The 121,896-nt window shown below is 40.3% G+C and overlaps 1 protein-coding gene across 1 annotated transcript; it reads right to left on the minus strand.

The window, feature by feature from the left end:
* Positions 1 to 50,351: 50,351 nt before the first annotated feature.
* On the minus strand, positions 50,352 to 116,207 carry LOC137501537 (pro-resilin-like). Its single transcript, XM_068228694.1, has 3 exons — positions 116,157 to 116,207; positions 53,799 to 53,987; positions 50,352 to 50,666 (listed from the first exon to the last, which is right to left on the minus strand). The coding sequence occupies exons 1-3, from the start codon at positions 116,205 to 116,207 to the stop codon at positions 50,352 to 50,354; spliced, it is 555 nt and encodes a 184-aa protein (XP_068084795.1).
* Positions 116,208 to 121,896: the final 5,689 nt, after the last annotated feature.

Below are 121,896 nucleotides of genomic sequence, written 5' to 3' on the forward strand. Positions count from 1 at the left end.
TTTTGAGAACGAGCTACAATCAGGAATACAATTTGATATTAATATTTTAGAAGTTTGCCGTCTTCAGAGAAAAATAGTTCTTGACCGACACAATGAGCTTGTTCCAGGCAGTTGGTATGAATTCTATTTCAAAACCGTACTCTACCTCAGTATGTTTACATTTACAATACGCGCGTTGTTGTGTAACCTTGTGTACGGAATGTCATTCAGTGTTAACAACGTTACTGGCTTCACGTCCCACTAACTACTGTACTTTAACGGTTTTCGGAGACGGTGAGGTGCCGGAATTTAGTCCAGCAGGAGTTCTTTTACGTGCCAGTAAATCTGTCGACATGACGCTGAAGTATTTAAGTACCTTCAAATACCACCGGACTGAGTCAGGATCGAACCTGCCAAGTTGGGGTCAGAAGGTCCAGCGCCTCAACTGTCTGAGCCACTCAGCGCGGTGTCGTTCCGTGTTATAATTGTTATCGTTACGGCCATGTTTTCAAGAACTCTAAAGGAAAAAGACGCTGAGCATCATGCAGAGATCATCATTCCACTAAAGAATGTCCTTCACCTGACTCCCACAACTACATATGTTGTTCAGGCCCCGCCGTTCTGACGATCTTAATTGTATTAAGTCTAATATTGCCCATCTTAACTTAATCTTAACTCAACTGTTGAACAGGCCTTGGAGCTAGACAATCCTGGTACATATCCTAACTCTGCTAGACAGAATATACCACTATTTAATGCGGATGATACCCGAAAAGTTCCACCTAAATGTTCACATCCACTCATCCACTTGTTTCGATTTCGCAAAGAGGTACCCGTTCCAGCTTTATACTCCCGGACATTTCAACGCAAAGCTATTCGACCATCAGGGCAAACAGTTCATAATCCTTGGAAGAACTTTTATTATGGACAACAGACTTCCCTTGGTTCACCGATAACACTTAACCCTTGCAGACCAGCTCCTTCAGCACCTAATACTGCAGTTGTGAACAAACATGCTGAGCTGTTTTCGACAGCTATTACATCGACAGATGCCGGAATTATTGGTAATAACTAGAGCCCAGATTTTTATGAATTAATAGCTTAGAATGCAAACTTACAGAAGCGAGTAGCAAGTATAGTCTACCTTCACAACGATTACGCTATGGGGTTTGCATAAACAGTAGGGGTACGACCCATCAAAACCCCTATAGTGTATGTTACTCTTGCTACATTACGGAAGAGCGGGTAGCCGACACTTCCTACTAACCAAATTAGTTTGCAATCTAACCTGTTACTGCATAAAAATCCGGGCTTTACTAATAACATTCGTGTGGTAATAACAACTATTCTATTGCAAGAAAATAATGGCGGTCCCCCGTAACGGACAATAAGTGATGCAGTGGAACTGTCGTTCCATTCAGTCAAATAAGTACAGTCTACAAGGAGTGTGCTACGAGAATACTACGTAACAGAATGTGTGATACAAGAAATGTGGGTACATTCAGAAAATTACTTTCGACTACGGATATGGTATTGGTATTCTCATTCAGCAATCATTACCATATTATTCTATAGCTCTTGATCTGTCGGACAGTAGTTTAGAAGTATGTACTATTGACAGTGTCATCACTTGTCACCGTGTCTGTCTACCACCCTCCGTATACTAGTGTCACCAAGCAAAAAATGTCTAAACATTTATCTCAACTCTCACATCCTGAATTGTTCTTGGGTAACTTCAACGCTCACCATACCAACTGGGGATGCATCTATTGCTACTTATTTGTTGGAAGTTTCGTTTTCTTGAATGATGGGTCACCCACTCGTGTGACACTCCCATTTCAGGCTCCTTCTGTAGTTGATTTTCCCTTGTCTCTGCACCACTCGCAGTGGCTATGGCACTCTTGGTTCAGATCATTTTCCGTTGTTGCTACCTTTTAAAAACACGCATCTCCCATCACTCAAGATATTTCATACCTATCGCTGGAATATTCGAAAGTAAATTGTGAAGATAATCGTGAGTGCCTTTCTGATATAACGGATATTCCCACGGAAAAGAACAACCTAGATCAAGAGTATACTTCCTTTTGTGACTGTTTGAATCTTGCTGCTAGTCTTTTGATCCCACAAAATAAACCACTTATTCCTGCAAAGTGGAAGGCTACTCCCTGGTGAGATGCAGAGTTCCAGGCTGTAGTAAATGAGAGACGTAAAGCTCTCCACACTTACAAAACTGTCTCAACTGAAGCTAATTTTCTACTCGTCCGTAAAACCCAAGCTAGAGCCAAGCAGTTGTGGAAGCTGGAGGCAATTTTGTGGAACAGTTTTTCCATCAAATCCTGCTTCTACCACGTGGAACAATATCAAACAAAAGTTAACGCTATACTTGAAATGCCACGTCCGGTCAATACAGACGATGTTCGAAAATCTTGGAATGAAATGAAATGGCGTATGGCTTTTAGTGCCGGGAGTGTCCGAGGACATGTTCGGCTCGCCAGGTGCAGGTCTTTCAATTTGACTCCCTTAGGCGACCTGCGCGTCATGATAAGGATGAAATGATGATGAAGACAAGACATACACCCAGCCCTCGTGCCATTAGAATTAACCAATTAAGGTTAAAATCCCCGACCCGACTGGGAATCGAACCCGGGGCCCCTCTAACCAAAGGCCAGCACGCTAACCATTTAGCTATGGAGCCGGACATATTACTCAAGATTCGTTCCACATACTTCAACTATGACCCACTCTTTAAGGCAGCTAGTTCATGTGCATCAGCATTTGCCAGATTAAAGTAGGAGATTGCAAGTGATCGAGTGCTGACACCTCATAATGCAGTTGATAAGCCTTCAGCTGGTTCCTGAGGCTCTAGCAATTATGTTCGCTGTCAACCATTTTTGTATGTATCTATTTGGACGTAAGTTTAAGTTGATAACAGATGATAGCCCACTTACCAGAATTTCCGCCACAGTGCAAAATTACGAGCTATGACTTCTGATGGTTTGCTAAGATATGCATAATTTCTTTCGGGGTTTGACTATGGAGTTGAGTATAAGAAAGTTTCAGAACATACCATCGTTGACTCGTTGTCAAGAATTTCAATCAATCAGTCACACATTTCAAAAGATATCGTGCTCGGTGGAGAAGTTCAAAAACTCTGTTATAAACTATCGCTGAAATTGCAACACGGAATTAAATCCTGACAGTATTCAAATTATAACAGAAAATGACGAATTGTTATCATGCCATCTGAATCTATTGACAATGCATTCACACTAGACGATGGAATTTTATTCAAGGGCTAAAGAGTCGTCATTCCTTCAAACCTCCAGTCATTAGCCCCGAAGGAATTACATAACGCACACATAGGGATTACAAAAATGAAATAATTTTTTTTTGCTAGTTGCTTTACGTCGCACTGACACAGATAGGTCTTATGGCAACGATGGGACAGGAAGTAGCTAGGAGTTGGAAGGAAGCGGCCGTGGCCTTCATTAAGGTACAGCCCCAGCATTTGCCTGGTGTGAAAATGGGAAACCACGGAAAACCATTTTCAGCGCTGCCGACAGTGGGGTTCGAACCTACCATCTCCCGAATACTGGATACTGGCCGCACTTAAGCGACTGTAGCTATCGAGCTCGGTCAGAATAAGTATAGGAGAGTGTTGTATCCTAATAGAATGCACACATGACAATCACAGCATTTATATAGGGGCTGTTTTATTCTTTGTTTTCATCTGTTGAGGTTGATTATTCAGATGTATCTCGTGACGATTTCAATACAATTACTTTTGCAAGCAATGTTTGCGTGCTTAATTATCTATTTAATTATTGTGTTATCATAATAACTTCTTTTAATTTTAACACATTCAGTCAGTGGTTATTCTTCTTCTTCTCAGTTGCCTGTGATCAGCACTTTATGGCCGGATGCCCTTTCCGTCGCCAATCGTACGTAGAGGGAATTATTCTCTATGCTTGTTTCTGTGGTGCTTTGTAACGTGATTTGTTGCTTGGAAATGAAGACGAGCACAAACAAACAGCCCTCGAGCTACAGCAATTATTAGGACTCGGTTAAAATTCACGTTCCGACCGGGAATAGAACCTGGGGTCGCTGAATCAAGCGCAACTACACTGACCCTTGTGCAAAATAACCAAGTTTAGTTAGTGGATAATACAGATAAATATTGCAGAAATAAAATATCTCAGGATGGACTTTGACGCAAAATTGCAGGAGTTGGTGATAATCTAATTCACACTAGAATAATTCTGTCGACCTCATTATTGAAACTCAGAAACTGCACCAAGAGAACTGGAGCCACATATAACATATATTGTTAATGCAGTATTATATCCGCCTCCGTAGTGTAATGGTTAGCTCCATTAGCTACCGTTTTTGAAAGATCGAGTTCGATTCCAGGTACTGCCAGAAATTTTGAGTCAAGGGGGTTGGTATGTGGTTAAAATAGTACAAGAAGCTCGCTCCAATTCCGGGTATGCCTGGAAGGAATATCTCGGTGTGGAGACACGTGTTTACATTTTGTAGAATGTTACTAAAACATCCATATAGAGATCAGACCTCACCCTCTCCCGTTTTCTACGAATCTCTGAGGTCTAAACAGTATCCGACAGTTCATTGCCTTGGAATGCAAATTAGCAATAAGAATAGGCTTGTTACATTTAGGCTTGCAGCTTCAAATGACATCACAAGGATGGTATCAGACAGAAATCGTATTTGGGTTAATTTCATTTTAAGAGGTTTATTTTCCTATTTAATTACTGCAGTGGAGACAATAATTGTAACAATCTGGAAGAATCACTTTTTTTTTAGAATTTGCATGTCTAGGAGTGGGAAGGAAGCAAATGTAGCCTTAATTAAGTTACAAAAAGAAAATCAGACAAATACGCCACTTTCACTTATACTAATAGTAAGATTTACGATATCACCAACATCCTCAAGAAGCATAAGATCAATATTGCTTTTAAAACAGTCAACAATAATACTAATCTCTTTTACAACCAATATAAAATTAACAACACTATGAATAAATATAATAGGTCAGGCGTATATAAGTTAAAATGCAACCAATGTCCCGCGAGCTACATTGGGCAAACCGGAAGGGGCTTTTCAGTCAGATATAAGGAACATACCAATGCCGCTAAACACAGAAGGTACTCCGCCATGAGCACTCATATGACAGAGTCTAATCACTCCTTCACTTCCATAGAACAGGACTTAAAAATTCTTTATTTTCATAATAAAAGCACTTTGCTCAATGTTTTGGAAAACATCTATATTAATATAGATCATAAATGCAATCCCATTCACAATTTGAATAAAATTTCAGAAACTGCGAACGTAATTTTCGAGGCATTGCTCAATGGTTCTTACTTTGACAAACTAACAAGCATCCACGTGACAACTCCCCGCCTACTAATCCCAACCTTCCCCTAATTTCCCCTCATACCGGCTCCCTTCACACACGACCTCCATAGCTTGCTTTTAGTCAGCCATAGTCATCCACACTGAACTAGTCGCTGTCGGACAAGCGAGAACGTAAGTAATCAGATGTGCCGTACTTCTTATTTTTCATTCTTTCATTATTTTACATCTCAAGACACAAAAACTTGCCTATTTCAATACTAACAACAGCCATTATTCTTGTTCTAGAGCCCTCTACTGCACATTCCACATTACGTTATCACGTTCAAATATTCCACCTAACTTCTCAACAAGAAATGTCAACATTATACCAATAAGACGGCTTAACATCCGCTCGCTGGATTTCTTACACATCGTTGTTGTCCTACTGGAATGAACATTGTGCAATTCATCAAGCCTTCACGGCATAACAGAATATTATATATTAACACAGCACACAAAAAGGAAGAATTTTAACGCAAAGTTTTTACTGAATCATCCTATGTGGATAATTTTAATTTTAATGTCAACAGTATTCTCAAGTGCTGTGCTCAGAACTGTTCTGAATTCTTCACCATTTTAAATGACATATTCGGTCTTCCGAATTATTTTAATGTGTTACTTTGTCCTTGTCCTTGTAGCTTTTTCTCAATGGTTTTTACGGCTGATGATGTCTACAAGTTAAGACGAAACATGTCCCGATATATTATAAATTCATGTAAATAATTAGTTAATAAATAATCTTGGTATTGTAAAGGTGGAACATTTGACTCAACATTCAACGTATACTTACGACAATACGGGCTTTATAATGAAGTTTATTTTATGTAAGGCCTCATCTAACATGAAATATGAAGAGTTTTGTCGTGTTTTTAATTTAGTTGGTCTCACGATTTGCGATATGTGGAAGGTTGCTGAGAATGCATTTAACATTTGTTTGGTTATGTGCTTCCAAATTACTGTCAAATTTCTCCTTCCATTCTGCAGGTTAAGATGGTTTATTGTTGCGTGCCTAACTGCACATCTGACACAGCGAAGAAAGACACACATATACATTTTCATATTTTTCCTAAAGATCCGAGTTTACGGGAGAAATGGAGGGTTGCTATTTCTCGACAGGGCAGCAGAAAGGATCTCTTTGGGCTCCTAATGATAGCTCCAGAATATGTAGCTTGCACTTTGTCCAATCAGATTACAGTTGAAGTACTGTGAGGAGAATTGAAGGGTTGATAGGAAAAACAACCCATGTCACTTTTTTGTCAAAAACGAGTTATCGATATCAACGGGGAGTGCAGGACGTCTGGCATCTGTTTGTGCTTATGGTTTCGATAAAAACAGGCCTTGTCAAAGAATATAGCCTTTTATAATATCAGTGGTTCTGGAAAAACAACCTATGTCAAGTGCCAGTTCTGGAAGAACGACCCTTGTCAAATGACATGGGTTGTTTTTCTCAGAAGTTTGGAAACACTTGCATTGAAGGAATAACAACATGGATGGTAACAGCTGCAATGATGTAGCTCTTGATATTAGGCCTCGAAAGCGAAAGAGAGCACTTCATAAAAAGGACCTAATCAAGAAAGCAAAACTCAGTGGTGAAGCGCATATTAACCATGTAGGCAAACAAATAAGTGCCAAGAGAGTTGGAGATGACTGCAGGTAATTCGAATATCTTTTCTAACCTCCAAAATCTTGTTAACATCTTGATACAAGAATGTAATGTTGTATTTTTGCCATTATTGAAATTATACTTATATAATGCCTATATGACAGTGGATATGTGCGTTATATGTAAAGAAAATGTGAATGTGTTTATTGGTTTGGTTTTGCAGGTGCAAGAGATACAAATGCTTTATTGCAGTAGGACCAAATCAGAGAGATGATATTTTCCAGTCGTTTTACACGTTACATTCCAAGGAACTGCAAGATTCATATTTAGCTGGGATGATAACGTTAGCCGCCATCAAACAAAGAAGATCTCGTCAGGTTACAATAGAAGGAAAGAACAATGAATCCATTTCAGAAGACGAAGCCCACCAAGTTCGCTCATAGTGCTGCGTTTCATTATAAGGTAAGGGTGCAGATTCCAGGAGAAACACAACTGTATGAAGATATTGCAGTATGTCGAAATGCTTTTATGAGTATCCATGGAATAACTAGAGCTAGGTTGCGCACTATTCAGTCATCACTCGTAACCTCCGGAAAGGCACCCTTGGAACGCAGAGGTAAATATGGACCTAGGCCGAACCAAATGCCTAATGAAATAGAATATCTTGTACAAGATCACATTAGATCATTCAAATCCAGGCAATCACACTACTCTCTCCGTGACAATCCACACACTTCATATTTGCCAGAGACTTTGACAGTTAAGCAGATGCATCAAATGTTTTTGGACTTGTACCAGATTGCTGTACCATACAAAGCATATTGGTGTGTGTTTACAAGTAAGTTCAATCTAAAGTTCGGTGTTCCACGATCTGATACGTGCACAACTTGTGACCAGCTTCTGCAAAACATTAATTCTTCAACTGAAGAGGACAAACGACAGCTTCTTGCCCAGAAAGAACTTCACCTAAGAAAAGCAGAGGCATTCTATGAGCTGAAGAGGAAATTGAAACAGAAAGCTCGTGAAGGATTAGTGTCAGTTATATCCTTTGACTTCATGCAGAATTTACCCCTTCCACATATACAAACCAATGCTGTGTTCTATGCTCGCCAGCTATGGTATTATGTGTTTGGGGTACATGATCTCAGTGATGATAGGGTGTCTCTGTATGTGTATAGTGAATGTGTAGGAAAAAAGGGTCAAAACTGTGTTACCTCACTTCTTCTTAATTACTTCTGCAATAATCACGATAACATGAAAGAGGACCTTGTGCTGTTATCAGATGGCTGCTCAGGGCAGAATAAGAACTATGTGATGGTTTATTTTCTGTACATGCTAGTCCACTGTTTCAAAATGTTTAAGTCAATCACCTACATTTTCCCAATTCGAGGCCACTTGTACTTACCAAATGGCCAAGATTTCTCTATCATAGAGAAAATGAAGAGGAAAGTTATTGTTGAAACTCCATCTGAATGGGATGAAATAATGCGAAAATGTCGGTCAAAACCTAGCCCTTTCCAAGTTGTCAATGTTGATCAAGATGACCTATATGACGTCAAAGATTCTGTTCAGAAGTTTTTTCTGAAGAATCCCGGGGCAGCAGTTAAACTTAAGGAAGCTAGAATGCTCAGAATAACACAAGAACACGAGTTCCTTGCAGTCAAACAAACTTACAATGAGGGTTGGAGGTCATGTGTTATAAGAAATAGGACAAAACTGCCAAACGAACTGTGCCTAAAGAGACTCTACAAAGGCCCCATTCCTCTGAATCCTGGAAAACTTTGAGATTTGAAAAAACTGTATGGTGTGTTGAAGGCCAGCAGTGTGTTATTTTACAAATCACTTGAAATGCATGTTGCCGGAGATTCTGAAGTCAATAATGATATTGAAGTTGATCTGTCAGATAATAGCAGCGGTGAAGACGAATAGAGATAGGTTAGCAGGTGAAAGAGGAACTAAAAAAAACATGTCTAATGAAAACTAGAATATGATGGTTCAATTTATTTTAATATGCTGTAAGAATTGTTTCAGTGTTTTGTTTGGATACTTAGGTGTCATAATGTTATTGTTAGGAGAAATACAAGAAGGAGTTGCCTTATACGGTTGTTTATGTCCACATTACTGATTTGAATTTCTAGGAAAAATAACCCTTGTCAACGTGAACGTCCCAAAAAACGCACAATAACTTGAAAAGTTTTCTTAAATAACTAAATCTAATACAAAGAATACATTGATAAAGCATGAAGCAATGTAAATCTATAATTTCAGTGTTATACTCCTTTAAGGAATGAAGGTGTAATGTTTTTTCACTCTCCTGAAAAAAGTGTTTGTATTGACAAGGGTTGTTTTTCCTATCACCCCTTCAATTCTGCTCCCCGACAAAGTGCCGAAATTTTTCAATGATTTCCCTGATCACAAGAAAACAATTCTTAAGCGTAGGAAAGACCCAGTTGTGAGGGCATGTAGTTCACCGATTAAACAAAAGAAAATAGATTTCAGACCTGTGGACGCAGACGATCAACCCCTTCTACAGAATTCGAAAACGTGTTAAACTCCTATGTAGACACCCACGGTATCCTCTGCCTGTCGTAAGAGGCGACTAAAAGAGGCCCCAGGGGCTCTGAACTTTGGAGCGTGGGTTGGTGACCACGGGGTCCTGAGCTGAGTCCTGGCATTGCTTCCACTTACTTGTGCCAGGCTCCTCACTTTCATCTATCCTATCCGACCTCCCTTGGTCAACTCTTGTTCTTTTCCGACCCCGACGCTATTAGGTTTGCGAGGGCTAGGGAGTCTTTCATTTTCACGCCCTTCGTGGCCCTTGTCTGCCTTTGGCCGATATCTTCATTTTTCGAAGTGTCGGACCCCTTCCATTTTTCTCTCTGATTAGTGTTACATAGAGGATGGTTGCCTAGTTGTACTTCCTCTTAAAACAATAATCACCACCACCACCACTAGACACCCAAACGCCTTCAGTATCTGACTACAATGACAAGCACAAGAATATCAAAAGGAAATTTGTTTTAAAATGTAAATCAAGTTATAGGCTAAGAACAATTGTTGTAAAACTGAGAAGTGAAATTAAAAAGCTGACATCTAATAAACAGAAGTCTCCTCTAGAAGAGAAAATCCAGAAAATTCAGAAAGATGGAGAAGATGGGGTGATAAAGGCGCTGTTTCTAATGGAAGCTTATAGTAAAGCACAGATCACATGCGGCGAAAGAACTCTTAAAATTTGTACACTTTGGCATAGGAAACCTCCGATTGATACCGTTTCATAAGATCTGTAAACTGTCTCAAAATTCCTCTTCCGAAAACACTAAAAACGTACATTGGCTTCTTTAATGGGGAAACTGGAGTATTATTTTTAATAAAAGAAAGACAGTAAAAGACGAATACAGTAATTTGAAATGTGCAGAAGAAAAATCGGGTCTCCCGTTATTGACGAGATGGCAATCAAACCCAGAGTGAGATGGGATATGACCGTAAAATGGATCAGTTCCTTGGATTTTCGTAAAATGAAATAGAGGACTTGAATTGAATTGAATTGAATTGAATTGAATTTATTGATCGTGATTTACATGCCACTGAGGCTGAAAAGCCCCTTTATGTAGCGTCTTCTTATAATACAATACAGGTATATGAACACAGTAACTAAATTTTTATAATATTAAAGTATTAGACTAAACACGAAACTTAAAAAAAAAAAATGAAAATACAGATACCAAATCCAGTAAGGTTAAGACATATATTATATAATAAGTAAGAAAGTAGATCATTAAGTCCTTCTGTTATTTTGGACTACATGGATTTAAAGAATATACAGCTAAAGCAGAGAAACAATTTTCTTCGAAATATACATATTTCTGATTGTTCGACACAAGAATGCCTGATCTCAGCCTCTTGCGTACTCCTCCAGAAAGATAGATGTTAAGAACTGCTTTAGTTGAGTACAGTTAGTGTTATTAGCGAAACGGTGAAGATTAAAGACGTTAAAGATACGTGATGCAGTGCAAACAAAGGATTTGTTAAATTTAGTGGTACGATGAAGGGGAATTTGAAGGGTAGTTTTTGTAAACCTATTATCTCTGTTATGTACCGACTCCATAGGTTTAAATGCATTATAAAGGTGTCCTTCTGTTATTTTGGACTACATGGATTTAAAGAATATACAGCTAAAGCAGAGAAACAATTTTCTTCGAAATATACATATTTCTGATTGTTCGACACAAGAATGCCTGATCTCAGCCTCTTGCGTACTCCTCCAGAAAGATAGATGTCTTCAGTTTGAGAATTTTCTGCGTAGCAACAGCTACTGAGATTTCCCGACGTTCATGGAGTTTCAACCATTGTAGCTTTATGTAATAGGGTGTTATGTGTTCATCACGCCTGGCATTTGTAACGTAAGGAACACATGCGTTTTGTACCCTCTGTAGTTTTATGTTCAAAGTTTCAGATAAGTCGTTGTATACGACTGAACCATAGTCAATTATTGGAAATATAAGACTTTGAACAAGTAGTTTTCGCATGAAAGGTGGTGTACATGACACGTTACGTTTCAAAATATGCATGGATGACACAACTTTTCGGATTACATTTGACGTATGATCAGACCAGGATAAGGTTCTATCAAAAATTAGACCTAGATTGTTAACGGTGTCACTATAATGAATATCTGTCTCTAGAATTTTTATTGCTGGGAGGGATTTGAGGTCAACAGTTTTCAGGAGTTTTGTGTAACCTATGCAAATAAGCTGGGTCTTAGCCACATTTAATTGGAGGTTATGATTTGTGCTCCATTCAATCAATCGAGAGATATCATGGTTAAAATGCGTTATACAAGAAGATGCGTTAGTGGGACAAAAGTGAAAGTAAGCTTGTAAGTCATCCGCATACATGTGAAAGGTACTGCCTTTAAAGACTTCAGATATGTCATTAATATAAATAGAAAAACATAAAGGACCGAGGACTGATCCTTGTGGTACGCCACAGTTTACTGATTCCCAGCTAGAGAATCGACCGTCAACGAACGTGACTCTTTGTGATCTATTTGACAGATATGATTCAAACCACGACAGAGCACTCTGGGAGAAGCCAATTGACTTCAGCTTAGCAAGAAACAACTCATGATTAACAGAGTCAAATGCCTTAGAGAAATCAAAGAGACATAAGATAGTTGATAGGCACTTAGTAAGGCACTAGAAAAAATTGTTCATGAGCAGATATGTGAATATTTGTCTAAATACAACATTCTAAATCCCTACCAATCTGCCTTCAAGAAGGGCCATAGTACTACTACTGCTCTTCTGAAGGTTACAGATGATATACGCGCGGCCACTTATTTAGAATGTTGTATTTAGACAAATATTCACATATCTGCTCATGAACAATTTTTTCTAGTGCCTTACTAAGTGCACAGAGGATGTTGATAGGCCTAAAATCACTACAGACTGTTGGTATTTTCTTTTTGGGCACAGGACGTACATTGGCACGCTTCCACTCTGAGGGATAAACTCCATTCTGTAGAGAGAAGTTAAATAAGTGCACAAGGGCAGGAAGAAATATGTCCATGCAGGTAGAAATCATGGATATTGGAATATTATCTGGACCTTCAGCTTTAGTTCGTATTGATCTGACTGCTTTTTCTACCTGTGAAGGGTGTACGTACATGAAATAGAATTTATCTCTGTTACTTGGAGTGAGATGTCTATAATGTTTGGCAGTCTCTGATACTTTCGGAGAGTTGGAGTTAGAGACTGATGTCATGTAAAATTCACTTAATTCAGATGGAATAACAGGCATCTGGCTATCTAGAGAGTGACTGACTCCAATACCAAGAGATTTTGCAGCACGCCAAGAAGCTGAGGTGCTCTTACAATTACGGAAGATGTTGTACGTATACTTCACTTTAGTGTTCCTAATTACTTGTTTTGTCTCGTTACGTAAGATCCTGAATTGCTCGTAATCATCTGGAAGTTTAGTTTTAATAAATTTCTTTCCAGCTCTGTCCCGTTTACTTGGGCCGAGGTGAAGCTGTGACTAACAGGTTATTCGGCTTTTTATTCCGTGGTTTGTCAACGAACAACAGAATAAACGTGGCATTTTACTTCACTAGGCAGTTAACTAGCAGTCAGCTTTTAACACTGACAATGTAAGTAATCAGCGAAGTAAAAGAAACTGGATTTCCTTACCGATCCAAAGTTTAAAGAGACGTTTCAGTGCCGCGAATGTGATCAATCACACATCACAGACGTCATACTTACAACATTTTTCAGATATGTTCTTGATAATTATACAAAGAAAGTGACTAATGAGTGTGATTTATTAAACAAATTCAACAGCAAGCCTCTGAGCAGAAACGTTTTGAAATTATAGAAATAGGGAAAAATCGGGTGAGTACTTCTATTTATTTCCCTATTCTTCATTCTTGTGTGATAAGTGCAAAATGAAAGAAATCTATGAAGTGTAGTGTGTGTTTTAAGTTGTTTTATATATTTATATCTGATTCACACCGGGCATAATGATAATAAAATGTATTATTTCGCGTTATTGTATGAATATTCAATGTAAGGATATAGACAGAACATGAGAACAACAGAACATAAACGCGATCCAAGCGGCCATTGCCTGAACTCCTTTGTTCGCCCAGAAATGTGTCGACTTGTCCAGGCCTTCTATTATAACGTAGGCAACGGCCAGATAGAGTTATCTTGTAAGAGAGAGAGAGTTCATTTTGTCCTCCTTCGGTCATTTAAGTACTTATTTAAGGCGCGCTTCATCTTGGAATGCTGACCATTATAAGCCTGTTTGTTGATTGTTGTATGCACTATTAGGTATTCCTCATCGTGTTTCTGTACGTTGTTGTTTAAAGTGTTTTGGCCAGGTATGCTGGGTGAACCCAAACTCCACCGATAAACTTCCGGTTGTTAAGAGATACCTTCCGAGTATACTGGTATAAGAGACCCCTGGTGACTTAGTGGAGAGGAATTGCATATCGTTTGGTTTGTTGCCCCAGTTAGCTTGTTATCTGTATTGCACTGAACAACACATTTGTTACATACATGTAGAGTACACTGACAGAACACACTATGATAAAACGTGCACGTGTTTCGTCTCAGGGTTGTTGCATTACTCTGTGTTTTGTGTTCTACGATTTGATTATTTCATATTACAGGCTTTTTCACTGTAATTATGGTATTTTCGCAGAAACAAGGATGACTGCGGTAACAAACCGAATAAATAACATTATTACTCTGCAACGAGCCACCGCAGACCACAGGTCCCTGGTACCAATATAATCAGAAAATATCTTTCCGCAATATCCGACAGGTTGTTGGTGGATTTTGGGTTCATCCAATATAACTGTATCTTCAAAGTCATCAGTAGTGTTAATTGTCGGCATGGAGGTGATGAGGTAGTCCTGCTGACTGTTAAACTGTTAATGATTATTGGGAAATGTTCCGAGCTTACTGGAATCTCCTTCTTCATACGAAGTCGTTCAAGGTTGAATTCAATTAGAGCTAGAAGGTGGGTGTTGTTCAAAAAATTTATTTGGAAGAAGGATTGGAAGCGCTGGAGGAATTTTTAAAGAAATATTCACAAGAATACTTCATGGTATTTTAATTTAAAAACGAGTATAATACAGTGAGAAACACGTCTCGCACTCAGCGACGCACTTACACATAAAAACTTAACAAATATACATAATTCATTCATTCATGTAACAAGCATACGACACAGAAACATCCACTTTCCTGTCACAGAAATTGGAGTTAATATCACCCGTGGATATCGAATGTATACATTAATATTATTTTGTAGATAACCTCGCATATCCTATACGATATGATATGACACAGATATAAAATAGTACGTTGGCTAGAATCAGTTCCAATGTTCAGGTCAGCTTCGTCGTCTTCATTTACCAGCGGGTGGCAGGTATTCATTGGCAGGTTTCCTGGCTCCTCCATTTCCTCCATTTCCTCCATATCCTCCGGCTGGAGCAGCGAATCCACCGCCACCACCACCGCCGCCGCCTCCACTGGGATAGGAGGCTTCACCTTGGTACTGGACGTCGGCTACATAGCCGCTAGCGTCGTCAGCTGTGTAAGTGACGGTCTGCCTCCGTCCGTCAGGTAACTGCACGTAATATTTGCCATCAACTCTGGATCCGTCGCTCTTCTCCTCGTGGCCGAAGTCGTTGCCGCTCGGCGCGTCCTTGACGTCGTATTTGAAACTGTATGGCCGAGGCTGAAACAGGAGGATCATTTACTTCAACACGCGACCAGCTTCATTGTAAAGAAGAGTGAGCATTTTGGAGTGTTCATGTAAAGATTAGTGCAGGCAATTTTACTGATATAAGAAACAGATGTGTGTGACAGTTAGGAGCATAGCAATATGTTGAGATGCTGGTCCCCAAAATCCCAAGTCTACCCAGCCCAAAGTTTGTAACATTTTGCAACATTTTTGTTAAAAAATATTATACTTGTGACTTATACGCTCTGTCCTTTACAGCGCCACTACAACCCCTAAATATTCTCATAAGGATATGGAGACATCTGCAACTTGTTTAAAAATCCTCGTTAATTTGGTTATCCCAGTGAAGCTCACTTCACTACCTAGGTGCTTACAATGATCAACCAACACATGTATTAAAAGTGAGACCTTTCCCACATCGTGAAACTTACAACCTGAATTTGCACCCCCTTCATTAGAATACCATTTTCCGGTGTCCATTCGCAACATTGTGATCAATGCAGCTAAAGATCTAATGGCTGGAAAGTAACCATTATTATTATTTCGTTTAATTATTTGCCCATTGCATTCATAAAACGTTCAAGTTCAGTATTTAAATCACATCGATGTAGTGCAATATACTAAGTCTGCTTTCAGCTAAGATAGAAGTGCATAAATCTTAAGTACGTAATCTGGAACTGTGTTATTCTTTTATAAGACTACGAACCCAAGAAAATACAGTTTTGTTAAATTTAGTTATATAGCAAATATAATTGGTTTCAGAACTTAGGTGTCATAATTATTTAGTCGTACGTGAAGGAAATGTGTATGACTGATATGCGTATAGGAAACGAATGCTACGGTTAACTTGTCAGTGTGTGTGCCACGTCGCTACTGTTTTCACACATTCGGAGTGCAGTTACAGAGACCTGATGTAGAAACATGAACATAAAAACATCCTCTACTTCTCACCTCGTTGATAGGTTAGTGTTTATGTTGTAGACTTTACTTCAAACTAAAGAAAGACTGACTCATAAAGGGAAGGGTGTGGCCAATTAATAAGAAGAAAATACTGCTATCAGTAAATTAGGAAAATAACTATTGGAAACTATTCTACACCGGTATGATTCCTTGCTTTCGACTGTACAATGCCAAGACCAAACTGGTTGTGTTCCCTGAAATGCCGAAATATTTACCAACTAGATTTGATCCAGTATGTGAAATAATTTGGAACTCTTGTGAATGAACAATGTGATCCTAACAAGGAAGTATTGTGTCGGATTGGTTAGATCAGAAGTGCGTTTATCAACTGGAATTCCAGCCGTCAGCTTTATATTCAAGAGTTATTTTATTTCACTTTCCCTGTCCTTCGGTATGAATTCGAAAGCTGAATTCTTAATCAGTCGCTGGAACTCGGAATCGAAACACTCCAAAAAATTAGTGAGGACGTCCTTAGTCCTTAGCCAGGAATCTGCAGTACGTTGGACACATCAAGGGAGGCGAAAGATATGAACTTCTAATACTCATCATCCGGATGAAAAATGAAGGAGGAAGTTCTGCGTGCAATTGCAGGAATTTCTGCCTCAACGACCTGCACCGTTATTTCTGAGAAACATCTTCAGAGTCACAGTTCTTTGGGCAATCGTAATAAATTGGCAACTGCCCTAAATAGAGATCAACTGATGAACTGATTGATTGATTGATTGATTGATTGATTGATTGATTGATTGATTGATTGATTGATTGATTGATTGATTGATTGATTGATTGATTGATTGATTGATTGATTGATTGATTGATTGATTGGACGTGACTACAGTAGCCCACACACCGTGAACTGAATCGCCAGAGTCTGGAGGGATACATCGTAGTAAAAGTATAATTTGAACATATCATTACTACTTTGGCCATGATTCCACTATACTTGAAATTTGTTCAGTTGGTATTTGTGCAAAGAAAAAACGGAGAAGAAGAAGAAGAATATTTGGTTGAGTAAAGTTAACCACTGGAGTGAATATTCGTTAAACAGTATCGGACATTAAGGCTAACAGTATCACTAGGACGGGCATGTCGTACAGATGAGACTATGCTATATGAAATGTTATTGCAATCTTGCATTGATAGATGGTTGGTTCGAATCTCAACATCACAAGCCCTGAAAATAATGCTCCATGGTTCTCGATTTACACGCCACAGTGTACCTTTAATGACTCCACGAACTATATCGCTATCCCATCGTGATCGAAACACGTGAGTTAGTGTAACGTTAAACAACTATGAAAATATGGTTTCGTTTACTGAAAGGAGAAATAGACGAGAATAACAAACCGTCGATAAATAAATGGCTACCAGCTTCCTCTTTTTTCCATTCACATCATTTTTTTCCTGAAGGCTAGGGAGTTTCGCGAACACCTATGCAGGTAGAATCAGTTTCCAAAGTTAACGGGAGACGTCATATAAATTGTCAACAGGACTATCGATACTCACTGGGCCACCTCCATCTCCACCGTTACCGCCGCCACCACCACCACGGCCACCACCACCATTGCCGGCTGCTCCGAGAACAGCTCCAACACCAGGACCGCCTCCAGCTGGTCCTCGACCGTAACCTCCCTCGGCGTTGACGGAGTAGCAGGTCAGTGCGATGACCACAAGACAAGTGGGCCACATCTGTAAAAACACAGAGATTAGCAAAGATATACTCAGTTAATATGGTACAAATCACGTGACAGCTGGGCCCAATAGAAACAAATAAACCGCGTTGGCAATCGTCCATAAAGACGTTAAATAACACAAAGAAAATAGTAACCGGAATGCATTTTGTACACCTTCACCCTTCAGGTGCTCGTAACGTGTAATATTAATAAATAAAATAGGAAACAAATAGGCCGTAGTTGATTGATCTCGCTTGGTCAGCTCTTATTCTCTTCAACCCAATGTTATCAGGTAGGCCAGGGCTGAGGAGACCGTCGTGCCTGCCTTGCATTTGCCCACTCATTTCCTTCACCCTCCCGTCTTAACAGTAAACTAACACGCTACTGTTTGAAACTGATGATTCAATCGCTATAGCGTTAGTAGCGATGAAACCAGCTACTGGACGGTACGTAGTAGAGGGCCTTGGAACTGCGTTAGCTGCCAAACGTTACCCTGACGTCCATTACTGTACCCAGTGGATGAAATTGAAATCATTTCAAGCAAATAAGAAAATTATGCAGGAAAATCAGCAATCCTATAGAAACTATTATTTTTGCTGAGAATCTCGAGACTGTACGCTTCGAAATGAAGGGCCACCCATTGAAATACGATCAGCTCTCACAATTTCCATTCAAGGAAAATAACAAATAATATATACTGTGTATTAAAAGGAAAGACGAAGACCACCTATGCGTTGCTATGCTATATTCCTAATTTAGTCATTATCTCTTCACTTCCAATCACTGATTATCTCAAATTCGGTGAGGGATAACTCCAAGGAGTCTTATCAAGGTTTATCATCCCCATTTCACGGACGGATCACCATCAAAAGCGTAATATGTTCTCACCCCATATAAATACTACGGAGATGTTTGATAGTAATATTTTTCTACCAACAAGAATCGAACCGGCTAAACACGGTGTCAGACCGTTAAGACGGCCACCATACAGGCACTCCAACACTAATCCAAAGACAGCTATTAAAATAAATTTAAATACTAATGTTAAATTAGGGCCTTCGTGGCTCAGGCGGCAGTGCGCCGGCCTCTCACCACTGGGTACCGTGGTTCTCACTCCATGTGAGATTTGTGCTGGACAAAGTGGAGAAGGGGCAGGTTTTTCTCCGGGTACCCCACTTTTCCCTCTTATCTTTCATTCTAGCAACACTTTCCTATATCACGTCATTTCATCTGTCAGTCATTCCCCAGAAAATGGGCTACAGGCTTCATCAGCCGGCACAACTCCTATCCTGACCCGGTCGAATGACTGGAAACAGGCTGTGGATTTTCAACTTGAACTGCAAATTATTGTATTTGCTTACACAACAATGCTAACATTAAATAATTGTACTCCAATACGTACGTAACATTTTGTAAATTAGTGGGATTACATCTCATCTTCAGTTTACTTAATACTGTCGTAATGAGCTGTGATTAGTACGTGCAATATTTAGGAGATTCGACTAAATTAGGTCCAAGTGGGAAGTGGCTGTTCTGTTAATTGCATTCTATTCGTAATAAAATTGAATTGTAAACTGAAATGTGAGAGAGATGGAACTAATTTATAATATGGTTCTCTCGTGTATCTTCTTACCTTAGAGTAGGCCATGATGAGGAGGCTCCAGGGACTGATGTTGAGGCTTAGACACCTTGAGTCTTATATACACCAGAGGGTGGTGGGGAGACTCCAGATGCGGGATGCAACCTCGGCGAAAGGAATGTCAGAGGTTAAGAGTGGAATCCCCTTAGACGGTCCCTTCACTCATCACTTATCGAGCGTGCGTAAGAAGCCACGAGATATTCACTACACGCATCATTACTACCATAATAATTTAGTATTACTGAAATGATGCTTTGGTGGTCTCTAAATAATTCCGTATTATAATTGTTTGTTCTTCTTGAACTTCCTGTTATCTCATGAAGTACTGTACATAGAGACAGCAATGTTCACACATATGCCATTACCGTGGCTGACAACCTAAATCCTTCACATGGACCTTTCTAAGGCGTGAAGTAGACACTGGCTATTGTCAAGGCCGTGGTTCGAGGCGCTGTAATCAACAGCTTGCAACACGTACTCTTCAACGTAAATTCAGGGGATATGCAAGAACTAGGTCCTTTCTAACAAAATTTTGCTTGTGTATTACCACAAATTAATTTAATTCAGTTCTCGAAAAAGAGCATCTTGTAATTCTAACTGAAGCCTTGATTTTACTAAATGTATTTGAGAAAAAATGTTAGATACTGCCTCAAACATGTAGGCCCATACTAACAGTGCAAGAGCAATCCGTCGTGGGTGGGGGTGGTAAGATGGATCCATGGTATTCCCTGCTGTCGTTAGAGGAGAAAAAAAGGGGGGGATGAATGGCCCTCAACTCAGTAGCGTGGGTTGACAATCATTATTCCCCTAAATGAGTCTGGCATCAGTTCCACTTAACTTGCGTGAGGCTTCTCAATTGCATCTTTCCCATCAGGTCGCCCTCCGTTAACATTAGTTATTTCGAGACCACAACGGTACTAGATTCGTGGCGCTTTGGGTGCTTTCATGTTCACGCCTTTCGTAGCCCTTTCAGCTCATCTATTCATACCTTCATTCTTCGAAGTGCAGGACCGCTTTCATTTTCCGTCTGAATAGTGTTAATAGAGAATGGCAACCGAGTTCTACTTGCTCTTAAAGCAATTATAACCACCATTAGTGTTAATAGAGGATGGTTACGGAGCAGTTGTACTTCCTCTAAAATATAATAACCACCACCTCACCAGTGTAAGAGCAAACGATTCAAATCAAAAATAGTTTTACTTCTTTGTGTTTCATTGTCAGTTCCCCATATGGTCCGTTTGTAAATTGAACCTACCTATCATCATTGTATTTTTCTTTTTCTTCTACCGTTTTTCCAACAAGTGTTGGTTCGCGGGTGTGAACTGCGTCGCCGTTTGGATTTGGCCTTGTTCTACGGCCGGATGCCCTTCCTGTCACCAGCCGTATATGGAAGGATGTAATCACTATAGCATGTTTCTGTGGAGGTTGGTAGTGTGGTGTTTTGTTTGAATATGAATAGGAGAGTTTTGAGACAGACACAAAATCTCAGTCCCCGAGCCAGAAAAATTAATTAGAAGTGATTACAATCCTTGATCCGGCCTTGAATCGAACCCCGTACCTCCGGAACCAAAGGCCAGTACGCTGATCATTCAGCCAACCAGTAGGACAATTTCGACCTAGCTATATGCAATCAGTCACATGTCAATGTTTTACGGAGCAATTTGGATGAACTGCCTGGAAACAGGAGATGTTCCTTCAAACAAGCTTCCAACTAATTATCAGTTTGGAGAAAGATTGGAGAAATTTAAGCAACCGCGCGCTTAAAATGGAAACGTATTCATGCCGGCTGTGCGATCCAGGTCTCTACGTGTGCTCTGACCAAGACCAACTACAATTACATCAGACCGTAATCCAGAAAAAAACATGGCGGTTATCGGTGGGCGATATGAGAGGTTGAGGGGAAGGTTATGCATGTTTATTGCGAGTCACCTAAAGAAAAGATCACAAGTCGAACGTATTGAAATGCAACTCATTAAATCAAAATATGAGTAATTGAACATCAAAAGTAGCGTTATCGTGTATTGTAAGTCTAAATGTAATTTCAGAGGGGAAAATAACAAAGGGAGAATGACTGTATCAAGGTCAGGTTGAAACAGACACACAGTATAAAATTTTTCACATATGAAACTCCGGTCAACAAATAAGATATAGGCCTATAGTTGTCAAAAAAGAACATTATTAACCTTACATGAAATACTATGCAACACTACCATTATCCACAGACCATTAAGTAAAACACGCAAACAAATTTCTCCAACAAAATTTCAACCCTCCGAAATCCATCTGTATTGCTGAGTAGGTACAAGCGATATTTGTGTGATACACTTGACCATCTAAAGCACTTGTCACCTTAAAACTCAGCAGAATTGATGGCACAATTGTATTTTATATAAAAAAGAACATAATCCTCATGTTCACTCACGGGAATTGGGGTTAGGTTTAGTTTACGCACGTTCATTGTAAAACGTTGAAAATTAATACATCATTCTTGCATCACCATTTAAGAATAATTTAGTCTCTAAATTATAAATCTTGGTCATGATGTTCCGGATCATTCCGAGACTGGTTTAATTTTCTTTGTAGCCTGGAGAAAAAGTTGGACACCAAGGCAAACCACGTCGAGGATGGCTGAGGATGGACTCGAACTCCTTCTAAACATTTGACACACTCGAGGATGAGTCGACCCCGTTCCAGTCCTCGTACCACGTTTCAAATTTCCTGACAGAGCCGGGAATAGAATCCGGGCTTCCGGGGATGGCGGCTAATCACACTAATTATTATTATTATTATTATTATTATTATTATTATTATTATTATTATTATTATTATTCGAAAGTTTCGTGTTTGAGTCTCGTACTCTTAGTCTTCAAGAAGCCTATTCCATATGAAATGTTTGAAAATAAAAATACACTCTTCACGAAATATTCGCTGAAAACTTTTCTACAAAATAATGTGATCTGAACGTGAGTTTCGAAAAAGGAGTGAATCCAAAATTATTTTTAAAACTACCAATGACTCACTAAGGTATAATGAAATAATTAAATTATAAATTAAATTTTTTATTCAAAACCAAGTCAAGTAGCCTTTCCTCGTCATAACATTTACTAAATTTCTGAATCCTCTCCAGAATTGGATTGGGAGACATAAAGGACTGACTGTCTTATTATTTCATAAATTTACTTAGAAAGCGAAGGGCTGTGTACTAGTCCTCTGAACTGTACATTAACTAGGGGTGGGTGCTCGATACCTCGATACTCACGATACCTGCAGGACCAAGACCAACTACAATATCTCAGACCTTAACCTACCTATCGAAACTGTCCATAATGGCGGCAGCTGGAGTGCTAGCATGCGTTTGTTTTGATTTGTGAAAGTCGTGTTGTTACCAAATATTTACGGAAATTTGAATATTATTAATCGTACATTATATTCATTTATAGTCTTAAGAAGGTTATAGATCCTCTTTTAGTGCCGTAAGAAGCTGTTTGTTCCCAAAGAGGTTATTTATTCCAACAATATCGGCGGTGATTAGGTTAACGTTCATTCTCGTGTCCTTCTCTGAAAGTGTTTTCTTCATTTTTAGTTACCTATGCAATATGTTTATAGTTTAATGTGCTGTGTGCCTGGATGTAAGTAAGAGTTTCAGTGTTCCCGTTTCCAAAAGACCTAATGTTAAGGCAAAATTGGGTTAAGAGCATTCGCAAGGAAAACTTCGAACCGAATCATAGGCCTAATAATGCTGTGTACATTAATCATTTTATCATTTTTGAAATCAAATGTATTGTTAGGGAAAACATTATATACCCATAGAAGGTGGTGATCTAATTCGAGTGCCGCGCGAACTTCCGAAGTTAAAACTAATGATGCCTGTCCTAGCATTTTCCCTATCAGCCAACGTACTTTACTACAAAGAAAATTAAATCAGTCCCAGAAACATCCGGAAAATCATGACCAAGATTTATGATTTAGAGACGAAATTAAACGGTGGTGCAAGAATGATGTAATTAATTTTCAACGTTTTACAATGAACGTGCGTAAACTAAACCTAACCCCATTTCCCGTGAGTGAACATGAGGATTATGTTCTTTTTTATATAATATACAATTTTGCCGTCAATTCTGGTGAGTTATAAGGTAACGAGCTCTTTAGATGGTCAAGTGTATCATACAAATATCGCGTCTACCTACTCAACAATACAGGTGGATTTTGGTGGGTTGAAATATTGTTGGAGAAATTTGTTTGCGTGTTTTACATAATGGGCGGTGGTTAATGGTGGTGTTACATAGTATTTCATGTAAGGTTAATAATGCTCTTCGTTGACATCTATATATCGTATTTGCTGACCGGAGATTCATATGTGAAATATTTTTATACAATACCCTGTGTCTGTTTCAACCTGACGTTGATACAATACTTCTCCCTTCGTTATTTTACCCTCTGAAATTACATTTAGACTTACAATACGCGATAACGCTACTTTTGGTGTTTAATTATTCACATTTCGAGTTAATGAGTTGCATTTCATGACGTTCGACTTGTGATCTTTTCTTTAGGTGACTCGGAATAAACACGCATAACCTTACCCTCAACCTCTCATGTCGCCCACCGATGTCCGCCATGTTTTTTCTGGATTACGGTCTGATGTAATTGTAGTTGGTCTTGGCAGGACGAATAGAAATGCATAGTGTGACGACTTGTGCTGGTTAATATGTTCCTTCACTACGTGGCGCTGGTGTAGATGGGTGAGGGCTAGGTCCATCTACGCAGGTTAGGTCACGCACAAGTAGCCGCCATATCGGGACTAAGTCTGGGTGTTCCCCACTGTATTTTCGTGTTGGATACAGAAGAGTTTCGGGTTTAAAAAAGGGATTTAAGAAGAAAAAAGCTGTTAAAATTAGTTTTTTGCCTTTGATTACATCTAATTAATAGTTTTACCATAACCTGCGAATTGTGAAATAATGCTAATTTATATATTTTGTCATCTAAAAGCACTCAGTTTTCATAAATTGTGAGCAGTTGCAATGGCATTAAGAACAGACTATATGAGAAAATTATCAATTTTTCACCCAGTAGGACTAATTTAAGGTACCTAAGCATGAACAAAATAATTATAATGATCAAAGAAGTGTGAAGGTTAAAATTAAATAATTGCATATAGCCTAGGTCTAACACAACTTAGGCCTATTATAATATATATTAAAGCCAGCAATTTAGGCTACATTTCTAGTAACAGGAATAAACGCGAATATTAAAGAACTGTCTTCGTAGTGTAACGGTTTATGTAATTACCTGCCGTCCTCGGACCCGGGTTCGATTCCCGGTTCTGCGGGAAATTTAAGAATCGTATGTGGTCGAAAAGGTACATGAAGCTCACATCTATTCCGGGTGTGTCTGAAAAAAGAAAGAGCCGCACTGCCACGGGATGACGACACACGTTTACTGTTATAACGTAATATGTTGTAATTTTTATTTTATATAAAATGCTATTTGTTCCGGGCGTCGACCCATGTGGATCTTTTGCCCCTACTGACACCATATTGCATGACCTGCCTGTAATTGGAATGGCGGTAGTGTGGAATGTTGTGTGTGAGGAAAGAAAGATTAAGGACGTTACAGACACCTAGTCCCCAGGCCAAGGATATTAATCATTACAAGTAAAAACCCCTGACCCGGCAAGGAATCGAATCCGGGTCCGCCGGGTGACAGGCGGGCGCGTTGCCTCCCACACCGCGGGGCAGGACAATATGTTTTATTACAATTCGCTTTACTTCACACCGACACAGATAGGTCTTATGGCGACGATGGGAGAGGGAAGAGCTAGGAGAGGGAAGGAAACGACAAAGGCCTGAATTAAGGTACATACCCAGCTTTCGCTTGGTGTGAAAAAGGGAAACCAAGAAAAACCATCCTCAGGGCTGCCGACAGTGTGGTTCGAACCCATTATCTCCCGATTGCAAACTGATAATTACGACCCAAGACTCGCAGCCGCTTGCTCGGTGATATAGGCTACATTTTATACAATAATAATAAATTGAATAAGTTATGCAAATTTTACCTTATTATTTCTTTCTTTCTTAATCCGTGGTTGGTTTTCCCCTCGGACTCAGCGAGGGATCCCACCTCTATCGCCTCGAAGTTAGTATCCTCGAGAGTGAGACTTCGGGTCGGGGATACAACTGGGAAGGAGGACCAATACCTCACCCAGGAGGTCTCACATGCTATGCTGAACAGGGGCCTTGTCGGGGGATGAGAACTTTGTAAGGGGTAGACAAGGACGAGGGTAGACAAGGAAGAAGAAAGAAGCGGCCGTGGACTAAAGTCAGGTACAAACCCGGCATTTGCCTGGAGGAGGAGTGGGAAACCACGGAACACCACTTCGAGGATGGCTGAGGCGGGAATTGAACACCCTTTTTACTCAGTTGACCTCCCGAGGCTGAATGGAGTACCTTCCAGTCCTCGTAATACGGTACCGGAAATCGAACCCGGATCCCGAGGACGGCAGTTAATTACATTAACCGTTTCGCTACGAAGGCAGTTCTCTAATATTCGCGTTTATTCCTGTTACTAGAAATGTAGCCTAAATTGCTGGCGTTAATATACAGTATATTATAATAGGCCTAATATTGTGTTAGGCCTTAGCCTATATGTTATTATTTAATGTTTACCGTTCGCACTTCATTGATCATTATATTACTTTCTTTAAGCTTAGGTACCCTAAATTAGGCCTAATGCCTGAAAAATTGATTGTGATAATTTTGTCGTATAGATTGTTCTTAATGCCATTGCAACTGCTCACAATATATGAAAACCGATTGCTTATAGATGACGAAATATATACCTTAGCATTATTTCACAATTCACAGGTTATGATAAAAACTAATTTTAGCATTTTCCTTGATCTTAAATCCATTTTAAATCTGAAACTCCCCTGTATCCAACACATAAATACTGCGGGGAACGCCCAGACTTAGTCCCAATATCGCGGCTCCATAAGTAGTATGCGTGTCCTGACCTGTGTATATAGACCTTGAATGAGGATCAGCTGTCTGTGAAAATGTGTTTCTAAATGTGAACTGATGTGACTTTATTCGGAATTAATAGTTTAAATAAATTATTTGAAACCGTGTATTCATTACTGTGGTGCTTCTGGACTGTGCATTGTGTTTACTGACTGATGACTGTGTTTATGTACTATATATGTTTGATGCAAATTAAAATATAGTGTTTAGTGTTTTTAAAGTAATCTGTGAAATATACGTAGGAAGTATGACATGAGGACACTACTTCAGATATAGGTTCGTCAGTAAATTAATATCTCAAACGTTTCTGTATTGTTGCGCGAAATGTTCTGTCAGTAATTCACTATGATAATGACTGCATATCAAAATCTGTAGCAACTATCAGTTATAACCTTCAAAAGAGAAGTCAACTGTTTATTGTACATGCTGCGAAGTATATTGCAGTAAGCATATTAAACCCCTGGAAGCTTGCCACATTATTCTTATAAATACGTATGTCATGCACATGTAATTCTTATATAACTGCTTAATTTATGTGTTAATATGCTGAGCTTAACCATGAATCTTACTTGTAGCTTCCCCTGAAGGTGTTTAATTGTCTTTTCTAAGATGAATTCCTGCTGATTGTAAGCACTAAGTGTTATCACCAGCACTAGAGAATACAGAGCTAATACTACAGGAGTCCAGTATGGGATAATCATGGGTGGAAGGAACATCAGCTGATTTAGTAGGCTGGCGTTGACATGAACATATTTTTACTATGGTGTTTCAGGATAAATATAATGGAAGATTTGGAAAAATATGTGGGACTGCTGTGGGATCCGGTTTGTCTCTGTCTTGGAATTTCCACTTTTTCACCACTAAGAATGAATCCGTCAATGTTTTGGATAAGTTCGGCGATAAAATTCGAGATAGGACTTCTATCACACAAAGGCTGATCTCGTGTAGTCATCGATCACTTGGAGAACAAAGGCGATCCTTTGGAGTGAAAAGAGAAAAAATTGGGGAACCTTTGGGGTGAAGTGGATGTTTTTCATTCGACTGTTTATAGCAACCCGGCTTGTAACCCGCGGCATAATCTCAGGCGATAGTAATGTGGAGCGTATGCCGAAGTGTACGTCCTACTTACCAAATACTTAATATTCTTCACTTTTTTGCTCCTGAAAAGTTAACACAACATATTTTGCGCGTATAAAACTACAAAAAAAAAAAAAAAAAAAAAAAAAATACCAGAAACTCTTTACACACTTCCGCTTTAAGCCGACAAAAAGCGCGCCTACTTGGCCTTTATATCGACAGCAGCGTTGCAGGCGGCGTAGAACATGTATTTGTATTGAAACCAGAAGTAGAAATGAGGGTATCGAGTATCGAGTATCGAGTACCGTGAAAAATATTGTGTATCGGTATCGAGTATCCAGAAAACTGATATCGACACATCCCTAATATTAACATATTAGTAAGAGTGGTAAGTGTCCAAGTACTTGGCTTAATGGTCAGCGTACTGCCTTCAGGCTCGGAGAGTCCCGTGTTCGATTCCCTGCTGGGTCGTGGATTTTAATTGCATCTGATTAATTCTTCTCGCTCGGAGAGCGAGTGTTTTCATCTGTCCCAACAATCCCTGTGCACATTCAGAAAACACACCGCACCACCGCAGAAACACACAATAGTGACTGCGTCCCTCCATGAAGGGTTGGCTTTAGGTAGGGCAACCGACCGCAAAACAGGAACGAACATTATTACTCACCAAGGAGCAAAAATGGGAAGATGATTTTCTCTTCCGAATGTAATAGAGCATAGTGAGCCATTCGGTGAGGAAGAAGGGTAACTTTCCATCAACAGAGCAACAGCCGATTCCTCAATTGGTTTCAAGTCTTTCGGCGCCGTTACAAAAGTCGTATTTGTGATCAGAGTTGTCAGATTAGACGCCTTCCTTCAACTGGGCTACTTCTACACGAGATGGCGCTCTATAATTTCCTTTGGTAACTGGCGACCAATTTATGCAGAATTTGAAAAGCAATAGAATTTTTTACTTGTAATAACATTAAATATGTTCTATTATTATTATTATTATTATTATTATTATTATTATTATTATTATTATTATTATTATTATTATTATCATCTAGCTGACGAACCCGTGCTTCGCTACGTAACTCTACACTGTATCTATACAGAATTCTAGGTTAAGTAGTGTTCACGACGGGTCCACTATTTATAGATGCAAACATAACGTAATTAAGGACGTCTGCAAATGCAACGCTTTGTATTAAAAGCTATACAGAACATCATGATGGTTAACGGGAGAACGGTCTCCGTGTGATGGCCTTCTCTCGGTGCCACGGATCAGCGCCGAGAGCTTTGGCTGTCATGGGCCAAGCACGAGGACTGCCCGGCTGGAATGGCGTCGTGTAGGACAGAGAGTTATGTGTGCAGAAGAGAACCTATATATACCGAGCGAGTTGGCAGTACGGTTAGGGTCGCGTAGCTGCGAGACTCCGTTCGGGAGATGGAATGTTCGAATCCTACCGTCGGCAGCTCCGAAGATGGTTTTCCGCGGTTCCCGTTTTCACACCAGGCTGTACCTTAATTAAGACCACGGCCACTACCTTTCAATTCTTAGCCCTTTCTCTTCCTTGCGTCGCCGAAGTCCGTCGATGTGTTGCTGCTACGTTACACCACTAGGAGTAAAGGAGAAGGTAGAACAGGCCGACCTCACAGCTACAGACGCACGATTCAGTGAAGGATGTACAACGCAATGTAGTGATCTGCTGTCCCAAATAATATAACGGATATTTTTATTTCATTTTTTTGAACATCTAAAGAGTTCTAATTGCAAACTGGAAAGTAAAAACGTTTTAACAATCTCTCTATATGAAAACGAAAGTCTTAACTCACTCACCAGGAAAAGTAAAAATATCAACAAATCGCACACTTGCCACAACACTGTTGGGACATAATTTTGCACAGGGTTCACTTATGCGCTGATCAGGAAAAGTAAAGATGTTTTATCCCGGTGTTTTATGGGAAAGAGTGGTGAAATCGGGGTACACTAAACAATCCAGACTTTTTACCCAGGATACGTTTTCGAGTACCTCGAATACATTCAAGTATGAGTAACACACACTACCTCACACAACATTTCACCAGATTGTGTATTAGCTAATCGAGACCTGTTCTGAAAGAGCAAACACTAGACTTCACTTTGCCTATCAAACACCTCTTAAATATCTTCACAACACTGACAGAAGACATTCCTAATAACCGTATGTTGGTTTAGTTTCATTATAATTACAATTTATAGACTCTCACAACATATCGCACCTATCCCGAGTGAGCTTTACAAGGCATCAATAAAATAACTAAGTTTCACAAATAAATATTTGAATGGAAATCTGTTGAATGAGAACTTCGGCAATCGATCATCCCGGGCATCGAAGTCCCATCCTCCCCACTTTCATTGTCTCCACGGCCTCCTGAATCCAGAATATCTGCTATATCTTGCTGGAATCCTACAAGTTGGGCTTGAGTGGAATAACCTTTCCTAAACCCAAACTGCCTTCTGTCAAACCATTTATTAATTTAGCAAACATGTCTTATATAATTAGAAATAATGCTCTCCCAAAGCTTACATACAATGCATGTCAAACTGACTGGCCTGTAATTTTCAGCTTTATGTTTATCACCCTTTCCTTTATGTACAGGGGCTACTATAGCAACTCTCCATTCATTTGGTAAAGTTCCTTCATGCAAACAAAAGTCAAACAAGTACTTCAGATATGGTACCATATCCCAACCCATTGCCTTTAATATATCCCCCGAAACCTTTGAAATCTCTCTATTAAATATAAATATAAATAATAATGACTAATGGAATTTGGGAGCCATAAATATACAAATAAATAATTCTTAAACTTTGCCGGCTGTTGAAACTCATCTTCAGGGTCGTTGCCTTGTGACAAGGAGATCTGAATCACTTGATACCTAAAAAATTAATATTGGAAAAGGAGTCCATCTGGTAATTTCCCCCACCCATCGAAATTAAACAGAATATATATTAATCTCATACAGTATACTTAGTCAATTAAACCTGTATTTACCTAGAAATCCGAGCAGAGCTCGTCGTGATACACCCTTGAACATATATAACAAAATAAAGAGAATATTGATATAAATAATAAATGTCTTAATTTATGAAATAACTCTCTCTCAATAACTGGTACTCAGTTTATTCCGCAACGCAAAATATTCACACGCAGTCATGACTCATTTTTCAAGAATGGACTCCACTTTGCTGATGGCGTTGGTATAGTTTGAAAAGGCCCAACACGTTACCTTACGTAGACTCTCCGTAGAATTATATATGGCTAACATTCATAACCATAGAATGTTGTTACACTCCAGCATCTTTCTCCCTGGTTACTTCAACAGAAGGTCTCGAACTCCCAACATGGCATGGGACATCTTCCCACAACTCGTACAAAACACCTCTCCGATTACCACCAGTATCACATCTGCACACTGCAAGCTGCAACTTCCAACTCTCGACGCGTGCTTGCACCACACTAGCCCAAGCCAACACAACAGCATATTAAAATAGCCCAGTTCCTGGAATTTTCCACCTCAGCTCCGTCAACACGTAAACCCCCGCTCGGAGACTCGTCACGTACACAACCGGCAGATAAACTGAGTGATCGAAACACACTAGTCCCAAATAAAATATAGAGAGTATCCATAATAACGAGAGTTCCAAAAAGAGTTACTAAGCCGCGACGGCTAAATACACACATAAATGAAATATACACATGAATAAATAATAATAATAATAATAATAATAATAATAATAATAATAATAATAATAATGACAATAATAATAATAATAATAATAATAATAATAATAATAATAATAATAATAATAATAATAATATCTGACCGGGGTTTGTCAGGTTACAATGTTTATCACCCTTTCCTTTATGTACAGGGGCTACTATAGCAACTCTCCATTCATTTGGTAAAGTTCCTTCATGCAAACAAAAGTCAAACAAGTACTTCAGATATGGTACCATATCCCAACACATTGCCTTTAATATATCCCCCGAAACCTTATCAATTCCAGCTGCTTTTCTAGTTTTCAACTTTTGTATCTTATTGTAAATGTCATTGCTGTCATAGGTAAATTTTAATACTTCTTTAGTATTAGTTACCTCCTCTATCTCGACATTATCCTTGTAACCAACAATCTTTACATACTGCTGACTGAATACTTCTGCCTTTTGAAGATCCTCGCATACACACTCCCCTTGTTCATTAATTATTCCTGGAATGTCCTTCTTGGAACCTGTTTCTGCCTTAAAGTACCTATACATACTCTTCCATTTTTCACTAAAATCAGTGTGGCCACCAATTATGCTTGCTATCATGTTATCCTTAGCTGACTTCTTTGCTAGATTCAATTTCCTAGTAAGTTCTCTTCAAATCTCGTGACAGAGCCGGGAATCGAACTCAGTCCTCCAGGGAAGGCAGCTAATAACACTAACTACTACACCATAAAGGTGGACCACGCTTAGACTTGCAGCTTAAAATGACGTCAGAGGCCTGGTATCAGACATAAATCGTATCTGGTGCAATTTAATTTTCAAAAGTTTTTTTTCTACTTTTGTTATCACTGTGAAAAAATAAGTGTTATCATTTGGAAGATTCACAAATAACTATAATTGTTATGCTATTTTTAAGATATTAGATTAATGTTATAACACAAAGGCCGAGTGCTGCAAAAGCACGCACAAGTTCATCAGCTGTATGACACTTTCATTTATAAATAAATTGAATAAAAAATCAGTGCATCTTGCCAGTGTTCATTTTGTCCACCCCTACATCTTGCTAATTCCCGTATTTAAATTAATGCATGGCAGCACGACAAGGAATGGAATATATTGTGGGGGTTCGTTTCGTGTGCATTGTTCCTCAAAAATGTCTGACAGAAAGTTTGCTTTGATCTTGACTTTTGTGTTTTTTGTACCGTCAGCACTGCTTAGTGATTTTTCTTCAGTAGACCAGTTTGCTAGTAGTCTGCCAGAGAAAGGTCAATTTTTCTCCATTGGTCATTTAAGTATTTATTTAGGGCTCGTTTCGCCTTGGAATGCAGACCATTATAAGCCAGTTTGTTGAATTTTGTACGTAGTTTTGGGTATTCCTCATCGAGTTTCTGTTTGTTAAGAGGTAGAATTTAAAGTCAGGTATGTCTCCTGGTTTTGGTGTTGGTTTATGTATGCGGCTGTTGTAAGTGTTTTGGTCAGGTATGCCGGGTGAACCCAAACTCCACCGACAAACTTCCGCTTGTTAAGAGATACATACTGACTACATTGGTACAAGAGACCCCTGGTGGCTTGTTAGAGAGGAATTGCGTATCGTTTGGTTTACTGCCCCAGTTAGGTTGTTATCTGAATTGCACTGAATAACACCTGTAAAAGAACGGTTTTTTACATGCATGTAGAGTACACTGACATCAAACACGCGTTTCGTCTGAGGATTGTTGCATTACTCTGTGTTTTGTGTTCTACGATTTAATTATTTCAAATTGACTGTAGTGAAGTTATCTTCACAGAAATAAGGATGGATGCATTTATAAACCGAATAAATAACATTATCACTCTGCAACGAGCCACTGGAGATTACGAGTCCCTCATACTAACATATTCAGAAAATATCCCTCAACCACATTCGAATGTTTGTCGATGGATGACGGGTTCATCCAGAATAACTGTATCTTCAAAGTCATCAGTAGTGTTAATTGTCGGCACTGACGTGATGAGGTATTCCTGCTGACTGTTAAACTAATAACCTTCTCACCCCTCCAATCACTTTGTTCTTTCTTACGAAGGTCGATACCGATCTCCATGGTGAATGTTGCGAGGTTACTGGAATCTCCTTCATCATGTGAAGTCCTTCAAGGATGAATTGAATTAAAGCATGAAAGTTGGCGGGGTTCAGATAAATTGGTTAGGAGAAGGGTTGGAATTACTAGAAGTTAATATTGGAGAAATACTCACAAGAACACTTCATGATATTTTTATTTAAAAACGAGTATAATACAGTAAAGAACACGTCTCGCACTCAGCGACACACTTACACACGCATACGAATTTAACAAATATAAATAATTCTTTCACTCACATAACAAGCATAACAGAAAATGGAGTTAATATCACCCGTAGATATGCAATGTGCACATTAATATTATTTTATAAATAACCTCGCAGATCATATACGATATGATATGACACAGATAGAAAATAGTACGTTGGCTGGAATCAGTTCCAATGTTCAGGTCAGCTTCGTCGTCTTCATTTACCAGCGGGTGGCAGGTACTCATTACCAGGTTTCCTGGCTCCTCCATTTCCTCCATTTCCTCCATATCCTCCGGCTGGAGCAGCGAATCCACCGCCACCACCACCGCCGCCGCCTCCACTGGGATAGGAGGCTTCACCTTGGTACTGGACGTCGGCTACATAGCCGCTGGCGTCGTCAGCTGTGTAAGTGACGGTCTGCTTCCGACCGTCAGGTAACTGCACGTAATATTTGCCATCAACTCTGGATCCGTCGCTCTTCTCCTCGTGGCCGAAATCGTTGCCGCTCGGCGCGTCCTTGACGTCGTATTTGAAACTGTATGGCCGAGGCTGAAACAGGAGGATAATTTACCTCAACACGTGACCAGCGTCATTGTAAAGTACAGTGAGCATTTTAGAGTGTTTATGTAAAGATGAGTGCAGGCGATCTTGCCGATACAAGAAACAGATGTGTTTGACAGTTAGGAGCATAGCACTTTGTCGAGATGCTGGTTCCCAAAATCCCAAGTCTACCCAGCCCAAAGATTTTAACATTTTCTCAACATTTAAAAAAAATACCTGTGACTTGTACGCTCTATCCTTTACAGCGTCACTACAACCCCCAATTACCCTCATAAAGATATGGAGACATCTGTAGCTTTCTTTAAAATCCTCGTTAATTTGGTTATCCCAGCGAAGCTCACGTCACTATCTGGGTGTTTACAGTGATCAACAACTCATGTATAAAATGTGAGACGTTTTCCACATCGTGAAACTTACAACCTGGCTTTTCACCCTGTTTATTAACATACCATTATCTGGTGTTCATCTCTCAACATTGTGGTCAAGATAGCTGGAAAACTTATTCAGAATATAACATATAGTTTCCTTTAATTATTTGCCCATTGAATTCCTGCAAAATTGAAATTCAATATTTAAATCCCTTCGATGTAGTGCAATATACTACGTCTGCTTCCAGCTAAGATAAAAGTTCATAAATTTTAAGCATGTAATCTGGAACTGTGTTGATCTTTTATAAGACAACGAACACAAGTAAATACAGTTATGTTAAATTTAGTTATATAGCAATTATAAGTTGTTTCCGAACTTAGCTGTCATAATTATTTAGCCGTCCATACTTTCATTGACCTGTCTCAGTCTTATCCTTGGCTTTGACAATATGAAAATGGCTGAGGTCTGGGTGATGCTAGTAATGCCATTCCTTCTGCAGCAAGTCCCTGCTATAAATGGTATGAAAATGTTGCTCGTAGGGCCTGTTAATGTATGCATTTCAGTGGGCTTGGCAAGCTCATATGTAATAGGAACTTCTGGCTCTGCGAGGGAAGCAACGGTAAACTACTACACTCCTCATTTCCCTAGTACGCCCCTTCAGTGATGCCTAGACCATTTATGACAGATGATGGCAGAACTGTTGAGGATGCAGCCAACCTTACGGCTGAATATTGAAAAAACTGAACATAGAAAAAGGAAAATATGTATGATTAATACGATCGTAGGAAACCAATGCTACGGTTAACCTGTGTCACGGAGCTACTGATTTCACACCTGTGATGTACAGTTCCACAGAACACACATTACAAGGCAGTCATCATCTACTACCTTTCCCTTCTCACCTTGTTGATAAGTTAGTGTTTGTGTTGTAGAATTTTCTTCAAGCCAAGGAAAGACTGACTCATAAAGGGAAATATGTGGCGAATTAAGAATAAGAAAATACTGCTCTCAATAGATTAGGAAAATCACTATTGGAAACTATTCTACACCGCCATGATTTCCTGGTCTCGAGTGTACATTGGCAAGACCAAAAAGGTTGTGTTTCCTGAAACGCCGAAATATTCAACAATTGGATTTGATCAAGTATGTGAAATACTTAGGAACTCTCGTGAATGAAGAATGGGATCCCAACAAGTTTTGGTTAGATCAGAAATTCATTCACCAGAATGAAGAGACTGTTCACCAGCTGGAATTCCAGCCGTCACTTTCCATGTCTTTCTGTATGATTTCGAAAGCTGAATTCATAATCTGTCGCTGGAACCCCGAACCGAAACATTCGAGAAAACTAGTGAGGAATTCCTTAGTCTTTAGTCAGGAAGCTGCAGTACGTTGAACAGATCAAGTCATCATCGAGATGAAAAATGAAGGAGGAAGTTCTGACGGAAGACGCAGGCATTCCTGGCTCAACAACCTGCGTCGTTATTTTTTAGAAACACCTTCAGAGTAGCTGTTCTTTGGGCAATCGGAAGCAATTGAATAACCAGCCTCTGGAGGGAGACAGCGTAGTAAAAATGAAAGAGTGTTGTTAAGATTCGAAGTATAATTTGAACACAACATACTTTGGTCATGATTCCACTGTACTTAATGCCTGTTTAATTGGCATCTGTACAAAGAAGAAGAAGACAAGTATTTGGCTGAGTAACGTCACCCACTGGAGTCGTTACACAGTATCTGACACTGTAGCTATCAGTATCACTAACGTTTAAACGACGGGCTTGTCATATAGAGGACATTATTGGTGTATGCAATTCTATTAAAATCTTGCATTGTCAGATGATTGGTTCGAACCTCAACATCGGAAGCCCTGATGATAGACCTCCGTGGTTCCCAATTTACACGCCACGGCCCCTTGTCATCTACTTTCAGCCCTTCGCTACCCCATCGTGTCAGAAAACACGTGAGTTAAACAACTGTGAACAAGTAATGGTTACTTGGAAATAGATGAGAATAACAAGCCGTCGATATATAAATGTCTACCAAATTTCTCTTCTTTTCCGATTCAAATCATTTTATTCCTGAAGACTGAGGAGGTTCGTGAACACTAATGCAGGTAGAGAATCCGCTTTCAATGTTGTTTAACCAGAGACGTCGTATAATTTGTCAATATGACTACCGATACTCACTGGGCCACCTCCATCTCCACCATTACCGCCGCCACCACCACCACCACCACCACGGCCACCACCACCATTGCCGGCTGCTCCGAGAACAGCTCCAACCCCAGGACCGCCTCCAGCTGGTCCTCGACCGTAACCTCCCTCGGCATTGACGGAGTAGCAGGTCAGTGCGAAGACCACAAGGCAAGTGGGCCACATCTGTAAAAACACAGAGATTAGCAAAGATATAATTAAATTAACATAGTCCAAATTACGACACCTCAGCCCAATAGAAAAAAAATTTAACCGCGTTGGCAATCGCCCATAAAGACATTCAATAATACAAAGAAGAGAATATTTGATTTTTTATATCTTCACTCTCCAGGTGCTCGTAACTTGTAATAGTAATAGATCAAATAGGAACAAATACGCCGTAGTTGATTTATCTCGCTTGGTCAATCCTCATTCTCTTCGAACCCAATGTTATCAGGTTGGGCGGGGCTGAGGAGACCGTCATCCCTATCTTGCTTTTGCCCACTCATTTCCTTCATCTTACCGTCTTAACAGTAAACTAACACGCTACTGTTTGAAGCTGATGATTGGATCACTGTAAAGCCTAGCGTTAGTAGCGATAATGCCAACTACCGCACGGTACGTAGTAGAAGGCCTTGGAACTGCACTAGCTGCCAAACGGTACCCTGACTTGCACCTCAGTATCTAATGGAAGACATTGAAATCACTTCAAGAAAATAAGAAAATTATGTGCCTTTGCTGGCAAGATGTAGTGTTTGCAGTGCACTGTGTCTTCTGTTATGTTACTTTCATTGACCTGTCTCCGTCTTATACTTGGCTTTGACAATATGAAAGTGACTAAGGTATGAGTGATGCCATTCCTTACGCAGCCAGTCAGTGCTATGAATGGTGTGAAAATTTCGTTCATAGGGTCGGTTGGTGCATGCATTTCAGTGGGCTTGGCAGTCTGATATGCAATAGCAACTTCTGCCTCATTGAGGAAAGCAACGGGAAACTACCTCACTCCTCATTTCCCTCGTACGCCTCTTCAGTGACGACCTAGGCTATCTATGACAGCTAATAGTGGGACTGTTGAGGATCCAACCAGCCTTTGGGCTGAATACCCAACATACACACAAGAAAATTATACAGAGAAATCAGCAATCCTATGAAATCTATTATTTTTGCTGAGAATCTTGAGACTGTAGGGCCACTTATTGAAATATGTTCAGCCTTTTCCATAACTTCCATTACAGAAAAAGAACAAATAATCTATACCTAGGTACATATACAGTTTATTATAGAAGAAAGGAAGTGATGAAGACCACCTAAGCGTTGCTATATTCAAGGTATTAATTCCTAATTTAGTCATTATCTCTTCACTTCCCAAGACTGATTATCTCAAACTCGGTGTGGAATAACACCAAGGAGTCTTTCCAAGTTTAATCATCCCAATCTCACGGAAGAATCGTCATCAACAGCGTAATATGCTCTCACTCCGCATGAATACTACGGAGAAGTTTCAAAGTCATATTTTTCTACCAACAAGAATCGAACCTGCTAAACACTGTGCCAGACCAGAAAGACGGCCACTATGCGGGCCCTGATACAATGAGATCTACTAAAATGTGAAGTGCTTACATTTAAAACATATTTAATTACTAATGTTCAATTAGAGCCTCAGCGCGTCGGCCTCTCACCACTGGGTTCCGTGGTTCAGATTCCGGGTACTCCATGTAAGATTTGTGCTGGACAAAGTGGAGGCGGGACAGTTTTTTCTCCGGGTACTCCGGTTTTCCCTGTCATTTTTCAATCCTGCAACACTCTCCAATACCATTTCCTTTCATCTGTCAGTCAATAATCATTCCCTAGAGGAGTGCAAAAGGCTCTGGCAGCCGGCACAGGTCATATTCTCGCCGCTAGATGGGGGATTCGTTCATTCCATTCCTGATCCGGTCATTATCAGTTATGAATTATTGTATTTGCTTACACGTTAAAATAATGTCTCAACAATGCTAAGATTAAATTATTGTATTCCTGTAAGCACATAACAATTTGTAGGCCTATATTAGTGGGCTTACATGTCCACTTCAGTTTACGTAATATCGTCGTGGTGAGCTGTAATTATCATTACGTACAATACTGAGGAGTTTCGACTAAGTTATATCTATGGTTGTTCTGTTAATCACATTGTACTACGTAAGGAGATATTCAGTCTGGTGATTTGAAATGTGAGAAATATGGAACTAATTTATAATATTACAAGTGTGAAAATGGTTGTCATGGGTATCTTCTCACCTTAGAGCAGGCCATGATGAGGAGGCTCCAGGGACTGATGTTGACGCTTGGAACTGCTGAGTCTTATATACACCGGAGGGTGGTGGGGAGACTCCAGATGCGGGATGCAACCTCAGCGAATGGAATGTCAAAGGTGAAGAGTGGAATCCCCTAAGATGGTCCCTTCACTCATCACTTATCGAGCGTACGCAAGAACCCACTAGATATTCACTACACGTATCATTACTACCAGTATAATATAGTATTACTGAAATGATGCTTTGGTTATCTCTAAAGAGTTCCGTATTATAATGGTATGTTCTTCTTGAACTTCCTGTCATCTCATGAAGTACTGTATACACAGACAGCAATGTTCACACATATACCATTATCGTGACTATCAACCTAAATCCTTCACATAGACCTTGCTAAGGCGTGAAGGAGCGGGTCGCCGTTCTCAAGGCCGTGGTTCGAGGCGCTGTAATAAACAGCTTGTAACACGTACCTACTATTAACCATACATTCTCAAGGAATGCAAGTTCTATGCAGGGAAGAAGTTTATTTTAAAAAATTGCTAGTGTATTACCAAAAATTACTATATTTCATATCCCGAAGAACGGTGTCTTGTAATTCTAATTGATGCCTCGATCTTCTTAAATGTTTTTGAGAAAAATAGTTAAATACTGCCTCAAGCACCAAGGCCCATATAGACAGTGCAAGAGCAATAACCTCCACTCCCATGGTATTCTCTGCTGTCGTAAGAGCCGTCTAAAAGTGTAGCGGTAGCGGGGGTTCAACTAAGTGAGTCCGGCACTGCTCCCATTTACTGGTGTCAGGTTTCACTATTCGATCTCCCTTCATCAACACCAGTTAACCCTCGACCCCAACGGTACAAACTATTCAATTAAAAAATAATTGAACTTCTTTGTGTTTCATTGTCAGTCCCCCATATAATTTTGTTTCTTTCTTTCTTAATCTGTTTACTCTTCAAGGTTGTTTTCTTTTTCCTTGGACACAGCGAGTGATCCCACCTCTACCGCCTCAAGAGCAGTAACCTGGGGCATGAAACGTTGGGTCGGGGATACAAGTGGGGAGGAGGACCAGTACCTCGCCAGGTGGCGGGGAAGCCACCATAAGTCTCTTCTCATGTGAAGACTGGGTTAGGGAATTTTCTTTGTATTGGCACTCCCTCTTACCTACTGCCAGTCACAACCGAGTTGGGAAGCTTTCATTATAATGACAGCCACTCACTCTCCGCCTGCCTCTTTACATCCTGAGAAAGACTGTCTTTGTTAGTGATTTCCCCAACTGAAATCAACTTCGGTCATTACAATGACGTCAGTAGGAATGTCACGAATAAAATTTATTGCTTTTACGTCACACCACGTTGCCGACCTATCAGTCAAAAGTTCCAGAGCTGGAATGACCCGGCCGCAGACAGCCGAGGACACTCCTCAGCCATTATCCCTTTTAGTGTGCACGCATCCCAATCCCAATGAGCGCTCCAGAATAGGGATCGAATAGCTAGAATACTGTGATGAATCAGTGGTATGAGAAAGGAATGGCATGTTAAAGAAGGAAGTTCTTCTGTCTGCCCAATGTTCAATGTAATGTTATTGTTGATCAGCTTTTATGAGCATTCGAAATTGTATTTCTTCACATTTCGTTTTCTTCCGACTCTGTGATATTAGTGCATCTAATGTAAAGGGAGGCCTCTTTTCATTCATGACACGCTCTAGTCTTAATCTCCATGCGATCGTTTTTCCTCATTTTTATAATCTCCTTTACAACATTCCTTGTCAATATGCACCGATGACCAAAAACTTTTTCACCTTAAGAAAATTAAAGAGCAATACTCGGCGTTGATATGCACAAAGCAACTAAAGTCAAAATTCATTAATTCTCTTATTATAGTCGTCGCCCTGTGGGTGTTCAGAAAGACAGAATGTTAATCTAGGTTTAAAAGTATTTAATTATTTTGTTTCTGAAAAACTTTAGGAACTTCTTGCAAAATATAACCTGCCAAATTTCACAGGAAATGCTGCCTTCATCAAGCGTGTGGTGCGGTTGTCCGGTCAGGTGTTTATGCACGGCGCGCTGCTAGTGGAATACGTAGCCTGCCTGAGGCTTGCTACGAGGGTAAACAGTCAGACAGTGGAATAGGAACATATTCCATATTCCAACAATACTCAGTTTATTTTATTCAATTCTATTAGTTGATAAGCAAAGTAAAATAGTGCAGTACACGACTGGGATCCACATCGGGTGACCATAGTGACCCTTTACCGAGTATTGGTGAATTAATAGGGAAATCGATACAGTTGTGTTATCTCGAAGACAGAGAAATATTAAAGGTTTAACTCGGTTACAACCTACAATTTTATATAAGCGGGATTTACATGACATGTCAGATGTTTATTGGAATGAAGGCGTCACTGCTAAGAAAGAAACCTCCGTCGCAATTAAGTAGCCCACCATGTAAAGTGCACCCCATACCACAAACTTTGGTTTAGCGGAGCAAACTCAGCCTCCAGTACATGCTATGACAACTGTTTTTACTACAGCCCTGAGGATACGGAGCTGTATTTACTGAATATCAACTTCCTATATCAGGTGGAACACCTCAAAACATTGCTCGATTACATCCTATGGCTGCGGGAAAACTCATTCGATCTTTAATACCAGACATTAATTAATATATATCGGCAGATAGAATTTACACTTTCTCATAGTGATAACAAAGTCGAAAACGTCAGTCACAGTCTCTAAAGTTTTACATTACTAAACATTTAACTGTCGAAAATGGCCTTTTGTATAGTATTGACACGTCCATTTTTGAGAACGAGCTACAATCAGGAATACAATTTGATATCAATATTTTAGAAGTTTGCCGTCTTCAGAGAAAAATAGTTCTTGACGGACACAATGAGCTTGTTCCAGGCAGTTGGTACGAATTCTATTTCAAAACCGTACTCTACCTCAGTATGTTTACATTTACAATACGCGCGTTGTTGTGTAACCTTGTATACAGAATGTCATTCAGTGTTAACAACGTTACTGGCTTCACGTCCCACTAACTACTGTACTTTAACGGTTTTCGGAGACGGCGAGGTGCCGGAATTTAGTTCCGCAGGAGTTCTCTTACGTGCCAGTAAATCTGTCGACATGACGCTGAAGTATTTTTTTTTTTTTTTGCTATTTGTTTTACGTCGCACCGACACAGAGAGGTCTTATGGCGACGATGGGGCAGGAAAGGCCTAGGAAGTGGAAGAAAGCGGCCGTGGCCTTAATTAAGGTACAGCCCCGGCATTTTCCTGGTGTGAAAATGGGAAACCACGGAAAACCATCTTCAGGGCTGCCGACAGTGGGGCTCGAACCCACTATCTCCCGATTACTGGATACTGGCCGCAATTAAGCGACTGCAGCTATCGAGCTCGGTCGCTGAAGTATTTGAGTACCATCAAATACCACCGGACTGAGTCAGGATCGAACCTGCCAAGTTGGGGTCAGAAGGTCCAGCGCCTCAACTGTCTGAGCCACTCAGCGCGGTGTCGTTCCGTGTTATAATTGTTATCGTTATGGCCATGTTTTCAAGACCTGTAAAGGAAAAAGACGCTGAGCATCATGCAGAGATCATCATTCCACTAAAGAATGTCCTTCACCTGACTCCCACAACTACATATGTTGTTCAGGCCCCGCCGTTCTGACGATCTTAATTATATCAAGTCTGATATGGCCCATCTTAACTTAATCATAACTCAACTGTTGAACAGGCCTTGGAGCTAGAAAATCCTGGTACATATCCTAACGCTGCTAGACAGAATATACCACTATTTAATGCGGATGATACCAGAAAAGTTCCACCTAAATGTTCACATCCACTCATCCACTTGTTTCGATTTCGCAAGGAGGTACCCGTTCCAGCTCTATACTCCCGGACATTTCAACGCAAAGCTATTCGACCATCAGGGCAACCAGTTCATAATCCTGGGAAGAACTTTTATTATGGACAACAGACTTCCCTTGGTTCACCGATAACACTTAACCCTTGCAGACCAGCTCCTTCAGCACCTAATACTGCAGTTGTGAACAAACATGCTTAGCTGTTTTCGACAGCTATTACATCGACAGATGCCGGAATTATTGGTAATAACTAGAGCCCGGATTTTTGTGCATTAATAGCTTAGAATGCAAACTTACAGAAGCGAGTAGCAAGTATAGTCTACCTTCACAACGATTGTGCTATGGGGTTTGCATACACAGTAGGGGTACGGCCCATCAAAACCCCTATAATTTATGTTACTCTTGCTACATTACGGAAGAGCGGGTAGCCGACACTTCCTACTAACCAAATTAATTTGCAATCTAACCTGTTACTGCATAAAAATCCGGGCTTTACTAATAACATTCGTGTGGTAATAACAACTATTCTATTGCAAGAAAATAATGGCGGTCCCCCGTAACGGACAATAAGTGATGCAGTGGAACTGTCGTTCCATTCAGTCAAATAAGTACAGTCTACAAGGAGTGTGCTACGAGAATACTACGTAACAGAATGTGTGATGCTAGAAATGTGGGTACATTCAGAAAATTACTTTCGACTACGGATATGGTATTGGTATTCTCATTCAGCAATCATTACCATATTATTCTATAGCTCTTGATCTGTCGGACAGTAGTTTAGAAGTATGTACTATTAAAATTACTATTGACAGTGTCATCACTTGTCGCCGTGTCTGTCTACCACCCTCCGTATACTAGTGTCACGAAGCAAAATGTGTCTAAACATTTATCTCAACTCTCACATCCTGAATTGTTCTTGGGTAACTTCAACGCTCACCATACCAACTGGGGATGCATCTATTGCTACTTATTTGTTGGAAGTTTCGTTTTCTTGAATGATGGGTCACCCACTCGTGTGACACTCCCATTTCAGGCTCCTTCTGTAGTTGATTTTCCCTTGTCTCTGCACCACTCGCAATGGCTATGGCACTCTTGGTTCAGATCATTTTTCCGTTGTTGCTACCTTTTAAAAACACGCATCTCCCATCACTCAAGATATTTCATACCTATCGCTGGAATATTCGAAAGTAAATTGTGAAGATTATCGTGAGTGCCTTTCTGATATAACGGATATTCCCACGGAAAAGAACAACCTAGATCAAGAGTATACTTCCTTTTGTGACTGTTTGAATCTTGCTGCTAGTCTTTTGATCCCACAAAATAAACCACTTATTCCTGCAAAACGGAAGGCTACTCCCTGGTGAGATGCAGAGTTTCAGGCTGTAGTAAATGAGAGACGTAAAGCTCTCCACACTTACAAAACTGTCTCAACTGAAGCTAATTTTCTACTCGTCCGTAAAACCCAAGCTAGAGCCAAGCAGTTGTGGAAGCTGGAGGCAATTTTGTGGAACAGTTTTTCCATCAAATCCTGCTTCTACCACATGGAACAATATCAAGCCTCTTCGAGGATCTCTCACCTCATATCATCCTACAACAGAACGTTTAGAGAAGATCGCTCATTTCCACCCTTCCACAATACATCCGACCATGATCTTTTACAGCCTTCCAACATGGACAAACGGTACAATGCCCTCCAACATAAACTGAAATACCTCTCCAGGTACGGAGAATATACACTATCCAATGCTCTTGCACATGTCTCTTGTTGGGCACCTAAGGTTTTTGAACCTGTTGAATAGAATGTGGACGGAACGTCTCTATCCAAATTCATCCATACAAATCCGTCTGGTCCCTATCGTGAAACCTGCTAGGAACGTTTATTTATATTCCTCCCATCGAACGCTATCCGTATTGTCCTGCATATTAAAGACATTTCAAAGAATGAAAAAACGTCGATTGGAATGGTGGCTGGAACATCATCGCCTCCTGCCGGACCCCCCAATTAATCTTCAGACGAGGATAAGGAACCATGGATACCTTATTTCATATTATTAACGATATCAGATTGGACCTAAGAATAACAGTATTGTGATTTACACAGACCTCACTGCAGCGCATGACCGTCTCATTCTACCAGTCCTAGCATCGAAGTTGTACACCCTTGGAGTCCCTGCAACTTTTGTTGGAAACCTTTATCCTCTACTGTGCGATTGGCAGGTCGTCATGACGCATAACGACAGAACAATTGGCCCTCGATCCACCTCAATTAGTTTGCCCCAAGGCTCTATTCTGGCACCTCTTTTATTTAATCTATATACAGGAGATCTGTCGCGGATATTTCACCCTGCGGTACCCACTCTCCTGTATGCTGATGACGTCTGTTTCTATACGAAGGGAAGGACTAGTGAACAGTGCCAAGAGGTACTGACGGATGCAATGAAAACTTTTTAAGTATGGCTCAACAAAGTTGAACTCAGTATTTCACCAGGTAAAGCGGCTATCTCCATTATTCCCGAAGCAAAGTTTTGGATTTACATTCGATGGCACTGGATACGTTTATTTTTCATTATCAGACATTTTTCAAATACTTACGTCTCCTAATTGATCATAAACTCTCCTGGTCCAACCATATTAATCACGTCGTCCGGAAACGCGAACCTGGTATGAATATCCTGCCAGCGATTAATGGTACAGGATGGGGATATAATCCTCGAACTGCACTCTTGCTCTATAAGGCACTCATTCGGCCTCTCTTGGACTACAACAGCGTACGTTTTGGATCGTCCTCTCCTACAGTTCTGTATAAACTGGATAAATGCCAGTATAAGGCACTTCGGATATGTATTGGGGCGATGACTTCCACCCCAACCAATGCTTTGTTAGAGGAAACTTTGGAACCTTCACTCTACTTACGCAGGCACTACCTCACTGCTAACTATCTTCTTGAATTATACCAATTATGAGACAATGACCTCCTAACGAAGATTACGCGGCTGGCAGCCGTGGTATAAACATCAAGATACTGGCGGAATACACTAACTCCGACCCCGGTTGAAAATATGAGGGTCACAAATGTATTCGTGAAAATTATTTATAAGTTCCCCATCCTGCCTAATTTCTACACTGCTTATGAAAATACCATAAAACATCCGGACGTTAAGTTGAGTATTCCCTTCCTACGTGACGGTTTCGACAATTATTATATAATACTACGAGAGGTTTTATGTTATGGGACCGATATTTGCCAAATATGTACAGATGGCTCATATCCTTGAATTCGGTCGATTGTGCTTTTATATACATAACAAATAATATAAGTGCACAGTTTAAATTGCCCAGTGTGGCCTCTTTATACACTGCGGAGCTAACTGCTGTACTACAGAGCTGCATTACAACATGCAATAAGAGTCCAACTATCTACAATTTTAGTTCTCTCAGATTCAAAAGCAGCACTGGACAATTTGATCCTATCACCCAAAAGTGTCACTAATACTTACTGGTTTATGAAATCATAGACACAACCTATAACTTGCAGGTAAATCCGTCACACTGGCTTGGATAAAGGCTCACATAGGTCTTAATAGCAACAAACTACCCAATTCGGTAAGTGGTTGATATCCTAAACAGTTTGAGAAACTCGATATACTTTCGCCTGGACGTATATAAAGGACATCTTTATCTTCAGCTTGATGATGGCTCAGGCGGTCGAGGCACTGGCCTTGGCAGTTTCAATCTCCGTTCAGTCCGGTGGTACTTGAAGGTCCTCAAATACGTCAGCCTCGTGTCGGTAGATTTAGTGGCACGTGAAAGAACTCCTACAGGACTAAAGTCTGGCACCTCGGTGTCACTGAAAGCCGTAAGAGTAGTCAGTGGGCCGTAAAGCAAATAGCATTATTAATTTTATTATTCAGGTTGATGAAGAGAACAGAAAGATCCAAACCATATCAACACATCGAGACACATATCGAATACATCGCCTTGGGATAAAAGCAGATCAGTCTGAAATTCGTAGAATCATAGATAAGTTATATGTGGAATATCAAAACCCATTCATATTTTGATGACATTATTATCCATGACTCTACTAAAACAGAATGTAACATTTTTTTAATATTTGCTTTACGTCGCACCAACACAGATAGGTCTAATGGCGACGATGGGACAGGAAAGGCCTACGAATGGGAAGGAAGCGGCCGTGGCCTTAATTAAGGTACATCCCCAGCATGTGCCTGGTGTGAAAATGGAAAACCACGGAAAACCATCTTCCGGGCTGCCGACAGTGGGGTTCGAACCCACTATCTCCCGGATGCGAGCTCACAGCTGCGCACCCCTAACCGCACGGCCAACTCGCCCGGTACAAAACCTATTTGCCTGCCTTCAAGGCTCAAAGTGTTCGATTTGCAACTAAATCAAAGGAAGTGTGTTTTCTCTGAAACCAGCATCAAATATTTTGGTCATGTTATTGAATATAACAAAATCATGAAGTCACTAACCAAAGTTACCGCTTACCGGGCGAGTTGGCCGTGCGGATAGGGGCGCGCGGCTGTGAGCTTGCATCCGGGAGATAGTGGGTTCGAATTCCACTGTCGGCAGCCCTGAAGATGGTTTTCCGTGTTTTCCCATTTTCACACCCGGCAAATGCTGGGGCTGTACTTTAATTAATGCCACGGCCACTTCCTTCCAACTCCTAGGCCTTTCCTGTCCCATCGTCGCCATAAGACCTATCTGTGTCAGTGCGACGTAAAGCCACTAGCAAAAACAAAAGTTAACGCTATGCTTGAAATGCCACGTCCGGTCAATACAGACGATGTTCGAAGATTTCTTGGAATGAAATGAAATGGCGTATGGCTTTTAGTGCCGGGAGTGTCCGAGGACATGTTCGGCTCGCCAGGTGCAGGTCTTTCAATTTGACTCCCTTAGGCGACCTGCGCGTCATGATAAGGATGAAATGATGATGAAGACAAGACATACACCCAGCCCTCGTGCCATTAGAATTAACCAATTAAGGTTAAAATCCCCGACCCGACCGGGAATCGAAACCGGGACCCCTCTAACCGAAGGCCAGCACGCTAACCATTTAGCTATGGAGCCGGACATTTCTTGGAATGATAACGTATTACTCAAGATTCGTTCCACATAATTCAACTATGACCCACTCTTTAAGGCAGCTAATTCATGTGCATCAGCATTTGCCGGATTAAAGTAGGAGATTGCAAGTGATCGAGTGCTGACACCTCATAATGCAGATCTACCACTGGTTCTAGCTAGTGACGCCAGTCCAACAGGTATTGCTGGAGTGCTGTCACACATTGTTGATGATGATGATGATGTTGATAAGCCTTCAGCTGGTTCCTGAGGCTCTAGCAATTATGTTCGCTGTCAACCATTTTTGTATGTATCTATTTGGACGTAAGTTTAAGTTGATAACAGATAATAGCCCACTTACCAGAATTTCCGCCACAGTGCAAAATTACGAGCTATGATTTCTGATGGTTTGCTAAGGTATGCATAATTTCTTTCGGGGTTTGACTATGGAGTTGAGTATAAGAAAGTTTCAGAACATACCATCGTTGACTCGTTGTCAAGAATTTCAATCAATCAGTCACACATTTCAAAAGATACCGTGCTCGGTGGAGAAGTTCAAAAACTCTGTTATAACTATCGCTGAAATAGCAACACGGAATTAAATCCTGACAGTATTCAAATTATAACAGAAAATGACGAATTGTTATCATGCCATCTGAATCCATTGACAATGCATTCACACTAGACGATGGAATTTTATTCAAGGGCTAAAGGGTCGTCATTCCTTCAAAGCTCCAGTCATTAGCCCCCAAGGAATTACATAACGCACACATAGGGATTACGAAAATGAAATAATGGTTTTTTTTTTTTTTTTTTTTTTTTTTTTGCTAGTTGCTTTACGTCGCACTGACACAGATAGGTCTTATGGCAACGATGGGACAGGAAATAGCTAGGAGTTGGAAGGAAGCTGCCGTGGCCTTAATTAAGGTACAGCCCCAGCATTTGCCTGGTGTGAAAATGGGAAACCACGGAAAAACATTTTCAGCGCTGCCGACAGTGGGGTTCGAACCTACCATCTCCCGAATACTGGATACTGGCCGCACTTAAGCGACTGTAGCTATCGATCTCGGTCAGAATAAGTATAGGAGAGTGTTGTATCCTAATAGGATGCACACATGACAAACACAGCATTTATATAGGGGCTGTTTTATTCTTTGTTTTCATCTGTTGAGGTTGATTATTCAGATGTATCTCGTGATGATTTCAACACAATTACTTTTGCGAGCAATGTTTGCGTGCTTAATTATCTATTTAATTATTGTGTTGTCATAATAACTTCTTTTAATTTTAACACATTCAGTCAGTGGTTATTCTTCTTCTTCTTCTCAGTTGCGGCTGTGAGCTTGCATCCGAGAGATAGTGGGTTCGAATTCCACTGTCGCCAGCCCTGAAAATGGTTTTCCGTGGTTTCCCATTTTCACACCAGGCAAATGCTGGGGCTGTACCTTAATTAAGGCCACGGACGCTTCCTTCCCACTCCTAGCCCTTCTCTGTCCCATTGTCGCCATAAGACCTATCTGTGTCGGTGCGACGTAAAGCAACTAGGAAAAAAAAAAAAAATGTTTTCTGTATGCAGCTGGCGGGGGCAACTTTTGTTACTAATTTGATTAGGTATAGAACGATATCTTCAAAATCATCAGTCGGGTTAATTGTCGGTACTGAGGAGATGAGGTTAGTCCTCTGACTGTTAAACTTAAACAACAAATACTTACAATGTATTAATACTTACGATATATTTATTATAAAGGTCCCAACTATTCAGTACTTAAAATCGATCTTTAAAATTAATGATAGAACCCCTCAACCCTCCAGTCTAATACGTCATGTTGTCCTTTGTTTCGTAGGTTCGTACCTAACTCGAGGGCTATTGGGATATGTTCCGAGGTTACGGGAACCTCCTTCGAGGATGAATTCAATTAAATCAAGAAAGTTGGTGGGGTTAAGATAAATTGATTAAGACAAGGATAGGAAGGACTGGACGATAATATTGAAGAAATACTCACAAGAATACTTCATCATATTTTATTTTCAAAACGAGTATAATACAGTGAGAAACACGTCTTTCATATAGCTACACAATTACACACACATACAAACTTAACAAATATAAATAATTATTTCACTCATGTAACAAATATACGGCACAGAGATTTCCACTTTCCTGTCACAGAAAATGGAGTTAATATCACCCGTAGATATCGAATGTATACATAAAATTATTTTGTAAATAACCTCGCAGATCCCATACGATATGATATGACACAGATAGAAAATAATAGGTTGGCTAGAATCAGTTCCAATGTTCAGGTCAGCTTCGTCGTCTTCATTTACCAGCGGGTGGCAGGTACTCATTGGCAGGTTTCCTGGCTCCTCCATTTCCTCCAGCCGGGGCAGCGAATCCACCGCCACCACCACCGCCGCCGCCTCCACTGGGATAGGAGGCTTCACCTTGGTACTGGACGTCGGCTACATAGCCGCTAGCGTCGTCAGCTGTGTAAGTGACGGTCTGCCTCCGACCGTCAGGTAACTGCACGTAATATTTGCCATCAACTCTGGATCCGTCGCTCTTCTCCTCGTGGCCGAAATCGTTGCCGCTCGGCGCGTCCTTGACGTCGTATTTGAAACTGTATGGCCGAGGCTGAAACAGGAGGATCATTTACCTCAACACGTGACCAGCGTCATTGTAAAGTACAGTGAGCATTTTAGAGTGTTCATGTAAAGATGAGTGCAGGCGATCTTGCCGATAAAAGAAACAATTGTTTGTAATGGAGTGTTTCTTCGCATCCGCCGCACCCAGAGTCAATACTTTACCAGGTTCTCATAATACGCTTGTGCTAAATTGCGACATACCGCCTGGCTACCCTTTGTCTGTGTTCCGCAGCTGCAACTTGCAGTCTAAGATTGTCTATCAAATCAATCAGTACCCACAGACCTGCATTTACAGCTGTCGCCAAGGTGCCAGATACCTTATCAGTTGTTTGCCTAGTCCTTTCTTGAACGATTTCGAAGAAGTTGGAAATTGATCGAACATTCCCCTTGGTAAACTATTTCATTTCTTAATTTCTCCTTGTATAAAAGTATATTTGCCTTAATTCGACTCGTTCAGTTTCATTTCCTCATGTTATGATTTCTCCTACATTTAAAAACTCCATCAAGCCCATTCGTCCACGCCTTTCCTCCGCTCACTCTTAGGAACATAGCACTTAGTTCAGGTATTGGTCCCAAAATCCCAAGGCTACCCTGTCCAAAGTTTGGAAATTTTTCGCAATATTTTTGTTGAAACAGAAATAATCCTTTAAATCCTTACAGAAACTACCAAATACCGTCAAAAAGGTAGAAGTGATCTGTAACTTATTTTTACATCCTTGTTAATGTGGTTATCCCAGTGAAGCTCACTTTATTACCTAGGTGCTTAGAAATGAAATGAAATGTCGTATGGTTTTTAGTGCCGGGATATCCCAGGACGGGTTCGGCTTGCCAGGTACAGGTCTTTCTATTTGACACCCGTAGGCGACCTGCGCGTCGTGATGAGGATGAAATGATGATGAAGACAGCACATACACCCAGCCCCCGTGCCGTAGGAAATAACCAATTACGGTTAAAATCCCCGACCCAGCCGGGAATCGAACCCGGGACCCTCTGAACCGAAGGCCAGTACGCTGACCGTTCAGCCAACGAGTCGTACAGGTGCTTAGAGTGATCAATCAACACATGAATTAAAACTCTGAGAACTTTCCCACGTAAAGAAACTTACAACCTATCTTTTCATCTCGTTTATCAGCATAACATTTTCAGTGATTACCTCGCAACATTTTGGTAAAGATTGCTAAAAATCTGTTAGCTGGATGGGGATGGTTGCCCAGTTGTACTTCCTCGTAAAACAATAATCACCACCATCTGATAGCTGGAAAACTTAACCATTATTCAGAATGAATCGTATATTTACGTTTAATTATGTACCGATTTGATTCCTACAAACTGAGTTGAAATTCAGTATTTAAATATCTCCGATGTTGTGCAATATACTACAGTATGTCTACTTCCAGCTGAGATGGAAACGCATGAATATTAAGCTATAACATTAAACATGTGATCTGGAACTCTCTCATTCTTTTCCAAAGTCTACAAACACAAGTAAATACATTTTTTGTTAAATTTAGTTATTTTGCAATTATAAGTGAAGCCTATGTTAGAAACCGTTTCTTGTCGGGGAATTTTGGTAAAATGAAATGGCGTATGGCTTTTAGCGCCGGGAGTGTCCGAGGATATGTTCGGCTCGCACGGTGCAGGTCTTTTGATTTGGCACCCGTAGGTGACCTGCGCGTCGTGATGTGGATGAAATGATGATGAAGACGACACACAAACCTAGTCCCCGAGCCAGCGACATTAACCAATGATAGTTAACATTCCCAACCCTGCTGGGAATCGAACCCGGGACCCCTGTAACCAAAGAACAGCACGCTAACTATTTAGCCATGGAGCGGGGCATAACTTAGGTGTCGTTAATTAGTCCTCCATGAAGGAAATGTGTATGACTAGTATGAGTATAGGAACCCATGCTGCGATGAACTTGCGTATGTATGTGTTTGTGTCACGGAGCTACTGTAGGGAAACTTGTTTTCACACCGTCGAAATACAGTTCCACAGGACTGGTGAAGACACACTTTACGAGGCAGTCATGTTAACTCATCCTTTACTTCACACCTTTCACTCCTCACCTAGAACTGACTTTTGTTGGTGGGTTAGTGTTTGTGTTGCGGAATTTATTTCAAAGGAGAAAAGAATGACTCGTTCAGATGCTCTTCTATTGCATTTTTCCTGTCTTCATTTATAATTTACAAAGCTGAATTATTAATCCTTCGCTGGAAACACTCGAGAAAACTAGTGAGGAAGTCCCTAAAAGACTGAGTCAAATGATTGACGATCAACAATGACAGGAAGGCGGAGCACGTTAGACACATCATGAGAGGCAACTCTTCATTGAGTGGTAAATTGAAGGAAGTTCTGAGGGAAGACGCATGCATTCCTGGCTCAACAACGTGCACCGTTATTTCTGATAAACTTCTTCAGAGCTGCTGTTCTTTCGGCAGTTGTTATCAATTGAATCGCCAGCCTCTGAAGGGAGACAGCGTAGTAAAAATGAAATTGCGTTGTTATGATTCGAAGTATAATTAGAAACATCATACTATTTTAGACGAGATTCTAATGTACTTGAAGACTTTTTGATTGGTATCTGTGCAAAGGAGAAGAAGAAGAAGAATATTCGGCTGAGTAACGTCAACCCCTGGAGTTGTTACACAATATCTGACATTAAGGCTAAGAGTATCATTAACGTTTAGAAGACGGGCATGTCATGGGGAAGAAATTATGGGTGTATGAAGTTTTATTGCAATCTTGCATTATCACTTGGTTGGTTCGAACTTCAACATCGGAAGTCCTGAAGTAAATAATCCGTGGTTCTCCATTCCATGTACCTTCCTTAAGCCCACTGCCTCTTCCTGTATAGTTCTAACCGGTCGCTATCGCAACGTGACAGAAAATACGTGAGTTAAACAACAATCAAAACGTATGATCATTTCTTGGACTGAAAGTGGAAACAGATGAGCAAAACAAGCCGTCGATGAATGAGTGTCTACCAGCTTCCTCTTCTCACATCAATTTATTCCTGAAGGCTAAGGAGCTTCCTGAACACCTATGCAAGTAGAATCCCTTTCCAATGTATTTAACTAGCGACGTCGTATAATTTTTCAACATGACTACCGATACTCACTGGGCCACCTCCATCTCCACCGTTACCGCCGCCACCACCACCACCACCACGGCCACCACCACCATTGCCGGCTGCTCCGAGAACAGCTCCAACCCCAGGACCGCCTCCAGCTGGTCCTCGACCGTAACCTCCCTCGGCGTTGACGGAGTAGCAGGTCAGTGCAATGACCACAAGGCAAGTGGGCCACATCTGTAAAAACACAGAGATTAGCAAAGATATAATCAGTTAACATGGTCCAAATTAGGACAGATGGGAAACCGCGGTGGCAGTCGCCCATAAATACATTAAATAACACAATGAAAAGAATAATGCATACTGAATATCTTCACCCTCATAACTTGTGAAAGTGAATTGCAACAAGAGGACCCACCTGAATCTGGTATTACTTCAAATACGGCCTATTTCTTTCCCATTTAATCTCGCTTGGTCAAATCTTATTCTCTTAGAACCTATTCTTATCAGATTGGCTGTGGCTGAGGAGACTTTCATAATCCCTCCCTTGCTTTTGTCCACTAATGTTCGTCAACCTACCGTCTTTACAGTAAATACACTATTGTTTGAAACTGGTTATTCAATCGCTATAGCGCTAGTAGCGATGATACAAGCTGCCGCTCGGTACGTAGTGGAGGGCCTTGGAACTACACCAGCAGCAAACGGTACCTTGACTTGCACCACTGTATCTAGTGGGAGACCTTGGAACCACTTTATGAAAATTATGCAGGAAAATTAGCAATTCTGTAAATAATATTATTTTTACTCAGATTCTTGAGACTGTACGCTTTGAAATGAAGGATTACTCACTGAAATACGATCAGCCTTTTCTCACAATTTCCATTCCAGGGAAATAATAAATACCAATATCCGTCTAGGTACAAATTCAGTGTATTAAAAGGAAATAAGAAGACCACCTAATCGTTGCTATATTCACGGTATTAATTCCTAATTTAGTCACTCTTCACTTCCAAACACTTGATTATCTCAAACTCGGTGGAAAATAACACCAAGGAGTCTTATCAAGATTTATCATCCCCACCTCTCGGACGAATCACCATCAACAGCGTAATATTTTTTCACTCCATATGAATGCTACGGAGAGATTGATGCCGTGCGGTCAGGGGCGTGCGGCTGTAAGCTTAGATCCGGGAGATATTTGGTTCGAATCCCACTGTCAGCAGCCCTGAATATGGTCTTCCGTGGTTTTCCTTTTTCACACCCGGCAAATGCTGGGGCTGTTCCTTAATTAAGGCCACGGCCATTTCCTTCCAACTCCTAGCCCTTTTCTATCCCATCGACGCCATAAGACCTATCTGTGTCTGTGCGACGTAAAGCAACTAGCAAAAAAAAGAGGTTTGATAGTAATAATTTTTCTACCAACAAGAATCGAACCGGCTAAACACGGCGTCAGACCAGAAAGACGGCCACCATACGAGCACTCCAACACTGCTATTAAAATGTGAAGTGCTTACATTTTAAAATACATTTTAATACTAATGTTAAATTAGAGCCTGCGTGGCTCAGGCGGCAACGCGCCGGCTTCTCACCACTGGGTACCGTGGTTCAAATCTCGGCCAGTACATGTGAGCGTTGTGCTGGACAAAGCGGAGGCAGGACAGGTTTTTCTCCATGATCTCCGGTTTTCCCTGCTATCTTCCATTCTGGAAACACTTTTCAATATCAACTCATTTCATCTGTCAGTCATCAGTCATTCTCCAGAAAATGGGTGACAGGCTTCGGCAGCCAGTACAAGTCGTGTCCTTCCATTCTGACCCGGTCGAATGACCGGAAACAGGCTGTGGATTTTCATTTTCAGTATCAAATTATTGTATTTGCTCACAAGTCAAAACCATTCATCAACAATGCTAACAGTAAATTATTGTATTCCAGTACGTACTGAACATTTTGTTTATTAGTGGGCTTACATCTCATATTCAGTTTGCTTAATATTGTCGTATTGAGCTGTAATTAGTACGTGAAATATTTAGCAGATTCGACAAAATTAAGTCCAAGTGGGGAATGGATTTTCTCTTAATTACATTCTGTTCGTAAGAAAATTGAATTGAATTGAATTGAATTGAATGGATTTGAATTGAATTGAATTGAACTGAATTGAATTGAATTGAATTGAATTGAATTGTGAACTGCCATGTGAGAGAGATGAGACTAATTCATAATATGGTTCTCTTGTGTGTGTTCTCACCTTAGAGCAGGCCATGATGAGGAGGCTCCAGGGACTGATGTTGCAGCTTGGAGCACTTGAGTCTTATATACACCAGAGGGTGGTGGGGAGACTCCAGATGCGGGATGAAACCTCAGCGAAAGGAATGTCAAAGGTGAAAAGTGGAATCCCCTAAGATGGTCCCTTCACTCATCGCTTATCGAGCGTACGCAATAAGCTGCGAGATATTCACTACACGTATCATTACTACCAATATAATTTACTATTCTGCGGACCATCAGAAATGATGGTTTGGTTAATCTGTAAGGAATTCCAGATTATAATTGTATGTTTTTCTTGAACTTCCTGACATCTCATGAGGTACGGTACATACAGAGAGTAATGTTCACACATATATCTTTACCGTGACTATCAACCTAAATCCTTCACATAGACCTTGCTAAGGCGTGAAGGAGAGTCTCGCCGTTCTCAAGGCCGTGGTTCGAGGCACTGCAATCAACAGCTTGTTACGCGTACTATTCAACGTACATTTTGAGGGAATGAAAGAGATATGCAGAGAACTAGTTCCATTCAAACAAAATTTTGCTAGTGTTTTACCTCTTATTAATTTAATTTATTTCTGGAAGAACAGTACCTTGTAATTCTAATGGAAACCATGATTTCAGTATGCCGCCTCAAGCACCTACGTCCATATTAATAGTGTAAGAGCAATCATCCAATGGGTATAATACATCCACGGCAACTCCTGTTGTCGTAAGGGGCGGCTAAAAGGAGAATCAGTGGCTCTCAACTCGGTAGCGTGGACTGTCGACCACAATTCCCGTAACTGAGTCTGGTATTGTCTCCAACGACCCCAGAGGTATTTGATTCGTGACTCCTAAGAGAGCCTTTCATCTTCACGCCCTTCCTAGCCCTTTCCGTTCATTTGCTTATTACCTCACCCTTCGAAGTTTCGGACTACATTCATTTTCCGTCTGATTTATGTTAATAGAGGATGGTTACCGAGCATTTGTACTTCTATTGGTGGTGGTTATTGTTTTAAGAGGAACACTCTTCGTGGTCAGAAAAATAACAAGATTTCACCATGAAAGGTCGGATACGAGAGGTGAGAGTGAGGAGCCTGGCATAAGTAAATGGAACAAATGCCAGGACTCAGCAAAGGGCCATGTGGTCGCCAACTCACGCTCCCAAGCTAAGAACCCCTGGATTCCGTTTAAGTCGCGTCTTATGACAGGCAGGAAATACCGTGTGTGTTTTCTACTGCCCCCATCCACAGGAGGAGTTGTTCTTCCTCTTATAACAACAATCACCGCCACCTCACGAGTGTAAAAGTAAACGATTCTATTCAAAAATGGTTTTACTGCTTTGTCTTTCATAGACACTTCCCCACACGGCCTGTTTGTAAATTCGACCTAGCTGTACGTAATCAGTCACATGTGAATGTTTTACGGTGCTGTTTGCATGAACTGCCTGAAAACAGGAGATGTTACTTCAAACAAGCTTCCAACTAATTATCAGTTTGGAGTAAGAATGGAGAAATTCAAGAAACCGCGCGCTTACAGTGGAAACGTAATCGTGATCCAAGTGGCTGATCGAATTTTGGGAGAGTCGACCATCATTTATGGGCGTATTGGTGCAACAGAAAGAATACTATATTCTCTAGTTTCAGACAAGCTAGGATTTTTGGAGAGATTTCTAGTTTTGACATGAGTAATTGTTGAGACTCTCACCTTTTGTGAAGAAGGGATCTGAGGGCCGGTCGACTCAGCCTACGTGAGGACATTTTAGGAGCTATCTGACTGTGAGATGGCGGCCCCGGTCTAGAAAGCCAAGAATAACAATCAACGGGTTTCATCGCACTGACCATGCATAACCTCGTAGTGTGCAGGGATTTGGGCTAAGACAGCTGAGGCACCATGGGAGCAATTATTATTCTAAAGTTTCGAGTAAAGTTTCAGTAAGCCTATTCTACATGCAATGATTCAAAATAAATATTCTTCACGAAATATTTGCTCAATTTTTTCTACAAATTCGATCTGAATACGAGTTTTGAAGAAGGAGTGGCGTCAAATTTTTGTTTAAATGCCAATACTTCATTAAGCTATAATTAAATGCATATACAAAATAAAGTAAATCCTAGCCATAAAATTTACTAAATTTCTAAATCCTCTGCACAACTGGATTGGGAGACGTAACAGGGCTGACTATCGGATTATTTCACGAAAATACTTAGAAACCGAAGTGATTTGTAGCAGTCCTCTAAATGGATCTTCTTTGAACAGTAAATTAACATTTAGTGGCGAAGGTCCGACTTTGTGGCTGGCTCCTTGGCGTGCTGACTTTAGGTAGTGAGAGTCCCGGGTTCGATTCCATGCTGCATTGTGTATTTTAATCGCTTGTGATTCTTGTCACTCGGGAACGTGGTGTTTGTATTTGTCCCAACACTCTCCTCTTCATATTCAGACAACACACCACACTAGCAACCACCACATAAACACACAATAGTGATTACATCGCTTCATAGAGCTTCGGCATTTGGAAGGGCAGCCGGCCTTAAAACAGGGCCAAATCCACATGTGAGGTGCAGTTCTCATCCACGACCCCACAAGTGTGGGAAGAGCGGTAGAAGAAGAAGAAGAAGAAGAATGGTGATAATGAATATTAATTTAAGAGGAAATATAACTATGTAACCATTCTGTCTCAACAGTAATCTAAAGCAAAACTGAAGAAGTCCTAGCGTTCACAAAATGGAGGTATCGGTGAAAGGAAAGGATTGGCCTGTAATTAGCAGTGAAGTCGTACATAGGCTATCTTAACGGAAGAAGGAGGAATATAATCCGTCGATAAGTGATGATATAATGTAAGTAAAAGAAACACACCGTTAGACTGTACACATTGGATATTCCTGAACCACAAGTCTGATTCTATCATGCTGAAAAAGAAAACTTTCTTCAGTGAAGAGCGCACCGGAAGGGCTGAAGGAAAGCATCTACCACAATTAAGCTGTATAAATTCTAGATTTAACTTGAGACGTGATCAGCAAAAAATTGTGAACAATGGAGGAATCAGGTAGGGCCCTACAGGAAGCGGTGGAATAAGCAAAAGTTCCAGTTTCCAATTATTTTTACGGGGCTATCAGTTAAGCAATATCGAGTTGCCAGCTATTATAGATGTGTCCGTGGTTTCGGTTTCGCTGTATCAATTTCGTGTTGGATATATAAATTCCTACCGCCTTGACATCTAGATGGTGTTTCGTTCATTCATTATCTATGTACAGCCATTGTTAAATCATGTCTGGTCAGATTAATTTTATTTACATTCTTTTCAACTTTCATGTCCTTCAAATTTAAAACTTACTTCTCTCTTCACTTACCTCTCATCGTCTTCTTTGTATTGTCTTGATATTATTTTTCCTTTATATTCCTTCTCCTTTCAGCCTCGGTATTTCATTATTCTGATGACCTAGTTTTTGTCTAATACGAGAAAGCATTAGACATGGAGCTAAAATGGGAATATTCTTTTCTCTTCCTTCGGCAGTGTTAAGAATTTTCATTAATATTTTCCCGTTAAAATTATTCGCCATATCTTTGTTTATATCCTCGCTTAATAGGTCTAATACGTCGTACATAAATACATTCCAAAAACATTCCTATCTGTCTACCAAAATGGCGTCATTCTTCTATACGTAGCCTCTCTTTCGGAATATAACAGAACATAGAGAGCCATCTCGTGACGAACTTTTCATCAACAGAGCAACGGCCAATTACTGAATTGACTTCAAATCGTCTGGCATCATTACAAAAGTTATTGCTGTGGTCAGGGTTACCACACTGGACGACATCCATCAACTGGGCTTGACGAGACAGCGCTCAACAGTATTGTTTGGCGATAAAACTTAAGCGAAATTCGGAAATCAACAATTTTAACATGGATATGTTTCTGGGCTGGGGGTCTGTCTGGAACTACCGTAAACAAATTGGCATCGACCAAAAACTGATACCGTACACAGGCAACTAGTGTACGCCATACGTATGAAGGAAGGACGCCATCTTCATGGACAGAAAGGTGTGTTTCTGGACGAGGTTGATGCTGGACAAGAGAGGCTGTAAACGAAGAAATGGCGAATAATTTTAACGGGAAAATGTTAATTAAAATTCTAAACACTCTGAAAGGAAGACAATTATTTATTTCCATTTATCTCCCCTGTGGGAGGAGTGAAAGGATGGAATCATTATCTGCGCCTCTTGCCTGTTGTAAGAGGCTACTAAGAGGGGAAGAACCAAACTCACTCTCTCGTCTCCTACGCCCCGTGTAGCGGAGAAATTTACTATAGAGTATCATTTTTGTGCTACGAATAACATTAGGGCCTAAGCATGTTTTATTATTACTATTACTTATTTACATATTTATTTATTTATTTATTTATTTATTTATTTATTTATTTATTTATTTATTTATTTATTAACGAATCTGGCCCAAGGTGTTGATTGTGGCGCAGAATAATAATATTGTGTATTTTCATTCTCTTATTGGAAATTTATTGTTGCTTTCGGTTAGTTCGGAAGCCACACATATTATTGCTGTATGTAGCTCTTGAGTTCTTTATACAGGTGATTGCAATGCCGTCTTGGAATTTATTGGCCAGTTTGTAATGTCCTCGTCAATCCCCGATGGTGATGATGAAAATAATAATAATAATAATGAAACAGTAAACTCTCGATTATCCGGGCTAACCACCGTACAAATTCGGACGGATAACCGAATACGTGGATAATACGATTTTGTTCATTTTAATGCATAACGAAACTTATTGTAATACAGAACGTACAATACTGTTAAAAATGCAATAATGTCAAACAATTAACACATTCCACAACCACTTTTATCAATAAAGTAGGCCAATTTAAAAATTACACGTAAAACCCTTGAGGTATAAAACGTGAATTCTAAGAGTTTCTGTGTGCTATTTTGAATGTATTTTAACTGTCTGAACATCAATCCCATTATCATTTGCTAATTTCTTTACTGATTCTCCTTCCTCGAACATTTTATTTAATTGAAACTTTTGTTTTAAAGTCACGTTCTTTCGCTTCGTAGCCATGACTGCTATCACGGAACGCAGTACACTGTTTAGTGTTTGGTTCTGGATCAAAGCATGCAGCCAGGACACTTACACTCGATAGCGCCCTCGAATTTCAAGCGCGCAGTTCACACGTATTGAAAATGGCGTGTCAAAAATGAAGGAAATAATAATACAATAAACCTCGGTGGTGCACAGATAGCCCGCAAACCGGAAAATTCACACCCGGATAATCGGGAGTTTTCTGTAATAATAATAATAATAATAATAATAATAATAATAATAATAATAATAATAATAATAATAATAATAATAATAATATTCTTTTTGAAATTTCTGAATACTAACATTGCGTGTGTATGTGTGTGTGTGGAAGAGAGAGAATCGCACACTTGTATCAAAATCAGCATTAGAGAAAGGATCACTATCTTCAATCTTCGGCTATATTTAAAATATTGCATGGTGTTTCAAGACCTCAGATTGTGAATCCGTATAATTTTAACTATGGCATTTGGGAATGGCTAAATGGCGAAAATACAGCCAAAAATATCAGATTAACTGAGAAAAAGAACTGCGGGCAGCAAATAACTAGACAATTCTACTGACGAAAGGGATGTGTATATTAAAATGGATGAAGAGAAGGAGGATGTGATTGTAATTTTTTTTTTTTTTTTTTTTTGCATAAGCACTGAACGGGTAAAACCTGGTTAATATGCTGGTTTTATAAGATCTTGTAACATATTAGTGAAAATACATTTTTAAAAAGGTCTGGCATTTTTGTTCAGTGTTAAAATATTATTTTCTGTAGAAATGAGACTGGCGAATTATAGGCTATTGCGTGATGCATATTTTTGTGAGAAAACTGTAAATAAGTCTGGCAACACTGGTTGTGTTCGGCTGAGTTTCTCGACTGAGGACGTGGTGCAAAGTTTTGGTGAAACGTGAAGATTCACTACAGTTTGTATCCCCAAATTATTCTTTATTTAGCATGTGATGCGTATTTCAAAATGGCACATTTACGCCGATTAGAGCGAATGCAAGAAGGCCTAAAGGTAAATTTCTATTCAAAATATAGCTGGCTTCTTGAAATTTATCCAAAGATCACGATAAAGCATGCAGCGGTCTTTCTTTCAGGACATTTTGAATTGTTCGTGCCACGTCACTGCAGATTTGAGACCTCATGTCATCAAAATGATTGAGGTTAATGAAAATCAAATAATCTGTCATTTTATTCGATGCAATTTCGCTTTTTCCTCGCGGTTTTCTCTTTCCTGGCGTTGTAATCGAACATCTTTCTGTGATCGTAGATCACTGTGGAGAGAAGAACCAGTTCTTCCAGTCCCTGAGCAGATACGATTGTTTGCAACGTGTCGCAAAGAGGAAGGTTTCACCCTGGAAATTTTGCAGACACCACTCCTTTCAGAGGAATCGCATATTCTTTCAGGGGAAAATATGAAGTGTTACTATGGTATAAAACGTAAGTGCTTATAAGAGTGATTTAATTTGCTGTCATAGTTCGCTGTGAATTGCGTAAAACTTCCGGTGAATCACATTCGAGTTACAATCATTTAAATCCTGTTGGTAGAAAAGTTATTCTGAGATCAGAGTATGGAATAAAACTTCAACCAAACTGAATTTAATATTTTAGTTGTATAAAATTTAGTCCAATATTATTTCGCCTTGATCGAAGCTCAGATTTTACTGGCGAATTTCCTCGTGTTAACCTCTCCGCCGTTTCTTGATGGATACAGTATTTTTTGATCTGTCTCTTGGCACAGGCCACGGCAAAGTGCAGCTTCCACTTAAGCCCCAGTCTCATACTCGGCTGCGACAGTATGGAAGCTGCTGGGGCATGGGCGAAATTCAGAGCACTATTGTGTCTGATTGTTGCTCATAGGGTCAGTCGTTCTGCAATAGCACTTTCTGGCTCAGTGTTAATAACTGAAGAAAATGGAAATTGCAACACCCAGAAGGAGTGGTGCTACATTGCTACAATTGAACATGCAGGACGAGTGTTCGGTTGTGATTCGATGATTACACTTTCAGATCCCTCTGACTGTAAGTTTTGACAACAATCAATACAGGATGTGCCCACCACGAGCTGCAATTCATTGGTGAATTCGTCGAGGCATGGAGTCAATAAGGCCCTGGATCGCTTCCTGAAGAATTGTGGCCCATGCTTGCTGCACTGCACGGGTCAGTTGTTACAGAGTTGTAGGTAGCTGAGGACGGTTGGCCAGTTGTCGACCCATCGTGTCCCACACATGCTCAATAGGACTGAGGTCCGGGGATCTGGTGGGCCATTCTAAGATTGTGATGTCGTGGAGAGCTTCTCTGGAGATGCGTGCAGTGTGAACCCGGGCATTGTCCTGCTGAAACATCGCATTAGCAATGTTCGCCATCATAGGGGCAACCACTGGATTGAGTACCCTATCAACGTACTGTCGAACAGTCATAGTGCCCTCAACAAGCACTAATTGTGATTTCATATTAAAGCCAATAGCTCCCCAGACCATAATGCTTGGTGTTGGCCCTGTGTGCCTCTCCCCGGTACGTCGGCGCACACGATTCCGGCGATCACTGCAGGCAAGACAGCAGCGCGATTCATCACTAAAGACGACCCTATGCCATTCGTCGACCCACGTCGATCTTTCTCGACACCAGGCCAGCCTTACACGTCGCTGTTGTGGTGTTAATGGAACACCTTGTGCAGGGACACGGGCTCGTAAGCCAGCTGCACGCAGGCGATTACCAACTGTTTGTTGTGTAACGTGGGGTGCCACAGCTGCTCGAATTTGCGCTGCTGTTGCATGGGGTTCCATCCGGGCCATCCGAATGATGCGGCGATCCTCTCTCACAGTTGTCTGTCGCGCTGGGCCTGTGCCAGGTCTACGAGTGTGGGTACCTTCATTTGACCACTGTTGCCACACACGTTGTACCGTAGATGCCTGTCGGCCAACACGTCCAGTGACAGTCCTTAGCGATAATCCAGCCTCACACAGCCCAATTATCCGAGCCCTCTTAAACGGCGACAGTTGTTGATAGTGTGCTCTTCCCTGTCGACGAGGCATGTTTAACGGGGAACACTTCACTGCACAGACTGCAAGTCAACTACGCTACACCAGAGTCCGTATACTGGAGTTGATTCCTCCGCGACCAATCACGTGGGGAGACCTGTAGCAACAATCCAATGAGTCTGAAACTTTGATCGTTTACATACCTACATGGCATCGTTCCATATCTTGAAAATCAACACGAACGACCAATGCCTTCATCGTGTTGCAATTTCCATTTCCTTAAGTGTATGATTAAAACAACTATAAATAGAACCGTACATTCGTTTTGAAGGGAAATAGCAGTTTTGAGACCTCACGTCATCAAGATTATTGAGGCTAATGAAAATCAAATAATCTGTCATTTGATTCTATGTAATTCCGCTTTTTCCTCACGGTTTCCTCTTTCCTGGCCTTGTAATCGAACATCTTTCTGTGATCATAGGTCAGGACATTTTGTAAGATTCGAATTATACAATGAGAATAAAGAAAGTGGCTACTGTAATTCCATTTCTGAATTTTGATCAGAAGTGAACCACAGTTACCAATTTTCATGCAGTTGACCCTTAATATTCGGTTCCTGATTCTTAATGGGTAAGCTGAGATAAAAAGAAAGGGGCAGTTTCTTCTTCAGTGCAACATCATTCTTGTGAGCTTTGCCAGAGTATGAGTAGGTGGATACGTCTTCATCATCGAAAAGTATTAAGTTCAGTAACCTCGCGTATTTGCAACTTATCATTGCATAGTATCTTATTCCCTCTGATGGCTGCAGTGAATTGTTAATATCTGCGTTGTAACTGCTATTGCATAAGAATTAATTATACTCTTGTAATAGAATTATCCTGATTATTCATGGATTCGAACAATAATATGTTAATTATACGGTTACTGTAGGTGAGAAATACGAATGTTGTAACGGCTTAAAGTGTGAGGAAGTTCACGCGCAATTCTCCGCTATATAGGGTGAGGTAATACCACATGGAGGTGCAGCTATCGAGATCTTTAATAATAATAAAAATGTTATAGACTTTAAGTCACACATTTTTGGAGACGTGGATCTGTTTTGGGTGATTTCCGACAAAAGAGTAGATAGAAGACGAGCTGCTCGACTAAGTGGTATGTTCTGAGCTGTCATTTAAAAGACGACGTGGAATGACATAGAAGACGAATAATCTTCAATGGAGTTATTAAAAGTAGGAAAGCTCTAGTATAAGAATAATTTGAGCAATATACGTTTATAGGAATTTTAAAAGTACAGTAGTAGTCTGGTGACGATGATCGTTACAGCGTCAAGTCTTAGATAGTTTGAGGCCGTGGTCAGCCTGCTCGAGTTCCGTTGGTCGAAAATATTTTCACCATCAGAATGTTGGCCGACAGGATTGGACAGGTGGAGGTATACAATTTCTAATCACTAGTTCGGGTGCCAAAAGGCTGGATTCAATTTCAAACCTCTCCACAGGGCATATGAAGTTGTTGATGGTGATTCGTCCGGCGGACTATAGGAATAGGCTATGTGCTTTCATCCTCTCCATTCCTACTGTCATATATCACGTCATTAATTTCATCCTTTTAACTGCTCTGATGAGGTTGACGTCAGGAAGGGTATCTGGTAGTTACAAAGATCATCTCACTACATGCCTTATCCCGTAGCTCTACGGGTTAAGGGTTGGACATATATTCGTTTATAGGAAATGGAATTATTGACTGGAATAATTTACCAAGCGAGGTCTTCGAAACATCTCCAACTACTATGAAATAATGTCAGAAAGGATTTGGTAAACAAATGATAGGGGGTCCGCCACCTGGGCGACAGTCCTAAACGCAGATCACGTCTTACTTATTGGTAAATCTATCGACACTTAGCTAGCTCATTTGAACACCTTAAAATACTATTCGGCCTGCGATCATAAGGTTAACGCACTGATCCGCCCAACCCTGCTCTTAAGGATTTAACAGCTCTCTAATCTTAAAACTCAAATGTGCCCTTCCAAATCTATATACATTTTCATTTTTCATACAAGTCTGGAAATACACTTCGTACATGAACATAAGCTCAATGTTAATAGGTGATCAATCTGAGACAGAAGCAAATATCCAGAACAAATTGAGGCACATATGTTCCGTATTTTCTTAATAAGTACATAGAGTAAGCAAGAGGCAAACCAAGAAAAAAATTAATTTCAAAGGCAGTTGAAGAAGAAGAAACCTGACCCCTGAATCTGAAAGTCGTCAGCCCGAAAACTGTTAAAGTACTGAAACAGAAGCCCCGGTGGTTATAGGAAAACCGATGATGTCTTCAACATATGGCGTAGGCCTCCCGGGCGAGATAAGCAGTCAGGTAGTTTACCATTTCTTTCCTTACTAAGCTAGAAAATGCTACTGTAACATGAGCGGCAGTATAAAAATAACTTCTCACTAGCAAATGTGCCCTGCTCCGCTACGGTATTCTACACACACACACACACACACACACACACACACACAAAATCAATCACTGCTGATCTGCATTTAGGGCAGTCGCCCATGAGGCAGATTACTTATCTGTTGTTTTCCTAGCCTTTTCTTAAATGATCGCAAAAATGAAAATTTATTGAACATTTCAATTGGTAAGTTATTCCAATTCCTAAATCCCCTTCCTATAAACGAATATTTTCCCCAATTTGTCCTCTTGAATTCCAGAATTATCTTCATATTGTGATCTTTTCTAATTTTAAAGACATCACTCAAATATATTCGTCTATAGATGTCATTCCACTGACAGCTCGGAACATACCACTTAATCGAGCAGCTCGTTTCCTTTCTCCCAAGTCTTCCCAGCCCAAACTTCGCAACATTTTTGTAAAGCTACTCATTTGTCGGAAATAGCCCAGAACAAATCGAGCTGCTTTTCTTTGGATTTTTTCAGTTCTTGAATCAAGTAATCCTGGTGAGGGTCCCATACACTGGAACCATACTCTAGTTGGGGTCTTACCAAAGACTTGTATGCCCTCTCCTTTACATCCTTATTACAACCCCTAAATACCCTCATAATCATGTGTACAGAACTGTACCCTTCAATAACAATCATATTTATATGATGACCCCACTGAAGATCTTTCCTTATATTAACACCTAGGTACTTACAATGATACCCAACAGGAACTTTCATCCCATCAACACAGTAATTAAAACTGAGAGGACTTTTCCTATTTGTGAAACTCACGACCTGACTTTTAACCCCGTTTATCATCATTCCATAGCCTAATATCCACCTCACAACATTATTGAGGTCATTTAGCATTACTCACAATCTTGTAACTTATTCATTACTCTGTACAGAATAACATCATCTGCCAACAGCCTTATCTCTGCTTCCACTTCTTTACACATATCATTGACATAAATAAGAAACATAAAAGTCCAAAGTACTGTCTTGAGGAATTTCCTTCTTAATTATTACAGGGTCAGATAAAGCTTCGCCTACTCTAATTCTCTGAGTTCTATTTTCTAGAAACATTGCCCTTCATTCAGTCACACTTTTTCTAGTCCAGTTGCACTCATTTTTGCCAATAGCCTCCCATGATCTACCCTATCAAATGCCTTAGATAGGTCAATCGCAATACGGTCCGTTTGACCTCCTGAATCCAGGATATCTGGTATATCTTGCTGGAATCCTACAAGCTGAGCTTCAGCTTCAGTGAAACCCTAACTGCCTTCTGTCAAACCAGTTATTAATTACGCGAACATGTCTAATATAATTAGAAAGAATGCTTTCCCAAAGCTTACTTGTAATGCATGACAAACTGACTGGCCTGTCATTTTCAGCTTTATATCTATCACCCTTCCGTTTGTACACAGGGGCTACTATAGCAACTCTCCATTCATTTGGTATAGCTCCTTCATGCAAACAATAATCAAATAGGTACTTAGGATATGGTACTATATCCCAACCCATTGCCTTTAGTATATCCCCAGAAATCTTATCAATTCCAGCTGCTTTTCTAGTTTTCAACTTTTTTACCTTATTGTAAATGTCATTGTTATCACGGGTAAATTGTAATACTTCATCTCCTCTGTATGGACATTATCCTTGTAAACAACAATCTTCACATACTGCTGATTGAATACTTCTGCCTTTTGAAGATCCTCGCATACACACTCCCCTGGTTCATTAATGATTCCAGGAATGTCCTTCTTGGAACCTGTTTCTGCCTTATAGTAACTATACATACCCTTCCATTATTCACTAAAATGTTTATGACCACCAATTATCCTGCCATCATGTTATCCTTAGCTGACTTCTTTGTTACATTCAATTTCCTAGTAAGTTCACTCAATTTCTCCTTACTTCCACAGCCATTTCTAACTCTATTTCTTTCCAACCTGCACCTCCTTCTTAGACTTTTTACTTCTCTGTTATAATATAGTGGATCTTTACCATTCCTTACCACCTTTAACCTATTTTCACATTCCTCAACAATTGCTTTAAACCCATCCCAGAGTCTGTTTACATTTTTATTTACCGTTTTCCACCGATCATATTTCATTTTTAAAAACTCCCTTATGCCTGTTTTATCAGCCATATGGTACTGCGTAATAGTCCTAATTTTAATACCTTCCTTTCTTTGACATTTATTTTTAACTACGACAAAAACAGCTTCGTGATCACCAATACCATCTATTACTTTGGTTTATCTATAGAGCTCATCTGGTTTTTACCAGCACCACATCCAAAGTATTCTTCCCTCTAGTTGGTTCCTTCACTTTCTGAGTCAGCTGCTCTTCTCATATTAAGTTACTTGCCATTTGTTGTTCATGCCTTATGTCGTTCGCATTACCTTTCCAATTGACATTTGGTAAATTGAGGTCACCTGCTACTACGACATTCCTTCCCATATCGTTAACAACATAGACGATTATCTTATCAAATAATTCGGAATCAATGTCAGTGCTACCCTTTCCTGGTCTGTACACTCCAAAGACATTAAGTTGTCAATTATCTTTAGAGATGAGCCTTACACCTAGAATTTAATGTTTTTTATCCTTAACGTTTTCGTAGCCTACAAATTCTTCTTTCACCAGAATGAATAGACCTCCCCCTCCCCCGCTCCCTCCAATCCTATCCTATCTCTACGATACGCAGTCCAGTTCCGTGAGAAAATTCGGATTCAAAGGCTCAACGCCATTAAAAATTGAAGCTGAAAGCAGAGTTCAGTGCAATTTGTAGTGAATGTTATAACTTACGCTCGTTCGCAAAGCAATGTAATTGAGCTCTTTTGTTGACAAAGAAAATACAAACCACCATATATTAACTAGACAAGAATATCTATAATATTGTGCTGCTCACTTTCGGTCGAAGATTTTTTAAAAATTTGATTTACGTTTCACAGACATAAACAGGTCTTACGGCGACGATGGGATAGAAGAAGGCTAGGAGTGGGAAGGAAGCAACCGTGGCCTTAATTAAGGTACAGTCCCAGCATTTGCCTGGTGTGAAAATGGGATATCACGGAAAACCATCTTCAGGGCTGGTAACAGTTGGGTTCGAACCCAGTATCTCCCGAATTTAAATTGACAGCTCCGCGACCCTAACCACATGGCCAACTCGCTGGATAGGTCGAGCTTCTACCCATGGGTTTCAAGGAAATCCTATCGATCCCTTTAAGACCAGCTAGACAGCTTGCAGATTTACGTAACTAATCACCCACGTTACCTCCAATATCTCGTTGAATCCGAACCACTGGGAATAACACTTTGTTTTGATGTGTCTGTTAACTGCGAGACCTTAAACGTGACCTTGCGTAAGTCACGTTAGGAAGGAAGTAAAACATGCCGCAATAAAATTAGACTCACTTTCCTCTGTTGGCACTTTACCGCTGGAATGGAACTCTCACCAGCTACCGTCTCCAGTCCTCTACGCGCTGTTATTAACAGCTAATTGAGAACCGATTCAACCGAGTGAAAACTTGAGACGATACTGAGAAAATACTGCGTTTCTCGTCAGAGGACTTTTCATTCTTCTGAATTCATAGGCAGTAAAAAGTATTTCTCCAAGCAAGTTGGCCGCAAATGGTGACTTTGAACCTCGCTGTCAACAGCCTTGAACCAGTGTTGCCAAATCTTTTTACGTCGTGTTCCCACAAGAAAAAACGAATGACTCTACATTTTACCTTAAGTCTCTAGAAAAGTATTTTGCTTTGGATATTAAAAATTCACGTATTTTATTTCATCAAAATTATACACAATGCTTACTAATGCTTGAAGATAAGTCATTTTGAACTCACCAAACGAATTTTCCTGGAGTCATACATATTTCGGTTGTGGAGAAATGTCACAAGTTCTTTGTTTCGTGCCTTCCGGGAGAAATTAATAACTAAAAATGAATTAAGTTCTCGTCTCCTTTTATTCCTCCCTTTAGTTTCCTTGACACTATCTCTCCGCATTTGAACGAGGAAGAGTAAGGAGTGGTTTTCGAACATGGAACACAAATGAACTAACCTGACAGCTGTTACAAATTTTAAACATGGGATGTCATTCATTAAATCATTCGTTATTTCACATGCAATTTTAAAATAATGCATATTCTTACGTAAATCAATCATCATAGAAAAAATACATAAAATATAAATTCAGTTCGTTTAAGAATAACAAATCCGTCACACCCAAATATTAATTATTAAACAGATATTATAAACGCATGCTGTAGCAGACAGCATTATTGCGTAGGCCAGTAAGAGTAGGGGAAAAATAGTGCGACCTATGAAAATAGAGTTCACAGGCAAGATATTTGCTGTACTGTGCGGCTAATATATTTTGTTGTTATATATTACTGGTACTAGCCTTGAATTATTTGAATTATATTAATTTATTTATAATTCTTTATGTTTGAAAAATCCCATCTATTTCCCGCTTTTTTATTAAATCCGTCCCTCCAATTTACAAAGAGGAGGGATGTTCCTATGCGTAGGGACATGTCCCTGCTATGGTTGGTAACAGTGCCCTGAAAATGCTCTTTCGTGGTGTACCATTTTCACACCAGTCAAATGCTGGGTATGTACCTTAATTGAGGCTATAGTCACTTCCTTTCCAGTCCTATCCCATCGTCACCATAAGAGTGGGTACACTTCATACTTCACAATTTATTATACATGTTATTGCAATTACTGAGATCTACTTTAACAGGATCATTCTGACATTTGTCTCTGTGAATGAACTAACAAGGAAAGAGCCCTAACACAAAGAACAATCAACATTTATGGAAGTTACTTTTAAGGCCTATGGTGTGACCAAACGAAATAAGGATATACTCACCTGTCCCGCATTTTACTTGTTTACGACATTAAATTATCGGTAATATTCAGTAGCTTTTGTGTGCAATATAAGAGAAGAAAATGAAAAAAGCAGCTACTCTGCGGAAGAAGTGATTTTTTTTCATTGCTCAGTGAAACCATGTAGGTGATGAGGAATTAGGTGCAGAGAGTAACTTTACCCACTTAGGACTGTTTATCGTATTGTAGGTGTATAAATATTAAGGCGTTTGAAAAAGTCAATAGATGAATTTGGAACTGTTCCGCCAACAGTAAACAACACTCCTACAACTTCCCACCTTGTTACTTTGTATTTCTCTTCTAGGTATTTTAGCAAGATGGAGTGTCCTTTTCTTTTCACCATCTATAGTCGTGGCCACTAAATTGAGGCGGGTCAGAGATATCACGCTGTTGCCAAGGTTATGTAGTAATTGGCGACGAACGCATCATTTCGGAGCGCGAGGCACTTTGTTCTCTCCCAAGCTCGTGGTGTTACCTCCTACAATGCTGTGAAACAAGCTTCAGGAAAATCTACTGACTTCATTGGTATAACTATTTTTCGCATACACCAAAGAAAGTAATTATTAAGTATAAAAACCTGAACAAGTAAATTTAAATCCGTAAAATCATGTATTGACATTTTCAGTAAGCGGCCACGGTTTTTTTTTTTTTTCATTCAATAAAATGCTGTCTGGGAGAAAAATGTAAAAACTCGTCTAACTTAAATGTATTACCTGAAACAGGTTTCCATGGCTCTTTTCATTTTCCTGGAGAATGGGCCGTATAAATGTCGCTAACCGAGTTCGTTCGTGGATTTGGAGCGGACAGCGTTGCCAATCCACGCTCAGAAGCAAGGGAGTCTCGACCATCTGTTCCCATATCTAACAACAGCGCAGTTTCCTCACCCGCCTAATTCAGTGGCCGGAGGTTTAGTTGGGTCGATTGTCGAGCCAACCTTCTGCTTTTTTCTGTTTGTTCGTTTGTTTACACTTTGCTTTACGTCGCACCGACACAGACAAGTCTTATGACGATGGGGTAGAAAAGGGCTGGGAGTGGGAAGGAAGTGGCCGTGGCGTTCATTAAGGCACCATCCCAAAATTTGCCTGGTGTAAAAATAGGAAATCATGGATAACCATATTCATGTGAGTACTATGAAGAGGTTTGGAAAGTATTCCAGGCTTTTAGCACGCAGTCTACTGATTAGAAATGGTATAGCACCACTCCTGACCCCGTCGGCGAACATTTTATTGATGAAATTATTTTCTACCAACGGGACTCGAACCGGCAAACCATAAAGACTCGTCACCTTCTACAGATCCGTATCAAAGTATCGGCCTCCCGATCCCAAAATCGTGGCCTCAAACCCGCCTGAGGAAATCGGATTTTTGAAGGTCGGGGAAGAGTCTATGCGACACTCTATGTCGTGTAATGTCGGCAAGTAAAATATCTCTGGTGAGACACATTTTGTTCACGTGAAAAAATTCATTGAAGAAGTCATGGAATCGCTTCACTCTGCTATCTAGTAGGCGCAACGTCGAAATTGACTTGAAGTCACCGAGACGGAGTCAAATTAAAGTGCTTGCACACGGAAGCCAAGGCCATATTATATTGCCATATGGAAACTTTTTCATTAATGTGATATTAGGGAATCTCCTTTCTACTTTCTCAAATGGAAGGTGACAATATGCATTAATAAAGCGAAAGCTCTAGTTGAAAGGACAATAGGATGCAATAATGGGCAGGAACCTCTAAGTGTACAGCTGAATAAATGTTGTTATTCGGGAAGCATGATGTGTGAAGATAATAGATAATGAAGTCAGGAGGAAAGAAATATCTGGAAAAGCTGTCAATAACGTGACTAATATAGTGTTAGTATGAACGCAAACATTTAGATTAGGAAATAAGGAAGAGATTTGTTAAAACGTTCGTTTGGAGCACATCACTGTACGGAAGTGAGATTTGTACAATTGGTAAAGAAGGAAGGCAAGTTTTTTTTACAAGTTGCTTTACGTCGCACCGACGCAGATAGGTCTTATAGCGACGATGGGATAGCAAAGGGCTAATAATGGGAAGGAAGCAGCCGTGGCCTTTATAAAGGTGTGAAAATGGAAAACCGCGGAAAACCATCTTCAGGGCTGCCGACAGTAGGGTTCGAACTCACTATCTCCCGAATACTGAATACTGGCCGCACTTAAGCGACTACAGCTATCGAGCTCGGTATAGAAGGAAGGAGGACAGCTAAGAGCTGTAGAGATATGTTAGAGGATGATACGTACAGACTGGACAGAACAGAAACCATACATCCAAGTATTGAATGATGTTGATAAGAAGTGAAAATAATGGACACAACGGAAAAGGAAGGAATAGAATATCTAGGTCATCTATTAAGGCATAAACAAATTTCAGAATGAAAAAGTCTGGGTACCACTGGTTTAGCCTGATTCACTGATTTGCAATTGATTTGTTGAATACTGCAGAATAAAATTTTATTTTTATTATATACCTTTCCTTGTGTGCCCGTCTTAGGCTGTTAGTTTTTTAATTGCAACAGTTCTAGCAGAGACAAGTGACGGCAGAAGGGACAGAGTACACCTCAACTAAGAACAATAGTCGGTCAGTATAAAGTTATGGCCATCACATGTTGTTTTCTTCAGTCTCAGAGATGTTACGATATTCCCTCACGCTTTTCCTGATACATCTCCCCTCATTTTTCGATTGATCATTCCTTGACGTTTTTCTTTGGATTCTAATAGTCCATTTCAATATCTTCCTGATCTTTAGGGGCAAATAATCTTTCGTTTCCGCAACTTATAAAAGCAATCACGATAACAACCACCACCATCACTAGTTCGTTATAATGACGACTGAACTACATTTCCATGTCAAGGATGCGACCCGTTAATGGACTTGGTAATTTGGGAATTTCTCCATTATAAGAGTTCGTACGGTAAAATAAAAGATTGAAAACAGGATAGTCGATAATATATTTTATGTAGGCTTACATTTTTGTATAACTGATATTTCCTGTGATACGTGTATTTGGAAGTTTGTGACAAATATAATAATCAATAACATCTTAATTATTATTTCTCCTAGGTTTGCAGATAATCTGGAGGCTTGCAGATACTGACGAACTGAACACTGTCGAAACAAGTCAGTATAAGGGGCTGTCATTTAACATAAAAAAGACAAAATACACAATTGTGTCCAAGAATAAAGATCGCCATCCTTGTGCAACTGATGATTAATAACTAGCCAAGAAGAGGGATGCATAATGTACGCACCTGGAGAGATCAATTAACGATGACTGGGGTCGGTAACCAGCGGCGCCGAATAGCGACCTATCCCTTCAATGTAAAACAAGGCTTTTGCGATGTTATGTCTCCGCAGTACTGTTGTATGAAGTCGTGTCCTGGGCATTGACGTAAGCGTCGAGCAAGAAACTGGAAGCCTATAAAACTGTGTCTGTCTCATCAGCATTCAGTATTTTTCTTGGAGGGATCACATCACATGAGCAGAGGGCAAAGATGCTTTACTACAAGTAACTGTTCAGGGGAAGATAGAAGGGAATAGAGAAACTGGAAGGAGAAGAACTTCTTGCCTGAAGAACGTGTGAATATGGTTCAGTGTAATTTCGGAAGGGTTTTACAGATACTAGGTAAAGGGTGTGTTACCCATGGTGATCGCCAATATCGGAACGGGTAGACACCTCAAGGAACTGAAGACGTAGGATAAGAAGTAGGGTTAAAACACCTTAAACATAACATAGGTTGAATATTAGATTTTGCACAACCCTTTTTTCATAATACTGGCACGCTACTGCATACGTACCAAATAATATAGATGCTGTACTAGTGCAACTTAAACATGGATGTTTCAGAAAATTGTGCTACTGCGTTTCCAGTGGTGTCAGCACAAATAAACAAACAAAAAAAAATGAAAGACAAAACTCGAACTGAACCTAGTTTAGACATTATTTTGTTTCTCTAATCCGCGAAAAAGACGGGCTAAGAGGCAAGAACTTTTAATATAAAAACAGTATTTCTATGTACAGTAGCTTTTCTGGCATGCCTGACTTGTTCTTCAATGAAAATGTACACCAACACATTTCTGAATTTGAAATATTTTCTGTAACATTTCCTAAAAATGGAAAACATTCGTGTGTGTGTGTGTGTGGGGCGGGGGTGCGTGTCACCCCGGTTATTAATACTTGTAAAATAAAAAATAAGGGTTAGATGTTACATTCTTAGTTTATATTATTGCATTATATTCTTTCAAAGGCGCTTTCGTGTTGGGCAAGTGTTAGCGTTCTTGAGTTGAAAGTGTATCGAGGAAAGGAAAGGAATATTGTAATGTTAACCCAAGGCTGAAGAGTCAGATTTCATCACCTTAAAGAATCTTTATCTAACTGTGTAACAATGTAAATATTTGGAATAACAAGATCGAGTTCAATATCCTGATAGTCTACTTTCCAAAGCTCGCATCATCCTTCCGTGATACGGTCTCATCTTTTATTTATCGTGAGGTATTATGTGACGGAGTTTGTGTTTCCTAAGATCTCAGTAAATTATTTTACGGAGAATATATTATTATTATTATTATTATTATTATTATTATTATTATTATTATTAATTTTGGCCATTCAGAGAGCGTTGAATCGTGGTTAGTTGGTTTGATGGTATTCGTCCTCTTATCCTCCCAAAATCTCTTCGTGAGTTTCGTTGTTTGTTGCGTTCTTCTGACCATTTATTACTATTCGTAAATTTGTTTATAGGCGTTCCTGTACATTTGCGCTTTGTTATTAATGCTCTAAAATCTCTGGGATTGGTTATGAAGTCGTCTGTATTTCTTGAAGAATGGTCCATTGTTTATTCTAGCCAATTTATCTTGGTATTCTGTGAGTTTATTTTATGAAATAATTTGGTGAGTGTGTTGTTATCCATTCTGTAGACATAACCAGAGAATTCCAAGCTCCTTTTAAGTGGGATATTATTGAACTTATCTGTTAGACTGTAGAGTTCTTGCCCTCTTGATCCAGATTCAGTTTTATTACGTCTGGCCGTATATTTTCCTGAGAACTTCCCGTTCTTGCTCTTCAATTTCTGGTATGTTGTAATGACCTCCTAAGTTTATGGTTTTCGATTAATAGGGTTCTGGAAGGACAATTGTTCTGAAGTGTTTCAATTTTGTGTAGTGTAGTCTACCAGTCTTGCCAGTCTTTGCATAGCTCAACACTCGACTACCTGTTGAAAACTCAAACTGTGTGCATTGCAGATATTATTATCTGTGCAGTACTTTAGCCCAACTTCACATTTACCAGGAATATGGCATCTGGTATTATGCTGGCACCGCGGACTAGGAGTTGCGAGTCAGCCCCAAGTACCCCTCAGGGTGGGTGCGGTAGAATACAACCACGGTACCCTCCACCGCTCGTAAGAGATGACTAAATGGCACTCCAGGGCTCTTACCTTGGAAGCTTTCGTTGGCGGCAGCCGGGCTCTTAGCTGAGTCTGACATTCCTTCCATTTAATTGGGCCAGGCTCCTCACTTTAATATCTTCCATCGGACCTCGCGATCAACTCTTGTTCTCATCCTATCCCGACGGTATTTGGTTTACAAGCCTTCGGTTGTATACTTTTATTTTCACGCCCTTCGTGGCTTTTCCCTTTCTTTTACCGATGCGTTCGTTTTTCGCAGCGTCGGGTCTCTTCCTTTTTTTTTCTTTGATAATATTATTATCCTCCTCTGCGAACCATGTGACCTTGCCGCGGTGGGGAGGCTTGCGTGTCCCAATGATGCAGATAGCCGAGCCGCAGGTGCAACCATATCGGATGGGTATCTGTTGAGAGACCAGACTAACGAATGGTTCATCGAAAGGGCGGTAGCAGCCTTTCGGTAGTTGCAAGGGCGGCAGTCTGGATGATTGACTGATACGGCCTTGTAATAATACTCAACATGGCTTAGCTGTGTTGATACTGCTACACGGCTGAAAGCAACGGGAAACTACAGCCGTAAATAACTCCCGAGGACATGCAGCTCTCTCTGTATGAATGATGTACTGATGATGGCTTCCTCCCGGGTAAAATATTCCGGAGGTAAACTAGTCCCCCATTCGGATCTCCGGGTGGGGACTTCACGAGAGGGGGCGATCATCAGGAAGATGGATACTGACATTCTGCGAGTCGGAGCGTGGAATGTTAGAAGTTTGAATCGTGTGGTAGGTTAGAGCATCTGAAAAGGGAGATGGATAGGCTAAAGTTAGATGTAGTTGGCATAAGTGAAGTACGTTGGCAGGAAGAACGAGATTTTTGGTCAGGCGACTACCGAATTATCAACACAAAATCAAACAGGGGAAATGGAGGAGTTGGTTTAATAATGAATAAGAAAATAGGGCAGCGGGTAAGCTACTACGACCAGCATAGTGAAAGAATTATTGTCGTCAAGATAGACACCAAACCAATGCCCGCCACAATAGTGCAGGTCTATATGCCTACTAGTTCAGCGGATGATGAAGAAATCGAAAGAATATATGAGGAGATAGAAGATTTAATACAATATGTAAAAGGTGACGAGAATCTAATTGTGATGGGAGACTGGAATGCAGTGGTAGGCCAAGGAAGAGAAGGTAGTACAGTAGGAGAATTTGGATTGGGACGAAGGAACGAAAGAGGAAGTCGTCTGGTTGAATTATGCACTGATCATAATTTAATCCTTGCCAATACTTGGTTCAAACACCACAAACGACGGCTGTATACGTGGACGAGACCTGGAGACACTGGAAGGTATCAAATAGACTTCATTATGATTAGGCAGAGATTCAGAAACCAGGTGTTGGATTGCAAAACTTTCCCAGGAGCAGACGTGGACTCTGACCACAACTTGTTGGTCATGAAATACCATCTGAAGTTGAAGAAATTGAAGAAAGGAAAGAATGCAAAAAGATGGGATCTAGACAAGTTGAAAGAAAAGAATGTGAGGGATTGTTCCAAGGAACATGTTGCACAAGGACTAAATGAAAAGGCTGAAGGAAACACTATAGAGGAAGAGTGGAGAGTCATGAAAAATGAAGTCAGTAGGGCTGCTAAAGAAATGTTAGGAAGGAAGAAAAGATCAACTAAGAATCAGTGGATAACTCAGGAGATACTAGACCTGATAGATGAACGACGAAAATACAAGAATGCTAGAAATGAAGAGGGCAGAAAAGAATACAGGCGATTAAAGAATGAAGTGGATAGAAAGTGCAAGGCAGCTAAGGAAGAATGGCTGAAGGAGAAATGCAAGGATGTCGAAGGCTGTATGGTCCTGGGAAAGGTAGATGCTGCATACAGGAAAATCAAGGAAACCTTTGGAGAAAGGAAATCTAGGTGTATGAATATTAAGAGCTCAGATGGAAAACCCATTCTAGGGAAAGAAGACAAAGCAGAAAGATGGCAGGAGCATATCCAACAGTTGTATCAAGGTAAAGATGTAGATAATTTGGTTCTGGAACATGAAGAGGCTGTTGATGCTGATGAAAATGGAGACCCAATTTTGAGGTCAGAGTTTGACAGAGCTGTGAGTGACCTCAATAGGAACAAGGCACCTGGAATTGATGACATTCCCTCTGAATTACTGACTGCCTTAGGAGAAACCAGCATGACAAGGTTATTTCATTTAGTGTGCAAGATGTATGAGACAGGAGAAGTCCCATCCGATTTTCAGCAGAATGTCGTTATACCTATTCCCAAGAAAGCCGGTGCTGACAGGTGTGAAAACTACCGCACCATTAGTTTAGTATCTCATGCCTGCAAAATTTTAACACGTATTGTTTACAGAAGAATGGAAAAACAAGTTGAAGCTGAGTTGGGAGAAGATCAATTTGGCTTCAGAAGAAATGTAGGAACACGTGAAGCTATCCTGACTTTACGTCTGATCTTAGAGGATCGAATCAAGAAGGACAAGCCCACGTACATGGCATTCGTAGATCTAGAAAAGGCATTCGATAATGTTGATTGGACCAAGCTATTTATGATTCTGAAAATAATAGGGATCAGATACCGAGAACGAAGAATTATCTACAATCTGTATAAAAATCAGTCTGCAGTGATAAGAATCGAGGGCTTTGAAAAAGAAGCAGCAATCCAGAAAGGAGTGAGGCAAGGCTGCAGTTTGTCCCCTCTCCTTTTCAATGTTTACATAGAACAGGCAGTAAAGGAAATCAAAGAGAAATTTGGAAAGGGAATCACAGTCCAAGGAGAGGAAATCAAAACCTTGAGATTTGCCGATGATATTGTTATTTTATCTGAGACTGCAGAAGATCTCGAGAAGTTGCTGAATGGTATGGATGAAGTCTTGGGTAAGGAATACAAGATGAAAATAAATAAGTCCAAAACAAAAGTAATGGAGTGCAGTCGAACGAAGGCAGGTGATGCAGGAAATATTAAATTAGGAAATGAAGTCTTAAAGGAAGTGGATGAATATTGTTACTTGGGTAGTAAAATAACTAACGATGGCAGAAGTAAGGAGGACATAAAATGCAGACTAGCACAAGCAAGGAAGAACTTTCTTAAGAAAAGAAATTTGCTCACTTCAAACATTGATATCGGAATTAGAAAGATGTTTTTGAAGACTTTCGTGTGGAGCGTGGCATTGTATGGAAGTGAAACATGGACGATAACTGGCTCAGAAAGAAAGAGAATAGAAGCTTTTGAAATGTGGTGTTACAGAAGAATGCTGAAGGTGAGATGGATAGATCGAATCACGAATGAAGAGATACTGAATCGAATGGGTGAGAGGAAATCGATTTGGCTAAATTTGACGAGAAGAAGAGATAGAATGATAGGACACATCTTAAGACACCCAGGACTTGTTCAGTTGGTTTTTGAAGGAAGTGTAGGGGGTAAGAACGGTAGGGGTAGACCAAGATATGAATATGACAAGCAGATTAGAGCAGATGTAGGATGCAAAAGTTACGTAGAAATGAAAAGGTTAGCACAGGATAGGGTGGCATGGAGAGCTGCATCAAACCAGTCTATGGACTGATGACTCAAACAACAACAACAATATTATTATTAATAAAGAACGACTGCCCGGTTGCATTTCCTCTTAAAACAATTATCACCACCGCCATCACCAGAGCAGCAACAGCCCGGACGTCCCAGGTTCAATTTCCGGCCGAGACACGGATTTCTACCTGAATCTGAGGGCTGGTTTGAGTTCTCGAGTGAGACCAATTGGGAATGTACCTGACGGAGAGGAAACCGAAAATATTTGTCGTACTGACCACACGTCTCCTCCTAATGTACAGGCCTGCGGACTGAGCAGCGGCCACTTGGTAGGCAAGGCCCATCAGTGCTGTAGTACATTTGTGGCTGGGAAGTAGGTGGTATTGTATTTCGTTCAGCAGAATGAGAATAAATTATAATTACAATTGCCATAGTGTTACTGCAAGGGATGTCATTAGATAATATTGTAATAATACACACGTATGTACATACTGCACCCTTTTCATGAACATATGGGTGCAATACTAAGGTTAATTGAAGTGTTGTCATGAGAAAGGTAGTACGTAAAAAAAAATAGTTTTTTCATTTGGAAAAGGCAGCAAGCTAACTCGTAGAATATATTAGTTTCTACAATTAATTGGTGCAAGATGGAACCTATATTAAGCCACGAAGTTTGGCATGGAGAAGGTAGTAAGTCATCCCGTGCCTCTGCGGTAATTAGAAACAATATTTGCGATTTGTTGAAAGTCAACTGCGTGTAAACCTTGTTTATACCTATTATAGTTCGTCACAGTGATACTTCAGTCGCCAGAATGCCTCCTAAACCTATTCCATACAAAATGGTAAGTCGTTATTGCCAGCATCTTGACATGACATTCATACTAGTATTTTGCTTTCAGAAATAGGTATTACGTTACGGTTCAAGAAGAAGATGCAGAAGTAATTAGAGATGCTAAACATTTTCGACCATTTCATGTAATCATGTTGACGCCTGAGGATTTCCGTGACTTCGCCATGGAAAGCAAGAGATAACGCCTTAATATTAGCACTGTGAGCTGGATAGGGACATCTTTCAGTCAAGATAAGGCAATCATTCAACGAGTCAAAACAGTGCAAGAAGCACAATATTCTCAAAATTGTGATGGTTCTATCACGCGATCAGCAACACAAAACAACTCGGAAGGAGACAAACCATACCGGATATCGTAGATGAAAAAATATTTGTTTTAGCTGAAATTTCCGCTTGAAACATACACGTGAGCTGACGAACTGATTAGACGGTGAGTTTCCACAACGTATTTTTTCGCACAATTTGTGCTTAAAATAAAATTAGCATAAATTTGTGTATTAAACTGATAAATGGATTGCTCCTTGCTTTTATACGATTTATTTTCAGTAACATCTGCTTCATAATGTCGGTAAATATTTTTCTCCCGTAAAATTCACTTGTTATGACTTATTACCTTTCCCATGTCAATGCCTCAATTAACCTCACTTCATGAACATCGAAACAATACATCCAACGTATTTAGCCAGCTGATTCATGCACAGACCTTGGTTAAATTCATCAAATCTTGCCAGTGGACACATATGCTGGATAGCCTGTGAAATGTTGTCAGTCACGGAAGGGACATCCAGGCAATTTTGGTCAAAAATTGACTTATATTGTTTTCCAAATGACTGATTCATTTGGAAAATGAAATTCATGTTAGTGATTCTCAATAAAGTATAAGTTACATACAAATGTTCTCATACATTCACTGTGAACTCCCCACTTAAATCCTCTTTTGACACGGAAGTCTTAAACCGGAATCGAGGTCACATTATTGCACAGCATTACGCAAGAATGGTTCTATGAGTGATGTGGCAGATAACCTACCCCATTCCTCAACCATGTTCTACAAACATGGCGTGAAAATATTTCCTTGATGGGTGGGATTACTTCAGTTCTACATACATTCTTTATTCTCCTTTCCGCGAACCAATAGCTGCTAGTGTAAGCGCGGATGCTTTCTTCGGCCACTGAACAGCATTAGGTAAGAAGAGCGAAAGTTTGATCCGGAGATATGGATTACAATGGTACTCCTACCTCGTCGATATCATCAGCTTGAACAATGGATTCATATACCTGTAACTAAAATTTGCATTCATGTTAGCTAACTTTGATTACTAAATTAAGATTATAAAGCACTCATAAATTGACTCTTGAGAAGTTTGATGAAAATAAAAATGAAAATCCACAGTCTGTTTCCAGTCATTCGACCGGAACAGGAATGTAATTAATTGTGCCGGCTGTCGAAGCCTGGCGCACTCCTCTGGGGCAGTAAGTAATGAATGACAGATAAAATGAAATGATATTGGAGAGTGTCGCTGGAATGAAAGATGACAGGGAAAACCGGAGTGCCCGGAGAAAAACCTGTCCCACCTCCGCTTTGTCCAGCACAAATCTCACATGGAATGACCGGAATTTGAACCACGAACCCAGCGGTGAGAGGTCGACGCGATGCCGTCTGAGCCACGGAGGCTGCGAGAAGTTTGGTATTTTATTTATTTATTTATTTATTTATTTATTTATTTATTTATTTATTTAATTATTTATTTATTTATTTATTTAATGTGGAATTAGACAGGCGTTAATGCTCATTTGAGTATTCTCTTAGCCGGAATTAAACAGTACAAAGTGAACTTGCACAATTGTTTATACAGCTAGCTTGGATATCCAGAATTAATTCTGTTGACTTCGTTCAATTAACTGAACCTAGAATCAAAGAAAGAAAAGGAAAATAAAACGAGTACCTGGATGAATCGTCTTATAAATACAAACATAAGTTTTTCGATCTGTGTTGAAAGTGCCAGGGCAATGTATATTAGTACTGATTGAATATTGTAAAGTGATGAAAGTAAAATAGTGGCTGGTACACGTGGAACACGAAAAGGGAAGAGACAGAAATTCTGAACTATCAGTTCAGGTAATAAGAATTTTTCTCAAGGTTTGCACTAATACTGTTGACCTTCCGCTTTTTCATTTGAAATAAAGATTCCGTAACAACTGAGTCGAAATTCCATATACACGGAATGTATCAAATGTATTATAATACAAACACCTAATAAAATTGTTATACACAATTTTAATGAAGTGATTTTAGTCTTTATAAAATGGATCCCAAATTATTGCAGACATGTCCCATTTTACTTCCTACACTATACCGTAACTGAATGGATCAGATTAAAAAGGAATAGTTTCTATTTTTGGTCAAATTAAACTGAAAAGCCATAATGTAGCTTATACGCAGTCGCATCAAAAAGTGGAAAGAAGGGAAAGAATCAATGAATTTTTATGGCGTTATTGGAGGTTGAAGTTCAGACTGAGTTTTAAAAGGAAAACATTCCAGTAATGGCCCCTTTGTTTTGTGTGTACACAGTACTAAATGAAGAAATTAAGGGCTAAAATGAAAGGTGGCCAGCTCATTTTAAATAAGTCAGTACAAATATTTGACGTTTAAAATAGGGGAACCTGTTGCAGTGCTATCTTCACGTTTTTGAACTAACCCATTCAATTATAATTTAGATATCTGTAATCGACTCGTTTGTCTTGATGATGGTAGTGATGATTTTATGGAACGATAATAGCTCTTTTTAAACTATTAATCAGTGGAGAAAGCGATATAATGCATCGGAGAGTGAGTGGACCTGTCGTAAATTCCTAAATTAGATTAATTTTTTGTAGACTCTTATCACTTTCAAACCCAGTGAGATAAACAAGGAAAGGATCCCAATGACTTTAAATTGAGCCAGGAGCCAGAGTATCAATACTACTTGGTAATATATATTATAGTATGGTGACTTATATACATACAGACAAATATGTAATGCTAAGTTTTTCAGTCTGAGTAATAGTTTTGTAGTAAAAATGCTGTTTTTAGTTTATCGACAATTACTGCGAGTTGAAACTTTTCTTTTTTAATCTCACCCATTCAACTACTTCTTTCTGGTTGAATGAGCAACTTGGCATTTCTTATTAAAATAACAAATATCCTGTGTGTTTCGTTAGAGTATTTTCGTTATGTTCATTTAATGTTAACTCACCATCACACACACCTGCTTTATCCTTAATTGTCGATACAAGAGAGGGCGTTGATCTAAGACAGTGTCGGTAGTAAACGTACCGCTAGTTATTCGCATGAGACTCCTGTTGGGTACGCGAGCAGCTTCAAGGAGAAATTAGAAAAAAACAACACAATTTTAAAAAAGTAGAAAGGATTTGAAAAATGTAGCGAGCTTTAAACTCAATGCGTCATAATGCTGTTGTAGACATTACACCTTCACCGTTCTCGATTTATTTTTAGCCTACAAGATTCCTTCATTCCTTGTAATATTGGACTACATTTATCAATGTAACTAATGTTTATGTTGGCCGGCCGTGACATTTCGAATCTGGAAAACCTATGTTTATGTTGGCCGGCCGTGACATTTCGAAACTGGAAAACCTATGTTTATGTTGGCCACGATACCTTGAAATTGGAAAACCTATGTTTATGTTGGCCGGCCGTGACATTTCGAATCTGGAAAAACCAATGTATATGTTGGCCGGCCGTGACATTTCGAAACTGGAAAACCTATGTTTATGTTGGCCATGATAACTTGAAATTGGAAAACCTATGTTTATGTTGGCCGGCCGTGACATTTCGAAACTGGAAAACCTATGTTTATGTTGGCCATGATAACTTGAAATTGGAAAACCTATGTTTATGTTGGCCGGCCGTGACATTTCGAATCTGGAAAACCTATGTTTATGTTGGCCGGCCGTGACATTTCGAAACTGGAAAACCTATGTTTATGTTGGCCACGATACCTTGAAATTGGAAAACCTATGTTTATGTTGGCCGGCCGTGACATTTCGAAACTGGAAAACCTATGTTTATGTTGGCCACGATACCTTGAAATTGGAAAACCTATGTTTATGTTGGCCGGCCGTGACATTTCGAAACTGGAAAAACCTATGTTTATGTTGGCCGGCCGTGACATTTCGAAACTGGAAAACCTATGTTTATGTTGGCCACGATACCTTGAAATTGGAAAACCTATGTTTATGTTGGCCGGCCGTGACATTTCGAAACTGGAAAACCTATGTTTATGTTGGCCACGATACCTTGAAATTGGAAAACCTATGTTTATGTTGGCCGGCCGTGACATTTCGAAACTGGAAAACCTATGTTTATGTTGGCCACGATACCTTGAAATTGGAAAACCTATGTTTATGTTGGCCGGCCGTGACATTTCGAAACTGGAAAACCTATGTTTATGTTAACCATGATATCTTGAAATTGGAAAACCTATGTTTATGTTGGCCATCCGTGACATTTCGAAACTGGAAAACCTATGTTTATGTTGGCCGGCCGTGACATTTCGAAACTGGAAAAACCTATGTTTATGTTGGCCGGCCGTAACATTTCGAAATTGGAAAACCTATGTTTATGTTGGCCATGATATCTTGAAATTGGAAAACCTATGTTTATGTTGGCCGGCCGTAACATTTCGAAATTGGCAAACCTATATTTATGTTGGCCATGATATCTTGAAATTGGAAAACCAATGTTTATGTTGGCCATGATATCGTCCCTGTTCTGCCAAAACGGCGAATGTGACAATGCTCTTCCTATCCATTATTTCCCTTAACACTGGTCACGCCTTCCAGCTATATATTGATATTCGGTCTATCAGAACAATTCCCGTTGAGTTCATTTTCCTATGTCCGTTTGTAAAGGAAAATGAACCTTACTGTACCATACTGAAGGAATGTATGTTTGCATGACATTTACCCACTCCTAGAGTGTGATGTATTTAAGGTTCATTTTCCTTTACACACGCGCGTAGGAAAATTAACTCAACGGGAATTGTTCTGATGGACCGAATATCAATATATAGCTGGAAGGCGTGACCAGTGTTAAGGGAAATAATGGATAGGAAGAGCATTGTCACATTCGCCGTTTTGGCAGAACAGGGATGATATCATGAAATTGGAAACCCTATGTTTATGTTGGCCGTGATATCTTGAAATTGGAAAACCTATGTTTATGTTGGCCGTGACATTTCGAAATTGGAAAACCTATGTTTATGTTGGCCGTGACATTTCGAAATTGGAAAACCTATGTTTATGTTGGTCATGACATTACGAAATAGGAAAAGCTATGTTTATGTTTGCCGAGACATTTCGAAATTGTAAAACCTATGTTTATGTTGGCCGTGACATTACCAAATTGGAAATGTTTATGTGATATCTTGAAATTGGAAAACCTATGTTGTCCATGACATTACGAAATTGGAAAACCTATATTTATGTTCGCCGTTACATTTCGAAATTGGAAAACCTATGTTTATGTTGGCCATGACATTTCGAAATAGGAAAACCTATGCTTATGTTGGCCGTGACATTACCAAATTTGAAACGTTTATGTGATATCTTGAAATTGGAAAACCTATGTTGTCCATGACATTACGAAATTGGAAAACCTATGGTTATGTTGGCTAACTTTTAAACGATTTTGGAGAGCTTAAACGAGTTTCCTCATATCGCTGAACATGACTTAAAGTTTATGATAAGTTACATTTTTCAGTACCATATTTATGCGAGGCTTGGTTTTCATCCGTGATGTACATAAATTTCGAGTTGCACCTCCTCTTGAAAGTCTCATCTGGACAAGTAGACATCAAAAAACTGTGTAATGCCATGCAGGTACGCATATCTCATTGAATTTTTTTAAATGTGAACTCCAGTCTTGCTATTATTGGGGGAACCTCGTGTTCTGTAAACTTTCATTCGAACATGAAATTGTTTATCTCCTATGGCTGGGAGTCATCCGAAAATTTATGTAACGTGACAAAGTTTGTGACGAAAGTGACGTCACATTAGTCGTTTCCGTAAGCCTTGGTTGCCAAAGATGCTTCGGCTGTGGATTTGTAGAAATAGTGTGTGTTGAAATAGAAAGTGTACCATCAGTGACGTCACGTTAGTTCCCATAGGTCTTGTTCGCCAGGGATGCTGCGGCTACAAATGATGAAAGTAGGCCTAAATCATTCGTTTTTAATATTTGACTTTTACTTATTGAAAGTCCGGCTCCATGGGCGAAATGGTTAGCGTTCTGGCCTTTGGTCACGGGGATCCCGATTTCGATTTCCGATAGGGTGGGGAATTTTAACCAACATTGCTTAATTCCGCTGGCACGGGGGTCTGGTTATATGTGATGGGTCGTCGTCTTCATCATCATCATCATCATTTCATCCTCATCACGACCCGCGGGTCGCCTACGGGTGTCAAATCAAAAGTCCTGCATCTGGCGAGCCGAACGCCATTTCATTTATTGAAAGACATTTTTGTGATCAATAGCTTTTCGCACAGAGAAGAATTCCTGTTTTTACGATAATTTCAGACACAAACTGTTATGATATGTTAAACAATTGCGTTGTCATTCACGTTATTGTGTTCGATGCATGTTCAGTCCTTAGCCGGAAGGCTGGTTGGATCCTCAATAGCTCCACCATTAGCTGTCATAGATGGCATAGGCATCACAGGACAGGCGCACGAGGGAAATGAGGAGAGGGGTAGTTTCCCGTTCCTTTACCCACTGAGCCAGAAGTTGCTCTTACATATCAGTCTGCCAAGCCCACTGAATTGCATGAACCAACTGACGCTATGAGCAACATTTTTACACCATTCATAGCAGGGACTGGTTGCATAAGGAATGGCATTTTTAACATCGCTCAAACCTCTGTCACTTCCATACTGCCAAAGCCAAGGGTAAGACCAAGATCGACTCCAATCCTCAGACCGTAATATTAAAAAAGCATGGCTGTCGAAGTAGCCGGACTCCTGCTACTGACTAACACGAAAGTATCACGTACAGATTATACAAACATTTAACATGATAAATATAACATCATAAGTAAAAATCACCTTTTCACGTATGAAAGTCCTTCGCCGACAAATACGCATCACATATAATCAACTAGAATCACATATATTCTACTAGAAAAGAGAACAACAACCTGATTGTTTAGAAATTTCAATTAATCAAATAACTTTTCCTCTTGTATTTCACTTCGCTGGATAGATGAAAATGCATGATAAAACTGTTAAAATTATATTTATGACATCATTTTGAATGTTTCAAAATAGAGTAAGGTGCGAAATTCCTCAATGTATTCGCTCTCGTGAGAATTATGAAACATAATTTCTTGCCTTAGTTTTGAAATGGTGGATAATTTCTTATGTTCAGAACCCAATGAAAGACGAAATAATAATGTTATTGGCCTTACATCCCACTAACTACCTATTTTACGGTTTTCGAATACGCTGAAGTGCCGGAATTTAGTCCCGCAGGAGTTTTTTACAAGGCAGTAAATCTACGGACACGTGGCTGACGTATTTGAGTTCCTTCGAATACCACCAGATTGAGCCAGGATTGAACCTGCCAACTTGGGGTCAGAAGGCCAGCGCCTTAACAGATGAGCCACTCAGCCCAAGTACACCCGAAATGATTATGTTAACACAATGAACGGCTCTGGTAATGCTAACATAATGTTGACGTATGGCATAGCAGCACTTCACACAATGATGGTGACCTTAGTAATGAAACGTTCAGACACTAAAGATATAATAGGTGTTTACCCATTAAAGAACATCGAATGCAAAATCTATTGCCTCTTAACAGGGATGCTTAACCATATGGATGAGCTGCAGTTCGGTGTAGTCTGCTTGATAACAAACAAACACAGCATGATTCGGAAGTTGCTAGTAGTTTAAAACCCTGCGTTACAAACCCAGCTAATCCCTCCAAGTCACTATTTCTTCTATGTAACAGTATACAGATTGCTCCATCTGTTACACTTATAAGTATTGTTATACTCCAAGATCTAGCCAAACATTTCCGCAGACAAGCACAGATTATTCTAAAATACACTTGCATCTAAAACACTCGACACTTTGAAGCACATAGACACTGATGGAACATTACCATATCAATTAATCTAAATTATTTTTTTCGAGGAACGCGAATAAGTTCATCGTTTGGAATCAGAGAAAAGTCTTCCCTAACCTCAGACTTATTCTCAAAATGATGTATGCACACTACAGTTTGATATCGACTTCAAAATAATTACGATGTACATTCATAATGCACCTCTCTTAATGTTTTATTCCGTAAAAAACTTAATAATAGTTGTATGAGAGGCATTGCCGTAGTTAGACTTAAACCTGATTCACAACACGATCAAAACGAACACATTCTCACATTACTGCGTATAATAACCGATCCTACGTAACCACTGGCTCATATAAATACACTCGCATACTTATATTCTGCATATAAACTAATTTTTATCGTCAACTTCATGAAATTACACCGACTACACACGATAACCACAAACCAAAACAAACCCACATTTCCAACATGCCCCGCTACTCGATTCGCCATCTTTGGATAATCGAGAGTAGCATTAAGGTCTGAGGATTGGAGTCGGTCTTGATAAGACTGAGATAGATGAATGAAAGTAAAACATGCATTGTGTTACCAGCTGATGTACCCGTGCTTCTCTACGGGATTCTCAGAAAGACTGACTTTGTGGTTTTCCCAACTGAAGTCAACATAGGTCATTACAAAACCGTCAGTATGAATGTATCGATTAAAAGAAATGTCATTTATAAAATACTCGGTCAAATGAAAAACTGCACATTTTCTCACTTTTAACGAACAATACCACGGTGCCGATCTAACAGTCCAAAGTTCCACACCTGGAATGACCAGGCCATAGACAGCCGTGCACACTCCTCCACCATTATTCCGTTAAATATGCACTCTGCTCATTCCAATCAGTGCCTCCGAGTAGGGATTGAATAGCTCGAATGCTACGATGAACCAGTGTGTTAAGTACTAATAGTAACAGAAAATTTATGAACCGGAGAAATGGCATGTTAAATAAGAAAGTTATCTAACTTCCCAACTATTTCCCGCCAATATTCAGGCAAACTGTTACACTCGGAACTACCGGGCGAGTTGGCCATGTGGTTAGGGGCGCGCAGCTGTGTGCTTGCATCGGGGAGACAGTGGATTCGGACCCCACTGTCGGCAGCCTTGAAGATGGTATTCCGTGGCTTCCCATTTTCACACCAGACGAATGTTGGGGCTTTACCTTAATTAAGACCAAGGCCGCTTCCTTCACACTCTTAGTCCTTTCCTATCCCATCGCCGCCATAAGACCTATCTGTTTTGGTGCAACGTAAAGCAAATTAAAAGAATACTCGGTACTCAGCAGTAATCCTATCTATCGGAGATGAGTGGCAAAAGAAGACACAAAGCACATCACAACAAACAATGATCAATGTAATGTAATTGTTGATCAATTTTATGAGCTTTCTATACTGTAGGCCTTCACATTTAGCTTTCTTTCGACTGTGCCTTATTAGGGCGTCTTATAAAATGATTTATAATGTATAATTCAGTTCCTTATTCTCTGACTTATCATGCCGATTTTCATCAAATTCTGTTCACCTCTTTTCTCCTGACTCGGCGCTGATAGTAACAAAAATCCAAATTCATGTATAAGGCATAATTGATCGGAATTTTAATACAATATAACTTAAGTTATGTAATATATATATCGATACGACCACTAATAACACAAATTTTTGAGAATTAAATATTAGGCCTTCCCCTAAACTACCATTTCGCTCAACGTAAATAAAAATATCCATGGCCTAGATTATAGCGACCTATTCTCCAACTTCGTCTACCGATTTTCATTGAGATGTATGCTATGTATGTTGGGTATTCAGCCCGAAGGCTGGTTTGATCCTCTATAGCCCCACCAACAGCTGTCATAGACAGCCTAGGTGTCACTGAAGAGGCATACTAGGGAAATTAGGAGTGAGGTAGTTTTCCGTTGCTTTCCGCACTGAGCAAGAAGTTGCTATTACATATCATTCTGCCAAGCCCACTAAAATGCATGCATCAACCGACAATATGAGCGATATTTTCACATCACTCATAACAGGGACTGGCCCCATAAGGAACGGTATTACTAGAATCGCTCATACCTCGGTCACATTCATATTGTCAAAGCCAAGGATGAGACTGAGACAGGTCAATGAAAGTAACAAATTTATTCCAGCCCTTACCAGAAGACATAAAGCAAAGCAAAGTCACCTCCGTACAGGCCATGGAGGCCCTTGGAGGAGTGGAAGGTAAAGGCTTCCACCATTGTTACCCTCGGCACGTGATGGGGTAGAGTGGTTAGCTCTACGCCCGGCCGCCTTTGCCCCAGGAATTAACCTGGTACTCATTTTTGGTGTAGGCTGAGTGAACCTCAGGGCCATATGCACCTCCGGAAGTGGAAATCTCGTTTCTTCAATTTTACGACTTCCTGACGGTGATTCGAACCCACGTCTTCCGGGCTAACCGAGCACGCCTTTAACCGCTCGGCCAGGCAGCCCCTTACCAGAAGACATAGCGCACTGTAAGCACTACATCCCGCCAGCAAAGGCATTTCATTAAGATACGACCACTAATAACATAAATATTTGAGAATTACATTTTAGGCCTTCCCTTAAACTACTACTTCATTCAGCGTGAATACATTTATTTATAGCCTGGATTATAGCGACTTATTCCCCGACTTTACATACCGATTTCATTAAATTTTCTTCGGCCGTTTTCTAGTGATGCGTGAACATATAGACAGCCAAACAGACAGAAATTATGGAAGATGAAAAAAGTGAATTTCCTTGTTTCTGTGGACACGACCGATACAGAAATACCATTCTTTTCAAATTCTGCGCAATGTACAGACAAAAGTCTTATTTTATATACAACCTGTGGCAATAAAATTCGGTGAATGGTCCTGTGCTATCAACATAGATTAACAATGCACGACAGTGACCTTACTGTCCTTCGAAATAATCCCCTCCCATAACTATAAACTGCTGAGATCGGCGATATTGTCCTGCAAAATTTGCAAGAAGGCTCCCTTTGGGATGGTGTTCAAAAACATCGTCACGTTTCGGTGGATGTCAGGAATATCGTCAAATCCCTTTCCTTTCAAAGCGAGTTTGATGCATGACTTTTCGGCTCTGACCTTTTTCCGACGAGAGGATCCCGAAGAACGCCATTCCATGCTTTGTCTTTTCGTTTTAGGGTCGTACCTAAGACATCTGGTTTCATCCTCAGTGACAATACAGTTCAACAAATTTGGTGTCACATCCGTCGTTTCGACAAAATTCTGTGAAGCCTCTAAACGTGCCTGCTTCTAATCGTCAGTCAAGTAATGTGGCACAAGAGAGAACACGTTTTCCTCTTCCCTAACTTCTGGGTAACGATTTGTCGCACGGATTCACGGTTAATCTGCAGTTCATCCGCTATCATGCGTACAGTAAACCGCCGATCGTTCGTGATTAATGTCCTCACCTTCTCAATATTGCCGTCACTGACGGCGGTCGCAGGTCTTCCTCTACGTGGGTTGTCAGGAACACTTTCCCGGCCTCCTAGAAAACGGGCGAACCACCCATACACACACTTCAAGGACTGTGATTTATCTTCATAAACACGTGCCAGCATCACATGTGTTTCTCTCGGTGTCTCGCCAAGCTTAAAACAAAACTGTACATTGATCTTTTGGTCGTTCATGATCCTGTTTGCAGTTCAGAACCAACGCACTAAACACGCACTGTGTCAAACAGGTCTTACACGGCATACACACGATGCTCAACTGAACAAGGTTGGGAGCAGGTAGTCAAAACCTGCTGCTACGCAGGTGCAGTGTTGTGTGATGCCAGATCGACCGTTCTGACTTCATTCACCGAACATTATTGTCACAGGTTGTATATACAGATTATTTACACTCTGTATATATTAGAACTAGATTTTAATCAGTTAAAACCTGACAATCAATTTCCAGATGGTCGTATTTTTTAAAAATCTGTCATTTATGGAAATTTTATCGTGGAGTGCAATGAATTTTTAACCATGACCATGGGATACACAACTTGACAATTCTGAACATTTCTGCTCTAAGGCGTTCAATGAAGGGTATTTTTAGGATGATTGTGGTCGATTTTGTGCAGTCGGCGACGTCGCCTGCATGACTAACAGACGTCTTCCGAAGCGGCCGATGAATTCTAAATTAAAGGATGGAAAACGAGAACAGGGAAGGCAGCAAACGTTATGCAAGGACATACTACCTGGGAAAATTTAGCACCGCCTTTTTCACAGTTGTCTACAATATTTTGTACAGCGACAAATATACGAATTTTAGGAGTGCGAAAATCAGAGAAGAAATCACAGCCAGGTTTCATAATATCAAGGAGCTGTGTTCCAGCACTGCAGCCGAGCTTGTGGTTGTAGAATTTATCTCTTCAACCATCTAAGAAATCATGTATAAGGAAGATGTCATTAAACCCTTCAATTAATAGTTTTCAAACGTCTGGAATTGGTTCCTCGCCTGAGATATTTTCAACGTTTCGTGAAAGTAATAGCTAATAGGTTTGGAGAAAATATTCGTATTCTGAAAAGGACACAAAATTAGATTTGCAGTATCACAATCCGCAATGTATCTACTGTTTGCTGACAAAGAGTCATCATTTTCAGCGAAATGTGACTCGGGACTAATAAAAATTCTGAATGTATTTGACTCAACCATTGCTCTTTACAAAACGCAATACTTTAGATTAGTCACAGACACAGGAAGGTACAGGTGAAGGTACAGCCCCTATCATTTGTCTGCTATAGAAATGGGAAATCACCCACTATCTCCCGAACGCAAGCCGTCACCTTCGTGGCACAAACCGTGTGGCGGTCCGCAAGAAGTCTTAGCGCCTATTATCAGACCGTCCGGTGTCTGTTTTGGAGGTCCTCACAATATGGGTCGTACAGGACTTCTTTCCCATCATAGATGTTTCTTGCTTGAGTTCGTTTTCCTCAAATCTCACAGTTCGCTCCTTTAGCTCGGTCGATCGTTATGATGTCAACTCGCGCGTTGATTTGCGTTTATAGATCTTCTTCATGGACTTGCAGGTGAGCATGCAACGTTCTGCATTGTGAAGGTAGAATCCCACCAGCTCTCTTTTCAGACAGAACCCAATACACGAGGAAGGGTTTCAGACTCGTCGGATCTTCTGCAACGGGATGTGTTAATGCTCCTTCCTGGAAGAGTTCGAACATGGATGACTTTGCAGTTCATTTTATTTGCTTCTGTCCATTGCTTACGTGACATTCCTTCCTTATTGCTTACCCAGGATTTGCCTTTATTCCAACGAGAAAAGAAAATTTTCCTTTAGATCGCAGGAAGGTACAGTTTCTGAAATAATCTTCACGAAGCAATTTTCGGATAGATTTAGCATTAGTGTTTCCGAGATGTTCAGCTATCCCTTACTTCTGGTGAAATAAGACTAAGTTTATATGTTAACTTAAGCCATTATTGTGGTTTACATTGAATTGTCCATCAATACCATTATAATAATCTTTGAAAACTATACATCAAATGAACTTGGAGCTATCAGATCGGACCAGGCGAGTTGGTTCCTTGTTTCGCCCCTGTAGCTGTTAGCTTCCATTTGGAAGACTGCGGGTTCGAGTCTCACTGTCGGCAGCTATGATGACAGTTTCCCATGGTCTCTCCATTTTCACACCGGGCTGCACCGTAAATAAGACACCGATCGCTTCTTTCCCAGACCTAACCCACTGTCACCAAATATCTGTCTCAGTTGATCCATCGTAAAGTCACTAGCAGAAAAAGGAAAACTTATTAGGTCGTGTCGCGTATATGTAGAATATGCCAGCATATCATAGAGATGTTATGTGCGGATCAAAATTTAATTGGATACTTGTGGGACTCAAACCCACATCCTTTCCAGCATCATTTAGAATAGACCATAATGGGCACCTACCACACTCTAAAGTCATGCGGGTAAGATCGTGGCTAAAAGAGTAAGGCCAGAGTAAGGTTCAGATATCATCGGTGTCCAGCTTACCGTTTTTGATATAAACATGTCTTACGACGGGCACATCGGAAAATTTGCGTTACGGAATTTGGGATGAGGAAGTTAGTGTGATGGAAATGTTACCCTTGCAACCATGCAGGCTGTGATGTAAGGTACAGATGGATAGCCAGACAATGTTACCTAGCAACTGAGAACGCTCTGTCTTATAGCTGGTGGCCATCTGAGATTGGCAGCCGATGATGAATGGCCATGGCCGAGAGACATATTTTTATGATCATTTGATTTTTCACAAAGGGAAAAGTGGTTTAGTTTGTTTCTACGTACTTGATATTTCTCTGATAAGTACTCTACTTATATCCATTAAAAACTCTTACGAATAATTTTTTGCATTACATTCTATTACGCAGTCTTCCTTTCGATTATGAATGGTATTACTGTAATTCGCTGAAATGGGGTTTAGAGATATAGAGATATAAGTAGTAGGTCTAGGCCTGTTCAAAGACCATAACGTCGGCACTTTTCTGCTGCGTCACAACCCGAGGTCATTGACCCCGGAGGCAGTCACGCTACGGGGGCGTAGACTACACAAAAATCTCTGATTTCGCTGGAAATCGAACTTGGAGTGTTCAAAATAGAACACGGCATAAACAGATTGTAGACTATGAGTGGCATAAAGAGATTATTTTTAGGAATCTATTTTGGAGCTTACTAGGCAAGCACGAAAAAACGTATAATAGGCTGCCGTCGACTAAGGGTATTAGTGCGCTCTCGCTTCGGTATTGTTCAGAGCACAGCTGTGTATCTTCGCTTATGGAATGTAAACTGTCATTGTTTTCGCGAACCTTGGGATGACGAGGTACAAATTACGTGTTCATCGAAACTGTACAAAAGAATACACACACACACGCTGTATTCTTAATAAAATCCGCAGCACGTTTGACCGGGTTACGGGGATAGAATGCATTCGCAGAGCTTAAGGATAGAAATTACTGGAATAGAATAGGTTGTCGGAAGTTGATACAAACTCATGCCTCTACCTGCTAAACTAAGTAGCTCAGTTGGTTTACGCATTGCCGTTTTAACTCAACTTGGCAAGTTCGATCCTAGCTCAGTCCGGTAGTATTTGAAATACGTCAGCCTCGTGTTACTAGCATATCAAAGGACATTTGCAGGACTAAATTCCGGCACTTCGCCATCTTTGCAGCGGTTGCTTGGTAGACCCCGGGTTAGATTCTCGGTTAAGGCAGAGATTTTTACCTAAGAGCTGCTTCGTGCAAGCCTTAAGGCTAAGCAAGATGCTTAAATACGTCAGCATCGTACTAGAGGTCAGGAGCCTCGTAGTCACTAACCCAAGCTATAGCGACAGGAGTTCAAAGAAGTAGAGGTAAGTTCGATTCGTACCTTAGCTATACTGTAAGCAGTTTTTTTTTTGTCCAGGGATTGTACCTAACTTAAGGTCGCTTCCTTAAAATATTTTAGTGGTAGCAGTGTTAGATTGGGACACTAAAACTTGTTTCAGCTACTAAAGCAATTACTGTAGGAGTTTGAAAAGAACAAGAGTTGACCAACGGAAGTCGGGTAGGATAAATGATGTAGTGGGTAAACTTTTGTTACGACTGTACGCAAGGAAGCTGTGAGAGTGCTAACGTATACACTTTCTGCTGTCCGTTATAGCAACAAGACGGAGCATGAGAAGTACTGTGTGTGTGCTGTTCAGACGAACGGCATTAGTCTAGAATACCGACAACGTAGTCGCAGTTTAGTGCGTGTTAAGTGCTGACCGTCTCGATTCGTGTATATAAACGAATAAGCAATTCACCGTATTCTCTCACTTTGATCGAAGCTGCTTTCAACTAAGATAAGTTTTAAAAACATTATATAAAGAAATTAACCGTATTTGTATATTTACGATATCTTTTTAGAAAATCATCATCATCATCGTGATTAATATCTGCCATCTATATTATTCCACTACCATCTGCTAAAAAGAAAGTTTAATTCATTGAATATTATTATAGAATTTTTGTGTATATTTACGATTACTTTTCTTTCTTTTATAGCAAATCATCATCGTCATTGATATCTGTCGTCTACTTTATCCGAGTACCATCTGCTAAAAAAGGTAATTTTATTGATCTATCTCTGTTTTATACTTGGCTTTAAGAATATGAAAGTGACAAACGTATGAGCGATGCTAGTAATATGCTTTCAGTTCCTAGTGTAAAACTGTTGCACGTACAGTCGGTTGGGGCATGTATTTTAGTAGGCTACAACTTCTAGCTCGGTGAGGAAAGCAACGGAAAACTACTTTACTCCTGATTTACCTAGTACGTCTCTTCAGTAATGTCTAGACTATTTATAACACCCGATAGCGGAGCTGTTGAGGATCAAACGAGCCTTCGAGCTATGCAGCTAATCCTGGCGTAAAACTGTTGCTTATAGGGTCGGATGGTGCATGCATTTTACCAGACTACCACTTCTAGCTCTGTGAGGAAACTATCTTGCTCCTTATTTAGTTAGTACGCCTCTTTAGTCATGGCTAGGCTATCTATAACAGCTCATAGCGGAGCTCTTGAGGATTTAACCAGCCTTCGAACTGATCACTAAACATATAAACATTAATATGCAGCCAGTGCCTGGTGTAAAACTGTTGCTCATAGAATCGATTAGTGCACGCATTTTAGTAGGGTTAGCAGACTACAACTTGTAGCACGATTAGGAAAGCAACGGGAAACTACCTTATTACTTATTTACTTAGTACGCCTCCTTAGTCATGGCTAGGCCATTCATAACAGCTAATAGCAGAGCTGTTGATGATCTAACCGGCCTTCGAGCTGATCGCATTTTAGTAGGCTTAACAGTAGCAATTTCCAGCTCGGTGAGGAAAATTAGCTCACTTCTCATTTACCTAGTACGCCTCCTTAGTGATGCCTTTTACTTCATCCGAGTCGCAGTTTTCTGTCTACGCACACACAGCAAGGTATATCTATATTGAACGCGGACATCATTTTTTAAAGGTTTGTTTCTGTCATTTTATCAAACTAATATGTATAAATTTAAAAAAATGGTGGAAGATTTTTGTGCGTCTGTGTGGACATTCCAAGTATTTTTACCCAATAGATTTAGTGTGTTAACAGATTTAGAATTAGAACAACTAAATCAACGATCTATTTGTATTATAGAGAACAAATCTTGTATCATTAGTTTCGTTGATATATAATTAGGGCAACGAACTGGGAAACTATGCATACATGTTTTTCATCGAGTATACTAAGCGGTGTTATACGAAATTCATTGAATGTTTTAGATCCATTTTTTTACTCTCTTGCTGTAATGTTTTCGGAGAAAAAGTCACTTCTTAGGTGACTATGCATACGGCGCTTAAACTACACGGCAGCCTTGCTTGTTCCTTCATTCTTTTCAAAGATAATCAGGAAATTCATGAAACATGTTACATTTCATCTAAAATGACGAAACTCTTATGTTCAGACAATTTTCGGAATGGTTTCGCAAACACGTTGTTGACGAATTGGTCGCTGAATTCCATCCCTTAAATTCAGGTACTCAATATATTAAACTTCCTCAAGCCATTCTAAATAAGAGGGCAATGATCAATATTCGGAATAACCATGACTATTGCTTATTATGGTGTAGCGCAATGGCGTTAAAACCAGCAAGAACAGATGGACCTTCAAGAACTTTTCAGTATAAATATATGTTTATTCAGTTGCAACAGTCACTAAATTTTGAAGGTGTTTCTTTTCCTATGGATTTAACAAACATTTCTACGTTTGTGAAAATCAACCCCAAATTTTCCTTTTCTGTGTACGGCATCCACGGGGAGAGTATTGTAGGACCACTTTACACATTTTCTTCCCCGAAACAACACCATTTTGATCTTTTATGTGTTTGCAAAGAAAACACAAGCTACTACTGTCTTATAACTAATCTTTCGCGCTTGTTAATCTCTCAACTTTCATCACACGGTGTGAAAAAGTATATATGCGACAGATGTTTGCAATACTTTTCTAGAGAAAGCATGTTAGCGACACACGCAGATGATTGTGCAACACGTCCAGCCGTAAAACCTGTTCTGCCAAACAGAGAAGATGCGGAAATGAAGTTTGAGAATTACTATCGTCAGGAACCTGTTTCCTGTACAGTTTATGCAGTTTTTGAACGTTTTTCTGTACCTTTTCTTCATGGCCAACCAGACTTGAGCGAACCCTACACTGATTACGTTCAAAAGCACACTCCATTTTCAGTAGCTTACAAAGTGGTTTTGGTCATACGATGCATCTCTATACTTTTTTAAGATGTTTCGAGGAGAAAAGTGCACTGCATGGCTGTTAATAGAGTTGGAAGTGTTAGCACAACGCGTTCATCGTCTTACTTCACAAGCAGTGCCAATTCAAATGACGTTAGATGAGATCAGTGTCACATGTGTAAACAGCCACAGATTGAGGTTAGAGATCACTGCCACTTCTCTGGGAAACATCGTGTATGATTCATGCAAACTTTTATATTGCGTAACAATTTTTTCCATGCTTTACCATACCTTTTCAGACTACGACAGTCACTACATTGTTCATGAGTTTGCACAATTACATAGTACAAAGTTCACTGTGATTGCGCAAAATCATGAACGCTTTTTTTTCATTCTGTTATCGTGCAGGTGATATTAGCATTCGCTTTCTACATTCCTATAAATTTATGAACTTTTCACTAGATACACTTGAAAATGGACTTTCAAGCGACGACTTGAAATACATTCGAGAGTATTTTCCAGATCCTGAAGAATTTAAACGTTGTATAAGGAAAGGTATTCTGCCCTATGACTTATATTCCGAGCTTTTACACATTAGAAGAAACAAAATTATCTCCTCAGTCTGCATTTACAAGTGTGTTAAGTGAATGTAGTACACCGTCACCAGCTCGTCTTCATAAAATAAGCATAGAGTATCGATTTCAGATGAAGAGTATTTGCATGCCTGTCAGGTGTGAATATGCAGGTGTATGCAGACTTGTATTCTGTATTCTGTGGTGTGTTAGAAAAGATTCGTGAAATGTGTTTCACTATTGGACCCTTGCTATTACTACACAACACCCGGTCTGTCATGGGATGCGATGCTAAAGTGTACCGGTGTTCAACTTGATCTTCTTACGGATTTCGACATGTTTTTCTAACGTAGCATTCGCGGCGGACTAGTTTCGCTTGCGAACAGGCATGGGATCGCAAATAATCCCTACCTCGGCAATTATAATTCAGAGAAAGAAGATTCTTATCTGATGTACAGTATTTCGATGTGAATAATCTGCACGGGTAGGTCATGTCACAGCCATTACCATGTGAAAATTTTGTATGGCTAACAGAAACTGAAATTCAATATGTTGATGTTTTTAAAGCTGCTAATGATCCTAATCGCGGCTACGTGATAGAGCCTTCTGTTGCATACCCTTTTCATCTGCACGATTCACATTCCGACCTTCCTTTTCGTGTTGAAAAAAATATTCCAGCTAATCATACATCAAAACATAGAAAACTGCTAGCCACTCTTTTTCCGAAAAAGCGCTATGTTATCCACAATGTCTCGAATACGACTTACATTTAGAGTATATTCATCGTATCGTTGCGTTTAAGTAGGAAGCATGGCTTAAACCGTACATGGACTTGAATACTGAACATCGTCAACGTGTTACAACAACATATGAGAGTACGCTTTTCAAACTGATGAATAACTCTATCTATGGAAAAAGCATGGAAAATGTCCGCAAACATCACGACATTCAATTAATTAATCAATGGTATGGTCACGCAAGTATATCTCAAAACCAAATTTCAAATCCTCTCATGTGACCTTATTTACTTTGAAATGAAAAACTGAGATCGTCTATGCTAAGCCAATTTATTAATGAATGGCTATACTTGATTTTGCAACATTAAAAATGTATGATTTTCATTATGGATTTGCGAAGCAACATTTTTCTGATCTTAAACTTTTGTACACTGACTGACAGAGCAAATGCAACACCAAGAAGGAGTGGTCAGAACTTTATGCCAATTTCAGGGTAGACTGACGTCACTGAGGTATGCTCATGATGTGAAATGCGCCGCTGTACTGCGCACGTAAGCGAACGATAAATGGGACACGGCGTTGGCGAATGGCCCACTTAGTACCGTGATTTCTCAGCCGACAGTCATTGTAGAACGTGTTGTCGTGTGCCACAGGACACGTTTATAGCTAAGAATGCCAGGCCGCCGTCAACGGAGGCATTTCCAGCAGACAGACGACTTTACGAAGGGTATGGTGATCGGGCTGAGAAGGGCAGGTTGGTCGCTTCGTCAAATCGCAGCCGATACCCATAGGGATGTGTCCACGGTGCAGCGCCTGTGGCGAAGATGGTTGGCGCAGGGACATGTGGCACGTGTGAGGGGTCCAGGCGCAGCCCGAGTGACGTCAGCACCCGAGGATCGGCGCATCCGCCGCCAAGCGGTGGCAGCCCCGCACGCCACGTCAACCGCCATTCTTCAGCATGTGCAAGACACCCTGGCTGTTCCAATATCGACCAGAACAATTTCCTGTCGATTGGTTGAAGGAGGCCTGCACTCCCGGCGTCCGCTCAGAAGACTACCATTGACTCCACAGCATAGACGTGCACGCCTGGCATGGTGCCGGGCTAGAGCGACTTGGATGAGGGAATCGCGGAACGTCGTGTTCTCCGATGAGTAACGCTTCTGTTCTGTCAGTGATAGTCACCGCAGACGAGTGTGGCGTCGGCGTGGAGAAAGGTCAAATCCGGCAGTAACTGTGGATCGCCCTACCGCTAGACAACGCGGCATCATGGTTTGGGGCGCTATTGCGTATGATTCCACGTCACTTCTAGTGCGTATTCAAGGCACGTTAAATGCCCACCGCTACGTGCAGCATGCGCTGCGGCCGGTGGCACTCCCGTACCTTCAGGGGCTGCCCAATGCTCTGTTTCAGCAGGATAATGCCCGCCCACACACTGCTCGCATCTCCCAACAGGCTCTACGAGGTGTAAAGATGCTTCCGTGGCCAGCGTACTCTCCGGATCTCTCACCAATCGAACACGTGTGGGATCTCATTGGACGCCGTTTGCAAACTCTGCCCCAGCCTCGTACGGACGACCAACTGTGGCAAATGGTTGACAGAGAATGGAGAACCATCCCTCAGGACACCATCCGCACTCTTATTGATTCTGTACCTCGACGTGTTTCTGCGTGCATCGCCGCTCGCGGTGGTCCTACATCCTACTGAGTCGATGCCGTGCGCATTGTGTAACCTACATATCGGTTTGAAATAAACATCAATTATTCCTCCGTGCCGTCTCTGTTTTTTCCCCAACTTTCATCCCTTTCGAACCACTCTTTCTTGGTGTTGCATTTGCTCTGTCAGTCAGTGTATATGGATACAGATAGCTTTATTTACCATATTCGGAAGACAGACTTCTACGATGTGATGCGAAACCATTTTCAATACTTTGACTTCTTCCTTTTCACCTAGCAATCCATTTAACATTCAACCACAGAACAAGAAAATAATATGGCTTATGAAAGATGAATGTGGCATGAACATCATGACTGAGTTTATTGGTTTAGCACAAAAATGTATGCCTTTGACACTCAAAAGTCACAATCTGTTAAAAAAACAAAAGGCGTACGTTCAAGGGTCGTTAGCCGTTTCCTTTCTATGATAAACATGTGTAGGATAGTAATTCACTTACAAGTGTTCCACGGGAGTATAGCAACATGTAAAAATTACAAGATGCATAACTAACATGTAAAAATAACATAGCTGTACATACATTTTCTGTATGCCCTTGCTAGCATGATTTAGTGTTTATAGTGCACTATGCCTTCTGGTATGGGCTAGAGCAATTTGTTACTTCCATTGACCCGTCTCAGTCTCATCCTTGGCCGAGGTATGAGCGATGCTAGTAATACATTCCTTATACAGCCAGTCCCTGTTATGAATGGTCTGAAAATATCGCTCACAGGGTCAGTTGGTGCATGCATTTCAGTGGGCTTGGCAGAATGATATGCAATTGCAACTTCTGGCTCGGTGAGGAAAGCAATGGAAAACTACCTCGCTCCTCATTTCCCTGGTATGCCTCTTCAGTGATGCATGGGTTATCTATGATAGCTTTTGGTGGAGCTGTGGAGGCCCAAACCAGCCTTCGGGCTGTAAGAAGGGAGAGGTACACCACTATGTGTAAAAAATTACATTATCATTAAAGATGCAGAGAATGACTATGGCTATAATTAAGTTGTGTCATATAAGGAGGGGATTTACTAATTCTATAGGAATGTAGTACAGCAAATTATATTATCATTCAAGATGCAGAAAAGTAATTACTGTAACTGTACATACAAGATGCAACGTTAATAAATAATGTAGAATTGGTACATACTTTTATTTTAGATTATGTATTCCTTTGTCCACATGTTTATCATTAGAAGTATTACCTTCTTCACCACCTCCTCCTCCTCCTACCACACATCCACTTCTTTGCAAGATAAGGTTAGGATCGATTGCTTAAATTCTACGTCTGCACATCACAGGAGGAGAGGAGGAAGCGGAGGAGGAAGAGGAAAAGGCTGTTACATTTTGCATGCACCAACCGACCCTATAAGCAAAGGTTTTACACGAGGGGCTGGCTGCATAGCTCGAAGGCTGGTTTGATCCTCAACAGCTCCGCTATTAGCAGTTATAAATAGCCTAGATATTACTGAAGAGACGTACTAGGTTATTGAGGAGTGATGTAGTTTCCCGCTGCGTTCCTCACCGAGCTACAGTAGATGTTGTAGCCCACTAAAACGCATGCATCAACCGACCGTATGAGAAACAGTTTTGCATTAGGGACTGACTGCATCGCTGATACGTTTGTACTTCATGTAGTTAATGCCAAGTATAAAACAGAGACAGATCAATAAACTTACTTTTTAGCAGATATACTCGGATAAAGTAAACGACAGATATCAATGACGATGATGATTTACTAAAAAGAAAGAAAAGAAATCGTAAATATACAAAAATCAATAATAATAATAATAATAATAATAATAATAATAATAATAATAATAATAATAATATTAAAATAATTAAAGTTCCTGTTTTAGCAGATGGCACTAGCATAATGTCGGCGGCAGATATTAATCACGATGGTGATGATTTTCCAAAAAGAAGGAAAAACAAATCGTAAGTAAATCTATATGGTTAATTTCTTTAGAGAATTTTTATCAACAGTACACTTATCTAGCTTAGTTGAAAGCAGCTTCCATCAAAGTGAGAGAATACGTTAAACTGTTTATTCGTTTACATATACACAAATCGATACGCTCAGCACTTAGCATGCACTAAACTGGACTAATTTGTCGGTCTTCTAGATTAATGCCGCGCCTCTGAACACCACACACAGAGTACTTCTCATGCTCTGTCTTGTTGTTATGCGGACAGCAGAAAGTGTATACGTTAGCACGCACACAGCTTGGTTGCGTACAGTAGTAACAAAAGTTTACTCACTGCATCATTTATCCTATCCGACTTACCTTGGTCAACTCTTGTTCCTTTCAAACTCCTACAGTAACGGCTGAGTGTCCCATTGTAGCGATCTAACACTGCTACCCCTAAATTTGTTAAGGAAGCGGCCTTAAGTTAGGTACTATCCCGGCATTTTCCTGGACAAAATAATTTCTAGCATAGTTGAGGTACGAATAGAACTTACCTCTACTTATTTGACCTTCTAAGGGTATAACTTGGGTTAAAGACTACGAGGCTACTGACCTGTGTCTAGTACGAAGCTAACGTATTTATGCATCTTGCTTAGTCTGAAGCTTGCACGAAGCAGCTCTTAAGTAAAAATCTCTGTCTTTACCGAGAATCTAACCCAAGGTCTGCCAAGCAACCGCTGCAGAGATGGCGAAGTGCAGGAATTTAGTCCTACAGGTGTCCTTTTACATGCTAGTAACACGAGGCTGGCGTATTGAAATAATACCGGACTGAGCTAGGATTGCACTTGTCAAGGTGAGTTGAAAAGTAAATACCTCAACCGATTGAGCTACTTAGTTTAGCAGGTATCCTGTAAAGAGTAGGTCTTAATGCACTGTCGTTTGAGCTAGACAGACTTATCTCTTAAGTAAAAATCTCTGTCCTTACCGAGAATCCAACTCGATGTCTACCAAGCAACCGCTGCAGAGAGAGAGCGAAGTGCCAGAATTTAGTCTTGCAAGTGTTCTTTACAGGAGGCTGGCGTATTTCAAATACTACCGGACTGAACTAGGACCGAACTTGCCAAGTTGAGTTAAAAAGTAAATACCTCAACTGTTTGAGCTACTTAGTTTAGCAGGTAGATGCATGAGCTAGTATCAACTTCCGACATCCTATTCTATTCCAGTAATTTCTGTTCTTAACCGCTGCGAATGTATTCTATCCCAGTAACCCGGTTAAAGAGGCTGTGGATTTTATTAAGACAACAACGTTTGTGTGCATTCTTTTGTACAGTTTCGATGAACATGTACTTTGTACCTCGTCATCCAAACGTTCGCAAAAACGCTGGCAGGTTATATTCTATGTGCAAAGATACGCAGCTGTGCTCTGAACAATAGAGAATAGTGATGGGACATTCGATTCATTTTACTGAATCGATTCATTTGATTCCGTTCACGTTACTGAATCGATACAGTGATCCGATTCACGGCTCATTGGTCACCGCTCCTACTGCATCTGTGTACTATGTGCTGGTAAGACAGCAACAACAGCATTCAGTGCTCGCAGCTGCCATCTGGTCTTCATACTATGAACTCCTTTCTTAGAAAAAATGCTAGTTACTCTAATACATCGAAGGTTTCCGGCGACGCAGGGTGGGAAAGATTAGGATTAGGAAGGTAGCAGCCATGGCCTGAATTAAGGTACAGTCCCAGCATTTCCTGGTGTGAAAATGGGGAAACTACGGAAAACCAACTTAACGGCTGCCGACGGTGGGATTCGAACCCACCATCCCCCGAATGCAAGCGCATAGCCACGCGATATTAACCGCACGACAACTCGCTCAGTCATTTTTGAAAATATGTATTTTTCTATCAGCTGAGGATTTTTTAATCGTCATATTTTGTATAGGCTACCCGAGATGTACAGTAGCCCGCTGGTTTTCTGATTCAACATAGCTTACTGTTATTGTGTCTGTCCACATATGATTGAAGTCTTGTGCAACGATGTGACATATGAACTGAGAGAATACTGTGCCGTTCTTCCCAATATAAAACAGGTACTTTTGAGTGGTCATGAGCATGACTCATAGTCATAGGGCAGGCTAGAGTCGAGTTTAATCGTCAAATGTCAACTAAGTTATAATACTAAGATTCATTAAACTAATAAATAGCATAACCTAATAGCCTACCTACTTACTAGCTACTTCAGAATTATGTTGTGACTACCTTTTTAACACTGCAAATAAATCCATCTATTATTTAAACCTCCCTGTAAGAAGAGGACAGTGAATGCAAATGGGCATTATTTTCAAATGAGCTGAGGTCGAGAGTCCATTATAGCATACGATTCTTTCAGTGTAGCATGGCTCACTGTATGTCTCGCTGCAGTGAGCCGATAAGGAGCCGTGCGTATCTTGTGTCTCGCTGAGCTGTGCTCGTTCACGATTCTTTCGGTGTACCATGGCTCACTGTATGTCTCGCTGCAGCGGAAGCTCGGCTCTCCGCGTGTCCAGTGAGCCGATAAGGAGCCGTGTGTATCATGTGTCTCATTGAGCCGCGCTCGTTCACGATTCTTTCGATGTGCCATGATTCACTGTCTCGCTGCAGCGGAAGCTCGGCTCTCCGCGTGTCCAGTGAGCCGATAAGGAGCCGTGCGTATCATGTGTCTCACTGAGCCGCGTTCGTTCACGATTCTTTCGATGTGCCATGATTCACTGTCTCGCTGCAGCGGAAGCTCGGCTCCCCGTCAACGTCCAGTGAGTGCGCCACTCAGCACTGTCCGCTGGGAGTAAGCTGAATCATGTGCCGTGAGCTCACCGTTCCTGTGGATCGATTCACTCGGACACTTCAATGAATCGATACACTGCTTCGAATCATGCATTCAGTAGCCAACACTAATAGAGAAGCGAGAGCGCACTAGGACACAGCAGCTTATACGTCGCTTCATGCTTGCCTAGAAGCTCCAAAACATACTCTGTTTATGCCACTCGTAGTCTACAATCTGTTTATGCCGGCTTCTTTCCTTAGCACTCCAAGTTCGGTTCCAGGCGAGGTCAAAGATTTTTATATAGTGTACCGCCCCCCGTAGCATGCCTACCTCGTAGCCGGAGTACGATTCCCGGTGAGGTGAGTGATTTTTCTCTCGACCTGAGTGCTAGTTCGAGGTCTACTTAGCTTACGTCATTAGAAATCGAACCCGGGGTCTACCGAACAACTGCTGCTCAAATATTATTCCCGGTTTACCTCTTACGACTGGCAGGGGAAACTGTGCCTATTAGCTTCTTTTTAACTCTCCAAGTTCGATTCTTAGCGAAGTCAGAGATTTTTATGTAGTGTACCGGTCCCCGTAGCGTGCCTGCCTCTTAGCCGGAGGTTCCGTGTTTGATTCCCGGCCAAGTCAGTACTACCATTCAATACAGAATATGCAGTAGTAATTACATCCTAGGGTTGCCAACAGGAAAGGCATAGGGGTAGTTTCGAGGTCTACTTAGAAGTCGAACCCAGTGTCTACCAAACAACTGCTGCTCAAACACCATTCCCGATTTACCTCTTACGATTCTCTCAGCGATGTAAGGGAAATTTTTTGTAGTCTACGCTGCCGGCCCCCCGTAGCGTGCCTGCCTCTTAGCCGGAGGTCGCGGGAGTTGTGTAAATCGAAGCCTCGACCTTACATGCGATTTTACATTCACTTCTACTATTCATTACCTAAGATAGCTAACCCCCATTATTTGAGCAGCAGTCGCTTAGCAGGCCAAGGCACTTTGATAGGGCTGTTGTGCTGTAGAATTTTGGATTTTTCTTATTGTTAATGTCGGCCCGTAGTGTAACGAGCGTGCATCTCACCCAGAAACCCCGGGGTCGATTCTCGTTCAGGTCAGAGATTTTTTCCCTAGACCTAAGGGCTACTCGAGGAGCTAAGGTAGCGGTTCAGTAAACATGTTATTTTGTGTTCTGAACACAGCAGTCAGTGTTCTGACCACCTGTTTTAGGTAACGCCATCGACTATAGTGTGCGATTCTAGTCTTGTTACCATTGCAGTAGACGATATATTTTTTTCTCTGTTCGAATCCATCTTCATAGGACAAAGGTATCCCCTGCTAAGCGGTAAACGTGTTTAATCAGTTATTCAGTGTACTGAACACCTGTTGTAGGTAACGGCATCGACTATAATGCTCGATTCTAGTCTTGTTAACATTGCAGCAATAAGGTTAGAATCTGTCAAGATAGCTGCACTAAGAATAGCCATGTTTAAAAATCTCGTAAACATAGCAGCAGAAAGAATAGCCATGTTTAAAACTCTCGCGAACGTAGCAGCAGTAGGTTTTTCTTATTTTCCGCCCGTAGAGTGTGTACACATCTCCTATCGATTATGCATGCATCGACTATCGTACTAAAATTTTTCCGCCAGAGTATACAACAATCGCATGTGTGCTCGAGCACCTATCGATATGTGTACACATCGACTATCGTACTAAACTTCTTCCGGCAGAGTGTGCAAACATCGCATGTGTGCGCACGCACCAATCGATATGTATACACATCGACTATCGTACTAAAATTCTTCCGCTAAAGTGTACAACGGTCTCATGTGCCCACGCTCCTCCACTGTTCATCGAACTGCGCGCGCACTGCATGCTGATCTATGCATTCTCCCCCACCCGCTCAACGTACGTATAAATACGGGTGTAAACTTTTTCGTCCACGATGCAACAAAACCTGCATGCCACTTTTGTGTTGTGCAAGAAAAATGGCAAACTGTTTACACACAGCAAGCAAGTTTGCCTTTCTTCTTGTTGCGCAACACAAAAACTTGAGCGCCCAAATAAATTTTGCACCGAGTGTTTACACCACGCTACTTAAGTGGCGCAAGTTTTCTCGCATGCAATTCTCCTAGTCAGCTGTTCTAGCGGACGTGAGTGTTGATAGTAGCATGTATGTCTTCTGGCGAGGTGTTACGGCACCTTGTTATGGCTGATTTTATTATGGGGACGAAAATAAAGACGGGAAAGAGCGGAACGGAAATATTGAGTTGAGGGAATGGATTTTAGGTCGTGAACATTGTGGAGTTGTTAATAACTTGCTACAGGAATTGTACATGGGAGACCAAGTCTTCTACAAGATTTTCCGGCGAATGTCAGCGACTGATTTTGAATATCTGCTGAGACGAGTAGCGCCGTTGATACAAAAGAAAGACACGCCAATGAGAAAAGCAATATCACCAACGAAACACTTTATGTTGACATCGAGATAGGCCTATTTAACAACAGGTAAGCCGTTTAAAAAAGGTTATTTCGCCTGTAATACATGAAGTTTGTGATGCTATTTACAGAGTGATGAAAGAAGACAACTTAAAGGTATATAAATATTACTTTATTGTCATGGTTATATTTCATTTACAATAAAGAATATACAGGTACGTATCCCGAGTGTGAACCTCTCAAAACACCATATAATGCCACAGCAGGCGACCACGTGAGAAAGTTGCGCCACAAAAATGATCTAAACTTTTCACGCAACTTTCAGATGGCGCAATTTCCTCTCTTCTGACGTGTACACGATGCCACTTTTGACATTGCACGCAACTTGGAAGTTGGCGCAGAATTCGAGTGGCACATGCAACTTTTCGAATTGCATGACTGTTTACATGAAGCCACTCAACTTTTCTTGCTCAAATCGAAGTTTTATGCCATTTTAGTTGCACCGTGGACGAGTAACTTTAGACAAAGTGTTCCTCGCTTGCCTCGTAAGAGGCGGCCGTGCCCTGGCCCAGGGCAATATATTTCTTGAAGAGGAGACGTCGCTACGGGAGTGGACCTCTAGGGAGAGAAAGAGAGCACATCTCTCACTCACCCGTCCCTTACTTTTGTTAAGTGGTGACAGGGGAAAGAGGACTGCCTCTTTAAGCCCCCTACTCCCCCTAAATCAATAAAGCCTACCATGCCAACGTGGTTAAAAATGATAGCCGTGGAATTTCAAATTTCGAGCGCCCACGTGCATAAGGTGGCAGCCATGCAGTTTTAGCCCCGTCAAGATAGCATCACTGCAAGTTAGTGATGCTGTCTTTTTTTAAAGATGGCAGCTGCCAGCCGTCAAAAAAGCTTGACAGCTGTCAAAAATCTCTTGGCTTTGTTTACAAAACGTGAGCCTCTGATTGGAGGGCCGTTGAACTGTCTTTGCTCCTCTACTGATACAGTATGGTATATTTTGGTTAACGAGCGCAATTGGGTCCTGCGTGTGTTCTAAGGAACCATTACGACAAAATAACATTTAATAGCATTTAATCTCCAGTTCGTCTCTGTGGTGTAGTGGTTAGGGTGATTTTCCACCACCCACGGAGGTGTGGGTTCGATTCCCGGCTCTGCAACGAAACTTCAAAAGTGGTACAACCGCTGGAACGGGGTCCACTCAGCCTCGGGCGGTCAACTGAGTAGAGGTGGGTTCGAATATCACTTCAGTCATCCTCAAAGTGGTTTTCCATGGTTTCCCACTTCCCCTCCAGGCAAATGCCGGGATAGTACCTAACTTAAGGCCACGGCCGCTTCCTTCCCTCCTCTTTGACTATCCCTTCCAATCTCCCCACTCCCCCACAAGGCCCCTGTTCAGCATAGCAGGTGAGGCCGCCTGGGTGAACCACTGGTCCTCCTCCGCAGTTGTACCCCCGACCCAAAATCTCACGCTCCAAGACACTGCCCTTGAGGTGGCAGAGGTGGTATCAGGAGGTTGTAAACTGACTGGTGGTTTGTTTACATGCTGGCTCTATTTATAAACGCTAGTGTGGTTTCTTATGATAGTTTTACATTGTTACTGAGTTTCTTGTGACTTTAGGGAGATGTATTTCATGTTTTATAGAACGGTCTGCTGCTCGTTGCTTTTAAAAAGTTATTATGTGATTTTATTTTGTAGGGCTTATTTTGTTTACGTCGTTGCTACGAAACAACGAAGTTGAGCTTCGTAAAATTACTGTTTTATAAGTTTTTATAGTTTTATCTTTTGGATTGCTTCGTTTCGAGGTTATTATTCCGTTTATTTTTGAACGTTCGTTGCTTTTATAGTCTTTGTTTGAATTTTGAATGCTGTCTACATAATGTTTGGTATATAACCTTACACCAAGGATGGACAGAAGAGATACCGAGCAGTCTCAAGATAGTTGTACACTGTGTAAAAGGAATTTTAAGAATATCCCTGGTCTGCGTATACACTTATCAAAGTCGCATCGAGACAAATTAATCTCTGAAAATATAGTTTATCATACTAGCCATACTGATTCATTCTACCATCATTGACGTTGGACCTACTATCAACATCATCTTTGGACACAGGAGTCAATTCTAACCTGGGCAGATATCATCGCCCTAATTATAGAGAATGTGATTCAGAATCAGATGATAGTTTAAATTCTTCTGTCAATAATATTTGAAACTATCAACAACGGTGAGGAACACCATAACCGTAAATGGGAACATAGCAATCCTGAATTGAAAAAACCTGATACTTGTTCGTATTGTGGTAAAACATTTCGTTGTGTCAATATTCATATAGTTCTTGCTCATCCCGATATACACAGGCAAAACATTACCCAGCGATATGGGGTGCAGGATGATCTGATACCCCATAATGTCAAAACTTATAATTCGGACGCGAATTCCGATGATGATAATTTGATGTTTTAGGAACAACAGTTCTTAGAAATTAAAAATGGATTTAAAGATGAAGAAAAATTTGACAGCGTAATAGAGAAGTTCACTGATGTTTTGCGTAGGGCAACATCTAAGTGCAAAGGTCCTGAACATCCAGCAGTAAAATATTTCAGAGCGAGAAATGTTAGGCAAATTAAATGTGAACCTTCAAAATATTCTACTTGTAGCAATCCTCAGCGCCGTGATAAACGGTTTAGGGATAATAAACGAAATCAGTATAATCTGTGATCTGGTTCAACATTATTACTATTATAGAAGAAAGAATGCTTTTTCAAAATATTATGACAAATACTGAAGGTAAACAATGTACACTTCCTGCTTCTGAAGTATATGACTTCTATTCAAATTCCATTGGCGCAGAAAATCCTGCTATTCTAAGTAACTGCACTTCTTCTGATGAGGAGGATAACGAATATGACTGTTGCGTGACAGACGAGAAGATTCAACAAGCTATGAAGGGAATAAATGTTGATACTGCTCCTGGCCCTGATCAGGTACTTTTTAAGACCATAAAGGAAATCCAATGTTCGAAAATCATCAGTATGATAGCAAATATAATGATAACCTGCGATTATGTTCCGCGAAGTTTTAAATATAGGCCTACTGTAATTTAAATCAGGAGATCCAAACGTAACTGGCGTTCAATAACAATTTATTCTGTTTTAAGTAGTATCATTGAAAGAAGTCTGGAAAGAAAAAATAGACCTTTCATTGACTTGTCAACCCAGCAAAGAGGTTTTGTGTCTGCACCAGATACATTCATAAATTCATCTTTGGTCAACAGTTGTCTTCAAGACGCGAAACGTAAAAAAGAGAATTATCGCATCACTTTTCTAGATGTATCCAAAGCGTTCGATAATATTGGTCATAATCATTTGGAATATGCACTAAATTCGACATCTGCTCCCAAGAAGCTAAAGTCTTTAATATTATCTCTTTTCAGGAATAATTTGATTCATTTGGAAGTAGACGCGATCACTGGAACTAAGTAAATTCAAGTTCATAGGGGAGCAGCTTAAGGTTCGCTTCTATCGCCTCTTCTGTGTAATTTGGCGATTGATTTCATATTAAGGGAGTTAAACGACTTAGAACATACTTCTCAATTCGGCTAAAATCGACAACGTGTTAGCGCTAGGTGTTGCTGATGATATTGCGTTAATATCTGAAGATAAAAAATCAGCAGCACTTACGTTTGACACAGCAAGCCAGTGCCTTTCCAAAGTAGGGCTCACACTGAATACTTTTAACTCAAAAGCTATAATTATTGAGAATGGGCAACTGATAAACGTTGTTATTAGGACTGTCAGTGGACAGGAAAACCTTAAATATTTGGGTGTTACATACAACAACGAAATCATATAAACTAAGCGAAAATTTATCGAGACTTGCGAACTTAATTTTTCTTAAACCAGATCAGAAAATTAACATTATAAATCAATACATCTGGCCGAGCTTGATTTATCCTTTACAGTGTGCACCCTTATCGAAACTCCGACGCGGGTTTTTAGGTGATGTCGATAAATTAATCAAAAGTACAGTAAACGAAATAATTGGTTTACCAACGGATTGTTCAGACTGTATGCTCTCCAGCTCAAAAAAAGTTCGTGGATTGGGCATTACGAGAGCGCCATGGGAAGCTTTCCTCCAACATATTAACATCTGTAACAGACTGGACTCTGTTGTTGACCCACTTCTGGTACAAACAAGAAATTTTCAACAATAAATAAAGGGTAGTCTGAGAAGCCTTGGCTTCGCTCCCGATGAGCAACCTAAGATAGACGCTTCGGAAGAAACTGAGAGATCAGCAGTTTGAAACATGGAAAAAACTACCACACCGTGGAAAAGGTGTCTCGTATTTTTCAAAATGGACACAATCAAACACCTGGATCACAACGAAGAAAGGACTTTAAACTTCCCAATGGACTAATACCATTAAAATGAACTGCAATGTGATAGCAGTCCGAAGCGTTCCCGGTAGAAGCCAAGAAAATCGTTGCCGTCACTGCAACGAGATAGAAACCCTCCCTCATGTTCTTGGTTTTTGCTCGAAAGGGGAACTATTGAGAAATAACAGGCACCATAGGGTCAGGAGTAGTATCGCAGAACTTCTCAAAAAATCTGGCAGATTTGAAGTCTTTGAAGAAGTGCACTGTATCTCTATAGGTGGGCCAGCACAAGGTTGCACTTGACAGTTGTAAGTCATGTTGGCAACACTACAGAAATGAAAACGTCACCCGTCAGTCAGAATCACCAATCTACTACTTTTTATGTGAGATACAGTTACGCATTTTATTCATGTTAATTCGTATTTAATTCCGTATAGTGCTTATAATATTTTATTTCCTTATACAAAAATGACCATTTAAAAATATTATGACGTTTAAGCGAGCCACAAAATAAATACGAACTATTTTCAGTTGATTGTTGTTGGCAATGTATGTAGTACGGTGGTGCTATCTATAACTAGCTTGACTACCATATTGAAGTGTTGCCGTTTTGTCTGTCGCCGCTAGCACGTGGTCAGGTGTGATTCGCTTGTTTATGAAAGTTTTGTTTTCTTTGTGAGATAATCGTGAAATTTTATTTTAACGAATGCAGTGCGATGTGACGTAAACGACAACATAGTCATGAACCGCGAAGTGATAACCCTTTGCGCCGCGGAGTTACTCTTAATGGTCAGGCGTTAGAATTAGTGCGGAGAACTAGTGAGTTTTACGAGAGGCAGAGGAAATTCGTACGCTTGTGTAGCCATCTCTCTGTTCCTGCAGATCAAGTTGTGGAACGCATATGTCAAACATTAAGGGCTTTCAAAACGTACTGTTATTCAGACAGGTGTTCGTCTCCAAGAACAGAAGGAAAAAGGGACTGTGGAACATAGGGGTAGCGGAAACGGGCCTGATAGTAGGGACTTGTTTCACAGCACTCTGAGAAAGAAACGAATTAAGCCAACTCCTGAAACAGGATATAATTATTTCCATGCTGATGAAATACGAAGACAAGTTCACGATTATTACAGATCAAAAAAGTCCCTTCTGTCATTGTTACGGACAATGCACCTTACCACTCTGTAATAATGAACAGGACACCTACTTCGAGCGCCCGTAAAGAGCTGTTAGTGGAATGGCTGCAGTAAAGAAATATCCGAGCGCATATTTGTATGACTAAATTAGCCGACGAGGTAGCGAAGCACCAAGGGCACGAGGTTATTAGGTTGCCGCCGTACCACTGTCACTTCAACCTCATTGAGTTGTACGGTATGGGGTGAAGTAAAACATTACGTACGCACTAATAACAGGTCATTCACAATTACTGAAGTGGAAGGACTGCTCCGGGAGGGTATTGCTCGAATGGATGCGGCTTTGTGGAGGAAGAAAGCTATGTCGCAACATTCATTAACTCGGCAATGGCAATACATGGCATCATCAGTGACTGTAAGGAATTGATGATCTGCCTAGACGACAACGAAGGCGACGGTAGTGATGGCAGTGATCTGGAGGGTATAGAGCCTCTACCTGTGTGAATTCGGTATGAAAATAAGATTTATGAATTTTCGTAAATTGTATGTACTTTATTTTACTTGAAACCTTTTGTGTTAATACTGGTGTACCTGTAGACTATTATTCTAACATTTATTGGTGTATTTGAAATGAGATTATTGTCGGCCGATTTCTTCCGTATTTTCTAACGTCGCGTTAATAAGAACTCCGTAGTATATTTATCTCGTATTATTTTGTGTGATGAAGTATTTTATTGTAAATTTAATCGGTGTGTTAAAAGGTCGATTTTGTCGGCCGATTTCATTTGTATTTGTGTTGTGTATCATTGCGATGACATTAAAAGTATTTCTCCCATGTTTTTGAAACTCACGTGTCGTGCAATCAGCTGTTGTTGCGGCGGCAACATCGCTTCGTGCGCCATTGCAGTGTGACCAACATAGTGCGCAGCTGTCATGTGCAACCTTACGCCGGCTCACCTATAGTGATGGATCCCGTAAACGTGCAGACATTGTCGCGATCGACAGCAAGAGAAACATCGGCGTTATTATTCATCCAACAATTAGAAGTTTTACGAGATTCATTGGCAATGGTAAATCATCATCTGTACGGTATATGTAAAGAAAAATAAAGTTTTCCTGATCGGGGATAGCTGTAAGGCTACAACAGGGGAAATTCAAACTTTTAAAAAAATATATATATATATTTATAAGCTTATTTTATCCTAAGGTAAATAGTGCGAAAATTATTATCTATTTGATGCTGTTACCGTACGGTACCCCTTGTTCTAGGGCAGCTATCCCTTGTGGATATTCTCCCTCTCTTAATCTCCAGGCTATGGACCGGTCAAACTGTCAAGGACATTTCTGAACTGGACAGATTTGATGTGGGTAGTGCAGTAGAGTAGAACTGTGTTTCAGTTAATAATAATAATAATAATAATAATAATAATAATAATAATAATAATAATAATAATAATAATAATAATTAGAGCTGTCAATTTAATCGATTAATCGAACTAAGAAATTCTACCAGTTCATGCAGTAGGTGAAGTAAACCAAGTCCATCCATCTAAACTTTCCATTCCTTGTTTGATTCGTGTCTCAGGCACCAAACTAGGTCACTACGTAAGATATAATAAAGTGTTGATTTCTTCCGTATAGCGGATTTAATTACATAGGTATAAAGCTCTGCGCATTAAAATAACGTTCCAAATAACCTTTACCGAGAGTTAAATGTCTTCTAAAGTACATTACCGATTATATAAATGTATTTTAAAATGAAATTAGACGTCGCTTGATGAAGATTTTAATGACTGTTGAGTGTAGGAAGCCGAGGACAGCATATTGAGGTAACACAATATTGTGTGTGTACCTGTTGGTTAAGTAGTTCCAACGAATTTTGTACACTCATTGGGTCACCACATAAGTCGATGGCAATGATATACTCAAGCATATTGTGTAAGATGTTGTCGGCCCCATGGTGCGGGAGCAGCGTGCCTGCTTCTTACTCAGAGAGCCCCGGGTTTGATTCCCGGCCAGGACAAGAAATTTTTACCTGGACCTGAGGGTTGGTCCGAGGTCCACTCAGCCTAAATGATTACAACTAAAGAGCTGTCTGACGGTGGGGTGGCGGCCCCGGTCTCGACAGCCGAGAATAACGGCCGAGAGGATTCGTCATGCTGAACACTACACCTCATAATCCGCAGGCCGTCGGGCTGAGCAGCGGTCGCTTGTAGGCCATGGCCCTTAGGGGCCTTTCCGCCATGGGGAACGATGAGGAGTGACTTCCTCAAAGCACTACATAGTTTGTAGATAATATTAAGATTCAGGGAAAGGTTGTGGAAAAGGTGCTGGCGCAGTGTCATACAGTAAATATCAAGTTTGAAAATTGTAGATATACAGAGAAAATTCAGAAAATATGGAGATAAAGATGAAAGAGAGGAAGAGAAGAAGAAATGAAAATAAGAGACATATTTAGGAAGTGAATTAAAGAAGATTTCTGGAATGGATATTGAAATGAATTCGAGCACAACTCGGGAAAGTTTTCCGTTACGGAAAGTGGTATATATTGCGAATGAAGATTAACAATGGTGTCTAATAATAATAATAATAATAATAATAATTAGAGCTGCCGATTTAATCGATTAATCGAACAGATTAATATAAAATCCGATTAACAGATCAATGATCTCTAACTGATTAATCGAACCGATTAAAATAGTACTTAGGTGAAAGAATAATAATAATTTTGGTGGCACAAAACCTGTGTATTGTATTGTTATTTGCCATTTGGTGTGCTAGCCTCAGCTATTGTGTGATTGACAGGTCATTAAAGTAATCTGATGTTCATAACACCACCTTAATTCCTTTCTTCTAAAAGGATGGTTATGACCATTGCTTTTACAAACTATGGAAAAGAAATACCAGCCAGGCTATTGCAGTATATTTACGGACTTTTACAAAACACAATCAAGAGGCGTAATGGTTTGGTTGGGGTGAAAGGATACTGAAGAGATTGTCAATTCGGGATTTCGGGGAATTTCCAAGTAATGTGCGAATGGAAGGATACCAGTTGCTAGAGAAGCGCAGCAGATGACGACTTAAACCTCAGATATTGTGAGGTAGTTATTCACTAGATCTTCAGTTACAAATATGGCTTATGAACCGATGCGAGGAAAATTTGTGAAAGTTCCGGATTTAAATTAAATGAATTTTGTAAGATGACAGACAGAAAACAGTTCTTTTGTAGGAAATATGGAAAATCCTTCAGTCATGCTGGAATTACAAGGAGCCTTCAACATAATTCCTTTTAAAGTGTATTTGCATTCATCAATGTCTCTACTAGTCCGTCATCTCAGTCAAGGTTAGAGCACCTAATAGCGAAGCCTGTGTCCTCTAATAAGAAAATTGAAATTACGAATAAACTAGGGAAGTGGATTGTGCAGAATAGTAAGCCGGTAAACATTGTCTCTGACCGTGGTCTTGAAGATGTTTTACGGGAAGATCTGAAATCTCATACTTACCACCTTCCCTCTAGAGACAAGGTAACAGAGTAAATAAACACATCAAAATAACAAAATTAGCATACGAATTGAAACAAACAGAATTTGTTAATCTCAAGTAAATGTTCAAAATTACAAGTATGCAGGACATGTTCTACAATAAAGTTTAAACAAAGCTATCAAGAATTCTGCTGTAAAAGCATTAATTTCAAAGTGCCGGAAAATATAGTGATATTTTAAACACGCCCTTATCTGGAAGATCAGCTTGATAAAAACTTAAAGAAGAAGGCTCTGATGGATGTGAAATAAAACAGGACATATTTACTCGATGGAATAGCACACAGTTAATGTTCGAGAGCCTTATGAAAGCTTACAGGAATATTATAAACGTCCTGTCGACCCGCCGTTCTAATATCAGACTTCTAACAACTATTGAATGTCAGATCATAAAAAAGTGATCGTGTGTCTTAAGGCATGTTTAGAAAAATCACCTCCTTGGTTGTAACAAATATGTGACAGGCAGTATTTTTTTATTAAGTTAATTTAGAGTCACTTTAACTTATCGTGACTTCTAACTGTAGAATTTACATTAAATTACAGTAGAGTGAAGAATGAAAGAATATAAAAGATTGTGGTATTTTAAACTGAAGAGTTAAATTTTTGAATACAGACCAGTGTCTTTGAAAAACTTGATAATTTGTTTGCACAGTGAAGGAGATGAGAGTGCCCCCTTAATATCCTTAGGTATACCGTGGTACTGGCGCCATTTGTCATAAGTGAACAGTCTGTAATAATGTGCTTCACAGTCAACACACTATTGCATGCTGTACATATGGGAGGCAGTTTCTTCTCAAGGAGGTAGCTGTGACTTATCTTGGAGTGGCCGATCCGTATTCTAGTTATTAGGACTTGATCTTGCCTGTGAAGGTTGTGAAGCTAGTGTTGTACTGTAGATTCCGTTGTTACTTCGTGGAGTTTGCTGTTTGAAGTTTGAAGCCATTTTATCTTCCACTGTTGGTATAATTTCGTTTTAGCATAGGCAATAATGTCAGTGTGAGGGGTAGCTATTGTTAGATCGCCTAGCGGGAGGTAAGTAGCGTCTTTAGCTGCTTGATCAGCAGATTCATTGCCTTGAATACCCCTATGAGGGGGTATCCACACAAGGATGACTTGTTTGCCTTCTTTCATGATGTTGTTAAACAACAGTTGTATTTCTTGTACAAGGATGTGTTTCGATGACGGACTTTCTATTGCATTTAATGCACTTTTTGAATCAGAAAAAATGATGAAGTTATTGCAGGTGCTGGTTTTCAAAATATGTAGCATAGCCTGCTTTATTGCGAACAGCTCATTAGAGAAGACTGTATAGTAGTCAGGCAATCGCTATAGCATGGTACGTTCAGGATATATAATCCTACATCCATTTCTTTCCTCACATTTTGATCCATCAGTATAGATTGCAGTGTGCCTTGGGTATTTATTAGAAATTTCAAGAAATAATTGATGGTAGTGAGATCTGTCAATTTCATCTTTGACACTGTAATTTATTTCAAAGTTAATTATTGGAAGGGTACTAGTCCATGGCGGGACATTAAGAGAGTTGTCTGCGAGGTGTATTGGAGGGATGTTTAAATTTAATTCTTCAAGAAACTTGGCTATTCTGACATTGAAGGGCTGTGGTTGTGATCCTGATTTAATGTGTGTACTTTGGTGCTTGTTAGGAAAATGCATACAACTTAATTCTTGATTCACTCATAGTTGCTACCTTGAGCGCGTAAGTCAAACTTAGTTGTCTACGTCTAATTGCGAGTGGTGGTTCATTTGCTTCTATTTGAATGCTGGCTACTGGACTGGTACGGAAGGCTCCTAGAGCAATTCGAAGAGCTGTGGACTGGATGGAATCAAGGATTTTGAGTGAACACATTCTTGCGGAATTGTATACAATGCTGTCATAGTCTAATTTAGCCCTAATAATGGCTTTGTACGTGTTCATTAGCACTTGGTAGTCTGCCCACCAGTTCTTTGACAGGCAGTATTGTCTTGCCTGCAGTAACACATTCAAAACTATCTTTACGTTACTCCGATATCGATCCTACGTTTAGATAAAGATTTAAAAGGACCCTTGGAAAATTTAAAAGCTAGGATAAATTATTGGTGTAATCTGAAGACGTATCAGGAAGGTAATATCTTAAGATGTATTGAAAAGTAAGACCGGGAATCCGTGTGAAAAGGAATTTTTGAGAGAAACGTGGCTGGTGAACAAGTTCCAGTAAAACCATGCCACAAGAAGAGGAAACTGAATTATTTATCCGATGAAGATGAACAGGATTCTGCTCATGCCATTGCAGTTTACACGCCGTTGGTGGAACCAGAAGATGATTTCGCAGACCCTCTTCAATGGTGGAAAGTACATTCAGTCCAGCTTCCGTAGAGAAAAGTATTGCTTTTCATTCCAGCTGCTTCAGTTACCTGCGACAGAGTGCTCAGGGAGAAAGATGGCCCTTAGTTCCGAACATGTCTTTTTTTTTTGCTATTTGCTTTACGTCTTAATTAAGGTACATCTTATGGCGACGATGGGATAGGAAAGGCCTAGGAAGTGGAAGGAAGCGGCCGTGGCCTTAATTAAGGTACAACCCCGGCATTTGCCTGGTGTGAAAATGGGAAACCACGGAAAACCATCTTCAGGGCTGCCGACAGTGGGGCTCGAACCCGCTATCTCCCGATTACTGGATATCCGAACACGTCAACGTACTGACATGTCTGGGACTGGACTGTAAGTAACTTCCAACTTCACAGTTTCAAACTTGTGTAATTTCATTAAAGCATCAGTATTGATAGTAAAATATTAACTCCTTTTTAGTGATTTTATTTAGCGGGCGAGTTGGCCGTGCGGTTAGGGACCTGCAGCTGTGAGATTGCATCCGGGAAATATTCGGTTCGAGCCCCATTGTGGGAAGCACTTAAAATGTATTTCCGTTGTTTCCCATTTTCACACCAGACAAATCCTGGGGCTGTACCTTAATTAAGGCCACGGCCGCTTCTTTCCCACTCCTAGCCCTTCCTATCCCATCGTCGTCGTAAGACCAATCTGTGTCGGTGTGACGCTAAG

This window comes from Anabrus simplex, chromosome 7, assembly GCF_040414725.1.
Source record: "Anabrus simplex isolate iqAnaSimp1 chromosome 7, ASM4041472v1, whole genome shotgun sequence".
Classification (NCBI taxonomy): Eukaryota; Metazoa; Arthropoda; class Insecta; order Orthoptera; family Tettigoniidae; genus Anabrus; species Anabrus simplex.

Bases quoted from the DNA above. Each gene is read 5' to 3' on its own strand.
- LOC137501537 (XM_068228694.1), bottom strand. From the start codon at position 116,207: ATGGCGCACGAAGCGATGTTGCCGCCGCAACAACAGCTGATTGCACGA. The intron at 53,988-116,156 runs GTGAGTTTCAAA...GTGTTTTTACAG, and splicing joins AACAGCTGATTGCACGACAC to ATGTGGCCCACTTGCCTTGT. The intron at 50,667-53,798 runs GTGAGTATCGGT...CTCCTGTTTCAG, and splicing joins GTGGAGATGGAGGTGGCCCA to CCTCGGCCATACAGTTTCAA.